The 116,134-nt window shown below is 34.4% G+C and overlaps 5 protein-coding genes across 7 annotated transcripts; 4 read left to right on the forward strand and 1 right to left on the reverse strand.

The window, feature by feature from the left end:
* Positions 1 to 18,429: 18,429 nt before the first annotated feature.
* Positions 18,430 to 35,396, reverse strand: LOC148607556 (acid-sensing ion channel 2-like). Its single transcript, XM_088545100.1, has 11 exons — positions 35,212 to 35,396; positions 30,516 to 30,699; positions 29,695 to 29,731; positions 27,346 to 27,487; positions 25,433 to 25,524; positions 23,532 to 23,767; positions 23,039 to 23,147; positions 21,963 to 22,035; positions 20,420 to 20,521; positions 19,876 to 19,951; positions 18,430 to 18,974 (listed from the first exon to the last, which is right to left on the reverse strand). Exons 1-11 carry the CDS (start codon positions 35,379 to 35,381, stop codon positions 18,819 to 18,821), a joined length of 1,377 nt encoding a protein of 458 aa, XP_088401226.1. The 5' UTR covers positions 35,382 to 35,396; the 3' UTR covers positions 18,430 to 18,818.
* Positions 35,397 to 40,870: 5,474 nt separating this feature from the next.
* On the forward strand, positions 40,871 to 43,002 carry LOC148607557 (uncharacterized). Its single transcript, XM_088544390.1, has 2 exons — positions 40,871 to 41,013; positions 42,104 to 43,002. The coding sequence occupies exons 1-2, from the start codon at positions 40,872 to 40,874 to the stop codon at positions 42,916 to 42,918; spliced, it is 957 nt and encodes a 318-aa protein (XP_088400516.1). The 5' UTR covers position 40,871; the 3' UTR covers positions 42,919 to 43,002.
* A 1,575-nt stretch (positions 43,003 to 44,577) lies between these two features.
* On the forward strand, positions 44,578 to 66,585 carry LOC148607558 (uncharacterized). The gene is made up of 6 exons (XM_088544391.1): positions 44,578 to 44,918; positions 61,901 to 61,981; positions 62,217 to 62,366; positions 62,651 to 62,745; positions 64,394 to 64,475; positions 66,134 to 66,585. Exons 1-6 carry the CDS (start codon positions 44,738 to 44,740, stop codon positions 66,364 to 66,366), a joined length of 822 nt encoding a protein of 273 aa, XP_088400517.1. The 5' UTR covers positions 44,578 to 44,737; the 3' UTR covers positions 66,367 to 66,585.
* A 4,917-nt stretch (positions 66,586 to 71,502) lies between these two features.
* On the forward strand, positions 71,503 to 80,965 carry LOC148607559 (uncharacterized). Of its 2 annotated transcripts, none has more exons than XM_088544389.1 (7): positions 71,503 to 71,860; positions 72,177 to 72,449; positions 73,343 to 73,423; positions 73,642 to 74,391; positions 74,697 to 74,791; positions 76,559 to 76,640; positions 80,591 to 80,725. In XM_088544389.1, exons 2-7 carry the CDS (start codon positions 72,233 to 72,235, stop codon positions 80,611 to 80,613), a joined length of 1,248 nt encoding a protein of 415 aa, XP_088400515.1. In that variant the 5' UTR covers positions 71,503 to 71,860; positions 72,177 to 72,232; the 3' UTR covers positions 80,614 to 80,725. The 2 variants fall into 2 exon arrangements, with proteins under 2 accessions (XP_088400515.1, XP_088400514.1); XM_088544388.1 differs by having other exon boundaries at positions 71,509 to 71,860; positions 80,610 to 80,965.
* Positions 80,966 to 99,964: 18,999 nt separating this feature from the next.
* On the forward strand, positions 99,965 to 107,039 carry LOC148607560 (uncharacterized). Of its 2 annotated transcripts, XM_088544663.1 has the most exons (7): positions 99,965 to 99,983; positions 100,166 to 100,419; positions 101,933 to 102,013; positions 102,485 to 102,877; positions 103,835 to 103,929; positions 105,318 to 105,399; positions 106,715 to 107,039. In XM_088544663.1, exons 2-7 carry the CDS (start codon positions 100,209 to 100,211, stop codon positions 106,945 to 106,947), a joined length of 1,095 nt encoding a protein of 364 aa, XP_088400789.1. In that variant the 5' UTR covers positions 99,965 to 99,983; positions 100,166 to 100,208; the 3' UTR covers positions 106,948 to 107,039. The 2 variants fall into 2 exon arrangements, with proteins under 2 accessions (XP_088400789.1, XP_088400790.1); XM_088544664.1 differs by lacking the exons at positions 99,965 to 99,983; positions 101,933 to 102,013 and having other exon boundaries at positions 100,068 to 100,419.
* Positions 107,040 to 116,134: the final 9,095 nt, after the last annotated feature.

Raw genomic sequence — 116,134 nt, forward strand, 5'->3', positions numbered from 1 at the left:
ATCATGAGACGGATCAATGCCGAAAATGTCAAAACAATTTGTCAACTGATGTAGGCGTTACGGTCCCTGAAACAGTTTTTTTGGGGCATATTTCATATGTCCAACTTTGAAAATATTTTTCTTAAAAGCCATTGCAAAGAATTCAATTAAAGTCGGCATATTTGTTTCTTAGGGTATTGCACACAAAATGTTTGTAGGGATTTTTGTTCCTTAAAAGAACATAGCCGCCGTTTTTGTGTTTTTTTTTCACATGTACAATTTTGAAAATTTTCTTCTCTAAAACCATTTAAGATCATTAAATGTAAATAAGCCTATTATTATTTTAGTGAATTGTGTTCAAAATGACTTTTGTGATTTTAATCCGTAAATAGTTGTGGCTGCCCATACTAAAAATGGAAAATAAACCTTTAGCAAAATTCTGGTTCAAGTAATAAAAAAGCTATTAAAAGCATTTCCTGCAATTGACAATTCAGTTGATTTTAACTTAACCTGTCTCATTTCTCAAGTTTTTCAAATAAACAAATGGTAAACTAGGTGAGCGATTCAGGCCCTCTTGAGCCTCTAGTTTCATTTTTAGCTCGAATTATTCGTTGAATTTGATTAAAATCTCTTGTTCTTACTCATCCTGATTATTGGTAATTTAGTTGAAAGAGTAATCAAGGGAACCAAGGTTATAGCGGTAATCAAAAGAATGCAATCCAGGGACAAAGACCAGACATGGAAAACAAACATACACAACAAAGAACATAAAGTTATTAAAATCATACATAAAAAGTAACAAAAGCAATTGAGCAACTTGGACTCCACTAAAAACTGGGAGCATAAACCAGGTGCACCGGTAGGGTAATTGTCCTCTGCTTTTCCAGAAACACCTGCCGAGTTGCTCATAAAATGTCAAGTCCGGGGTAAACAAACGAAGATAGGAAAACTATGACCCGTTGAAAAAATCAGTTTTCATGCTGCAGATGAGAGCAAAAAAAAAAAAAAGAGCAAAAATGCAAGCAAACCAACAAACAAACAAAACAAAGACAAAACAAAAATTAAGTAAAGAATAAAATGAAAAAAAAAATATCGTGATTGTACAGATCATGTCCCACATCTACTATTTTTATTATTGATTACCAAATGATGGTCCAGCAAATTTTGCCTTTGGCGTCTCAGGTGTAAATGTATAACATGTTCCATAATATTCGTCTCTCGTTCTGTTAACAAGTCTATAAATGAGATAAAATGGATAGTGTTTGAATTGATAACTTATTACAGTAAATAGCTACTTCCTATGTTTAAAGTTGTTTTAATGTTATTTTTTTCACTAAATTGGTATATTGAATATCAACAGTTTCAAAATAACTTTCAATTTTGCCTTAAAAAACACTTGTGTACGGGAGACTGTTGCCAATAGTGAGGTTAGAGTGTACGAATTATACAATAGTTGCTTAAAAGATGGTATTATCATGATAATTGACTGCCTACGGGGCATTGATATTGCCTGAAATGTTGATATCAATATTGAAAGCAGTATCAAGTCCAAGGGTTGCCCATTCATCGATCATGGTCTCTTTGTTATTAACCATTGTGTTTATTACATTGAGAAATCTGAATAGGACATTATCGTGTGATAATGACTCGGGCATTATCACATGGTAATGCCCTTCTTACATTTTAACGCAAAATAATGATTACTGCGTATATGATAATGTTTTGACTAAACAGAATTGCTTATTCTTCGCTAATATGAAATAATACATGCATAATGTTATGCTTTTGTTGGAAACGCCTCTGAATATTCATCATTGATAATTTGTAGAAACTAGACCATGCAAAGTCAGAAATATAGTGAAAACACAGTTATGTTCAACATACGCTGATGAACAATTCTTTCCTTGGTATGTACATTTTACGATGAATTCGTTCTGAGTAGCAGACAGGGCATAGATCCGATCTGCATTAAATGATCCCATTCTTAAGTGAAATTGATCACTTGCACTTCTTAACATGTCTTCGCCTTTTCAATGAAAAAAAGACAACAACAAATATTTACGTAAAGAATTGCTGTATTAATTAAACATTCCAGAATATAAAATCTCCAAAAAAAAAAAATTAAAATTCATTCATAGAATAAAAAGTATCAAGCAAACATCTAAATTCAACAAGCGTTTGGAGTGAAGGGGAACTATTTGATGAGTTCTATAACTCTAAACAAAAGCCGAAATTTGTCTTTTTTCAGAATGCGTTCAGCGCGTTGGCACTATATAATGTGTGTTTAGTATCTGCGTTCATTTTCTTTCGTATAACGTAATGAATGTGTTGTGTTGACGTTTATTCATAACATTTACGTTTTTCCTTGACTCCTTGCCTGCAATTTTTCCTCTTTTAAAGTTCGTTATAACGTTAATAATGGCTAGTTTTAATATCGGCACAAATATCGAAGCGTCAATAAAAGGATACAATTGAGAGGACTAAACTAACATCACATCACACCAAAATCACATATTTTATGTTTTTACTGTCTCGTTTTAACTTTGTTTAAATATAAATAACACTAGTGAGTTTGTCTATACTTTATTGTAATTACTATTATTTCGGGAGAAGACTTCATAAGTTATTTAACTTGTGTCTTATCTATTTTGTTCATTATATTAAAATATTTCTCATTTTAATACCAATACATGGAAGAACTGAAATGAAAAATATTGATTCAAGAAGTGGACTCTTTGAAACTGCTTGTGCAGAAAAGACCCTAAGTTTGCTGTAGATAGAGTGAAACCTTTTCTCGTAATTGATTCATTTTAGATAGGTGTTCGATTATCAAGGTTCAAAATACATTTAAATGTATATAAAAGAACTGTAAGAAAGTGTCTGATCTGGACAGGTTTATGTTTGACAGGGTTCTGTTTGGACAAGTTTCACTGTATTGTAATGTTAAAAAAGTCAATGCGTCACTATATTTGTATAAATAGTTTTGAATGCAACAAATAGCCTAGAAACGGCTTCAATGTGATTATGATCGGTTAACTGATAATTAACTTTTGAAAGATTTACAATTATAGACAATTTTCTTAACAAATTCCTTGTTAAATCTAAGTCTTCACATGCCTTTAAAAAGAAGATAATATGGCTTAATGCATTACAGAAGTACATCAACTGTAATGAAGAAAATATTTACTTACCTGGGACATATGCTTCTGTGTAATGTTCCGTTGTAGGCTGAAATGTACTTATTAATACAAAGTGTGAAAAGTAATCATATCTCGTACCACAAAACAAGCAATCTTTAACTTTTGAAAACAAAGATATTGAAAAACATTTTACATAAAATATTTGCGTTGAATTTTTAAATGTTACATTGCGTCCGCTTTAGAAAATTAAAGAAATAAATTAATTTTTAGAAGCATATAAATTGGAAAACTAAGAATAAAAAACATATTGATAAACACATTGTTCGCATGTTAATTGAATATAAAACTTACCTTAATGTTGGTATCAAAATGAGAAATATCAAGGTTAAGCGCATGCGCACTTTCATTAACCACTTGGTAGAATACCGGATCCTTTTTGGCCTTGTTGTAGCTTAATGGATTTAGATTGCAAAAGGTTACGCTCGGGAAATCTAAAGTTGAAAAACTCGTAGATAGTTTGGTGTTGACACGCTCGCTATAAAATAATTTAACATTATTTATTATCGCCATACTACCATACGTAAACACACGATAACAAACTTTGAAGGATAAGAATGTGTATTTTTTTTTTTATAGATTTAGTCGAAAGTCTATTTCATGAGGAAGAATGGTTTAAATATAGAATTCCCTTCAGTCTCGAGAGATTACATGATTTCTCCATTCGAGATAATTAAATTTTAGATTTTAACCCACGATCTTAAACGAGTGGGTAAAGATCTAAAATTTAATTATCGATAGTGGAGAAATCCTTTAATCACCGAGAGAAATGGGGAGAATGTGTTTCTCCCATGAATAAAACTATCAAAGAATTAATAAAATAACAGTCTAAATTCTTCCAACATCAACTACGTCATCAAGGACCTCCCCTCCAGTCATCAAGTCATTGCGTCATCGACCTTACCCATCCCCTTTTTCTAGTGGCAATCAAAGTTTGCCGACCCTATTATCCTTGTGTCCCATCTTTTTTTTCATGTCATCATCATTTCATGTTCATTTTATCATCCTTTTCATGTTCATCGTCTGAATATAGCTGAGATATTGCTGCTCGGACGTTAAACCCCAACAAACAAACAAACAAGAATTGCAGTGTCATCATTAAAGGGAGATAACTCCCTTTCCTCTTCATTCTATTGTAACTTTGAACTCGCCTTTCTGCATCCGCTGACACTTTTTAGGCGGACCAACTGTCAATTCGTCATCAATAAACAATAACTTATGTGCCCATACTGTCGAATTCTTATGTGCCCATACTGTCGAATTCATATTTTTAGCATTATCAATTATTTTGTTTGTTAATTTTGTCGAAATCTCGAAGAGAATATGGCTTAAGTTTAAGTATTTGTGAATTCGTAAATCAGGCAAAATGGGAGAAATCAGAAACATGCATGTTATAGTCCAACTGATCTGACAATATTATTTCATCCAAAGATGATTACATTGTTTTAAAGACCATTTTTTTTATCTCTGCATCTCTAGATTTGATCAGAAATTGTTCAACAGAGTGTAAGAAAAATTAGGTTTTTAACAGAAAAATCTGTTCTTGGAAAAAAAAACATTTATAGTACATTTTTAGCGAAATGATATGGAAAATCTTGTTATTTTTCTTTCATTCTGATAGTGCAAATAGTTAAGTTACTTTCAAAATTGTTGGTTATTCTCATACCATGTTTCACAGACTGTCTGATTCTTCAAAAGCCTGACATTTAAGTATCAGTCCATATACACTCAGAAACTGCTTATGGTATAGGTTATTCATCATGTAAAAAAAACACCGAACAAGCAATTTTGTTTTGTCTTCAGATGACATATTTTAAGTTAACATTAGTTTATCTGTATTCAGATCTGCACCTTTGAGAAAAGCATACATTCATCTCACGCTAAAACCAAGCGAATAAAGGCAAATCAAGAATGATAACTCTTGCAAAGTGCTAATTTTATGTACAATATATATAGGTTTTAATGTAAGAGCGCAACACCTAAATGAAAAACTAAGACTGATTATGTGGCATGTAACTGATTCTGAATAAGAAGTAAAGTTGGTGGGTTTTTGACATGCATGAATCACCTCCTGTTGGATTTTTAGAAAGAATGCTACTAAAATGTTGAAATGTACTGAAATGGTATACTCAATACACAAGGGAGCTGAAACAAATCTATGGAAAATTAAGATTGCATTATAGATATATCGACTAAAGATCATGTCATTTCATGATACTAGTGCGTTAACCTTTAAGTAAATCGCAATAAGTCAGAATAGAAATGACATTTATAGAATTTACTATGAACAATGACATTCTAAAATTATTTACAAAGAAGCATTATCAGCGTAGACGTATCTATCAAAATTAATAATTAAAACACACAGTTCGTGATATATAACTCTGTAAAGATTTGGAGAAACACGACACTCTAAAGAATATAGTTTTTTTTTCCAGTAAGACACATGCTGTCTAAGCATATGTTTAAAATAAAATAAAACGTTTTTAAAAAGCATATTTAAGCAGATACTTGATAATATCATGTTTTGAATTGAGTTTTTTCTTTCTAAGTTTCTAAGTAGTTCACGTGAATATAAACAGGTAAGTAGTATTCGCAAGTTTTTTTTATTTAAAATATCATTTAACCGAATAGAAATTACTGATGTACAGTAAACAGATACAGAATTTCCACAGATGAGGATAATTTATTTTGCAACGTTTTGCAACATATGATAATCAAATAAATTGATCATTTGGTTTCCATTTTGGTATCATAAATAAACGGTTATCATATGAAAATCATGTTTCCAAGCAAAATTTGATATATGAGAATCATATGAAAATCATATTTAATTTTTAAATGCTTTTCATATGATTACCATTTGTTCTCATTTATGGGTATTAATATCGTTAAAAATGCTTAGCGTTTCACAGTTCTAAAATACTGACAGTACTAGTTTTGTCGGTCATAATTCACAAGAAAAATAGCGAAAATACAAACAAAACACCACAACAAAAGTATCCGTCTGCAATAATCGTAAGTGTAAAATAAGTCGTACGTTGTGATGTCACAATACTTTGATCTATTAAGACATCATAACTTACGACTAACTTTACACCAACGATTTTTTTTTGTGAAAGGACCGCTTAGTATTATTAATTTGTTTTTTTAGGAGAACAACTTACCTTGTATACTGGTCAACTAGACGAGTTATTTGATAAATAGCCATTGAAAATGAGGCAAGACAAAGAACAATCCAAAAAAGTTTCCGAACAATGAAATTTTCATCTCCAATTCGACCAATTCCATGTATGGAGGTGTATCCAGAAAACTCTTTTAACTTCGAAACTATCATGCTTATTTCAAAATAAATTATAAAAAGTTAGGACCGATGTGTGACAACTTTAGAGTGTTTGATCATGAAAGGTTGCTACTCTTTATAGTTACCCATTCATGTGCACTGTGAGTCTGCAAATATTCTCACCTTGCATCCGTCATCCATGTCATATTGGATACAAGTTAGATAACGACTGGTAAAATATTAAAGATGGAGATGCAATTGCTATTAGCCAATGGCAGTGGTCCTATTAATGAACACTGATAATAATGATCTTAGGTGAAACTAGATTAGATAAAGAGACGATGTTTTAAATTATGCAATTTTTTGTTATCTAATGGTTTGGTTGGGTTTGGTAGCATTGATCAGTGACATGGAAACAAAACTTTTTATGACAGTTTCTGTTCGTCATTATTTAAACCATCTGACTATGACGGTTAAAAGAGTTATCAAAGGAACCTTGATTCTAGTGGGAATCAAAAGAATGTGATCCAGGGACAAAGACCAGACATGGAAAATAGATAGACACAACAAAGGAAATAAAATAACCAACACAATACATATATGTATGTTAAGAACGCACAACTAGCAACAAATAATTTATAGATTGGTGACAACCCTTTCAAAGTCGTTCTGTATTTTCTGGGGAGAAAAACATACAAAAAAACAAAAACAAAAACAAAGAAAAGAAACAAAGAAACATACAAACAATAAATTATTGAGAATGTCCGTCCACCTATAACAAAAAGTCGAAGAAACCATTTTAGTGCACTAGAAAACTATTTATATCAATACTTTCTAAAGTAAAAATGATCATTTCACATATTATTATTCCGAATATGGTTTGTTGTGTTTGTTTGTTGGGGTTTAACGCCCGAGCAGCAACATTTCAGCTTTATTCAGGCGATGAACATGAAGTGGATGAAAAATGAACATGAAATGATGATGAAATGAAAAATGGGATGGGACACAAGGTAAATGGGGTCGAGAAATTTTGATTGCCATTGGAAATTGGGAGAGGTGGGTAGGGGCGGACAATTTAGCCCTATGGTTCCTACTCCTATCGAATACCACAGCAGGGTTCTTTAACGTGCGAGCTACGTGGCATCTTTCCCAACACGGTGCACCACTATGGTTTGCGGTCAGGTTTTTGTATTATAGCCTGACAACCCCAGGATGTAACACGCCAGGGGTATCCCATTCCACCACCTGGGGCACACATTCCAATTGCTCTGTGGGCAGAGCGCCCTAGCCCCCGGCTAGGGTTCTGTCGCCTTTTAGGACAAGTTTAGCGCTGCTGCAAGCCTATTCTTTTGACACCCGGCCCTGCACTGGTCTTCCGAATGGCTTATTTAAATTATATGTAACTTTTATAATGGAAACTGATAATCCTTAATCAGTGATTCAGAAGGAAAATCTTTTTATGGCAGGTTTAGTGCGTTATGTTATAAAGGACGTCCATGGAAAACTGAGTTAGTGGATGGCATATGCAACATGTTTTAATTTTTTTACCCATTAAAAATCAAAAACTCATGCTTGCTCAGAAAATGAATGCTGGTTTGTAATCAAATGGATTGGTAAGAATGAAATAAATAACAAAGAAAACAAAAGAAACTTTAAAAATAACCTTACGATCTGTTTATAGTTATGGAACTTTGAACATACATTCTGAGTCATCCAGTTCCGATACGGAAAAAATAACTTTGTCGGACATTACTTTATATTTAACATTACACTGGAACAAACGCAAATAAATAAGTAGGATTAGATTTACTCTTTTCCGTCCATATCACAGAATCTTCCTGATTTTTACAGTTTTCAAAATCAAATTACTTTAACAATAAAATAACTGTCGCAATCCTTAACAGTTCCATTTCAATAGTAAATGAACATTAATCTGAATGCTAATTGTTATTCAAGATCAGTACTACATATCTTATTTAACCGGACATTGAATAAGAAAATTAAAAAATAAAAACATGAAGTGATAATAATTTATCCCTTGTATATCATACGTTAGAAGTTCATCGTGCTCTATTGGACTTCCTTTTCGATATTTTTGGCTATAATTTAAAAAAATAGGCTTTCTGGCACAGGATTATATTGCTACAAGATTGAAGTCATCGCTACAGAAGTTTTATGGTCGTCATTATGAACTCGTGGGTCGTGATGGTGTATCCATCTGCGCCATGCAAACTGATTTGATCAACGTGTCATAATTTTCCTCTACTCTTTCATCTACCCCGGACTTGACTTTTTACGAGCAACTCGGCGGGCGTTTCTGGAAAAGCAGGGGACACTTACCCTACCAGTGAACCTGGTCCATGCACTCAGTTGTTAGTGGAGTCCGAGTTGCTCATTTGCTGTTGTTGAGTTGTTTCGGTATTTCATGTTATATTTTATGTGTGTGTCTTTTTCCTACCTGGTCGTTTTCTTCAGATTAAATTCTTTACATTATCGTATGAATCCTGGTTTCATTCATTGGGTTTGTAAGAGCAGTCGGGTGGGGAGAGTTCTATATTCAATATGATAAATGTGACATCTTTAAAAAACATATTGTCATATAGAAACATTCTGTCAACGTCTGTGTACGGACTGTCATCTCACAAAATTGTTGTCGTTGAACAACTTACTCATATCATAAGGATGAGGTATACTTCGGGCATACCATGGAGCTTCATCTTACTAAACAATTACTATTCAGAAGTTTTCCCATATCATATAAGTCATATTGTGCGATAAGGTTGCAGAATGTTTTTGTGGAGTAGATGTACTTCAATATTAACGCAATCAATTAAAAATGTTGTTTGTGCATATTGCCGACTAATATTCATTTGTCCATCTCAACCATGAAGGAATGAGTACGATTTTTTTAAAGGATCACATAAATCAAAGACAGAATGCATTTCCTTTGCAAAATATTAATTTCAAGAATATGACATTAACACAAGCTTTAAATTTGTTTTTATACACAGATACAAGAAAGGAATTTGATATATTTGTTATCTATTTTAGAATGCAAAGTTAATATCTGTTGATAAAAAAACAGCTTCAGTGAACAAAGACTATTTCACAAATTTGCAAAGTATTTAAAGTGATATGCATCATGACGGCTTCAGAGAAATTTACGGCAACAGTAGCTACAAAACTGTGGATCTGATTAGTCTTTCATATAATCCCAAACCTCTGACTTTTTATTTGTACATAAATTATGTAAAAGTATAAAGATGAGCTCAATCAGCTCAACAACAGAACCCCGGTACAAAAACCAAGCTGTATACCGGTGTCATTTACAAAGTTCTCGATCTGTAAAATAATATATTTATCACACGACAAGTCTGAAAATGCAATGCAAAAATTGTATTGAAAATGAACTACAGTTAAACGACAAGTCTTAACAGAACCTTAAATAGACTAGATCTTAGGCTTTCAGATGTACAGGTCATGACATAATTTAGGACAAACCCTGATTTCTACCGCATAAATATACCCTTGTCATAACTCGTGTGCTAATAAAATCTAATGCTGTGTGTTCAGTTTAACGCATTTATTTAACTATTTGATACGCTCCTTTCGGGTTGTTTTATCAACTAGGTTCAGTATACTCATGGCCAGAAAAACCATCAATATCCAGCGTGTGCATGTATAATCAGAAGCTTAACAATAGCATCGTGGCAGTTTCATTCTCGAATACTTGGTAAATGCAATTGAGAAACACACCAGTCTAGCAAACATTAGCTAGCTTCGATGATTTAATACAAATCGATTCTTAGTTTTTTTCCAAAATAGGGATGGTCAAAACATGGCGCCCGAATGTTTACGAAAATGACGTAATCAGCATTTCAATATCGGACAATTCGACCCAAAGACGTTCCGGACCATGACAACCCACAGTTTTTACCAAGCCGGACATTTCGGCCCATACATATTTCAGACCAGGACAATAGGAGAATGTATGAGAACAATAAAAACCGTTTATCATAACACATTTTACCACATTCAAAAATTGATAATAACAGTACTTACAGAAATTATGAAAAGCTTTAGGTGTTAAAATTTATGTTTCTGTGGGATCGTTTAAGGTTTCACCTTCCTAATTGTATTTATTTGCCCATCAATTTATTTAAAAGAAAGATGTGAAAAAATGATTTTTTTATAGTCGGTGTGTCTGTTCGTTATTAACATCATATATTTTGGTTATCTTTCAGTGATGATGCGGTTACATTCAATGTGTATTTGGTTTTTCGCCTTAATACCATTACATGATTCTCAAACTGTTTCCATTTGATGTGAAAAGGTAATTACAAATGGAATGGATCTCAATCTATCCAGAAGTAAAGATTTCTGGCTTATTTTGCGGAATATGTATAAAATATTTTCGTTTTTTTTCTTACAACCACATTTTTACCGACAATAGGTCTTTTTTTTTAAATATATTTTCTCCAAATTGCGAATCAAATCTGACTTTCTTAACGGTACAAATTATTGGAGCATTCGCAGGAATGACAAGCCAAGAAATCCGGCTCTTCATGGGTGGAATCCTCATTAATGTTCTAATTCATTATCATGGAATATACGAAATATTTTTCATACCATTTTGGTAAAAAAGAATAATGATAACAATGAAATGCCCTGTAAATGAACACTTCAGGAAAGATAACTAAAACAATCTGAATTTTCTATAACTCTTAGTAAATAAAGTTGATAATTTCAAATTCCTCCGTTAATAAAGAAGAATTTTGGCATACATATATGAGATCATTTTTTTTCTTTTGCCGACACATACTCATCGATCTGTGTTATACACATTGCCAGGTTTTCTTTTGTGAAGTAATAGAAAGATGTAAAGCAATCGCAGATCCAAGCAATTTTACGAGCAATACAGGCTTCTTTTGCGTGCCTGCCGTAACAACAGGCAAGAAGATACAGTAAATATTTGTGTGTATAAATTCTAAATGTATAATTTGCAAGGGTACACAGCGTTCTCTACCAAGAAAGGGATTTATCTTGTTTTTGTTAGTTTTTTTTTCTTACTCTTAAGTTAAACCATTTGGTATGAGCGACCTTTTTACACATTAGCCACATTCTGATTAAAAAAATCGTAAGTGTCAAAGTTTCTTCGGTTCCAATTTTTTACAAATTTTGCGGTGAACAGAAAAGCACGAACAAAGTAACATGGAATTGATTTTTTACACTTTATAATGCTAATCATTTTTTGACCTGCGAAAAAAAGCAACGGCATAAAAAAATATAAAATACGTTGACAGCATTTTACCTGATTTGTTAAGTGACACTTATAACTGATCTTGCATATTGATTTAAAATTGATAAAAACAAATTGTGAGGTAATGTACGTGTCTAACACGATATACACATATAACTTTTCGATTGAATACACAATGATTGTCTCTCTTTTTTTTCGATTAAGTTCGTAAGTTATGTGCGATTAAATGTCAATAATTGATAATTCCCCATTGAAATTTAATAATCTAGAAACGACCACATTACCTACAGACATTCAAGAACGTGCGTCCAACTTCCGTTAATCCTGAATATCTTATGATTCTGTTTGTTTCAAAATTTGTTGCAAGGAAATGCTTTCACTGATGGAGTTAAGATCCAATGTAATGTAGGGTCATTCTATGATACTACTAGGGGAAAAACGTCATCATTGTTGAGTAATAAATCTAAAGCTGAAAAGATTAAAATCAAAATTTTATTCAACCTTTTCGATTTTTGCGGATTGAGGTAATTCTTTTTGCTCTACTAAAAAGTCGTATTTGCCATACAAATAAAAAATGCTATTGTAAAAAAAATGAATGAAAATTAAAAGAATAAACTGAATTTATTTTGATGTCTTATCTACACTCAGCAATTCTTTATTAATATTTAATAAACAAGATGAACCGAGAACAAAATGCTCTCTAGAAAAGAATAATATTTCTCTGAAGTAAAGAACAGTCTATAAATAGAAGGGTTATCGCTTTTTTTGTCCTTTTCCTTTAATTTACTAATTACTATGCATTTAACACTTGTTAATATTTTACAAACGTAGCTAACCATATAGGCTTCTGGAACAGGGTTATGTTGCTGTAAGATTGAAGTAATCACTACATAAGTTTTATGGTCGTCATCATGAACTCGTGGATCGTTATTATGTATCCATCAGCACCATAAAACTGATTTATGCAGCGGGTCCTAGTTTACCTTTCCTCGTTTGTCTACCCCGGACTTGACTTTTTATGAGCAACTCGTCGGGTGTTTCTAGAAAAGCAGAGGACGCTTACCCTACCGGTGCACCTGGTCCATGCTCCCAGTTATTACTGGAGTCTGAGTTGCTCATTTACCTTTGTTACTTTGTATGTATGATTTAAGTTACTTTATGCTCTTTGTTGAGTATGTCTGTTTTCCATGTCTGGTCTTTGTCCCTGGATTGCATTCTTTTGATTACCGCTATAACCTTGGTTCCCTTGATTACACTTACATGAAATGTAAACATGAAACACAGTTTTCTGTAATGTCTCTTCAATGAGAATCTGAAAATTGAAATATCTGACAAATGTAATTATAATTTTTCACGTTTTGCGACTAATCGCAGGTTTGTTTTTTTTTGTTTTTGGTCAAGGATAATTTACTTTCTCAATAAATTAGTTAGAAGTACCAACCCGTCAATAATAGCAGAATTCAAATAAATATAACCTGGAAATGAAAGGTAACAAAAACTGAAGATCAAAAATAAAACGAGAATGACATCGGTTGTTCTAGTAAGGTTAGTATGTCCTATTCAATCAGTGGCATCCGTTACATTGCAAGTGGGCAAAATCCGGAAAGACTCAGTCTGCGAAAATGTAGACATACTTTTCAATGATTGCTAATGCTACATCAGTTTTCAAAGACCCCGATGTAGCAAAAACATTGGCTACTATACATGGTAGATATGTTGTCGTTCCAACAAAAAAAGCCCAAAACATTGTTTTGTCTGCAAAACGTATTACATCCAATGTTTATTATAAGAGGTAGGCGTAGAAAGTTTTTCAGTGACAAGACCTATGCTGCCATTACACTCTCAACAGAAGAGATAGTGGATAAACATAAATCTGGGCTATCCTCTTTTTATCTCTCTAGCCAAGATGATGATTGTGATTTACCTTCTATGTACTGGATTCTTAAACTCAACAAGAATCCACACAAACAGCGTTACATAGCTGGATCTGCAAAATGTACCACCAAACCTCTTTCAAACTTTTAACTTCTATACTGTCAAAGAGGGTCTCCAGTTTTACCACAGCACTTGTTACTCCCGTACTTGTATTAATTCAATGTGGATCCTGAAAAGAAATTAAAGATCTTTTGGAAACCATAAATTTAAGATTATTATAAGAATATAATAGCAGTAAAACCTATGATTTGTCAATACTGTATACTTCTATTCCATATACTCAGTTAAAATCCCGACTCAAATACATAATACATCGTTGTATCTCCAAAAAAGATGATACAACTAGATATCGTTAAATAGTTCTTGGTAGAGATTCCTCATACTTTGTAAAAAAAAAATCCAAATCCTCTTCAAAATACACAGGAAGAAGATGTTTTCAAAGTGGTGGAACTTTTTGATCGTCAACATATTTGACCAGTGTGGAGGGCGCAATTTTCAAAAAACTGTCGATATTCCATTGGGGAAAAATATGCTCCTCTACTTGCTGACCTATTCCTTCACTCTTACGAGGTTGACTTTATAGCTGACCTGATCCGACAGAAAGAACTCATACGTTATACCAGAGCTTGCCGTAACTACGCAGACTATTTGTATCGCGCTAGGACTTTTACAAATAAGCTTCTGGAACATGGATATGTTGCTACAAGATTGAAGTCATTACTTCAGAAGTTTATGGTCGCAATCATGAACTCGTGGGTCGTTATGGTGTATCCATCTGCACCACGAAAACTGATTTGTTCATCGTGTAATAGTTGTCCTTTCTTCTCTCGTCTACCCCGGACTTGACTCTTGATGACAACTCAGTGGGTATTTCTAGAAAAGCAGAGGACACTTAACCTACCAGTGCACCTGGTCCATGCTTCCAGTTTTTAGTGGAGTCCGAGTTGCTCATTTGCTTTTGTTACTTTGTATGTATTATTTAAGTTACTTAATGTTCTTTGTTGTGTATGTTTGTTTTCCATATTTGTCTTTGTCCCTGGAAAACTTTCGTTTGATTTCCGCTAGAACCTTGGTTCCCGTGATCGTTCTTTTAAAGAGAGTTACTTTCTGTTCCAAGATGATGTCTATCTGTTTTCTTTTGTTTTTTTTTTCTCTCTATTTTTATATTGCTTCTAATTTGCACAACGCCAGTTACCTTAGCAAATGTTTTATTTCACGTAATATTCACATATTAATGTTATTTAGAAAACTATGATCAAAGAAAGATATCAATATTCGTTTTATTCCCGAAGCCGTTGTATTTCAGTGGTGCAGATACAAATTAAAATAAATTGAAATATTTACAACATTATAATTTAAAGCTATTGAAGGTTAAATATTGTTTTAACGTTGCATAAAACTCACACTTTCACAGTTAAAGAAATAAATTGAAAACAAAATATATAGATATAATTTAACTTGAAAGATGTTCGAGACGTCACAGTTTATGTTTTTTTCTAAGTTGTGAACGCAGAAGAAATATTTATTTTATCGTTATATTCTTTAATTTCCCTACCCTAATTACCCTACCGGTGCACCTGGTCCATGCTCCTAGTTTTTAGTTGAGTCCGAGTTGCTCATTTGCTTTTGTTACTTTGTATGTATGATTTTAGTTACTTTGTGTATGTCTTTTGTCCATGTCTGGTCTTTGTTCCTGGATTACATTCTTTTGATTTCCGCTATAACCTTGGTTCCCTTGATTACTCTCTCAATGCCCTTGAACCACTAATGGCCTTAATGTTGAAACGTAGACAAAATATATAACAATGACAAGCACGACTTTTAGAAATTTAGTCTTAATAGCAAAGAACATATTATTAAAAAATAAAGAAAATAAATCAATAAAAATCTTACTGAAAAATTTGTTTAGATGTGCGTGTTTTATTGTTTTTTTAATTTTCTGTGTTTGTCTAGTTCCCCTGTCTTTTCATAATTCCAGGATTGTGTTCTTTTTGAATATTGTACTTATCTTGGTTCCCTTGATTTTCCTTTCCAGTACTTGGGGCATAGACTAAGACAAGGTATACATATTGGTATTGCTTTCTACACTCAACGGTGTTTCCATCTTGCTCTAAACGCTGGGGACCTACAGTGAACACCGTATCACAAATATATCATCAACATTAGATATTTATATCTACTTCAAGTATTTTTGTAAGGTGAAACATATTATCAGCAGTTAACAGCATCAATATAAACTATTACAAGACTGTGCTTTGATAAATATTTTGTATGAAGACAAAATAGTCCTTTATTGTCCTGACTGGTTGATTGAAAGTAAATATTTAAGTGATTATTGGGTTGACGAAATATTTGCTTTGTGAAAAGTTTACCAGCTTTTGCTCTCATTTTTATACCGGTTTGTTTGTTTGTTGGGGGTGTAACGTCCGAGCAGCAATATTTTAGCTATATTCAGGCAATGAACATGAAGTGGATGTTTAAACGAACATGAAATGATGATGAAATGAAAAAGGGATGGGACACATGGATAATAGGGTCGAGAAATTTTGATTGTCACTGGAAATAGGGAGAGGTGGGTAGGGTAGGGCAATTTAGCCTCATGTGGCGGAGCCCTATGGTTCTTACTCCGGGAGAATACCACAGTAGGGTTTTTTTAACGTAACATCTTTCCCAACACGGTGCACTACTATGGTTTGCGGTCAGGTTTTCCGTATCATAGCCTGACAACCACAGCATTTAACATGCACGGACCTGCACGGGGCTTTTTATAAAAAGATATGTTTATTATGGTGTCATTTCATAAGAACATAATAAAACAAACCAGGATACTTAGAGTAAATAAATATACCAAATCAATACAGGAATATCTTTTTCGTGTGAACAATATATGACACTGCTAAACCCCGATAAAAATGTAGTTTATAAATGTCCGGAGATTATAGAAGAATTAAATAAAGAAAAAATAAAACAAAAATATTGAATGCTTTGTTTATCACTTTCGTAACCCAAATGTAAGTCCAAATCTCTTTCATCATAACGCTTACAAAAAAAATTACATTTTGTTATGTTACACATACGTTGTTATCTATAAAACATTACAAATGCCACGATAATCTTTGAAAGAGTAGTATAAAGCACGCGTGTGTGTGTGTGTGCGTTTTCAGTGTATGATTTTAAAGATCAAAGCAATAAGGAAAGACTTGATTTTCCTAAAGCTTAATTAAATGTTTGTTCAATGATGATGGCTGCCTTAACAATTTGTCATAGTTTCAGTGCCTTCATAACTCAATATTTTTAGTTTTTAAATATTTTGCACGTGTGCCGAAATTTGAAACATATGTAGAGTTATTTTAAATTTTATGCAAGCATTTTTCCTTCAACGGTAAGATTATTGTATTTTTTCTGCTTTGTTGTTAGATTTTGAATGATCGAAACGACCAAGAGGTCAAATATCTGACCGACGAAAGTCAATACTTCAAATTAAAGTACAATCTACCAACCAGAGAGATAATGCCATCCCGTATGATCTGAATGTTGATCGACAGATACGAGAAAATATCAGCAGACTAGACAGAATATTAAGCGAGTTAGCGCATCACACGAATCACAAATTTCATACTCTGTTAAAATTTTCCAGTATCTAATATATTCACATTCTGAATATATTTTCATTTGCCATAAAATATTTCACTTCACTACTTGTCCCAAATAAGTAACGTAATATCAGGATTTATGACCGAAAAGATATCGAAGATGTTATAAATAGATCTATATATTTAATTATGTTTCTTTATATAACCAAATTTTTAACTCACAATGCATGGAGCTTTAAGATTATTTTCCTTTATTACATATTGTAATCACAAAAACCTTAGTTTTGTCACAAACCTCGGAAAAGGGACCCAAGCAGACGATATCGTGAATTTTCCCTTTTTTCAAATGTCTTTTTTTTTTGTGGGTACCAAATGTTTTTTAGTAACTTTTTCCTTCGGAGTGTCAAATGCTAAACGACATTATTCCATTTTCATTCATTTGCGAGTCATTGTAAAGATATATTCAATCTTTGTAAATTAAACGTTTTGTGTGATATGAAGTGGCGACAGCTGATAATGGTATTTCCTGGCAATGTTACGATCGTTTTAATACCGAATTAACGGAAGGAACATTTTAGCAAAATAATTTACATAATGGGTGTATAATAGATATACGTAGGTTTGACCAAAGGTGATCATTATGCTGGTCGTTCCATCAGTATGTTTTGGGTTTGTATCCCAAGAGTCCGTTTAATGGACCATCCAGACTACTCGGAAGTACGTAGAATTAGTACAATTAGTGCATTTAGCCGACCCTTCCCTTCTTCAAGTTCTTTGGAGTTTACAAAATTGGTATTTGCTTGTGCAAGTTTTCCTTGGCTTCACATTTCCATTGTTTACAACAACAAACAATATCTGTCAAATTTTGCAACTTGAATTAATAACATGCTAATTAGGAATCACATATAAATTAAAATTGTTTGACAAATGACTCTTATGCACCGTGTTATGTCTCGAATATTAACTACAGATTAAATTTCACGTCCAAAATACATAGAAATGTTTTAGCCATTTGTTTGTGTTTTTGAAAGGTTGCAATACAATTATACAATATTGACCCAATGTAGCTGTTTTACTTAATAGCACATTTTTATCCTGTGACGAAAAAACCTGACGTTCGAAGATGAGTGAAATATTGGTAAGGAATTAAAAATGTTGTTTTGTTGCTGTCATTTATTATTTTTTACCTACAAATATAAACAGCCAACGCTCCATTTTTTTTGTTTAAACGATAAAAATTCAAATATGAAATGTATTACCTGACTATAGAAATAACATAGAAATAACATATCAAATAATACAAACATTTAACGTTGCATTAAAACCTTTCTATATCAAGCCATGTATAATCCGAATTTTGAATCTTGGTAAATCGAGCGACTGATTAAACCTAGCACATGTCAAAGTCCAAAGTTCGGTTTCAGCAGGTTTCACTGTATTACAATGCAAAATATACAAAAAGAGGACTAAGGTAAATGTTGTCATCCAAATACTTCATATTCTCCATAGTGTCTTGACATTCACAACTTCGAGCTTGCACAAAGTGTCAGTAACTTAAACTGAAGGCTACATTACTCTTTCTCGTAATCTCTAACCATTGATTTTTTCTTTGCAAAGCAAGCATGGAAAAGGATGATAACAAGCTCTATTAGTTCTGCCAAACTCAAGACAGAAAACCCAGCCCACAGTCCTAACTGTCCACCAATATCACTCACGAAGTTCTCATCCTGTGAATGGATATAAAGACTAATTATAATGACCTAAATAGTTAAATTAAGGATTCTTAACAAAAGTGGCTATTATTAGAAAAGTATGTACCCTCTTTTCTCATATTTTAGGCGTGTTTCATTTTCTTGAAACATTAACCTGGTTCAACTACAATCAATGTTCAGATGTTTTATTTGCTTTTACTCTAAACCATTTGGTTATTTGGTTAATGAAACCTTAACCAGAACAAAGAGCACATCTCAGCCCTTTCCAAGATGCATGTTTTTTATTGAAACACCAATGTTGAATGTGTAAAGACTCGAAACTGTTAAGTGTTAAAGATTAACCAGGTTAATGGTTATTCAAAACCCTAAAACATGTTTGGGGTCATAAAACGCGTCTTTTGTTTTGTTTGATTGACATAGTTTTCAAGTACTAGGATGTTGTTTTTTTGTGTGTTTGAAAGCGGCTGCCATGATTGTATTTTCCCCTTATTACTGCCTTAAAATAATCAGATGAAATAGTTTAAATGATTTGTAATAAGCAAATCAGTTATTTGTTTTAAGTGAGGTTAGCCAAAGTGTCAATGTGACTTATACCTCAAAAGCTTTTTCTGCAAAAAATGGTTTAGAGCATTTAAATATTATTTGCTTTGATAAATTTAAATGGAACTTGCGTAGACGAAGTTCAACTGACATAACAGACAATGTTTAATTTTGAGTTAACGATGTCAAGGGTGACGGACAACGTAACTAAAATTAATATATAAACTTTTCATTAATATTTTTTTCTTTTGATGCGGTGTTAACTATAGTCTTTTATTGTCATGGCATGCGTTTATTTGCAAATAGTTTTTGTCCTACAATTTTTGTATGCTTGTGATTGTGCGAAAAGCCAAATATTTTATTTATTCAAACTTACAGTATAGGCTAGTTCCTCTTCTACAAGTTCTTCAGTAAGAGAGGAGAAATAGACCTTAACTTTAACCATGCTCTGACTGAAAAAAAAATATCAAGTAAAGTAAGTTTATTGTATATGCGAAACTAAAATTAAGTCATACAATCGAGAGAATGATTTAAATTTTGAACTTTCATGTAAGGTAGCACGAAGCCTTTTTTCATATAATTTTTTTACAAAACAAATTTAAAGTGAAAGTTATTACAGAATATATTGGCAAAATCAATTTTTTCTCCCGGTAAAAGAAAATGATAGTACGATCCATTGAACATTTTCCTTACGTTAGAAGCAACAGTTTTAAAGAACAATATGGCTCAATATAATCGCAGTCTATAGCATTCCAAACAGCAATTACAAACAAAAAAATATGTAATATTTCAATGATTTTTAAATGAGCGGCTTAACCTCATTGTGCTGAAACTCCACACATCTAAAAAAAAATATACATTTTTGTGTAAACTAAAACACAAACAAAAACTATAACCAATAACAGGAAATGGAGGTTTACCTCAGACTGTCAGCAGTAGAGTTCATGATGTCATTTAAGACAAACGCAAAATTCTCAGCTGGATAACTAGTCATAAATATACTCTTATCGTAGGTCGTCTGTCTGTAATATAATAAAACAATCTGAAATTCCTTTTTTTTTCATTCTTGTAGAATGTATTGAAGGTACGCATATTGATTGTGTATTATCGAACGAACGGATGTTTACGCTTAGTCAAAACAATGCAGTATAGTTATCAACAACAAGAAGCCAATGGCTAGATTCCTCTGATTTATGATTGTTCTGTATAGAAAAAAGAGATCTATTCCATCAAATTACGAGATTGTCACATTCTTAGCGTAAACTACCAAGGTCACTCACGTCCAGTCAACAAACAGATGATTCGGAGTCGTATTTTGCTAACCTACGATGGTTTATAAGATTTACTTAATGGACAACAAACTACTACACTTCTGATTGTGAAGAATGCTTGTGATTTTTAAGGTACAGTATATTAAAGAAAAATAAAAATGGTATTTCAATTTTATATTCTTCGAGTTTTCTATGCCGAATTAGGATAAACGAAATTTGATTGCTTTGTCGATAAAGTAAGCATAGAGAAGAAACGTGTCCACTGGAAATAAAAACTGCAGTCAACACCCCTTAATAGAATCATTTCTGTAAGGCGATTTGGTCTACACTTGTGTGTCCATGATTAATTTTACCTTAGTTTTAATGCTGCGCGAAACCTTGTTTATATAGATTAAATCCATGTTAACGCACTCGACAAAAAGGCAAAAGCACTGAATCTGACCCAGCTATGTGTAAAACGATTCTGGATGACTGCAAATGCTGTGGCAGCAAATGCCGAAATTTCACCGAAAAATTACACTAGTTTATGTATAAAAAAATTTTAATTTATTGAAAAATTAAAAAAAAAAAGACGATTCAAATGTGTGAATAATTAATTTCATAGACCAAAATCCATATCCCATTCTAAAGACTGAATGTAGAATATCCCATTTGTTATGTAAATAGCTTTTTTTACATAGAACAAATGACATTGTCCTTTAGGGGATGTGTACATATAAGTGCATCCCTTTTAAACATTTGACAAAACAAGCTCCAAACAGCGTCTGTCGTTAAAAAATACGGGGAAAGTGAATGATTTCACGCATCGTTATCCAATGATTACACGACAAATGTCCGAGAATTTCAAAAGGCCTGTTTGTAACGGTAAGTAAGAGAGGAAACAATTGAGCTTTATAATATCAAGAACGTGCTATGTAGTTGTTTTGTCCCCTGCTGTATTTTACACTTCTAATTATCTCGTTATTCTGTAGACTGATTTAAAAAAAAACATCGTAATTTTAAAAATGGTAAGATTAGAGGTAATCTGTATGTGTAAGGTTTACTTAATGTTTGAAACGAAACGGTGCCTGCAATGTCATCCTTAAGGTTTATTTTATTGCTGTGGTTGCTATCTCTTGAACATTTTTAAATCATCTTCACTTCAATACTGAATTTCTGTTTACCTATGAAGAGTATAAGTAACCAAACTTACCTGCATGGCATTTTGCATTCACAGTTCGATTCCTCAACAGCTATATCCTTCGTTATTTCTTTACATTCCAATTCTATCGAATGATAGATATCCATACAATAAGCAAGTGTAAGGATCATAGGGAGGATAGGAGCTTTGCCATTGGATGACACACAGTTTTTAATTCAACAAATTACGTTTATGATGGAAAAATGAACATGTTTATTACCTGAAATATATTATATTTGCCCTTTCTCACTCTGAAAAGTCCCAGTCAAAGATATATATTGTCTATCTATAATTGATAAAGATTTTGTCAGGTTTTTACGATGACAAAACGCATTATAATTACGATGTGTTCTAATCATGATATGTGTGTATCTAATTGTTGCAAAACAAAACATTTTTAGGGAAAGAGTAATCAAGGGAAATATGGTTATAGCGGCAATCAAAAGAATGCAATCTAGGGATAGGGAATAATCATTTGATTGTAGGGTGCTAGGCATAAAAGGCCAGGACCTTGATTTTCTCAAAATAAACAGGCATAACCAAAAAAAGCTATAAAACTTTAGTACATGCCATAATAAACAAGTGCTATCTTAGATAGCCTACGCAGTAAAATTTTCTTTTTTTATTTCTAAGTTTCTACATTTCTTTCAAGAAAATAACACATGGCACTCAACTACAAAGTTTCGATACATTTTTTTTTCGAACGCCACTAAGTTATCAGTATTTTGCCAATCGTGAAACATAATTGCGATCAGGTGACTTGCGTTTCCAAAGAAGAGCATCCTTAAGGTCAAAGGGTAAAAAGCGACACTATACCGACTGCGTCGGAAAAAAGCCAGTCCCCCCAAAATTAAAAAAAAACTAATTGTGGCCACTTTAACAAATTATCGACAAGTAACCACCGGAGTATTTTTAGTTGTCGAATATTGAACCTTTAGTTTAGTAAAAATTGATACACGTCAAAGAATTAATTTGATAATTTAATAATATACATTCGAATCTTATTTGTGTCTTGGTAACGTTTAAAAAACGTAAACTATCTGACATTACAAAATGGTCTTGCGCAACGCCTTAGAGTAAATACGTACCAGTTTCTGTTATACACATTGATGAAGCAGATTGAGTAACATATTCGTAAGATGTCAAACAATTGCAGGTCCTGGCGATGTAACGACCTATACACTCTTCAATACATGGCTGTGGTATAAAAAAGATAAAATAAGTTTATATGTGCGCTCAGACAGCATGGTATCATGTGTGACCGTGAGCGTTACCCTGTAACAAAGGGAAACATATTGTCTAAATTCAAAATTACTAATCATATAAATATTGCCAACGTTGATATGCTGTACACTTGTTTCAAGGAACAACCTCTTATTACCAGTACTGTCACCGAATACGTAGGTAGTTCAAGTTTCAAACGTAAACTATACAAAAAGTACTCACAACAAAGCAAATACTAAAACATGGGACCAACTCTGGCACCGATATGTACTACCAGAGTATGTCAATGGAGCTACATTACTGCCTCTACATCACAAACCATTAAAGGTTTTTTAAGACAAGTAAACTTATACGTACCAATACTCCAGAATATGAATTATTAACGTCACACCGATCTTCTTTCGATCCAGGAAATCTCATGAACCTTTTTTGCTTCAAAACCACGTGAGTTTCAAATTTAGTTGCTATTGAAATGCCTTCACTAGTGAGGTAGGATTTTGATCCATTTGGGTGTACAGACATTCTGATACCAGCTGACTGAGTTATAAGAGGAACAAAGTCATCCTGCTGAACGTTGAGTAGCAAGTCTAAAGCTAAACAAAAACAATGAAAGTTCATATAGCTTCTATTTCCGCACTGGCACCAACACCATGTGAATGCAAGTTTTACCCCACGTTCTTTTAGCGGAAAACAACACAATTGCTATTTTAAACATTATATATTGTCAACTTAACTTTAAAACAATGATATTTCAGGGTCTAAGAAGACACATTTAGTATGATTGTTCAAAATGGAGATATAATTAATAAAGTTTATTTATGTACAATTTTACTTCACATATTTAAGCTAAATATAAGAACAAAATTCCTCCACATTATCAAGAATCTTATGTAAATATTTGGCTTCGTTGCCATGAACGCTAGTGTATACAGGTCAAATGTACATGGCAAATATAAGGATATTGATGTCTTTTCTCCTTCCGTCCCTCCTTTGTTGTTACTCTTATATTTAAAGCAAAATGAAAACTGTCATACGCTTTTACAATTTTCTTGAATTCTGATAGAATAAACTACAAGTAGAAGTACGAAGAGATATATTTCTTTGTATCTATTCAAAAACCAGAATACTAATTATAAACAAAACTTAATCAGACAACTTGTTATTAAATTAACTTTGTAATTATGTTAATGATTTTGAATAAGATGTGTCTATAAAGGCAGCAATCTTGAGATATTTTTTTTGGAGAAAAGCGTCGTAATAGTAAACAATTTCTTATTGTAATGTTTTTTTCAATTACCTATACTTGGACTTTCTTCTATAATAATTATAGACTTGTTTCATTTATTTTTTGCCCCGTGCAGGTCCGGGTGTTAAAAGAATAGGCCTGCAGCAGCGCTAAGCTTGTCGTAAGAGGCGACTAAATAGTGCTCAGACACCTAGCCAGGGGCTAGGCGCTCTGCCCACAGAGCAACTGGGATGTGTGCCCCAGGTGGTGGAATGGGGTACCCCTGGCGTGTTACATGCTGGGGTTGTCAGGCTATAATACGGAACACCTGACCGCAAACCATAGTGGTGCACCGTGTTGGGAAAGATGCCACGTTCCTCGCACGTTAAAGAACCCTGCTGTGGTATTCGATAGGAGTAGGAACCTTTGCGCTCCGCCACAGGAGGCTAAATTGCCCAACCTTACCCATCCCCCTTTTTCCAGTGGCAATCAAAATTTGTCGACCCTATTATCCTTGTGACCCATCCTTTTTTTTCATTTCATGTTCATTTTATCATCCATTTCATGTTCGTTGTCTGAATATAGCTGAAATATTGCTGCTCGGACGTTAAACCCCAACAAACAAACAAACAAACATTTATTTTTTTAGGTTCTCATTTATTTTTGTATTGACATTCAATTACGGGGCGTTAATTTAAATCAAATAATCAAAATCCTGGCTGTTTAATTTGAAATCGTTCTAAAGGCTAAATGCCCTTTGTAATTATGATTTTGATTTTTTTTATCACTCTCTATTTCATTAATATCAACTGTTTTAGTTAAAGAATATTGAAATTAAAAAGGAACAAAAAAGACACAACAACAACAAAAAACAAAGTAACACAAAATAAACCCCAAAAAACAGCAAAAAGACAAAAAAGAAAAAAATATTAAAATGAAAATAAAGCTCTCAAATTTAAACCGATTAATGTCGACGAAAACAATGGCTTATCATTGTTCAAAGGTGCGCATTATTTTTACAGACAGTACTTACCAAATGCAGGTCCAGCAAATTTTGTCTTTGGTGTCTCTGGTGTAAACGTATAACATGCTCCGTAGTATTCATCTCTCATTCTGCGAAGCTCTCTGTAAAATCAATCAAAATTGCAGTTTGTGAACCGGACTACATTTCCCTTCACATCAGTCATTAATAACTTCTGATGTCTGAAAGAGTAATCAAGGGGACCAAGGTTATAGCGGTAATCAAAAGAATTTAATCCAGGGAGAAAGACCAGACATGGAAAACAGACATACACAACAAAGAACATAAAGTTATTAAAATCATACATACAAAGTGACAAAAGTAAATGAGCAACTCGGATTCACTAAAAACAGGGAGCATGGACCAGATGCACCGGTAGGGTAAGCGTCCTCTGCTTTTCTAGAAACACCCGCCGAGTTGCTCATAAAAAGTCAAGTCCGGGGTAGACAAAAGAGGAAAGGAAAACTATGACCCGTTGAATAAATCAGTTTTCATGGTGTTGATGGATTCACCATAACGATCCACGAGTTCATGATGACGACCATAAAACTTATGTAGTGATGACTTCAATCTTGTAGCAACATAACCCTGTTCCAGAAGCCTATTTGTTAAAGTTCTAGCGCGATACAAAAAGTCTGCGTAGTTTCGGCAAGCTCTGGCATAACGTATGAGTTGTGATATGAACACTCCATACGCAGGAGCCAAAGGGATGTTGCCACAGATGAAAGGAAAGTTAACAATTCTAAATGAAAAGTCCTCATGTTTGTCGTAATGTTTGGTCAATAGTTTTTCTTTACCATCGATTTCTAAGTGTAGGTCAAGATATGAGGCTGACTTCACAGTGTCTGTAGTATCCTTTATCTCAAGTTCTTTTGCGTAGATGCGATGTATCAAATTCCCGGAATTAAGATTGTTTAAAGATAACACGTCATCTATATAGCGGAAACTGAGATTGAAGGATCTAGCTAAACAATATTCTTTCTTTCTGATCAGATCAGCTATAAAGTCAGCCTCATAGGAGTGAAGGAATAGGTCAGCTAGTAAAGGGGCACAATTTGTTCCCATTGGAATGCCGACCGTTTGTTGAAAAACATGTCCACCACACTGGAAGTTGTTTTTGTTAGTATATTTGATAAATGGGTACGTTTGAAATATATTTCATATTTTCGTGCAAAACGATTTGCCATGTACACAGGCAAATGTGCCACACATGAGAGTCATATGGTTTGCATCATATGATTATCATATAAATCGTGCACCATATGATAATCATATGTTTCGGTATACATATGATTATCACATGATTATCATATGATAATCATACGTTTTTCACAAACATATGATTGTCATATGTTTTTTTAAGCCAAAATTACCTTATATGAATTATATGATAATCATATGACTACCATATGTTCAATATCATATGATTGTCATATGAATCGAGCACCATATGAGTATCATATGTGGCACATTTGGCTGTAGACTGAAAACTTTTAAAGATTATGATATTCTCTTTTACAATAAAAGAGGATTTTTTTCCCAGCGAAACCCTTCATTTTTGATACACAGTTTAAAGTACATTTGTGTGCTTTGTGTGTTTATACATTTAGTCATTTACGCATTGCGTATCAATAGTAGCGTGCATACATTGGTATAGCAGTATTGATCAGTCATGATAAACAAAAAAGCGGTTAATATTCGTGGTGTTTTTGTTTTCGTTTTTGTTTTGGTTTGTTTTGTTTTTTTTTGCGCATTTCTGTCTAAAAACACCACACATAATTCTGCCGAATATTGACTCTGGGGTTAGGTAATTGGTGCACCACTTAATATCCATTAAAATGAAACACGCCAACATATTTAGTATATGTGTCAAAATCGCAACATTTTACATCCGCCAAAATAACCCGCTATGTATTAATACATACGCTGATGAGCAGTTCTTTCCTTGGTATGAGCACTTAACAATGAATTCTTTCTGAGTAGCAGACAGGTCATAGATTAGTGACGCGTCATATGTTCCCATTCTTAAGTGAAACTGTTCACTTGCGCTCCTTAGTTTGTCGTCGCCTTTTCAATCAAGACAAAATGTCAATATAAACAATTACGTAATTAAATTAACATGTTATAGTAAGATATGAAAACAATAGGAAAATAAATGACTTATCGCTTTAGTTCATGAAAATGACATCACAATAGTGGCACAATTATACGTCATTTAATAAAACAACTTCTGAGGTAAGGGTACGTAAGTCTTGTCATGTGACTCCGTAGTTTAGTTTTAAAAGTAAAATATCTTTTTGTGTAAAAATACCGATAAAATATTATATATGTATTTCTACTTGATAAAAATGTTTAGAAAAAGCATAAAATTTGACACTTTGAATTGTAATACAGGGTTTCGAGATCCCGGAAGTAAACAATAACAAAATAAAGATCAGACTTCGGTTTCCAATACATTTTACATCAGAAATTCGACAGGGAAAATGAAACTAGAACGAGATAAATACCCTATTGTAAATTTGTTTTTTTTTCAAATTTATTTACATCCAACAATGTATGTCCTCGCCCAAGAAACGTCTTTATATTTTGACATATAATGAACTATGTAATTATTGCAAGAATATTCAGCAGTTCCATTCTATCTTCAGTGTCATGGATTCAAGTCTCCAAATTTATAGTTAACGCTTAAATCACTTGATCGTTAATTTTCAGCTGTATTTAAGGCCAATTTGAGCTTTTAACACCGCTTTTCTTTAATATTCTCAGTCTTTAATTGAAAGAAAAATCTTAAAAGCTAAGAAGTAAATCAAAATTTATTTCAGAAAAAGAGGCACAGTTAAACATGTTTATGAAGAAAATAATATATGCAGAGAAACATAACCCGAAGGAGTTTTAAACCCGAGAAACAAAAAGTAGAATTTCGAGAACAAGAGGGTTCACAAATTTTCTGCAGGCATAGAAATTCTCAACAAACGCCAAAATAGCACATCGCCCATTGTTGTTTTTTGTTTTGTTTTGTTTTGTTTGTTTTTTTTGCTATATCAGGCGTTGCTTCTTTGTTCAAAACATTTACAATATATACTATGCTCATTAAGTACCATTCTGTGACAAAATCAGGTATTGGGTGACGCATCATTGTTCTCAATATGGTATTTTTTGCCTTACATGTATTACACATCTAGAAAACAATCGAAAAGCTATTTAAAATTGTCCTGGAGCTTCTGTGTATTGAATATATTTTGACCGCATATTTAGTGAAAAAGAACATTTTTCAATAAAGCATTTCAACTAAGTTGCTGCAAGCAATATCTTAAAAATGCAAACTTTACAACCACTTTGATAATTTTTTCTGAAGATTTTGGGGTATAAAAATTTGGATAAAGCAATGCAATCTCTGCGTTTTTTTCTTCACGTGCTACACCTTGTACACATTTTGCCTGATTCTAAGACAGAGAAATACTCAATTATTCCTTTTCATTTTCTTTCTTTTTACATTATGAATTTGTTTTAAACACGCTACATATCTGCAACATTCGTTTTTTACATGTGCAAAAATATCATCTTATACATGTACTTTGTCGATTGTTTTTCCAAATCGTTATACTTTATAGTGCCTAAAGTTGAATTTGGATTATACTAGTTAAGTGAGTTTTTGTAATAATTATGTAAAATATCAGAAACACGCATGTAAAAAACCAACCGATTTGACAATAGAATTTCATTCAAGGATGACTTCTCTGTTTTAAAAGCCCACTATTTGAACACTGTACTACTGGATTTGCTCAGAAAGTTTTCAATAGAATGAGGTTTTTGGCAGAGTTTTCTGACCTTGAAATGTTTTAGTGCACTTCAAAGGAATGGTAACTCAATTTACCAAAGTATTATGGGAAAATTTTGTCTTTTCCATGGAATCCAATGGTGTAAGTAGTCAAATTACATTTTCAAAATGGGGGGTTTCTTCATACCATTTTTCACAGACTGCCTGATTCTTGCAGACTATTCGTTGAAACACAAACGCTTTGAAATATTCAATCACTGGAAAGATGAGAATATATTGATGAATAGGTTTTAAACAGGCTGAATATTGTTATAATGCGATAGGTAAACAATAATTGTGAACAGATTTACAATAAGAGAAAATAGATATAACATTATATTTTTTCTTAATATACACGTAGTTTCATTAGGTATATACAAAAACAAAAGACAAAAAACAAAAAACAGAAAAAAAAAAACAAAAAAAAAAAAAAAACAACATCCATTTGTTTATTTACCTGGGACATATGGAGATCCGTACTGTTGAGTTGTCGGCTATTAATATTCAAAAAATAAAAGTATACATATTTCGAGTTATGAAACAACACAATCTGCAAAAGGTGATATTTGCATGACAAAAAGTCACAGAATTCACACTTCTATTTGTCATTCAGAATTTGTTGCAGACCACAAAACCAGTATTAGTTTTTTCAGTTAGTTGTTGCACCGTCGACATAAACGATATATGGATTGTGTTTGATATTGGCAATTTGCAAGAGTTATCATTCTTGATTTTGGTTGAATTTGGTTGATTGTAGTAAGAGATTAATATATGGTTTTCTCAAAAATACAGATCAGAATGCAGAAATGACTATCTTTACATAAATATATAGCATACATTGACCGAAAACTCATCATTTGTTGCGTGTTTTTGCATTACACCTTTAATGTAGACATTGTCGACATTCTAAATAGACTGGTACGTAACAATAGAATAATTAATTGGAAAGAGTGAATAATAAACATATGATCACAAGTGCAGAAGATTGCCTATACTAAACGAGTGTATCATAAAATGATCTAGACAAAAATAACTATATTTAGCATATTCACGATACCCAAATAATTATCATATTTATCATATACAATATCTCTCCATACTTCATTGCTATTTTCAACATTATTTTTTTTTAAAATTGTGATTGTGGTATTACGTTTTGGCGGAGAAAGTGCGAGAGTGAAATTTCCAAATTTATCAGTGTGAATTATCGAAATATTTTACACAGCGAACATCCGATTAATCACTGTTATCTATATAATAATTGAATATAAAACTTACTTGAACGTCAATATCAAAAATTGAAATATCAAGTTTAAGTGCATGTGTAGTTTCATTAACCACTTGGTAGAATGTCGGATCTTTTTTGGCCTTCTTGTAACTTAAGGGATTTAGATTGCAAAAGGTTACGCTTGGGAAATCCAGAGTTGAATAGCTCGTTGACTGTTTAGTGATGACACTTTCGCTGTAACAGAGTAAAAATTGTCTATTAGTTTTATTGCTTTTCCAAAAGCCAACATCAATCAAACACTTAGTTAAAATAAATATCTACAAACGGAAATAATTGTCATATTACCATACTAATAAACATAGTATATCCTTATTATAAGAATATATTCACATGTAGATTTGCGGGAAAGAAGAAGCAAGTTTGCAAGTTGGAAAATACATTCAGTGATTTTCCCGATGAGGTTTTTTTGTGATCAGATTACGAATGTTTCAATATTTTTGTCAATACCATCTCGATCTTTAAATTTAAAGTTTCTCATAGTTTGGATTGCATATTTATTGTATATGGCTGCCAACCTAAATCCACATCACTGTACTGATAGTATGTCTGTAAGCAGAATACATATCAATAATGAAATCGAAGTAATTTGTTTTTCTTTGAGTGTTTGATTTGTAATGACTTCTTTAGGTTAAGACCTTTGCAAATGATATATGAATTATCATTATAGATTTACAGATAATGGGAAATCAATATTCGAATGAAATCAAAAGAATATAAATAAACGATAACGACAAGTCAGGGAAATAGACACTAACAACAAAGGACATACACTAAGTAAAATATCACATACAAAGAAAAAAGTAAATGAATTATTCGGACCGCTGAAAACTAAAAGCATAGACCAGGTGCACCAGGGTTAGTTTCCTCTGCTTTTTCAGAAACACCCACCGAGTTGCTTGTAAAATGCCACGGTGAACAGATCGGTTATCATGGTTCAGGGTAATTAATATTCTATGTTTAGCAATATATAGTGATCGACAATATGTGGTTTTGAAGAGAGGTTAATATAAGCAAGTGAATACAATTTTTACCCTAACTTACAGAAAGGGAGGGTGATAAACTAAAGTGTCGCTTTACTTGTCAACTAAGGTCTTTCCAATATCAATAAATTTGAAATGAAACCCAGACAAAGTGTATTTGTGATCCAGGCGCATGATAAATTATAATTGAAAAAGGCCGATTAACAATAATGCAATATTCCCAGGGATAAGGGAATTGTCTTTGTAAAATGAAAAGATATTTTTGCTTCAACTTTATCCACTATTCTCTGATCAAGCGGAATTCCACATTTACGTTCCAAAAAAGGCTCAAAACCCCAGAACAATATATGCAATATACTAACAAATGATATTTGGAAAGGGTAATCAAAGAGACCAAGATTCTTCCGGAAATAAAAAGAATGTAATCCAGGAACAAAGACCACACATGGGAATCAGAGACACACATACAACAAAGAACATAAAATAACCAAAAAATTAAACATACGAAGTATCTGATAAAAGTAAATAAGCAACTCGGACTACACTAAATAGTGGGAGCATGGACCAGGTGCACCGGTGAGGTAAGCGTCCTCTGTTTTTGTAGAAACACTCGTCAAGTTGCTGAGAAAAAGTCAAGTGCATAGCACATGTGGTAGACAAAAGAAGAAAGAAACACAATGACACATTGAACAATCAGATTTCATGGTACTCTTGGATGCACCGTAACGATCCATCGGTTCATGGTGACGACCATAAAACTTCAGTAGTGACGACTTCGATCATGTAGCAATAAAACCCTGTTTCAGAAGCCTAATTGTAGAAGTGTAGCGTTTGAAAATTAAAAAAAACATCGTAGCTCTTATTATTATGCAAAAACAAACAGCAGTGATACATGAATATGATTCCAAACTAAAGGTTGGATAAAAACCCTTCAACATGCGGAAAAAACAAATGAGTCAGGAAAAGTTAAGTTAAGCAGATATTTGCTGCTACATTACAGTCAAGTTATTCATTGAAAAGAAAATTATGAAATATCGGCAAAGCAAATACTGAACAGCAACGATGACACAATTCAAAGATATTAAAATACTATTATGTGGCCTGGACACGAATTTAAGGACACTCTACGTATACAATGTGCGAACTGAGTAATACAGATTTATAAAAAGATTAGGGAAACAAGACTTACACAACAATAAATCATTCGGTATATTAAATTCCTTTGCAAGCGGGAGTGATATGTGACATCGGGTGCTCCGGAACGGAAGGGTTAGAACGTCTGGACCCGCAAGTGAGTAAAATCTGGTATTTGTCTTGCAGCAATAGTAATGCGCCTCGACACGAGTACGAAGGAGTCCAGTCAAATAGAATGGAGCGGTTCACACTTGGGCGATATTGTTAAGTTCAATAAAGTATCATTGTGTTAAAAGAGGATCCTAGTACATCCAGACTACTTCGTGTGAAACAATTAAATAGTTTAACATTAGAACATATCGTTGAAATATTGATTTCTACAATTTGCAAAAGACTTTATTGCTTGGATTCAGTGTTATGTTTCGATCTATAATCAAAAGATGTTTTGTTCTAGATTATGAAAATAATTGTCCGTTTATGTTTTATCAATGCTGAGTTCTTACACAAGATTCAAAATTACGATGTATCATCTTATTCATATTATATCAATCAGCAAAACTCAGAACAAAAGAATCGTTCTTAAAACAGAATTATATGTGGAATAAATGAATGAATGAATTATTTATAGAATATTAATCCACGATCTTATTAGTTTTTCTAAAACAACAAAGAAATTGTGATTAACGGCAGAAAATATGCTTGATTGATTGATTTATTGATTGCTTGATTGTTGGGGTTTATGACCCGAGCAATAATATTTCAGCCATGTTCAGGCGATGAAGATGAAATGGATGATAAAATGAACATGAACACGGCATGGCACAAGAACAATGGGTTCGACAAATCATGATTGCCACTGCAAATGTTAGAGAGGTGGGTAGGGTCGAGCAGTTTAGCCTCCTGAGGCGACGCCCTGTGATTCCTATTCCGGGAGAATGCCACAGAAATGTTCTTAGACGTGCGAGGAGAGTGGCATCTTTCCCAACACATTGCATCACTATGGTTTGCGGTCAAGTTTTCCGTATTATTGCCTGACGACCCCAGCATGTAACTTGCCAGGGTTACCCCATTCCACCACCTCTGGGCAGAGCAGCATAGCCCCCGGCATGGGTTCTGAGCACTATTGATTCGCCTTTTACGACAAGCTTAGCTCTGCTGTGGGCCTATTCTTTTGACACCCCGGACCCGCACGGGGCCGGCAGAAAATATCGTATTTTTTAAAGTCATGAACTGAATTGTCTCAATATTTTCAATAGATACAGTGACATGAAGATTGATACAGCAGTACGGCAGTAAAATGATAAATAGCAGTAACTTTGCATTCTACCAGAACATCCGATTTCATTTATGGTTGGTCAACACCTCTCATTTTGATTCTAGTTTAAGGTGTAACTTATTCTTCTTTTTGAAGTATTAATTGTGTTTCCGATTCTGTTTTGTCAATCTTGCACATGTTCTATAAGGAGAAAGATATAATGTAAATATATTTTAAAATGTCCTTATTCAAAAAGGTTTACGGTCGTCACTATGTCGTGATGAAGTGTATGTTTCTAGTACGTCCAGCTATCTCCGCCCTTCACAGGCTTTCTTCCTCTTTCACTCAATAATTTAGCAAGAAGGGTGTATGGCAACAAACAAAAACTGCTTAATAATCCGGGACAATTGAGTCCACATCCGATTTTTAGTGAGTTTGTGTTGTTCCGCTGAGTTTTTCATTTTACATTCTTTTTAGTATGAATTGTTCTCCCTGTGTTTTCTTGTGTTTCTAGAAAAGCGAAGGACGCTGACCCTACCGGTGCACCTGTTTCATGCTCCCAATTTTTAGTGGAGTCCGAGGTGCTCATTTGCTTTTGTTACTTCGTATGTATGATTTTAGTTACTTTATGTTCTTTGTTGTGTACGTCTGTTTTCCATGTCTGTTCTTTGTCCCTGGATTACATTCTTTTGATTGCCGCTATAACCTTGCTTCCCTTGATTACTCTTGTAGAAGGGTCGATGGGTTTACTCTCGTTTGTTACGTCAGAATTTTTTTTCATGTTTTAAGTTTTATGTCGAATTGTTACTTAGTCAGTTTTTTATATTTAAAAGAATGTTACAAAAGTATTTTTGAATTAATTTTATTTCATTTTATAGTTAGACGGAAACTAAATTTGCCAGTTATTACTGTTTTTAATTAACACAGTCATTAACCAAATATGATCCAAGAGGAAAGTCGAAAGTTAAACTTTGGTTTAATTACAAGAGAATCACTTTAAAAGAACATGTCCACTATAGCATAAACAAACAACCATTACAATAATCATCATGCAAAACAAATTACATTGGCATCAAATAAGATAATGTATTTGTACATGTTGTATGTAGTAAAGTATTGCAAAAACACTTTAGATGACTACTACTTTGCACCTAATTCTTAAGACCTATTATTGTATTTACACATTTTGTAAGAAACTTGATATGGACATTCTTATACGTAGGTTGTCGATGAAAAACATGCTTTAAACAATTGAAAAAAATTTAACTACGTAATAACTATTTGAAGAAATGATTCATTATTTGGCTTTTAGCTTACCTTGTGTATTGGCCAACTAGCCGAGTTATTTGGTAAATAGCCATCGAGAACGAGGCTAGACAAACACAAATCCAAAAGACTTTCCTAAGTATAAATTGTACGTCACCGATCCGACCAATCCCATGTATGGAGGTATATCCTGAAAATTCTTTAAGTTTCGTAATTATCATGTCTACAAATGACGATATTACTCTACGATCTATGCATAGCAAATTAATAACGGAAGCAAAGAGAATTTAGTACTTTTTATAGTTTTCTATATGAATGTGAATATACTCTCTTAGCAATATCATGCCACAAGCAGGACAATAATTTCAATTCGATTGTTAAAGTATGACAAAAACATGTCCATTCGAGATAAGCCAACAGCAATTTTGGGACAAAAGTACTTAAAGATTGAACTCAGTGCTTTATTGTTAATTCAATAATAATGATGAAATGAACATTTTAATTATAAATGGACTTACCCTGTGGGAACCATTGAACTTTGGTCAGTGTTACGGAAGAAAGATATTATCATGAATGATTCCTTGTTTAATACATTTGGTGCATATGTATGGAGACCATCAAACTTTTCTCCAACATCAGAACAGGTCTACTACATAGACTAAATAGGATATATAAAAGGTGCTTTATTCTTAGTTTATGAAAATTCATAAATTAAACAGAAAAGCTCCAGTTTCAGCCCAAATATTTAATTATGCATGTATAATCAAAACGATATTTTCATATTCTTGTAGAACGCAGCAATCAGATATTATGAAGTTTTCTAAAACTAGTATTAAAATCAAGTATGCCACACTAATGGATCAACTGCGCAATGTATACTATATAGATAAGATATATTGGAACATTGAAGCGATGAAAAGAATGATTTTTCATGTTCCTTTCATTTGTCATAATGTAAAGTTTTTATTTCAAGCGTCCTTTATCGTTTATTGAAAGGTTGGATTCAAGGAAGCAGTAAATGGAGCATCAGTTCTCTCTTTACATTCAATAAGGGTAACAATAACATTACCGAACACTTATCCGATTCATAATCAAGTCAAGTCCAAAATAAATGTGGCAAAATGACCAAACGGAGCAGCTGGGTAACACAATGGTTCTGACTTTCGTACAGGCATTTCAAACGAAATGTTGGGTTACATCTAGGTTTTACAGCGCGCTAAAGCTCCCTCTTCCATTATGGCGTAAATGTATCAGTGGTGATTAAAAAGCATTTGCATTCTATTGTCATAATTGGTAAATCAGCGGTCACATCAGCACAAAGAATAATTACAAAAACACAATTATTACTCGTTAGAAACAGAGATTTTTTCAACCAGGGACTGATATCTAAAAAAAAGAATTTGGTAAAAGATTTTTTAAGACGCACATCGTCATACCCCTTATTCAAGATTACATCATTATATTTTGTACGCATTCTTTTACACAACTTTGTTGTGTATTTTCAGCATTTCAGGAGGTACACCTGGGTTAAGGGACATAACTCTTGAAATCAGTGATCAGTTTGCATCATATTCAATTTCACAAAAGTCTATCAGGCTTTAATTCGAAATATAGTGAAAAACAATCAAAGTTACTTTGATTCTTAGATGAGATTGATGTAAAATGTAAACATTGGCTGAAGATGGAGGAACCGACTGAAATGGTCTGTGTACTTCTGAAAATACAAATAAAAGTTCCCCAGGATATAATGTTTCAACAAGACGAATTAAGTGTATGTGCGCATAAAATAATCTATAAAAGTCAACAAATGAATTTATCTACTACTGCAAACATGACCGTTCAACCTAATAACATGCATTTGTACATCATCCAAGTACAAGTAGTAGCTTTGCTATTCTTTGATATACATTTTAAGCCATATAAATTTATAACAAGAAGATCAGCAATCTACGCTTTAGTCAACAAGTTAAACAAAATACAAAGATAATTTACAATAAAGATTAGAACAAAATTACCTAATTTATAATAATAAAATCGGAGAGCAACGTTTCAAATAGCACAACAACTGGAAAAACCATGGGTAAGCCAGAAAATTGAAATTTACCATTAACCATTGCCATGAATTATTGCGGGCTTTCAAAATTACCTATATCACACTTATATACACTTTTCTTACGTTTTTTTTTTCTTTTTTTGGTGTTTTGAAATGCACATTTTAATTTCAAATCAATTTAAAGGCATCAATAACTTCAATTTCACTTTCCCCACCCATTCCTGCGGACCAGTCTGTTAATATTCCGGTTTTACTGGACGTCCAAGCGATCCTCGGTACTATTTCAAGACATGTTGTCTTTTGCTGTAAATTCCGCTGCAATTTAAAGACAGTATTTTTTATTTCTACAAAAGAAAACGTCAATTAAAATAATAATAATAAATATCATAAATTTACATGTTTCACAAAGCAAGGAAAGCTCAACACTCACCGAATAAGTTGACTAAACAATTAAATAGGCTAAAGGATAAAGTAATGATATTGTCGTGAAATCGTTAAAGGTAGCATTTTTTGTTATTAACATCGATTCGTTGATAGGTCTTTACCTAGAAACAAACAAAGTGAATTTGAGAGCAGTTTTCCGCATGACATTGGTTGTGTCCTTAGTGCATGTCTTGTGATATACTGTGGTTCTCAACCCCGAATGGGGGAACTGAGATTGATATTACATACGGTGAGGACATTACGTTTTTTTTTTTACTTTGGTGTGCTTTCCATTCTTCCGTTATATTTACTTGAAATGCAGATATATCTTTCATTATTGGTTCGTATCCAGTACTTCGTCTCAAACAACGTACCAGAAAGACAAAAAGTAGAATGAATTAGTGAAAATTTGGTCTTAAAAAATAATAGAAAAGAGGGTAGTTTGCTTTCATATATCTGCATTATTGGTCCAGTAAAGTATAATTTCAGTTTCTATCTTCAATTCACTACAGAATCACGGCAACTATAATTCTATGCCGAATTCTGTTCCCATTGTTGGGATGATTGTTTGCAATTTCGTGTATTTAAGTTTCACTTCAAATTGTGTCATTTGCTAAAGGCTTTTTTCCCTTCGTGTTATCGTCCATTGTGTTTAACTCTTTCTTTTACTGTGCCAATTTTCTTTTAAAAAAAACTTCTTATGATTTCGTATATGTCTTGTGCAAAATCTGATTTGTATGACAGTTTTTTTTCCTTTCCAATCAGTTATTCATTAGAAATTCAAATATTGATTTGTCATTTTCTTTGGCTTTCCTATCCTTTTATAGACCGGCATTGCTCTTATTTTTCTCATGTGAAGAAGCTTCTGTCATGAACCTATTCGTTTTTAAAGATTTTGTTTTAATCAACTGCAAATGAGGCACCTTTCTTAAGTAAAGAAGAACAATCGTAGCTATCGGTTGCGCATCATTTAGTGAGTAAAGGGTACGTCTGTATAGTGGCAATGACGAACTGCGACAAGCGGGGATCATCTTGGGAGCTTTTATTGTGTTGTAACATTCACCTTCTAAACCATCACTTAACAGACAAAAACGTAAAACAAAAGTATATTGATGGAATGACTGTTTGCACCACGGGAAATAACATTAATCACGTGGTGCACGCTAAATAACCTGCGTACCAGGTTAATTTCAAGTGTTCACCACAGGCATTGAGTTTATTTCAAACAAACAGAAAAAATATAACAGTCATTTTTTTATAATTTAAATTTAGTATAAAAATTTAAGCAATTAATTAACAGAAAAGGTTGGTGTCGTCACAGTCACATTCAAAATTTGGTCTATGAATTGATAGACAAAATTTATTATCAAATCCCGAAGCTCGTTACATCTGAAATTTAATTATTTAAAAACAACAATAATTAAAGTACACTGTTTTCAATCTTAATAAAAGATCACTAAAACCACAAAAGGCCATAAACTTTCCGCTCATAGTAGCTAAAGCAGTTTAAGAGTTTTTAAGAGACCTTTTAACTTAAAAAGAATGTAATTCAGGGACAAACACCAGACATGGAAAACAGACAAAGACAACAAAGAACATAAAGTAACTAAAATAACACTTACAAAGAAACAAAAGAAAATTAGCAACTTTGACTCAACTAAAAACTGTGTGGGAGCATGCACCAGATGAACTGGTAGGTTTAGGATCCTCTGGTTTTCTACAAACACCCACTAAGTTTCTCATAAAAAGTCTAGTTCGCGGTAGACGAAAGAGGAAAGGAAAACTATGACACGTTGAACTCATCAGTTTTCATGGTGCAGATGGATACACCGTAACGATCCACGAGTTCATGATGACGATCATAGAACTTCTGTAGTGATGACTTCAATCTTGTAGCAACATAAACCCGTTCCAGAAGTCTAATTGTAATAGCCTACTGCGATACAAAAAGCTTGCGGAGTTACGGCAAGCTCTGGCATAACGTAAGAGTTGTGATATGAAAAATCCATACGCAGGTGCTGAAGGAATTTTACCACAGATGAAAGGAAAGTTGACAATTCTGAATAAAAAGTCATCAAGTTCGTTGTAAAGGTTGGTCAATAGTTTTCCTTCAACATCAATCTCTGAGTGTCACAGTGATGACAAGAATTTAGGTTTATGGTATGCTCTACATTTTTAGCCACTTCTGAAGTCAAATGAAGTCAAAAATATGACATAAAAATTAACAAAATGTTTTGTACTTAGTTTTATTTAGTTAAAGTCTGGCTTAATCTAATAAGTGAAATACGAACCATGATTCTTGATCAAATACTTGGTATATTATTTGGTTGACGGGATATATCAATTAAGCCCCGGGTGGATATCACACACCACACATACTGGATTATTAATGTGTTTTGCTACTTCAAGTATTTTTAATTTAAATATGCCATGCAAAGTAAATGAGTACCGAAAAAAGAAATAAGCGAATCTATGCTCAAATACCTTGCAAAATATTTCGTTAGAGGAGATTGATTAATAAAGTAATTATTGAGGAGTTGACAAGAGTATGTTCTATAAAAAGATGATTAGCCATTTCTTTTCTCCTTATGATGATAAAACGAAACATACCTGCTGGTCTATGTATGAAATAGGAAACTAATGACAGTTTTCTTTTCCAAATATCAATAATAAATATATTAAGTGTCAGTCCCTGTAACCATCAGGCAGTAGGGGGAACATGGTATGAAAAAAAACTATCATTTTGATAGTGTAATTGAACTATTTGCACCATCAGAATCAAAGAGAACAGACAAGATTGTCCTTATCATGTTGGACCATTGAGTTACAATTTCATTGAAATACAATGACAATGAACATTTTAGGGACAAAAACTCTGTCAACAACCTCATTTTTCCATTTCTGCCAAAGACCAGTAATGTACTGATCAAATGGTCGTCTTTTTTAAATAGGGAAAGTATCCCTGAGTGATATTTCAGTTCTAGATCAGTGGATTTTTGACATATATGTTTCTGATTTTTCCCATATTGCCTGAAGCTTACAAACACTTACACTTCAATGTAACATATTTGAAACATATCTGCTCCTACAATGGACAACAACGACAGTTTAATCTCTCATAAAATATTACGAACAATAATTAAAAAATTAAACACCGAAATACTTATTTCTACATCAAAATGTATTCATTGATTTTCATCTCATTGCAAGGTAATTTTTAACAATCGAAGAAATCATGCCATCCGTAACACTGAAAAATAAACCCTTTTTAACTTTTCTTCTTGGTTTTGTTGGATTAAACATCTTCATTTCATACTATGCCTTTAATTTCGAAGAAAATGAAGTCAGAAAGGTAAAGGATAAATTCATACTAAAAAGTAAGTCAGTCTCTGATACCACAAACACACACACTCAGTTTATTTAAGGCACTGAAGAAGGTCATTTGTTGACTGAAAATTTTGCCCATTATATATTTTATTATAGTGTGTTAACATCTTTATCGGTATCGTTGTACAATCCTTTAGACTCATATAACTATTTTTGTTTATATTGCATCGTCATGACTGGACGAACCGATACCCATTAAGTTTGCTGGTTGGCAGATTCCTTTAGACTTTATATATATATATATATAACGTCTCAGAATGTGACGACTCTATTTGCTACATTGCTCCATCGGATCAAATTGATACAGGAAAGATAACGTAGACTTATAGAAAGGGTCTGAAAAATTCCCAACGATGTTAGAACTGTCAAATTTGCGATGCAAATTTTTGGTCGTTCCCTCCGCGGGACTCGAACTCGTATATATATATACGGAAGTCTTAGAATATCCTCAAGTGTTTGAGATGTAAAAACTGTCAAGAGTTTTATCTAAGTTACCATAGAAATTAGGAATACTAATTCAGACAAGTGTAATTTTCAGATTTCGTGGCTTCGATGCCTGATGAGTACTTTTATGATAATTTCATTATTGGCACGTAAGATAATTGGCACGTGAGATAATTGGCACGTGAGATAATTGGCACATGAGATAATTGAATTTGTCTATACATATTGAGATATAAATAACGTTATTTTATCGCGTTCTAAGCGCCTTGAATGATGAAAACAGAAATACAAATATATGAAAATGTTCAATGTTATACAGTCGTAATAGGATAGTCTATCAATGACTACATCACTGCCATACGTAATAGAGTGCAGAGCAAAAATTAGCTACCAAAAAAAAAAAAAACAAAAAATACAAACAAAAAACAAAAACAAAAGAAACAACAAACTGAATCGAGAAGAAATAAACACCAAAATAAATGCTATGGAGAAATAAAGAAATCACAAAATAAATATAAAAAAGCAACACACAATAAGAAAAAGCTAATGAACAAGTTAAATTTTTTATTAGTATTGATTTATAAATATGTATGAATATTGTAAGTATTTGAATTAATATAGATTTATCTGTTACAGGCCGAACAGCAAAATCTATAGTCCGGTCAGCGACATTTGTTACTGCCCTTTACGACATCAATCGGAATGATTGGGCTTATTTCAGTAGATCTTTTAACAGTTACATTAATTACTTTAACAACATACTAGATATGAACTCTAACTTAGTGCTGTATTGTGAGCATTCTACATGGACAGCATTGCGTTTGAACAGCGCATTTTTGACCCATCCGAATATATCAGTGAATATAATTCCTTTTGAGCAACTGGAGTACTATGAATATTACTACACGATAAAGGCAATCATGAAGTCAAACGAATTCAAAGAAAATAATCAAATGCTTAACCATCCGGAAGCATTCTCACCAGAATATATTATTTTGATGAGCAATAAATTTTCATTTATGAAAACAGCTGTCGAGAAAAATCCATTTGGAAGCACTCATTACTTTTGGATTGATGCCGGATATGGTCATGGAGACAAAACGCACTTCCCACCACAGCATTCAAAATGGCAACCGCAAAAACTTCTGAAGTTAGACAACACTATTACATATATATCATTTGAACACGACCCTTATGTATTCAAAGGAAATGAGAAAGACATATATAAAAAAAATGTTGGGCCTATATTAAATGGTGCTTTTTTTGGAGGTGATAGATCGGCTGTGCTTGAATATGCAAATCTTTATAAAACAGTGTTTATCAAATTTCTTAATTTATACAAAATTGTTGACGATGACCAAAACATTGCTATATTTTCGTTCTATGAAAGACCTAAACTTTTTAATTTGGTGAGAGGTGGATGGTATGATGTCATTAAACTATTTAGTTGAACTTGATTCACTATCTTATCTTTTGGTTTGTTTTTTTTGTCTAAGCATATACTTAAAATGTTTGTTTACCCGATGAATTCAGAAAAAAAGAAACAAACAGATTTTAAAATAAATAAATAATTAAATAAATAAAATAGAATTAAAAAATAAAAATAAAGATAGAGATTTAAGTTTTAATCTTGAAATAGCATTTAAGACATGTCTTTCATATTATTTCTATAAGTAAATTTGACCGTACACATGACAGACAGGAAAAGAATTTATCAACATTACCGCATGTCTAAAGCCATTTACTACTTCAATAACTGTGGAAAGACCACTCACTATGAGTAAAATTACCATTAGACCATAAGCTTATTTATTGATGGAATAATATCCAATGGGACCTGTAATCTCTTATTTGTCACCAGAATTATAATTCTCCAATATTGATTGAATTGATTAAAGTATTTATTGTTTTCTTTTCATTTAACACCATTAAAAATTTAAACACAAAACATAGAAACCTTTATGGATGACAGGAGCCAATTGAACACGGTTGTTAAACTGAGTTGATTTGTTTTGTTCCACTGGTAGTTTGTAATCAGTAAGTTAATTCATCATTATGAATTTTCGATCAAGGTTAATGTAGAAATGACGCAGAAACGAGAAAATGCACATGGGTCAATGATACTTTTTTAAGTATCTAATCAATATAAAAGAGAACAAAAATTTATGCATATGCTTATTTAAATGTTTATTCAAGATATCAGATATAATTATTGGATATTTTCTACAAAACCTGCCGATGAAACCTGATCATTATTGCATTAAAGTCTTTTGAACCTACGACAAATACTGTTGATTATAGAAAGTTAAAGGAAAAACGACAAATACACAAGTCTTGACGGAGTTGAAATATTTGTGAGTTCATCTTTTTTTAAGGATCGGATTAAGGTTGGTTAATTTTGTTGTAACCTTTTATTTTCTTCGACTGTTCGTTTCTTAAATAGTAAAAACCGTCATTTAAGGTCTACTTTGTAGTAACATGTGAATGTCGGAATGTTCACCGCCTTTGTTTCTTTCCTTTTATGATATATATTCTGTGTTTCATTATAAATTAGTTAAAGATTGGGCATTGTTTCTAGTCAATAAAAAGTATGTTCTGATTATACCTCTTTAGAAAACATTGATTTTGTATAATTGTATTAAAACATTATCCAACAATGTGTATCTCAGTGATAAAACGTTTATTGTTCCATGCTCTGCAAAACTTTACATGGGGCTAGATTAAAAAATGGAAATATCTTCTCAATCCATATGCATAATGATTGACCTCTATAAAAACCAACAAGTTAGATCCGCTGAAATGAAACATTCATTGATTTATTCTTGGTAAATCGAGTAAAAAAAAAACAAACAAACAAAATATGTTTTGTTTCGCCAAAATGTATTTTGTTAGTGTTAAGAAAAATGTTCGTTTCCATGGTTACTTTTAATGGACAGATAAAATCCATTAAAAATCATTTTTACCTTAAAACTCTAGTAAAATGTTTAAAGTACCCTTTCGAAGAGCTTTTTATCAGTTACGTATTTACATGTTCATGACGTAATAAAAGAATATAATGTTAAAAAAGGTCTTCCGTTCATGATATAATTTGTAAAGTAATTCAATATACGTGTAATAGTCATACGTGTATAAGTAGTTTATTCCGACAATAACTTCATAAACTAATTGTGTGATGTTCTAAAGGATAAACTGTACAGTATATTGTTTTCCATTCTGAAATTGAATGCGAATTTAGAATTCGCAAGATTGTTTAATCGCCATACAGAAACTATGGATGATGAAAATTGGATAGAAAGGCACGTAAAAATGCCAGAGACAAAACAAGACAGAAAAAAGAATATAAAAACATATTGGTGGAGTATTAAAACAGAACACATCGTCATATTTGCAATTGTGCTTATTATAGCTTGTTCTATCATTAGCATAATGGTAATAACGGTTTACTTGACAGGTATGCTTATCAAATAAATTATTCGTAGATTCCAGACTCTGTTTAAGCTTTGAAATACGTAACAATTACAAACGTATGCTGAATGTAAGATCTATTTTCTTCATATTTTGTTTATTTAACTTGTATCAAATCTATACATTGACATGCGCGAAGGACAATCCTTTGTCGTGTATCCTTTTCGAATACCTCATATTCACTTTATTGTTACCTTTGATAAACTTACATATTAAATGTATTTTTATGTGTCGCTTATATATAGAGATTTCCACTAAATTGACAAAAGAACGGGCGTACCAACAGTGGTCGTCTGTTTTGTTATGTGGAATGACTACAATTACGATAGAAATAATGCTCAAAGTAAGATTTTATTCATTTCAAAATTAATGTAATGCCTCTACAAACTGAGTCTGTTATTGATAAGACTAAAAATCGAGTAATTGATTGATTGATTGATTGTTGGAGTTTACAGTCCGAGCAGCAATATTTCAGCTATATTCAGACGATGAACATGAAATGGATGATAAAATGAACATGAAATGATGATGAAATGAAAAATGGGATGGGACACAAAGACAGTAGGGTCGACAAATTTTGATTGCCACTAGAAAAAGGGAGGGATGGGTAAGGTCGGGCAATTTAGCCTCCTGTTGTGGAACGCAGTGGTTCCTACTCCTATCGAATACCACAGCAGGGTTCTTTAACGTGTCATCTTTCCCAACACGGTGCACCACTATGGTTTGCGGTCAGGTTTTCCGTATTATAGCCTGCCAACCCCAGCATGTAACATGCCAGGGGTACCCCATTCCACCACCTGGGGCACACATCCCAGTTGCTCTGTGGGCAGAGCGCCTAGCCCCGGCTAGGTTTCTGAGCACTATTTAGTCGCCTTTTACGACAAGTTTAGCGCTGCTGCAGGCCTATTCTTTTAACACCCGGACCTGCACGTGGCAAAAAAAATCGAGTAATGATATCATACGTACCGTTCGTTCGGTTACGAAGATATACGTATCGCTGGGATTATGGAAGGGGAGGAAACTTGAAAATGTTAATTGCCGCCCATCATTTCTTAGCATTATTTATTTTTCTTATAGATTTTTTTTAATATTTCTTATATTTAATTATACAACCAGAATAAAAAAAAACTTAGACATGTAGGTCATGACTCGTTTATTGTGATCTGTTCATAAATTGATGCATGCTACAGTAATTCCCGCTCAAGAGGCATTGCGCAATGTATAAAAGTTTAAAACTGGTGTTTTTGACTGAGGTGTATTTCGCGAAGTTTTATAGATATGTATACCTATATAGAGTAGACACGGTGAATGACTACTTCGATACTAAATCATTTCGCGAAGGAAGAATATCGCCCGAGATAAAGTCTGAATATGGTGATATAGTGTATCTATACCAGCTGCAATCAATATGTGTTATACTATGCTGAATCATTAAATTCGTATTCTGACAAATCCTCAAGAATTTGTCAGGATACATTACCGAAAATTATGTTTTCTCCCTGTCTTTTCCCCGGTGTTGTCACCAAAGGGAAAATAAGTTAAGTCGTTGCATTTCGGGCGAAAAGTACATATGATCTGCACCTGCATAGGATTATTTAAATTTAAAATAAATATCTAATAGTCACCGGAATCATTTTAAATAACAGTAGCATTGAGAAAGGAACGAAACTACAATCTTCAGCTATGATGAGCGTGAACTACTTCACCAACAACGAACAAGAATAAATCAACGAGACGAAAGAGTCCTAATTCGCTGCATTATTCTTTGTTGTTGTTGTTGTTAGGTTTTTTTTTTGGAACTTCCCAGAAAACCCTTTATTTAACCTATTTTCAGACAATTATTAATGCGAGGGCGGATCAAGGATTTCAGGTCATGGTTTAATGCAGAGTGAAGCGTTGCAAAATAAATTTGGATGTAGAATTCGTGAAATATCAAGATTTCATGCCAAAACATAAAACCTTTCTTTCCAATTTTTGGGGAATGGGGCGTTCGCCCGGCATGCTCGTCCATTGATCAGCGCCTGAATGCATTGCCTCACACGTTGTGTCATTAGACTCAATATTCTGTATGGATATGTATATACATATATAATACTCATAACATAATACATGTAATTTTACACTTAAGTACTACAATGTAATATTTAAAAGGAGATAACGTGCTAAAATTAAGCGATTTTCGATTTATGTTCTCGTATGCGGACATTTAGCATTCAGAAAAATCGAGGTTTGAAAACCAAAATTATGAATTATTTTTGGAGAAACATATAATATAGGCAGCTGGGTATTCAGACTAACAAACCTGTACATGTAGTATTTATAGGAAAGTAACTGTAAATGAAACAAAATTCTAAAGAGTTTATTTGTTTGTTTGTTGGGGTTTAACGTCCGAGCAGCATTATTTCAGCTATATTCAGACGATGAACATGAAATGATGAAATGATAAAGGGATGGGACACAAGGACAATGGGGTCGATACATTTTGATAGCCACTGGAAGTAGGGAGAGGTGGGTAGGGTCGGGCAATTTAGCCTCCTGTGGCGGAGCCCTGTGGTTCCTACTCCGGGAGAATACCACAGTAGGGTTCTTTAACGTGCGAGGAACGTGGCATCTTTCCCAACACGGTGGACCACTATGGTTTGCGGTCAGGTTTTCCGTATTATAGCCTGACAACCCCAGCATGTAACACGCCAGGGGTACCCCATTCCACCACCTGGGGCACACATCCCAGTTGCTCTGTGGGCAGAGCGCCCAAGCCCCCGGCTAGGGTTCTGAGCACTATTTAGTCGCCTTTTACGACAAGCTTAGCGCTGCTGCAGGCCTATTCGTTAAACACCCGGACCTGCACGGGGCAAAATTCTAAAGAGAAAATAGTGTCACAAAAAGTGTCGTCAAATCAAATAACATTTCATGGAATAGTTCCTCCTTAGAAAACGTCACTGAACATTCATTTGAAGGTCACTAAGGTCAGGCTAGTTGCGCGTTTACTTTATCGTACTTCAAATTATAATTTTGTGTTGTTTGTACAATATTAATATCATTACCCAATTCCAATCTTATTGTTGAAAAGTATTATAAATAATACTTTAGACACTCATTTATTTTCAATACAATATCTCAAGTCTTGAGATATGATGTGGGGCAATTGCCTTGCCATTGGGTGTTTTGAAAGTAACCTAACAAGTAAGTTGACTTACAGTGGCATTTTTAATTAGATTCTGCACATGGTCATAGAAAGGGACAAAATATCCCGTGCTTCATAAAATGTGTTTTATTCCATACTTTTACATAACCAGTCAACTACATAGCATCTTTCAAAATATGACACTTATGCAAAACATTCAAGTTTAAAAACCTATATATACATGAAAACAAGACGCACTCAAGCCTGAACGCATTCGAACAATATTCGGGTTGATGAAACACTAGTAGCTATGAATTAAAATATGCATTTTACATTTACTATCGCAGTGGTGGAGCCTGAAGGGTGTCCAGCGTTTGGAAACCCTTTTTTCATAGGAAAAAAATTGCTAACTTTATGCATTAATAGCCTTGTATCCCGCATTTTCTTCTGTCTATCCTCCTTTTTTGATCACTGAAACCGCCCCTGCTGTTGCATTTATCTGCTTATCGGAAGTACTGCACATAATATGAGATTCAAAATATTGTGTTAACATTGTTGATCTCTAATAAAGATATGAACTGCGAAATAGATATGAATGGTCCACTATTTTCGTCAGCACCAATTATAAATAATGTCTCCAGTCCTTCACGGTCTGTCGCATAAGGTTTTGTAAGGGCGAGTTTCGTTGAGTAACGTTCGTTTACGGTGAGCTCCGTCAAAATAGTGGAAATCTCTATACATGTACTTAGTTTTTATACGACTGCTACGAATTCATAATGGTATCGTTAAGTTGCGATTTATTTGCCATATCTTGAGTAACATTTATTCGGTCACAACCCTCTACCTTTAAAATCTCAAAAATATTGCAATTTCAAAAACACGTGAAAATCATCTCTGGAAAGTCTACGTTACTACTTTTGAAGCAAATAAACTGAATACAAATTATACAAATGTACAATCTAATCTACAAACAGGCAAAAAGGTTTGTCCCCATAATCCCAATTCTTCCCATGCGGGATTGAACACTACGGTACACCATGAAACATACAAGGACACAACCAATGTCATGGCAAAAACTGGTTTTTGATATAGTGTTTTAATTTGTATGTAAAAGACCCTATTAGCGAATCAATATTTATACCAGAAAAAATGCTACCCTTAACAATTTGGCAACAATAAAATCGTTACAACGGTTTAGTTAACTTTTTGTATGACTATTAAGCTTTCTGGGCTTTGTGTAGAATATAAGCGTAAAACAAAGGGTGATAGTTACCCGCACGTATTAATCATTTACAAGTACATTTGTATTTGATAATGAGTTCCTTGTATCGGTTGAAAAAGTTGGTGAATGCTTTAGAGAATAGTTAACTTTTACATATGGATAAGTTAAAATATCCAGTAAAAGGAAGATTATAAGGATATTTTTATTCTTTCGACTAAAATGTCCGTATCAATGTTTATATAAAATAGGTAAAGAGGAATTATAAGTTCTATGCAACGTCGATTGTCTGTCACGCTTTATACAAGTCACAATACCTAAAGTTTTTTTTTATATTCTGTAAACGTATTTCAAGGAGTAACCGTCATCAGCAACATCTGAATTTATTGAAAGTTCTAAATCTAAAATAAGTTATACCCAAGAAGTACTCAGAACCTAAAATTCCAAAAAGATAGCCAAATAAATCACAAAGAGGTTTAAATGACTTATTGGTTTATAATGGTTTAACGTATTTTGGCAGATATTTCATGCATTTTACAACGAGAACGAATTACCAATCGAACATGCTTTGTACTAGTCCGACACACTGAACCTGATTTTTATTGTGCTAGCTCATAGAAGCATCAGCCCAAAAGTTGGCATGCTATTCAGCTTGGATATACTATTCTGATTCAGAGTCAACCAGTCAACATTTATATATCTATCCACTTAAATACCGTGTGCTTGACGGAGAAACAGTGACTTTTTAAAGTCTTTTGTGTGAATCGAACCCACGACCTCCCGCACTCAAGACGAGCAAGATACCGTGAGACCCCCACGATGGTTGACTTATCATAAGAAGTGTTTTTTTTTATAAAAGAAAAACTGTTTAACAAAAGTTTCAATAAACAAAGACATAACTCGAAATAAGTAAGGTAAAACCTGTCTAATCGAATCCTGAATAATCCAAAACCTGTCTTTACCAGACACTTGTATCATCCCTACATTAGCCAATGAGATTTTTGCCCTGAGTAAACTGAAAACCTGTCTAAATCGATTCAATATTAAGTGTAAGTATTTGTAAGAATCAGCGAAATGGCAAAAATCAGAAATATGCATGTCAAAACTTTATCAATTTGTCAATATAATTTCATTAAAGGATACTTTCTCTACTTGGAAAGTTAATTATTTGATTGTGCATCATCCGATTTGCTCAGAAGTTTTTCAATAGAATCTTAGAAAGATGAGTTTTTTTGACAGAGTTATCTGCCCTTGAAATGTACATGTTCAGTGCATTTCAATGAAATTGTAGCTCAGTGGTCCAGCATGATATGGAAAATCTTATCTGTTTTCCTTCATTTTGATGGTGCAAAAAGTCAAATTACACGTAGTCTATCACAATGATGTTTTGTTTATACCATGTTTCACCTACTGCCTGATTCTTACAGGGACTGACACTTAAAGCTAAAAAGGCGTTCGATTTTGGCACGTTTCACTTTATTGTTTAGCCCCGTGCAGGTCCGGTGTCAAAAGAATAGACCTGCAGCAGCGCTAAGCTTGTCGTAAAAGGCGACTAAATAGGGCTCAGAACCTTAGCCGGGGCTAAGGCGCTTTGCTCACAGAGCAACTGGGTTGTGTGCCCCAGGTGGTGGAATGGGGTACCCCTGGCGTGTTACATGCTGGGGTTGTCAGGCTATAATACGGAAAACCTGACCGCAAACCATAGTGGTGCACGGTGTTGGGAAAGATGCCACGTTCCTCGCGCGTTAAAGAACCCTACTGTGGTATTCTCCCGAAGTAGGAACCTTAGGGGTCCGCCACAGGAAGCTAAATTGCCCGACCCTACCCACCGCTCCCTAATTTTCAGTGGCAATCAAAATTTCTCGACCCCATTGTCCTGGTGTCCCATCCCTTTTTCATTTCATAATAATTTCATGTTCATTTTATCATCCATTTCATGTTCATCGTCTGAATATAGTTGAAATATTGCTGCTCGGACGTTAAATCCCAACAAACAAACAAACTTTGTTGTTTACATCGCAAAGACACGCTTAACAAATAGATCCATTGCAGCTTAATGTAATTGATAATTACGTACGTCTTGTCTGCACATATTTTTGTCCATATACTATAGTTTACGTTGTTGCGATCATTCTTATTAAATAACACTATAACAATAAAGTTGAAAATGATAGCACTTTCCATATATCTGTTACAGCCTTCATTTCGTGCGTTATTAAGCTAGGATATCGTGGCTTCAAGCAGATAATTTGACTGTTTTTTTAAATATAAACCACTTAAATCCCCCAAAATCTTTCGTGAAACAGTGTTAGCCAATCAATTGCACGATATGAGTCAGCTGATTGTCCTATACTTGGTTTAATTGTCGTTTTTCGTGCTAACATATATACTCTATACTGTTAAACCTGGTTTGCACTTATATGTGATATTTGTAATACATGTACATGATGGACTGACGGGTTTCTAAAAGTCATTGGCTATCATTTAGGATCCTTTACGGACGGTGTTTACACAATACCCCAGCATAGTCATACCCGTGAATGTGGGTCATGGTTTATTCGGGGAAATTAGTTGTCATGTGACCACAATCATTCATTAAATCCATTAAAAGCATCACACGTGATTTAAACACGATCCGTGACCTTGTGATCTACACGCTGTACAGCCTACAGCATTTGGTGAATCACCATTCTAAAATTTTGTAGAGTCGGAAGGTAGAGATTTATTTTCATTTTTATTTAAATTTTGAAACCAAATAAGTCATAGTGGCACCAACTCAGAATACAATGAAAACCAAATCTGCAAAGACTAAACATGTAATAGACTTAGTCCACGGCCTAATCCCTTTTGGGATTCGGCGCTGGAAATATATTTTTTTTTGACGGTGTTGGTCAAAACAAAAAAAAATATCTCCAGCGCAGGTTCCTAAAACGGGATTATCCACGGCCAAGAGCACACTCCTGGCACGTGTATTTACATTCAATTATAAATAAAAACAAGCAGTATTTCCATCTAGGATAGAAAAAAATATCTTTGGCTTCATTTTCTTCTTCAAAATTGCATTTTATTAAGTTGAATATGGTCCATATTTCTTCACACATTGAGGACCTTCCTCTTACATATCTTTTATGAGTTTATGTTCCATACACGTACGCGTATATCATACATATCAACTTTTTGACATTTTGTTGCAAAACACATGGCATTGAGGAATATGTTAAGTTGTGGTAGTTCAAATAGCTGCCCATTACTGTAACTTGAAGTTTCGGGGCTACATTATACATATAGAGGTTATGTACACGTAAAATTGTATATGTACGTACTTTCCTAAGGAGCTCCAACGATTTTTAGTATTGCTCTTTATGTACATGGCAGACTGCATGTACTGACAACTCATTATATGATTTTCAATTTAACCATTTTTTGTATATGACTTCGTGCCAATAAAGTTTGTACATGTACATGAACATATAATTAAGTCTCCTTCATACTTAAATATTGTACACGTAACTGCAAAACAAGTACCGTAGTATACAGGTTTTGCAGGCTACAAATGTATATAAATATTTAGAAATTGGTGAAATTGTTTGATACAAGATTTCGTTGAAATATTGATTGTGAAGTGTTAGCTGTGAGCCAGTATGGATTGATTTAGCCGTAAAGTCCTTCATATACCGATATTGTAATTTTGTTTCATAAGAATTTCGAATGTTTTCTGTTGAGTACATGACTGTAACTGAGGAATTTTTCCATTATGCAGTTTTATTCTCTTTTCCTAGAGAATGTAAAATCAAAGACCTTATAGATGTAAATTCTTAACTAATTTGGTCCTAAGGAAGAGAAATTGACAGGCTTTTTAGGGAATTGGAAATGGAGAATGTCCAAACCTGGAATTTGCTGATATATATAATTATATATTTAATATAAAAATGTCACCGTAAAAAAAAATTGCGATCATACATGTATACTGGTATGGTGCTGACAGCGATATCCGTGTCGTCGTCGTCGTCCATATTCACTTGGTCGTGCGATGACTTTAGTTATGGTTTATAAGAAAAAACAAATCACCGTCGTAATAATTAAAATTTGCTAATTTTAGTAGCAATGACTTTATAGGTGTTTCATACCTTGACATTTGTATAAAACCTGAATAAACCACAATACATTCTTAATCAGAAGTATATGTACTCTTGCATCAGATTATGTGTATTTTTATTGGATCAACCACACACCTGTTTAAACCGAAAAGACTGCACAATCCAAGTTAAAAAGTAGTTTGGTTCAGACAGGCTTACATGTAACTATGTTTGTAAATTAATTTTTGTTATTCAACATTTAAGTACTTCTCCGTCTAAGAATCGGGCAAAACGTGTATAAGGTGTGGCACATAAAGGAAAAAAACCCAGAGATTTTATTGCATTAACTAAGTATTTATACCTAATAAACGCCAGAAGTAACAATAAAAATGTTTGTAAAATTTGACTTTTAAAGATATTGATAGATCAAATTTAGTTGAATGATTGATTGATTATTGGGGTTAAAGCCCAAGCAGCAATATTTCAGCTATATTCAGGTGATGAAAATGAAATAGATGATAAAACGAACATGAAATGATGATGATGACGAAATCTTAAAAAAAAGGGATGGTACACCAGGATAATAAGGTTGACAAATGTTGATTGCCACTAGAAAAAGGGAGAGATGGGTAGTGTCGGGCAATTTACCCTCCTGTGGCGGGGCACAAAGGTTCCTACTCCTATCGAACACTACTTCAGAGTTCTTTTACGAGAGAGGAACGTGACATCTCTCAATACTGTGCACCACTATGGTTTGCGGTAAGATTTTCCGTATTATAGCCTGACAACCCCAGCATGTAACACGCAAGGGGTACCCCATTCCACCAAATGGGGCACAAAGCCCAGTTGCTCCGTGGGCAGAGCGCCCTAGCCCCGGGCGAGGTGCTGCGCACTATTTAGTCGCCTTTTATGACAAGCTTAGCGCTGCTGCGGGCCAATTCTTTTGTCACCCGAACCCGTACGGGGCATAGTTAAAATGCACTATGGAAAAATGGCGGGAAAATTTTCCCGCATTTTTTTCCATATATAAACAGTAAAAAAATACCTACGTCACAGATGCATAATGATAAATTTAAATAGCTTTTCAGTTGTCTTCTAGATGTATTGAATATATTTGAGACAAAATAGACTAAATTGAGAATTATGATTTGCCACCCATTGCCTGATTCTTACACAGAATGGTACTTAAAGCCATACAATTACTTATAAGCTGAAAATATAATAATAACACACTGGTATTTATCCTTGTTCAATTATTTTTATTATCAACGAACACCGTGACACTCCATATCATTCCTGTGTAATTGTGATAGGGTAAAGGTCAATTAAACATATGACTCTTGACACACTTTTTTTGGATCCGTGCCCAGGATTTTGCATGTTTAATTACTAAAATCGGACTAGCTTGAAATTACAAAAAACAGATACGATAAGTTGTGTTCCGAAATCATTGCATTGTGTAACTTGCGTCATACTTTCACATTTTTATTTGTGATCAACAAATCTAAACATGTTTCGTAAATTGCGATTTTGCTTTTTCCCAAAAAAAAGTTATTGATCTATAAGCCTTAAAACCTTTCCAGTCCGACTACATAAATTTTCACAATATGAGGGATTTGTAACCTATAAGAGGACGAAGTTAAATGTTTACATATATACACTCCTTGAGACGTTCACGTTTTTCATTTTAGCGTTCGTGCATCGTTTATCGTGAACGATAGAATCGTTCGTTTTAACACACGCTGGGAGCGTTCATTTAATCGGACGATAGAATCGTTCGTTTAAACGCACGGTAGTAACGTTCGTTTAAATTTTGTTCTTTTATTATTTCCTTGATTTAACTTTTTTTTATATATATTTTTTCATTAATTTCATTTTCTTTGTTTTCTTTCGTCATTAGCTGTTATTATTATAATTTTTCATCGTTCGTCTATCGTGCGTTTAAACGCACGCTTTGAGCGTTCGTTTATCGTGCGTTGAAACGCACGCTTGGAGCGTTCGTTCGTTTTTCCGTGCGTTTGCTGCGCGTTTAACATTCCTAACAGGAAACCTAAACGTCTCAAGGAGTGTATCTAAAAATCGTTTTCTCGCCTTTTTTTCCCTCTTGACTAATAAGTGAGACCGGTATAACTTAGTTTTCGTTCTCTGGATTTTCTGGCCAAAGTCAGTAAGTTCTTAGATGTGTATCTTAAGAAAAATGTATCTGAATTCAAGTTCGTTTGTTTGTTTGTTTGTTGGGGTTTAACGTCCGAGCAGCAATATTTCAGCTATATTCAGACGATGAACATGAAATGATGATGAAATGAAAAAGGGATGGGATACAAGGACAATGGGGTCGACAAATTTTGATTGCCACTATAAATAGGGAGAGTTGGGTAGGGTCGGGCAATTTAGCCTCCTGTGGCGGAGCCCTATGGTTCCTACTCCGGGAGAATACCACAGTAGGGTTCTTTAACGTGCGAGGAACGTGGCATCTTTCCCAACAAGGTGTACCACTATGGTTTGCGGTCAGGTTTCTAAAAGTCATTGGCTATCATTTAGGATCCTTTACGGACGTTGTTTACACAATACCCCAGCATAGTCATACCCGTGAATGTGAGTCATGGTTTATTCGGGGAAATTAGTTATCATGTGACCACAATCATTCATTAAATCCATTAAAAGCATCACACGTGATTTAAACACGATCCGTAACCTTGTGATCTACACTCTGTACAGCCTACAGCATTTGGTGAATCACCATTCTAAAATTTTGTAGAGTCGGAAGGTAGAGATTTATTTTCATTTTTATTTAAATTTTGAAACCAAATAAATCATAGTGGCACCAACTCAGAATACAATGAAAACCAAATCTGCAAAGACTAAACATGTAATAGACTTAGTCCACGGCCTAATTCCTTTTGGGATTCGGCGCTGGAAATATATTTTTTTTTGACGGTGTTGGTCAAAAAAAAAAAAATCTCCAGCGCAGAATCCTAAAACGGGATTATCTACGGCCAAGAGCACACTCCTGGCACGTGTGTTTACATTCAATTATAAATAAAAACAAGCAGTATTTCCATCTAGGATAGAAAAAAATATCTTTGGCTTCATTTTCTTCCTCAAAATTGCATTTTATTAAGTTGAATATGGTCCATATTTCTTCACATTTTGGTGGAAGAAAAACTTGGGGTCAAAGGATTAAATAGGACCTTCCTCTTACATATCTTTTATGAGTTTATGTTCCATACACGTACGCGTATATCATACATATCAACTTTTTGACATTTTGTTGCAAAACACATGGCATTGAGGAATCTGTTAAGTTGTGGTAGTTCAAATAGCTGCCCATTACTGTAACTTGAAATTTCGGGACTACATTATACATATAGAGGTTATGTACACGTAAAATTGTATATGTACGTACTTTCCTAAGGAGCTCCAACGATTTTTAGTATTGCTCTTTATGTACATGGCAGACTGCATGTACTGACAACTCATTATATGATTTTCAATTTAACCATTTTTTGTATATGACTTCGTGCCAATAAAGTTTGTACATGTACATGAACATATAATTAAGTCTCCTTCATACTTAAATATTGTACACGTAAGAATAACTTAGTTTTGTTAAATTGTGAAGAAGATTTACATGATTTATTGAAGTAGATATTCTAAAGAAAAGTTAATGACCGTGTTGTGAAATGTTGAATGTACATACAGGTTATGTTGGTTCTGAAACCAAATGATACCGGCAGTGCCTCTGGATATATTGTATACAGCTGCAAAACAAGCACCGTAGTATACAGGTTTTGCAGGCTACAAATGTATATAAATATTTAGAAATTGGTGAAATTGTTTGATACAAGATTTCGTTGAAATATTGACTGTGAAGTGTTAGCTGTGAGCCAGTATGGATTGATTTAGCCGTAAAGTCCTTCATATACCGATATTGTAATTTTGTTTCATAAGAATTTCGAATGTTTTCTGTTGAGTACATGACTGTAACTGAGAAATTTTTCCATTATGCAGTTTTATTCTCTTTTCCTAGAGAACTAGGACGAATGTAAAATCAAAGACCTTATAGATGTAAATTCTTAACTAATTTGGTCCTAAGGAAGAGCAATTGACAGGCTTTTTAAGGAATTGGAAATGGAGCATGTCCAAACCTGGAATTTGCTGATATATGTAATTATATATTAAATATAAAAATGTCACCGTAAAAAAAAATTGCGATCATACATGTATATTGGTATGGTGCTGACAGCGATATCCGTGTCGTCGTCGTCGTCCATATTCACTTGGTTTTCGTGCGATGACTTTAGTTATGGTTTATAAGAAAAAAACAAATTACCGTCGTAATAATTAAAATTTGCTAATTTTAGTAGCAATGACTTTATAGGTGTTTCATACCTTGACATTTGTATAAAACCTGAATAAACCACAATACATTCTTAATCAGAAGTATATGTACTCTTGCATCAGATAATGTGTATTTTTATTGGATCAACCACACATCTGTTTAAACCGAAAAGACTGTACAATCCAAGTTGAAAAGTAGATTGGTTCAGACAGGCTTACATGTAACTATGTTTGTAAATTAATTTTTGTTATTCAACATTTAAGTACTTCTCCGTCTAAGAATCGGGTGATGATGACGAAATCTAAAAAAAAGGGATGGTACACCAGGATAATAAGGTCGACAAATTTTGATTGCCACTAGAAAAAGGGGGAGATGGGTAGTGTCGGGCAATTTACCCTCCTGTGGCGGAGCGCAAAGGTTCCTACTCCTATCGAACACCACTTCAGAGTTCTTTTACAAGAGAGGAACGTGACATCTCTCAATACTGTGCACCACTATGGTTTGCGGTCAGATTTTCCGTATTATAGCCTGACAACCCCAGCATGTAACACGCAAGGAGTACCCCATTCCACCATTTGGGGCACAAAGCCCAGTTTCTCCGTGGGCAGAGCGCCCTAGCCCCGGGCAAGGTGCTGCGCACTATTTAGTCGCCTTTTATGACAAGCTTAGCGCTGCTGCGGGCCAATTCTTTTGTCACCCGAACCCGTACGGGGCATAGTTAAAATGCACTATGGAAAAATGGCGGGAAAATTTTCCCGCATTTTTTTCCATATATAAACAGTAAAAAAATACCTACGTCACAGATGCATAATGATAAATTTAAATAGCTTTTCAGTTGTCTTCTAGATGTATTGAATATATTTGAGACAAAATAGACTAAATTGAGAATTATGATTTGCCACCCATTGCCTGATTCTTACACAGAATGGTACTTAAAGCCATACAATTACTTATAAGCTGAAAATATAATAATAACACACTGGTATTTATCCTTGTTCAATTATTTTTATTATCAACGAACACCGTGACACTCCATATCATTCCTGTGTAATTGTGATAGGGTAAAGGTCAATTAAACATATGACTCTTGACACACTTTTTTTGGATCCGTGCCCAGGATTTTGCATGTATAATTACTAAAATCGGACTGGCTTGAAAATACAAAAAACAGATACGATAAGTGGTGTTCCGAAATCATTGCATTGTGTAACTTGCATCATACTTTCACATTTTTGTTTGTGATCAACAAATCTAAACATGTTTCGTAAATTGCGATTTTGCTTTTTCCCAAAAAAAAGTTATTGATCTATAAGCCTTAAAACCTTTCCAGTCCGACTACATAAATTTTCACAATATGAGGGATTTGTAACCTATAAGAGGACGAAGTTAAATGTTTACATATATACACTCCTTGAGACGTTCACGTTTTTCATTTTAGCGTTCGTGCATCGTTTATCGTGAACGATAGAATCGTTCGTTTTAACACACGCTGGGAGCGTTCATTTAATCGGACGATAGAATCGTTCGTTTAAACGCACGTTAGTAACGTTCGTTTAAATTTTGTTCTTTTATTATTTCCTTGATTTAACTTTTTTTATATATATATTTTTTCATTAATTTCATTTTCTTTGTTTTCTTTCGTCATTAGCTGTTATTATTATAATTTTTCATCGTTCGTCTATCGTGCGTTTAAACGCACGCTTTGAGCGTTCGTCTATCGTGCGTTGAAACGCACGCTTGGAGCGTTCGTTTTATCGTTCGTTTAAACGCACGATAGGATAGGAGCGTTCGTTTTTCCGTGCGTTTGCTGCGCGTTTAACGTTCGTTTAAGTATCGTGCGTGCAGGAAACCTAAACGTCTCTAGGAGTGTATCTAAAAATCTTTTTCTCGCCTTTTTTTCCCTCTTGACTAATAAGTGAGACCGGTATAACTTAGTTTTCGTTCTCCGGATTTTCTGGCCAAAGTCAGTAAGTTCTTAGATGTGTATCTTAAGAAAAATGTATCTGAATTCAAGTTTGTTTGTTTGTTTGTTGGGGTTTAACGTCCAAGCAGCAATATTTCAGCTATATTCAAACGATGAACATGAAATGATGATGAAATGAAAAAGGGATGGGATACAAGGACAATGGGGTCGACAAATTTTGACTGCCACTATAAATAGGGAGAGTTGGGTAGGGTCGGGCAATTTAGCCTCCTGTGGCGGAGCCCTATGGTTCCTACTCCGGGAGAATACCACAGTAGGGTTCTTTAACGTGCGAGGAACGTGGCATCTTTCCCAACAAGGTGTACCACTATGGTTTGCGGTCAGGTTTTCCGTATTATAGCCTGACAACCCCAGCATGTAACACGCCAGGGGTAGCCCCATACCACCACCTGGGGCACAAATCCCAGTTGCTGTGGGCAGAGCGCCCTAGCCCCCGGCTAGGGTTCTGAGCACTATTTAGTCACCTTTTACGACAAGCTTAACGCTGCTGCAGGCCTATTCTTTTAACACCCGGACCTGCACAAATAATTATTTCAGAACATTAATGCTTTTGAGTGAAAAAGATACGAAAATACCCAAGTTTGTGTCGGAGGCTCTATACGACGAGACTTCCTGTCAGAATGAAATTAGGCCCTCAGTGCTTCCCAGCTATGACACTTTTCGCATTAAAACCGTTATGAGGATATTGTACTTTGTCATTCAAAGGGGTGCTACTTGATATCTAGATCTTGCATTGTGTTTTCATGCGATGTGAACGTTTCTGATTTACCTACATGAAGTACCACCAGGCTGCCGTGAGATGAAACTTTAAGCTATTTTTAATTGCCTAGATTGCCGAGTGGTCATGATCGATGAGTATAGAAGGGATTTGAATCCCACTAAGTGATCGGCATAAATTGCTTTGCAAATGTGTAGATATCACATTGATTTCACAAGTATGTGGATCCTAGAACGAGATGTCAACCATTTGTCTGTTTTGACTCCACTGTCCGGACAGATCTGATGACGTACATCAGTCAATCGTTTAAGTAGATGATGTAAATTTAAACGGTGATATCAGTTTTTGTTAGTCTCGTCGTGCACGCGTCAATGTGAAATCTCGAGAATTTGTCCGTATAACTTCCATACTAAGAAAACCTATTTAATACGTAAATAAATGTGTAAAATTTACATTATAATGAGTTTGGTATGTATCCGGGATTAGTATACGTCAAATAACGATTTCGAACAACTTAGTTTGATAAAAAGAATAAACAAATTCCAATCAATTTACAGATGTCAAAATATACGCTAATGGTATAAATATTCCTGAACCTCCTATTGTATAAACGCATTTGCTTCAAACCATACGTGTACAGTACAAATATTTCTATTTTCTATTTTAAGGTCATATTTACAAAATCTCAACCAACTTAGTAAATGATTTTTTTAGTGTAATCTCTACCAACGACACAGTTTATTTTGATGAAAATTCATTACTAAAAAAAACCTGCTCTACATAATGCATTTTAGAACCACACGAACATTACTGAAAGACGGCAAACTGAACTTTTAAATCAAATATATTTAAATAGCGGGAACAATATGAATTATATAATTCTGAAAACTCTTAATGAAATAGATATTGTTTATTCTTAAAAAAAAAACACAGTGTAAGTGGTATAATTGGCCATTCTTGAAATATAATAATAATAATAATAACAATAATAATATTAAAAAACTACAATACATTGGAAATAGGGGAATACCATCTCTGTTGTATTTTTTTACGTGGTGTAATTTCGCTACATTTGGGAAAAACAGGCCGGTCAGATCTTGCTTATTCCACCTGCCAAAAACATATACTGAACTTGACAAAAAACCAAGTTGCTTCTGATAATTAACTTTAATTTTCGATATGAAAATTATATTCAATAGTATAAAGAATTTCTCACATCTAAATTGGTGTTTAAATGCGTGCGGCTTTTTAACCGGCGGGCGGTCATCAAATTTCTGCGATTTTTTTCATGCCATTTTATACGTTCCGAGTTTTCTTCAGACCGATTTTCCTTCTGTCTTACTCGGATCATTTCTTTATGGTACAATTAGGATTTGACATATTCCCAAAAACTGAATATTCATTTTATATTCTCGAGTGGGGAAATATTTTAACCCATTCATTACTGAAGAAGATTCTATATTTCTGATCACTGTTTCATTTAAATCAGTATTTTATAATTTCAGAAAACATAGCTAACTATAAATCACTTGAAGAGAAGTATTTAGACTTAGATTCTAGACTCACAGAATATATAAAATCCGCTGGTAAGTTTATGAACGATTTTATTATTTTTTTAATATTATTGCCAATGGATCAGTATGTATCTGTCGTCCGGTTCGAAAACTGTGTTAATTACCAACTGCTACATACAATGCAAAAACATTTACCCACAAACATCACTATAATAGAAGTACGAATGTGACACATAAAAATAAGATTTCATAATTGTGATGTCTTATTCCCATCGTGATATTGTTTTACTTCCTGTTTTGTCTAAAGGTGGACGTGAGCAAGGCTGTGTTGGAAATCAAGGCGTCAAAGGTGAAACTGGACCTCAGGGTCCGAAATGCAACCAGGGACAAAAGGGTGAAAAAGGTCAGACCGGCAGACAGGGCATAAAAGGCGAAAAGGGAAACAAAGGGGAAAAAGGTATTTTCATAACCTTATTTCGCATCGAATTGTATAAACAAGCATCCATCTAGGGAATTTTTAGTTGATGTTTCATGCATTTAGGGCAGAAAAAATAAAATCATCTTTATAATAGCTGTGTAAAGTCCAAATAAAATTGTATAATAATAATAATAATAATAATAATAATAAGAATAAATAATGACAAAAATAATATTAAACATTTCATAACATCCATATCTGATAAAAACAAATCGGTGTGAATATGTAAGTGTTTTTGTTAAATTATAACATATGTATTGAAGGTGAGTTTGTCCCATGTGATACTGGATGGATACTCTTTAGGAGAAGCTGTTATTACTTTGCATTAAATGCACAGAAAAATTTTCAACAAGCGCAGGTAATATTTAATTTAAAAAAACGCAAATCTTTGACAAAATTTGATAATAAAATTCAGCGCCTTACTTGTATGTACTTACACTAGGCCCTTATAAAACTCTTTTATACTCATGAGAGATATTAATTGTCCTTTTACTTGTTTAGCAGTATTTCACCTGTGGAAAAGAACATTTATCAATACTCATTTACAAGGTTCATTCAACCTATGCCAACATTTATGGCTTAATTGTTAAATAAACACCTATTGTATTTTGTTTGTTGGCATTCCTTGAATATGATATTTTAAAATGTTGGCATAGGTTGAAGACACCATTTACAATGCCTTATGTTTTCTATCTGGAATTTCGTAAGAACCTTCGATTGTCAAGAACAAGGTAATACCATCTCACCCTCTAACCCAATTAACACAAAATACTTAGATTAGAGAAATATCACAAAATATTTTGACCTTTCACTTTTTCTCGAACTTGTAGAATGTACTAATTCAGAAATTTACTTTCCGACCTCTAAAACAACGTTTCATCGTCGCAGCGTTCTCTTAAAATACGTTTTGACTATACTCGGCGTCACATAAATAACATACTGTTAAAATTTGAATAAAAATATTTTCTATGACTTTATTGACACCAACCGTCGTTTAAATTGTCTTAAATGACTTGCTCATTCGTTTAGCCAAACAGCTTATCCCTTAACATGTCGCTTATTAGCTTAAATCATGCGTAACAAATCCTTACGGGAAAATCCCATACTAATATCCGCCATGTTGGTTTTTACGGGACGATTTGTTTACAAACGAAGTTCGTAAGTTCCCGTCGAACTCCGGTGACAATCGTCTGCTTGATCAACTTCTCGGTATTGTACGTTGTTCGCGTAAAATAAATCCGAGATAGCCGAAATAACGCCGAAATGCATTCTGGGTTCTTCGGTTTTTGGACAAACCATTTAAACGTAAACAACATTTCCTAGCAACCCGATCACTGTAAACATGGCCGACTTTTACAATGTAAATATTGGCACCGAGAATTAAAATCTGACCGGAATTTAACGATTCGATGTTTAGGGAGAAGCCGTTTGGCTAAACGAATGAGCAAGTCATTTAAGACAATTTAAACGACGGTAGGTGTCAATGAAGTCGCAGAAAATATTTTTATTCAAATTTTAACAGTATGTTATTTATGTGACGCCGAGTATAATGAAGAACGTCATGACCAGTGGCAATCCAACAAGGCAACGAAGTTTTTGAATTTTTCAATTGTTAAAGTTGCACCACAGCAAGTAATAAAAGTTATGGCTAAGTCACGATCATATATTTTCCCTAATAACTGATGAATGAAATCAGTACAAAAATAACGAAATGTCCAAACTTTGTGAGACTCTTGAACGAATAAATTCTGCTGAGGAATACTGATTTCTACGAATATTTTTACTGGAAATTACAAAGTAGGTGGTTAACAATGTTTTCGAATAATTTTGAACTACTAGATTAAAATCAAGAAATCACTTTGACACTCTTTTTCCCAGGAAATACATCGATTTGTACTTTCATTCAAATTTTTCTATAACAATAAGAATAAATATTTGAAAAAATTATGGTCTACCGACATTTTCTTTATCATTCCATATTACTTTGATCAAACTTTGTTTACTAGGTTGAATGCAAATCACACGGAGCATCGCTAACGGAGATAGACGATCATGTTGAAAACTGGTTTCTAAAGTCATTTCTGGAAGGTTTGTTTGTTTGTTTGTTTGTTTGTTGGGGTTTAACGACCGAGCAGCAATATTTCAGCTATATTCAGACAATGAACATGAAATGAAAAAAAGAAAGGATGGGTCACAAGGATAATAGGGTCGAGAAATTTTGATTGCCACTGGAAAAAGGGGGGATGGGTAAGGTCGGGCAATTTAGCATCCTGTGGCGGAGCGCAAAGGTTCCTACTCCTATCGAATACCACAGCAGGGTTCTTTAAAGTGCGAGGAACGTGGCATTTTTCCCAATACGGTGCACCACTATGGTTTGCGGTCAGGTTTTCCGTATTATAGCCTGACAACACCAGCATGTAACACGCCAGGGGTACCCCATTCTACCACCTGGGGCACACATCCCAGTTGCTCTGTGGGAAGAGCTAGGTTTCTGAGCACTATTTAGTCGCCTTATACGACAAGCTTAGCACTGCTGCAGGCCTATTCTTTTTACACTCGGACCTGCACGGGGCGTTTCTGGAAGGTACTTACATTTACTGATAACAAAACAGCTAACGTCTAATCAGCTTTTCTTCTTTGCTAGTGAAAAATCGAAACAAGACATACATTTAAGTTCACTATTGCTGTTTTGTTTTGTATAAATTCATCATGAATTTATCAAATAGAAGATAAGGAGCAGGAATGGTGAACTCTATATGAACACAACGATTGCTTACATCACAAAAATATAATCTCAGATCAAGACAGTCAGCAACTTGAAAACAATAATGTCCCAGTGTGATTCCATAAATTGTCATAATTCACTAAGTTATTTAAGGAGAAAGACCTAGGGTCAGAGGCACAACTCTTACAAATCATTGGAACGTTTGTATTCATCATTTTACATCAATCTCATGGAAACATCAAAGTTACTTGGGTTGATTTCATTCCGTTTCAACTGAAAGCTTGATAGGCTTTGCTGAAACTGAATACGATTCATACATATCACATATTTCATGAGTTATGTCCCTTACCCTAAGTCCACCTCCTTAAACAACTTACGGGATAATGTGCATGATGTATGCACGTGTATTAACATTTTTCGACTACTAATAGGTAATATTATCATAAAATTCTTTAACTTTATGTTGTTTTACGTAAGCCCGACTTTTTGTTTATTTTTTACATTTTTATTTTTTAGTTTGTTTATTAATTGGCTTGTTTGCTTCTTCTTCACAAAATTGTACTTAAGTAGCAGTCTTTGTAAGAATCATGCAATTTCTGTAATATGTGATACACATTCAAAAAGGTTACGCATTTTTAATTTTGTTATTGAGTTGTTTGATGAGTCTATATAATGAAATGCATGATCATTCATTCCAATCTGCATGTCTTGGGTGATAATCCGCATTGAAAATCCATCAGAATCTATTGTATTTAAGTTTCATTTACAGAGTTATCTTCCTTAATTTTGAATTCTACAGTAAATTCTATATAATTTTAATCTCCTAAGAGCACGGGTTATACGAAAAGCTACGTGTTAATTTCTGTTTACTCTAACAATTTAAACAAAATATCAAAAATAAAAATGTGTAGGCTTTTTACTCATGAATCACATTTTGCATGATTCTTAGCTGGAGTGCTACTTAAAACGTGAAAAGTGTTTCCTAATATGTATTCCGTTTGTTTCCAAAAAAACAAAACAGACAGAAAAGCAAAACGCGCCTATTTTGGTCTTCATGATAAAGAATCGGAAGGTATATTCAGATGGGTTAGTGACAACTCAACAGTAACATTCACTGATTGGGGACCACATCAGCCAGACAATGCAAAATACGGAGAGGACTGTGGGCAGTTTTGGAATGACATTAACTACCGATGGAACGATGCACCGTGCTCATATAAGTACGGTTATATTTGTGAAAAAAAGTTCCAATAACTTTTACTGCAACGTTAACAAAACAATGGTGATTTCTGTGAATAGAGACCCTTGTACTTTTCATATGAATCCATGGCTTATTTATCGTTTAAGCTATGCCATATTTTTGAATCGAACAGTTTTCTTGTTCGGAAAAAAGTAATAATATTAATGATATTAAATGTTATTTTTTTCATTTGGTATATTGTTTTAATTAAATATTTTTGAACTTTTTAATAATTGTTCGAGTTGATATTATAATATGAACGGGTATAACCTATAGCGTTTACCTTCTTAAAATGCATTTATATCTAGTTGATAATGATCACATAATCTTGTAGCGTCATAATAAAATAACCTCAATCACTACCGATCGAAAATCAGATAAAGCTTAAATTAAAAGACGCAAGATGTTTTCTATTCTTATATGCTTTACTTCAAAGGAATAGTTGTTTCAACGTACTATATGTATCTGATAATGATTAGAAAATATAAATCACAGAACAGGTATAAATACTACTCTTTTTAAAAATCATGCAGGAATGTGGGGAATCACGGTGAAAAATACCCACAAGTTTTTCACTGAATTCTTTTTAAAAATGTTACCTGAAATGCAAAAAAAAAAAAAACAAAACAAAACAAAAAACAAAAAAAAACAAAAAATGGTATGACACTTCTTACATAGTTAAGTTGAATGAACTATCCGTTTGTCTTCAGTAGATGATTTGTGCCAACACTGTCAAATATATGTGGGTTTTTCTGAGCACGATTCATAACTCTTTAATTTTTCCTGATTTTTAACAGATTCCACTTGAAAAGCAAAACTGCCAATGATAAGGGAAATATCAGAGGAGGGAATCGACAAAACCATACTTCTATAAATCTAAACAACGGCTATACACACAGACACGAAAACCCAAATACAAATTTGGTTTAATTAGTTTCTTTACCATTGCGTTCAACTAGGTTATGGTCAAGACCAACTAGGTTATGGTCAAGACCAACTAGGTTATGGTCAAGACTGTAGAAATCCGGAACAGATAACTTAACATTTTAGGCAAAATATCCTCGTCCTTATTAGAAATGTATTAAGTACATGTAGTCAGCCTATTTGTCAATATAAGCATGTCCTGTTTCAACCTAATTAGTTGAAAAAAAAATGCCTTTTTTGGCAACTTTGGTATTTCCATGTCAAATGTAAACTATATCTAAATTTCTTAAATCAGAGCTTACTTGGTAGAGGTGACTACCGTTGTAACATAAATGATACTGGTTCTATATTTGTAAAATAAGATGTTAATTAAGTGTCAGTCTCCGTATGGCTATGCATAAGGCAGTGGGTGAAACACGGTGTTAGTTTTTTTGTTTTGTTTGTTGTTGAAAAGTTAATTTGACTATTTACAGAAACAGAATCAAGAAAAAAAGACAAGACTTTCAAATCACTTTAACAAAATGAGTTTTAATTTCATTAAAATGGGCTGAAAATGTACATTTAAAGGGCAATCAAACTCGGTTTTTCTAACATTCCATTGAAAAAATCGGGGATCAAATAATGGTTTTTGAAATATTATTCTTGAGTGAAATTCTATAGTCAGATCAGTGGGTTTCTGACATGCATTTTTCTGATATTTTCTCATTTTGCCTAACTCTTTCGACAACTAAGTTTTTATTAGCTTGAAGCAAAAACAATACACTTATACTAATCATGATGTAATTGTATTAGTTGTCAACTAACACCGTGTCACTCCTCCATAGCATTCCTATGTAATCATAATTGTGCCACGCTGAATTATACTTTAGGTTAACCAGACATCGAGTATTACAAAAAAAAAATGTTTTTTTTTAAATAATCTAAGTAAATCATGCATTTGCAGTGTATAACTAGGATTTTTAATTTTCATCATCCGGAATCATTCTCGTCTAGTTTTAATAAGTGTTAACTAATATTCTTCAACGTCATGTCCTCTCTTTCTAGTCTGTGATCAACAGATATAAACGTGTTTCGTGAATTGCCATATCTGGTTAATATTATTTATTTCAATCATTATATGTTAAATATTATTTGTGAAGTTATTTTTTGCACTTTGGTATGAATTGCCGTTCATATGCATACACGTACAACATTGTCATGAATGAAAAACATAGAATCCTCATTTAATAAATCATTTAAATGTAAAATATTGGCTAAATATCCAGACCATACACACTGTTGAAAATTATAGATCTACCATTATGTTTTAAAGAAAAACACTTTGGTATAGGACGTACGTTCTGCTGGTTTACTTCTTTCGAAACATAATTCGCATGTTATGCCTCATGGACTACAAAAGACAAATTTTCTTTTCTGTCATGATAGAGATAAATAAAAAACTGAAATGGTTTTCATTTACGAACTTTAATATGTGATGTGCTCAGATGTTCGAGAAGAGGTAAGGAATACACTTCACAGAGAAATTTAGATGCACTTCAGGAGGTTAACCTAAGGTAATGAACATAAACGTTGAAATCAGTGATATGTTTGTATCATATTCAATTTCACCAAAGCCTATCATTTTCAAAAGTTTTCATTTGAAACAGAATGAAATCAATACAAGTTTCTTTAATGCTTAGATAAGATTGATTTAAAATGTTGAATGCAAACGTTCCAATGATGTGTAAGAGTTATGTCCCCTATCCTTGGTCTACCTCCTTGCAATTTGTTTCATAAAACCATTATGTCATAAATTTACACAAATAGGGAGAAGTAACATTGAAACATTACCTTAACTGTAACATTTAACAACGTGAAATATCAAGATCATTGAATACAAAACTGATGCTTGCTTAAATGTGAAGTTCACATTTCATTTTACCCGAATAAGAGAGAAAACTTCAAAACTAGTAATGAAAGTACATTGTATAATCTATCCATGCGAAAGTCAGTAATATGATAATTGTTTTCAGAATCGTAAGTGTAAGGAGAGAAGACTCTTCAATTTCCTTATCAACTATTTATTATACAGATGGTAATTAGACGTTTTAAAAATAAAGTATTTCAAGCAGCAACCATTATCTCCATTCGTTTTTTGTTTGTTTTTGTGTGTCGTGCATTACATATTGGAACAAACATTTTATGACCGCTTGATGGATGGGGATGTAAAATTTGCGATTGTCGTGCAAAGACTTTAAAAAAGTCATAACGGAGATTCTATATTTACGCATAATCAAGATTGTAAGAAACAAAACTACAAAATAGAATTGGTCTTGATCAAGTGAACAAGCTTTGCTGCCTTGTCAAGTTTAAAAATATATATTCAAAAAGCTTTGTGGCCGACAACAAGGATACTCTTCGTACCAGACTTCCAGCTGCAATTCCCGTCGTTCGTCAATATTTTCAGGCATTTCTTTTCAGGTTGTGCTACAATTTCCGTGTGTTCTGGTTCTTAATTATAAGGTACAAGTCCCAATTTTGCACTTTCTTCGGGCATCGTAACCAATTACCTGTGTTCTTTAATATTAAAAATCGACATGCATGTCTGATGTCACAACTCAATTCATCATCCATCTATGATTTCAAATAAAGGTCACAACAAAATTACGGAACACTAATCCGATCCAATATCAAGTCAAGACCCCTCTCCCCCCCCAAAAAAAAAATAATAAAAAATTGCAAGATAGATATTTCACATCCGGAGCAGCTGGAGCGCAATGGTTATGACTAGGTTTAGGCAATTCTAACGAAATGGCGAGTTAAATCTAGGTTTAAGAGCGTACGAAACCCCTTTTCCATTGTGGCGTGATTATACCGGTGGTGATTAAATAGTATTTGCATGTATAATCGGTACATTAGCGGTCACATCAGCTCAAGGAACAATTTACAAAAAAACAAAAAAAACAAAAAAAACAAAAACAAACAATCATTGCTGATTACGTCAAACGGAACTGACTGAAAAGAATTTGGGAAGATACCTTTTAAGACACATTTCCTTATACCCCTGGTTTAGGAGTCTGTTACGCAGATATTTATGGTGTTCAAGGATCAGAGAAGTTAGTACTTGTTCTAGCCTAGCGATTCAATTGTGAAATATAAACACTATATACAAGAGATGAATGTATATTGCTGCACAGATAAAGACAATTTATAATATAAAAACTAAAGTCGTGTCTTTGATAATTCAAGATATCAAATTTGAGATGGAGGTCCATTAAATAGGTAGAACAAGCTGTTTCTGTGGTCTCCTTTATCTCGAACTCTGGTAGATATATTGAAGGTAACCATTTACCAAAAAGAGAGTTGTTGGACAATACAACATTAATATATCTGTATGTGAATATTTCGCATTTTTTAAAATGTTTTTATTCTTGAAGATTCTGAAGAAATTCAGTATCGTTCATATGAGCATACTTACAATATACATCTTCTATAACACTAGATACTCATTTTTATGTATAAAACGAAAACTTAGTATTCTCAAGCACAGCTGTTTGAGTATAGTATGCGTGTAATTGAACAATCTAAAATGTTGCGAATGATTTGCCATGTAGATAATCATGAAAGACAATGGAATTTTTTCTCATGATCTAGATAGTCTACTCATGCAATGTTCCACAAAAAAGAAATGCATCATGGATTATTTTATAATGATTAACACAGATAAGCCATTGAAATTCTGATAGTTGTTTCAATCGTCAAGCCAGAAGTTAAGTAACACTCCACATAAGAATCATGCAAAATGTGATTCATGGTTGGAAAGCCTACATATTTTTATTTTTGATATTTTGTTTGAAATGTCATAGTAAACTTAAAGTTACATGTGGTTTTTCATATAACCCATGTTCATAGGAGATAAAAATTATATCGAATGCATTGTAGATTTCAAAATTAAGGGAGATAACTCTGTAAATGACACTCAAATACAATAGAATCTATTGTATTTTCATTGTTGACTATCTCTTAAGAGCAGACAGACATGAATGAATAATTACACATTTCACAATGTAGAACCATAAAACAACTTAATTATAAAAAATAAAAATATGTAGCCTTTTTTGGGGTGTATTACATTTTTCAGATTTTGCATGATTCTAACAAAGACTGCTTCTTAAGATGGGTTCGTAAAAGCGATAGTAAAATGAGTTGGTGGAATGTTAAATTTGACAATTAATAGGTTAAAACTATATCATGATTAATGAACGCAATAACGGTGCTTAAGGGCAAGGACCCCCATTTAACGAAGAACAGTAGGATACATATCTTAAACGTTAGTTGCAAAAATGTGTCAGTATCATAATAGTAAGTATCTATAGTCCTTAATGTAAGGGGAGAACACTTCTTCAAAAACGCTTATAATATAATATAACAACTTCTATTCATACAGATTAAGTAAGTAGGCTTAGAAGTTATAAGTTAGTCTCTGTAAGAATCACACAGTGGGTAGAACATGGCAAGAAAAAATCCACCATTATGGAAGATTTTATTTTTGACTATTTGCACCATCAGAATCAAAGAAAAAAGACGATTTTCCATATCACTTAGGTAAATTAAAATATAATTTCATTGACATGCATTGTAAATGAACATTTCAAGAGCAGATAACTCAGTTAAAAACCTTATTTTTTTCTAACATTCTATTGACAATTTCTGAGCAGACCTAGTGATGCAGAGATCAAATAATGGTCTTTACAAGTAAAGACATCATCTTTGAGTGAAATTAAATTGTTAGATCAGTTGGTTTTTGATATGCTTGTTTCTGATTTTCCATGATTTGCCTGATTCTTATATATATTTACACTTCATTGTTTTGTACTTTAACCTTATAATGAATTCAAAACATCCACTTTTGTTTCGTTAGTGTGTTGCACAATGCTCTGAAATATAAGACGTATTGAAAAGAAAAGAAAAAAAAACATGGATGGCGATTTAGAATTTGCAACAATTCTGCCAAGACATCATGAAAGCAGTAAATGTGAAGAAACTGATCATGAGGATCTGAAAGAAAATGAGACAGCAACCAAAACTGGCAGGAAACAAAATTTCAAAGCAGAATGGATCGTGGTTATTGCGGTTGTATTATTGCTGGCCTGTTCTATCATAAGTATATTAGTAATTGCAGTCTACTTAGCAGGTATGCATAATACGTTTGGCTCCTGTTTACTCTGATATTATCAAGTACATGTCTGGATAACGTTCTGCTTTCTATACCTTGGGCAGACATCTTAAAAGTTTTTGTCTTTAATTGCTTTTATGTCATGACATTAGAGCATGGAAGAATGAATTTTGAAAAAAAAGTATATATCGGTTATTTCGAATTACGATAATATGAATATAAGGTACGGTATTTAGGTAAACCTCTCGATCTCGTGTTTGCCCTTAATTTATTGCTAGACTGTATCCTTCAGAGTCATGTTTTTGCTCATGGATCTTTGTCATATTAGTATACGCATATACAATCCAGAAATTAAACGTACAATTAAAATGCTCCTATATTCTATATACTCCTATATACTTTTTCCGAACTACATACACGCAATAAACATACGAGGTCCGCGAACTGATACTGATTTGAATGCAATATCAAAATGTCACCAAGCAAAATCAGAAATGCTGTTATTCATTGGTATAATCTTCCTCTTTTGAACAGATTATTTTCATTAGTCCTTACGTTGTTAAAAAAATTATTGTTTTTTGTTTTTAAATTTTGTACATCTTACTATTACATATGGTCGAGATAAACTGTAATTGTAAAAAGAGTTTCAGTAATAAATGCTGTCCATTCCTCATTAACTACATGCTTTAATTTATTTTTTAGAAAACATCGTGGAAATGAACGACAGTTTGATTACTGCAAAGTTTTCTACGGTCAAAGTAAAAATCTGAAATACATTGGCAATTCGAAGTTTTGGCTATTACTACAACTTATTTTGAGTTTCAAAGCATCTTAAAGCTTTTTACGATAAAATATTGAACAAACAATTTGCATAACACTATTTCCCTTTCATCAGTATCTTATTATTTCAGAAACAATAGCCAATAATAAATCACTTGAACAGAAGTACATCGACTTGGATTCCCGACTCACAGAACATATAAGGACCATAGGTAAGTAAATGACTAATGAAATTTACTACCATGTTGATATCATGGTCAATGGATCAACGTACTGAGTTTTGACGATAATGCTAACATTTAAAGTTATTAATTGCTCAACTAGTTGCAAAAATAAGTACCTACAAATATCAGTACGATATACATATGCATTGGACAAATTTTATTTATTATCATGTTTGAATATGATCGTAACTTTGCGTCACTTTCAGATTTATCAAAAGGTAGAAATGAACTTTGGAGTGTTGACTCACGTGGTAAAAAAGACGAACATTGGACAACAAAGGAGTATAAAAACGGAGGTCAAAGAAATAATACGAAAGGTCAAAAAGGAGATTCGGGAGTTCGGGGTAATCCAAGAATTATAGGAATGAAAGGGGCTAAAGGAGAAGGAGGTTACCCTGGGACCGATGGATTACCTGGTATAAACGGTTTAAAGGGGGACCCTGGTCCAAAGGGTAAACCCGGTGTCAAAGGCATCAAAGGAAGTAGAGGAATAATTGGATTTAACGGAAAAAAAGGCGATAAAGGTGAGCATGGGATCAAAGGTAGTGTTGGAAATCAAGGTGTTAAAGGTGACACTGGACCTCGGGGTCCAAAAGGAAACTATGGAACCAACGGTAAAAAGGGAGAAAAGGGTCCGATCGGATTAGACGGCCAAAAGGGTGACAAAGGAGACAAGGGAGAAATAGGTCGCCCGGGCATTGATGGTTTACCGGGCATAAATGGATTAAAGGGGAAACCAGGTGGTAAGGGTGGTCATGGTGAGAAAGGGTCAAAAGGGAGTAAAGGATTAATTGGATTTACTGGACCTAAAGGCGATCCAGGGATCAAAGGTTCTGTTGGAAATCAGGGTGTCAAAGGTGACACTGGACTTCAGGGTCTAAAAGGAAACGTTGGAGACAAGGGACAGAAGGGAGCAAGGGGTCAGATTGGCAGTAGCGGCAAAAAAGGAGAAAAAGGTATTTTCAAAACTAGATTTGAAGTTGAATTGTATAAAAAGGCAAGTAAGGAATTGTTCATTTACAGGTTTAAAAAAAAGAGTTGGCTTAGAAAAAACTTATAATTTTGCTCAATAATCATTTTGTAAAAACCGACTCAAATAATAATAATGCATAATAATAAAATAAAAAAATAAGAAGAATAAACGATTTAAAAAATTAAAATACCAAAAGATTTCAGTTGATTTGTTTCCATACCTGATCGTGCTGATATGAAATCTGTGTAAATATATATGCATTTTCTTCAATTATAACGTGTGTTGAAGGTGGGTTAATCACTTGTGATGCTGGATGGATAGACTTTAGAAGAAGCTGTTATTACTTTGAATTTAAAGCAAAGAAAAACTTCAAACAAGCACAGGTGACATTTAAAACTTAGTGTAAAAAAATATCTTAATTATGCCCAAAAATAGAGAAATGTATATCAGAAACATATTCGATCGTACAAAAATGTTCAAAGTGAATGAACGATCTGCCGTTGGTCAATGGTCAGGATTGATAATCCTTAACTCTTGCAACTTTTTTATTTGACAACCTAAGGATATGCATTTACGTAAGGAACTGTCTACCTTAAACAAGTCAACATGTAGTCCTTTTGGGTTATTTGGGTTTCCCTTTGTTCTTTCCTTCTATATAGCCATTTCATCTTTCAATACACAAGCTTTGGTTTGCTTACTTAACAGGGAAATTCATTTGCAACCAATTGAATTTAACATGATTATTAAATTATTTCTTAGCTTAGAAAAGCATGCAATGACTAGAAATACGCTTGCATTACAAAACCAGAATATCACAAATATTTTGTATGAATACCAGAGACATAGTTCGTCACATTACTTAGTGTGTTAAAAACTGTTATCTCCTTTGATAAATTGTTACTTTCTTAATCATCCTGATGATGGCTTGCACTTAAGATCTTACATATATGTACCAGACACCTCCATGACCATCTGTATTGCCACTTATATTGGACTATTCCCTATGTCCAATCATTTTCGTTCATTTATTTCTGTCCTCTGACCTTCGCAATGTATTCTTTGGACTTTCGTTATTTCATTACCGGATGGAGTTTATCGTAAAGCTACTCTTTTGATGTAGCTAAGGTTATTCTACATACATGTCCAATCCATGATGTTTTTCTCCTTTTTATCTTCTGCGATATTTGAATGGTGCTTGTTTTCAGATACAGATAATTATAATTTTTTTTAACATTTTAGCATCATTTCTTCATTCTCTTACAAAGACCACACACACGTAAAAGTTAATATTGTGTTTTTAAATCCGATATTTACAATATAAAAAACGCATCCTTCCGTTTTCAGTCAAACAAGTCATGTTTAGCTCGAGTGCAAAAATAGTTCAGTTTATAAGGGGCGATAAACTACGCGTACCTTTTATTTTGGTTATTGTATGTTCTTAGTTGTGTGTGTCTGTTGTCCTTGTCTGGTCTTTTGATTTCCGCTAAAATATTAGAGTTTCCTTGATTACTATTTTACTTCTATGTCTGCTGAATGTTGTGTTGAATGCTACATGAACAATCAACAATGTGACTTATTGACTTTTTAATACTTTCTGATGTGCCAAATCAATCTCTGTAAGAATCAGGCAGTCAGGTGGAACATGGTATGAAAAAAACAATCATTTTGATAATTGGACTATTTGCACCATCAGAATTAAAGAAAACAAACACGATTGCCCATATCATGCTGGACCGCTGAGTTACAATTTCATTGAAATGCACTGAAAATGAACATTTCAAGGGCAGATAACTCTGTCAAAAACCTCATTTTTCTAAGATTATATTGAAAAATTTCTGTCCAAAGCCAATATGCAGAGATCAAATAATGGTCTTTTCAAATAGAGAAAGTATCCTTGAGTGGTGTTACATTGTCAGATCGGTTGGTTTTTGGCATGCATGTTTCTGATTTTTACAAACACTTACACTTAATATATATATATGTAGATATGCATAACGCATTTCATATGCTAAACACGGACTTTTGTCTTGGGTAAAATTTTTGAATCTTTAAAAACATTTCACTCATATGATTGATTACAATGAAATATTGATTCACGGAATTTTTTTGGTTGTTTTGCATTACTTTGATTAAACTTTATTTAACAATAGGATGATTGTAAATCGCATGGAGCATCGCTTACGAAGATAGACGATTTTGTGGAGAACTGGTTTCTAAAGTCACTTGTAAAAGGTAATCACATTCCTGGTTATAATTTATCTGTTTTTCACCTATTCTAAGCACCTTATTCTAAGCAAGTTATTAGAATTGTACAAGATTGTTTTTACCACGGGACCATGAATGGATTTCTGCGACAGTTTTCCGCCATTTTACATTTCCGAATTTCTACAGTCTTAATGGGAGAAACAGATTCTTCTCAAATGCTCCCGGGGGTTACAAGATTTCTCCAGTCTCGATAGTTCAATTTAAGATTTAACCCACTTGCTGAAGTTTTGATCGAAATCTAAAATCTAAAATTTAACTATCTCGTGTAGAGAAATCTTGTAATTCCCTCGAGACTGAAGATCCAATTTTCTTTTATTATTTTCATTGCACTAACATTTCTGGATGATGTGGTTAACTCAAAGTCCAAATTTGAATTCCAAACAAAATTTCCTCTAAGAAAAAATGAAACTCTGGTAAATTCAGAAATCTATGAACGGACGAAACTTTGAGAAATGTTCAACCATAGTAAAAGAATAAATTATTTGAAAGTGTAAATATAATCGATGTAATTAAACAGTAACATGTTCTCTCCACGTGTAGATAGAACATGTGATCATTCAAATGGCCAGTAAACCATGAAGTTCAAAGACAGAAATTTAGCATTTTTGGAAGCATTATTTCACTAACGTCACAAAAGTTGGTGTTACAATCTCGAATCAAAATGTTACTCTAACAAATGATACACAATGAAAGGAACCCAATTCTTCATTTGTAAATGAGTCATTCTCATCAATTTAATGAGCTCAAGAAATTTCCTCAGTGTGTACTAGGGGCGTAGATACCAAAATATCAGGTCTATCAAATTTATTATTTGTGTCAATAATCAACCTTGCAAAAGCCTGATATATTACATAAGACATTGAAAAAATGACTCCCTGCATTACAAGTAATTATTTAGTAAGCTTAGTCAATTAAAAAAAAACAATAACATAACAAATAATGAGTTACGTAATATGAACTCTCAATGCATTAAGTCTATACAATCTATACATATAGTTTATATAATAGATAGTAAACCATGTATCATATCATGTAAATATATCTACAACATGTGTACTATCCATGAAACACACTAGATTGATCCCAAAAATTGCTTAACTGTCAAACTAAAGATAAAACAGAGAAGAATCAAAATGTTAACAAAACAAACTACATGTAATTAATATAGACCACTGGTACACAATATAAGATTACAACACAGTAGTTACTGCAAGCTCTTACATAACGTATTAACTTGTCGTAACTACGCAGACTTTTTGTATCGCTCTAGATTCTTACATTTAGGCTCCTGGGACAGGGTTATACTGCAGCAAGATTGAAGTCATCACTACAGAAGATTGTGGATCGTTACGGTGTATCTATCTACACCATGAAAATCGATTTGTTCAACATGTCATACTTTTCCTCTCCTCTTTCGTCTACCCCGGACTTTACTTTTTATGAGCAACTCGGCGGATGATTTTAGAAAAGCAGAGGGTCGCTTACCTGTATCTGGTCCATGCTCCCAGTTTTTAGTGTTGTCCGAGTTCCTCGTTTACTTATGTTACTTTGAATGTATTATTTTAGTTGTTTTCTGTTCTATGTCGTTTTTGTTTGTTTTCCATGTCTGGTCTTTGTCCCTGGATTATATTCTGTTGATTTCCGCTAGAATCTTGGTTCCCTTGATTACTCTTGATTTTCTCTAGAATTTGTTCCCTTGATTACTCTATCACAAGAATTACTATATTACCATTTTCTGCAGAATCACGAAAAAATGCAAATCTCACATAATAACTCACAGACGTTAAGGAATGAAAGTAAATAAAATATAAATGTGAATAACAGCTACATCAGAGTGAGTCTCAGAAATCACAAATCCCAATGAATTATTTCACAACTTGTACAATATATATTTGACTTCTATGAAAATAAAGACTCAACTGACTAAATAATAGAAACAAACTCTGAATTGCTGAGACCTCCAATGCCAATCAAACTCCAAAATCAAGCAGACAACCAAGAACTTAATCTACATTAAAACTTTCTCATCTCATCTGAATGTACTAAAACTACCTGTAAACTATTTCAATATATATGATTAGCAGAACTACATATTTAGATCAGAGTCAATAACCAATACATAACAACATTTTTATTTTACTATCAAAATGAAATTATTAGGAATAAATGTAATGTTCAAAAGATAAAGTGACAATATAAAGTAAACATGCATCGAAAGCACCTTGGTATATGCTCACTCGCAATTTTAACTGTCGTTTGTGGTTTGATTGATTAAAACCCTTATTTTATGTATAATAAAAAAATAAGTGAAGATGTGGTTCATGTGATTCATGCATGTCAAAAACCACCACATTCACTTTCATTTCTAAATCAGAAACAGACCACATTACCAGCCTGAGTTTGTCATAGATGTGTTGCGCTTTCGAGATAAAAATTACGTAGATTATGTATAAAATTAGCACTTTGCAAGAATTATCGTTCTTGATTTGTTTCTTTATTTGTGTGATTTTTTTTTGTTGGGTTTAGTGAGAGATGAATATATAATTTTCTTATATATACAAAAATGTATACAGAAAGGAATATCGTTACGTGAAACAATAGTATATGTGAACCGAAAAAGCATCGTTTGTTCGACCGGTTTGTTCTACAATAGTCAATATCTGAATTTCCTAAAGACTATTACTACATATTCCCCATCCATAAGACCTTTTAATGCTTTACACATTGGGCTTTTGATATAAATAACCATCTCTTAAATGTAAATCTTCCCCGTGAGGTCCGGGTGTTAAAATAATAGGTCTGCAGCAGCGCTAAGCTTGTCGTAAAAGGCGACTAAATAGTGCTCAGAACCTTAGCCGGGGGCTAGGCCGCTCTACCCACAGAGCAACTGGGATGTGTGCCCCAGGTGGTGGAATGGGGCTACCCCTGGCGTGTTACATGCTGGGGTTGGCAGGCTATAATACGGAAAACCTGACCGCAAACCATAGTGGTGCACCGTGTTGGGAAAGATGCCACGTTCCTCGCACGTGAAAGAACTCTACTGTGGTATTCTCCCGGAGTAGGAAACATAGGGCTCCGCCACAGGAGGCTAAATTGCCCTACCCTACCCATCTCTCCCTATTTCCAGTGGCAATCAAAATTTGTTGACCCCATTGTCCTTGTGTCCCATCCTTTTTTCATTTCATCATCATTTCATGTTCATTTTATCATCCATTTCATGTTCATTGTCTGAATATAGCTGAAATATTGCTCGGACGTTAAACCCCAACAAACAAAACAAACTTAAATGTAATCTACATCATGATATCATAGTGTAGTAACATTTGGTGCGACAAGAAAATGAAGAAAAAGTCATACATATGAAATATTATATAAAAAAAATAAAGCTAAGAGGGTGATGGAGCATTGTGACCTGGAGGTAATCATTACCCATGGCCAATGTGTTTTCAAGGGGTAAAGAATTCTCTACCACCCTTTAAGCGATGTGTTATAAGAATTCAGTGCTTTAGAATTTAACAGCAATGACATAAATATTCATTACAACACTTTGTTTTCCAATCACCATTTAAAAAGTGTTTGGATACAGATTCATAGTAGAACTGGCATCATTTTTATTGGTCAATGTTTTATCAATTATCGTTGCATAAAACGAACGACTGATAAAGATTGAACCTGTACCTAATATTGACTGGAACCAGATAAGCTGTCCGCGATAGGGTAATAGACACTCTCTGAGGCATATGATAGAGCAGAATATTACCTTCGTATTGAACCAGTCAAATTGACGTGAAGTATAGTAATATCAAATATTTTACTAGGAAATTCAATACACTACAACCGAATGTACTCAATCATACTTTAAAACTTACAGTTCATCGGAAATAACGCTAACAAAGTTTGTGTTTCTTTAATTGCAGTATTTTTTTTCATAAACAGATAGAAAAGCAGGAAGTACTTATTTTGGACTTCATGATATAGACAAAGAAGGTACGTTCATATGGGTTATGGACAATTCGATACTAACATTCAGTGACTGGGGATCGAATAATCCGAACAATTATAAAAACAATGAGGACTGTGGACACTTTTGGGATTATGATGACTACAGGTGGAACGATGTAACGTGCTCCAGAAAATTAGGTTATATTTGTGAAAAAAACGTTTGATAACTTACCACTGAGACCATATAAAAATCGATATTTTTCTGAAAGACCTCCATGTGCGGTTCGCATGATCCCATAGGTTATTTATTATTTACCATCAATTAAATAAAGAAGTTTCTTATAACGAAATATATTTTCGATTAGATTTTATAATTGCAAAATGAATAATCAAAGAACACTTCTATAACTGGTGAGACCTCAGCAGAGAGTTTCGAGTTTCAAAGTGTTCAAGTTACAAGAACAATTGTATCACCTATAATATATGCAATATAACACATTTGAATTCCAATTTGTTTGTGTTAAGATAGAGTTCAAATTGGTATTACAAATTGGTATTTCAAATCATTAAAGAAAGGTTTCTTACTAATTAAAAAAAGAATCATACTAATATTAGCAGTAGGTCTAAGGTAGAACTAATATTTAAAACAAGTTTTTTGAAAAACAAAATGTACTAGTTTTTAAGCAAGCACGTAATAAATATTCTTGTATGACGTGGCATGACATTCTGTAGACCAAAGACGTATTTAAATGGTGATAAACATACTTTGTATTACTAGCCTCATCGATTGACTGTGTTGTTTATATACATACGTTTTATCATATTCTATCGACCACACAGTGACATGCGATCTACTATGACCTGTACTTCGTGCAACACATAAACTGCGTCCTTTCATAACATGTAAGAGACTAGTCTCTTAAGAATCGACATAATGCGATGAGACTCCACAGTTTTACAACTCTCTTGATATTTATATCATTATTACCCATGGTATTCTGAAATAGTATATCTAAAGAGTGTTTCTATTTTTACACAAGTTATACGAAAAAATCTGGTTTGAAGTATTTCACACTTAAAAACCAAAATATCGGTAATACGGAGAATTAGCTTGTTAGGGATTGGACTTTCCATGCTTGGTAGGGATTGGGAAATCCATGGGTATTTTTTTTTTATTTTTTATTTTTTTTTTTTTTTTGCAAGAGTTATTTTTATTGTATTATTGAAATCTATGTAAGGTGTATTATTCAACTACTCTCAGAAATATCTTGCTATACGTCTTATTATATAGACGGTATTGACCTGATGTATTTAATGATAACAAATAAGATATCTCTAGACCTTAATACAGACAATATTTTGTATTGTAATTGAAATATATCATTTTAAAGAGTCTGGCTTTGAAATTCGAGGCACTTATTATCTAAACTAGTAAATGATATATTTCCCAATTTAATCGTTGAATCAAGATTCAACCTTCTCAGTTTGCAAAGGACTTAACATCTGGTGTCATCATGTTATAGAAATTAAACCAGCTCGTTTGTACTGTGGGATAGTAAAGACATCCATTTATTATCATTTAATTTGGATTGTTAGAATTTGCAAGACGATGATAGAGGTCCTACTTTTATACTAAGTGTTTTATGAATTCGAAAGAAATTTCACGCTTGAATTGAAAAATTCGTCTTTACAAATATTAACATAGAAAAGGAAAGGCAATATTGAAAAGTGTTACATTAATGTTCAATTTGAATATGTATATAATGAAAACAACGATGCTGCTCGAGAGCAAAATCCCCATCAGATTGTACGTGAAACAAAAAACGTAATGAAAATATAATCTTACTTGTAGGTACCCTTGGATCATCTTTCTATTAAACGCGTCACTATAAAAATAGTAAGTATCCATAAGTGTTTATTTATAAAGATTAAAAGTCTTCTCCTCTTACAGTAATGACTATGGATACTAACTGTTTTATACTGACGCGATGATAATCCTAAATTAAGTGGTAGCTTTGTAAGAATCATGCAAATCCTGTAATATGTGATACACCAAAAAAGCTACATATTTTCAATTTTGTTATTAAGTTTCTTTGTACATAAAAATCGATATGATATATATTCTTTCCAATCTGTCTGCTCTTAATGGATAATCCACATTCAAAATCAAACAGTTTCTATTGTATTTTAGTGTCATTTACACAGTTATATCCATTTAATTTTGAATGCTTCAGTACATTCTATATTATAGTATTAATGTATGGCCTTTTCCATATTGGCCTTGGATGGCTGTAATGGCCCTCGGCGTTGCCTCGGGCATTAGAGTCATCCTCGGCTATTATTAATACCTCGGGAATGTTACAGGGCCAATTTGGAAAAGGCCATGCATTGATACTTTCATTAACAAACTTTATTTCAGTACGCAGTCAGAATCTATTATCAATACATATGATTTCACATTAATGAAACATAAGTTCATATCTCAATGAATCAAATATTTATGTAAATAAATCATGAAGGTTTTGTTGTCTCTTTGAATACACTCCCTAAAAAAAAACAAACAAACAATCAAAAACAAAAACAAAAAATAAAAAAACAAGACAAACAAAACAAAAAAAAATCGTAAATTTATAGACAAGTACAAGATTTAGATCATCAGCTAATTAATCACGTGACCAGTCGCCCGATATTCGACATCTCAAAAACCATGACTTTTCAGACATCCATAATTTACGAAATATTTGGGTGTTACCGTCATCATTTTTGGGTTTATTGATACTGTCCTAGTTTGTGACCCGGGATATTTCAAAAAACAAACAAATAATTTTGCCATTTTTGACGTAAAGACCGTGCTTTAAAGGCATTTTGATCTGGAATCAAGCTATTTTCAACTGTTGTGGGAACTCTTTTGACAGAGCGCACAAGGTAGGTGAGTAAAAAGAGAAAAAGAAATGTACTTTGAGGATTAATTTCAACACCAAAACATCGTGCAAAACAATGAGATTTGACTGCACATTTGGTCTTTGAAAATCACTAAAACACTAAAGTCGCCTTTTTTCTTTAGCATTTCTGTATAGAAAAGTATGTTTTCCCGCTTCGAGATTTCATTTTTGTTGCCTTTTTCCAATAATCAACCCCAAATCGTAAATTTAAGCCCAAGATTAAACATACCTAATAATTAAATGTACTTAGTCCCAGCACCATCTTAGGGACGCTTACCCGACCGGTGCACAAGGTCCATGCTCCCAGGTTTTAGTGGTCCGAGTCCGAGTTGCTCATTTGCTTTTGTTACTTTGTATGTATGATATTAGTTACTTTATGTTATTTGTTGTGTATGTCTGTTGTCCGTGTCTGGTCTTTGTCCCTGCATTGATTATATTCTTTTGATTACCGCTATAAGCTTGGTTCCCTTGATTACTCTTTCAGCAATTTTAAATATCCTAATCTAATTAATTGAGTTACTAGGTCACTCTTAATTAAATTTTTCACTTACATGTATTTTGTATGCACGCCATTTTGATTTAGTTCATAATGGCCCCGCATTGATGCACTGTTTTGAAATTCGTAGTGCATGGCTGTGATTTCGTAATGACCGGCTGTAGAAATTTCTGGTCCGTAATGACCAGAAATGTTTGGTTCATAAAGGATGGGCATTTCTATATATATTGTAGTAAGTTGATTAATAAAATATGAAAAACCACAAAATCCAAAAATAAAGATATGTAAGTCTATCAAACCATGAGTCACATTTTGTATGATTCTTATCTGGAGTACTTCTTAAGAATTTTAATACAGTTCCCCAAAACCGCCAGCTTAGTTTTGTTTGTGTGATGCTTTAAAACGTGGAAAATATGACGTTAAAATATTGAAAAAAAGAAGACATGCATGCGGATTAAGAATTTTCGAATCCTGCCACGACAAAAAGAAACTAGCAATGGTGCATATTCTAAGTTTTTGCCAGCAAATTTATCAACAACAGAAAATATAAACAAAGCTTGAAAACAGAATGGATCGTTATGGTCGCGGTTGTACTACCGCTAATCAGTTCTGTTATAAGTATAATTATATATATGATGTTTCTGCGGAAGGAAGCATTTAAGGTATCAGAAATCATAGCTCTAGTAAACCAGAAAAAAAACGCTTAATGCTATCAGAAAAGCAAAGTGTAAAAATGGCATTATTGATTGTTTGTTTGTTGGTGTTTAACGTTCGAGCAGCAATATTTCAGCTATATTCAGACGATGAACATGAAATGGATGATAAAATGAACATGAATGATGATGAAATGAAAAAGGGATGGGACACAAGGACAATGGGGTCGACAAATTTTGATTGCCTCTGGAATTAGTGAGAGGTGGGTAGGGTCGGGCAATTTAGCCTTCTGTGGCGGAGCCCAATGGTTTCTACCATTGCAAATGGTAGTTCAAGGTTACCGATGACTTTTCACCTTAACCTTTTTAACAAGCAATATAATTCCACAAACAATTTGATACATAAATAAATACAAAAAAAAACTATGATTACAAAGATCATATTTGCCAAAACATATCAAAAGACCTCTATCCTTGAGCTTCGACCTTGATCGTTGGAGGAAACACTTCTTGTTCCCTAAGCAAATATATGTTATACATCAATAAAATCTAGAACCACATTGATAATATCACTGAAATAATTAATGACCATACTAAAGGCAAAAAGCATTTAATATCCGGTTTGAAGGCTTTTACTCCAAATATTTTAGAAAATACTGAATGGAAAACCGTATTTTTCTTCTAGATTTTCTTATTCGAAAGTAGCATTTTATTTGTATCGTACTTTATTTATAAGAAAATCAATAAGACCTGTTTTAATGTTTTTAACTCCAAAACGTACCATCGGCACTTTTTGAACTGTTTATAATCTTGATTCAATCAAGATGCCAATTTTGCATGTGCAACATTATTCATATATGGTACCACTTTAGAGTTATTATAACATGGCTAGGTTAAAACAAGGAATACGATACCTGTTGACCTTGACAATTTTTAAGAACACAATATATCATCTTAGATTAATGGTGAAAGTCCCAAGTTTCTTACGTATAAAAAAAAATAAGAAACCATTTTAGACATCGAGTAACCGGGGCGACGTTGAATCTTTTCATATTTTAGTCATATTGTACTACATATACGGTATACGTTTTATTGTAACAATATGCAGCTGTTGACTTTTGTAAATTCATGGTTGTTTCCGAATTAATTTTTTTTTTACAAAATATGACATTCTATTTTTGGGCAGAAAACTCCCTTTCTAAAAACGAAATCGTTAAGCAGGGTCAGTATAAAAACCGAGGAATTGATGTTAGCTCAGTTAAAACAGATGAAAGGAGGTTCCTTGTCTTTAGAGTGATCCCGATGCCAAAGGGTCCAAAGGGAGTAGAGGAATCATTGGGTTTGACGGTTATAAAGGTAATAGAGGTGATTCTGGGATTACAAGTCACGTTGGTAAATAACGTGTCAGACGAGAAACTGAACCTTAGGGTGCAAATAAGGGTAACAAGAAAATTACCGAACACTAATCCGATTCATAACCAAGTCAACTTCAAAATAAATCTGGAAAAATAGATATAACACCACCGGAAAAGTTGGTACCGTAATGGTCCTGAATTGGTACCGGCATTTTAAACGAAATTGTGGATTAAATCTAGTTTTACAGGGCGCTTTACATCACTCGTCTATTGTGGCGTGAATATAAAGGTGGTGATTAAAAAGAATGTGCATGATATTGTCATAATCGGTTAATCAGCGGTCACATCAGCACAAAGAACATTTACAAAACACTATCATTACTCATTATTTCAGACGAAACTGAGTAATTTTCAAATAAGGACTGATATCTAGAAAATAATTTGGTAAGAGATGACGGTTTATTGCTGAACAGGTAAGGAAAATTTATGATATTGAAATTAAAGTCGTCTCTTACATCATAACTCTTAGTGCTGAGATTATCGCTGTTGTCAAATTCAAGATGTAGGTCCAAATAAGATGCAAAACAAGCTGTTATTGTGGCCAACTTTATCGCGAGCTTTGGTGGATATATTGACGGTAACCATTTACTAAAAGAAGGGTTGTTGAAATACCATAAATCATTAATATATCTGTCTATAAAGTTAAAGAATTTAGCATCATTTAAATATTTCTTTACGGGATTCTGAAAAAACTCAGTATCGTATGAATACAAACACAAATCGGTTAGAATAGGAGCACAGTTATTGCCCATTGGAATTTCAACTTGTTGTTGACAAATAGCTCCCCCAAATGTAACAAATATGTTATTGATGAAAATATCAAGCATATATATCGCAGAAAAGAAGCGTTTGAGACCACGGATGTAAGTGAGCAAGTCATCAGACCGACAGAAACGACATAAAAGGCGATAAAGGAGACGAAGGAAAACATGATATTTCAATTTTCGACATGTACATGATGTAAAATTGTATAAACAATTGTGAAGTCAGAGAAAAGTTTTAGAACTAGCGCAGGTAAGAAGTTTTATCAAAATTTAAAAAATTGTGGAGAGCAAATGGTAGGGTGTTATATCAAAATGAAAAATACAGGAGAACTAATGTCAGGGGATATCAAAAGGAAATATAATTGGCAAAACACGTTTAAGAACACATAAGCTGGGAGGACAAACAACAGGAAAATCAAAACGTTAAAACATATTGACAGCACAAATCCTATTTAATAAAAAACTGGAAGAGGATAAGTCATGTGTACCGACGCAGGGAGCAGATATACCCGGTGCTGCCCACTGAAAATCATGTCGGGTAATGAGGCTGAAAATAAAATCATATCAACGTCAGTTTTCAATATCAGAAAGTCACTTCCTTTGAGTATAGTCAAAAACCACGCGCGCGGTTCCTGAAACGTCTCATTGATGTTATTTAGTGCTATCAAAGTAGAAGAAAATACCATAGAGCTTTAAAATGACTCTAATGACTCTTTAGTAGCAGTAGCATTGTAGTTCCTTATTATTATATAAGGAGGTCGAATTTTTAAACGATATTTTTGACCAAGTTTTGTTTACTTATCTAATGCATCAAAACACACTTGAATCCATCACTGCATAATTGTACATAAGTGTAAATTTACATCGTGTCCATACATATTTTCCCTCTGTAATTGTTATTGTGTAACGAGAAATGATACGTTGTGGTCTATTAAACATGAATCGTTACAAAATAAAGTCTCTGAAAACATCTCACTGGAACATACATGAAAAAAAATTACAGTTGGAGCTGTTCTGGAATCATTTACGTGTAAATTTTTCTTCATCACAGGTGTAAAACCATTATAAGAAGCCCCTTAGGTTTCTATGTTAAATGTAAAATGCTTCAAGGTCATTAACTTTTCTAAAAATTGTGAAATTGGACATTGAGAAGTTTTATTATAAAGGGTACTATTTAAACACACTTTTATTAAATATCAGCAAACATTTAATGATTTTCGAAAAAACGATCAAGTGAAAGTAGATTGGCGCTAACACTGCTACGTTCATTTTGAAAATCAAACATATCAAGGCGCTTAACTTCTAGATATATAACATTAGCCTGTAGTTCTAAGTTAAAAAAAAAACGCTGTGTTCAGAGTTTTGTTCTGGTATCAAAATACTTAAAAAGACATAACATGTTTGCATTATTGACTGATTCATTAAGTGTAAGTGTTTGTAAGAATCAGGCAAAATGGAAAAAAAATCAGAAACATGCATGTCAAAGCCACCCCACAGATCTGACAATAAAATATTACTCAAGGATACTTTCTATATTTGAAAAGACCATTATTTGATCCCTGCCTCACTGGCTTTGAGCAGAATTTTTTCAATAGAATCTTAGAAAAATTAGATTTTTGACAAAGTTTTCTGCCATTGAAATGTTCATTTTCAGTGCATTTCAATGATATTATAACCCAATGGTCCAGCATGATATGGCAAATCTTGTCTGTTTTCCTTGATTCTGATGGTGCAAATAGTCAAATTATACTATCAAAATGATGGGTTTTTCTAAACCATTTGTCACCAACTTCCTGATTTCTTACAAGGACTGACGCTTAAAAAGATATGCGTGTTAGCAATTTTTTTTCTGGTATATGGAGGTAATGTTAACGTTTTTAATTTACGTACGAATATGTATCATCAGGTTGCCAGTTCATAAATGCTATTTTTAAATAGCCAAGATGACAAAGTGGCTAAGACCGTTGAATAGAGAGGATTGATACAATTTGCAACATATATCTGCGGATTTGCCTCGCATCCAGAATTGTTTGTTGATCCTTTAGCGAATAAGGAACCGTATGTCTTGTCTGACATACTCAGCAATGTAGTCTCTCATGTTTTAGGGCGCTCGGTCAACTAGGGGAAACAAAAAGTTAGCTATCATTAGCTGGTGATACTTCATCGTAAGTATATTTAAATATAGAACTTGGACATTAGCACATGATGTATCTTATAGGATTGAGCAAGGTTTCGCCGATTGTATTTGATATCATATTTATGAGAGTATTTAACATTGCAATTTAAAAAGCAAATCACACAAATAAACAATAACATAAATACGGGTTTGACATGAAAATAAATAAAGCGGGAATGGCAAACTTCAATAACACTTTTTATTGTTATTTCTGGGGTTTTGAGGTAAAAATTATTGGATAATGCAACACAATCCCTGTGTTTCTTTTCTTTATGTGCCACACCTTATACACATTTTGCCTGATTTTTATACAGAGATGAACTTAACTGAGCTGTCAAAAACAATCCGACTTATTTAATTACAAGTGCATGGGAATGATATGAAGTGACACGATGTTAATTGACAATTAACATAGTTTTACAATGAAGAGTACGATATCGTATGAAATCTGTTTTATCCAAGTATAAATCAACCTAAATATCGAAATCCAACTAAGCAGGTTAAAGTAACAATCTTTTGAAACTTTAAGAGCATTTCATTCTTTTAAAGATTCATCAATATTCTAAATCAAATATGTCAAAGCTAAATTTCCTTAGTTTTGATTGTACAAAATGTGGAATTATAATGTAAAACTGGTGCTATTTTATTAACAACTTAAACAACCATTTCAAGTCTTGTTATTAACCTTGAACTGATTTTAATCTCATATTGATTTTATCTAAAAATAGAAACACTACCAATAAACGTGCTGTTAAACATAATTTTCGACCAAAAAAAAAATGTCGTTGCTCTTATGTTCTAAAACAACGTATGTATGCAAAGAGTAATCAAGGGAACAAAGGTCATAGTGGTAATCAAGGAGTAATCAAGGGAACAAAGGTTATAGCGGTAATCAAAGAGTAATCAAGGGAACAAAGGTTATAGTGGTAATCAAGGAGTAATCAAGGGAACAAAGGTTATAGTGGTAATCAAGGAGTAATCAAGGGAACCAAGGTTATAGTGGTAATCAAGGAGTAATCAAGGGAACCAAGGTTATAGTGGTAATCAAGGAGTAATCAAGGGAACCAAGGTTATAGTGGTAATCAAAGAGTAATCAAGGGAACCAAGTCAATAGCAATAATCAAAGAGTAATCAAGGGAGCCAAAGTTATAGCGGTAATCAACAGAATGTAATCCAGGGACAAAGACCAGACATGGAAAACAGACATAAATAACGAAGAACATACAGTAACTAAAATCATACATACAAAGTAACAAAAGTAAATGAGCAAAAATGCGAAATTAATATATAAAACACAGGGGCTTACATATTGCATGTATAGACTCTACTGGTATCTGAAAAAAAATATGTTTGCTTTATATGAGAAGAGATAGTGTATGGTGAACCCGATAGGACTGTGAATGTGCTAAATTGCAGTTTTCGCAACAAAAAAGACAAACGAACAGACTAACAGCAACAACAAAACAACTAGAATGAAAACAAAAACAAAACAAAACGAAATAAGTTGCACTCAGATATATAATCCTTGCCCGTTGCAATGCAGTCGGACAGTTTCTCATACGATCGAGGCGCTTTTACAATTGGAAGCTAAAAACTGGAAAAAAAACTATGAACAATGCTGACTAATCTTATACATCCTTCCCCCCGTATTTAATAACATGACCTTTTGACTTTCGATTTGATTTTGACAAAAATATACTCTCGTAAATATGATACCAAATACCATTTGCTAACTGGGAATATGTCAGAAAGACTCTGTGAAAGTTTCATTAAATTTTATTTAGTGATTTAAGGAGAGGGAGTAACAGATAAGAGATTTGGGTATGCCACTGCGTAATGTAGGAAAGAAAGGAAACTATTACCACTGTTTGTCCCAGACACTACCTAAATTGTAGGTGTATAAATATGTGTTTACCGTGATGAAAGTAGAATGGAAGTTTATCGAATAATAGCGAGAAATTTCAAATGTTCTTTAAGAAGTTTTATTTTGCTAATTGATATAAAATGCCATATAATACATAAACATATACGTATCATAATGCAAAGAATGTAAAATAGGGCCATTCTAATTTCATAAATCATTCATTTTATTGTAAATATTTTAGATAGAAATATCCGGGGCATGTACAATAATAAAATTTGTAGATGTAACTCCGTGTTCTGAAGAATGGCACTTTTCATATAAAAAGTTTCCAGTTTACCTTTATAAAATATATGATGCGCATTGTATGCCCTGAAATATGATAAAAAAGATAAAATTTTCTGTCACGTTAGCAACATTTCAATATAATAATGGTCGTCATATACAATAGGTGACATGGTATATTAAGAAAATCGACAAAAGAAAAAAACAATCCAAGTTACTGAGAAATTCCGATGAAAATTTAATTCAGAAACCAATTATGTGAAAAATCAACGTGGATAAGAAAAGCAATGCTGACGTGTTGCTTAATTTGTCAATTTGAGAAACAAATGATAAAACAGTATTGGAATTTGTGAATAGAGAAACGATGTTTGCTTTTAGGAAATTTTTACGCAAATTATAGAAAATATACCTTTAAAACTTTTAAAATTTTAAACCAAGGTAACGTATCTATAAATCGTTTCTGTAATATTATAACAGTATCCAGAGTTGTAAATGGATTTGTTTGTTGGGGTTTAACGCCCGAGCAGCAATATTTCAGCTATATTCAGGCGATGAACATGAAGTGGATGATAAAAGGAACATGAAATGATGAAATGATAAATGGGATGGGACACAAGGACAATGGGGTCGACAAATTATGATTGCCACTGGAAATAGGGGAGGTGGGTAGGGTCGAGCAATTTAGCCTCCTGTGGCGGAGCCCTATGGTTCCTACTCGGGGAGAATACCACAGTAGGGTTCTTTAAAGTGCAAGGAACGTGGCATCTTTCCCAACACGGTGCACCACTATGGTTTGCCGTCAGGTTTTCCGTATTAAAGCCTGACAAACCCCGCGTGTAACACGCCATGGGTACCTGGGGCACACAACCCAGTTGCTCTGTGTTCAGAGCGCCCTAGCCTCCCCCGGCCAAGGTTCTGAGCACTATTTAGTCGCCTTTTACGACAAGCTTAGTGCTGCTGCAGGCGTATTCTATTGACCCGGACATGCACGGGGCAAAATGGAGAAGTTAAGTTTCCTTTTGCTTATCATGTAATTTTAATTACTTCAAATTACAGAGATGGTAATTAACAGTTTTAAAAGTAAGTATTTTAGGCGGTAACCCTAAACCCCATTCCTGATTTGTGTCATGCACAACATTGTGAAGTATATTATCGTGTGTCATACACAACTTTGTGAAGTATATTATCGCAGATGTTCATTTGAAAAGGAAGACATGATTGGTGATTTAGAATCGGCGACAAATAGAAACCAGTGAAGACGAAGAATCATATCATAAGAGTGTGTATATCTAGCCTTTGCCATAACAGGAAAGATCTAAGTGCGAATACTTAGTAATAGTGGTCCCATTAAGTAGCAATCCAATCAGTAAGCTGTCAAAATCAGTCTACAAAAAGCTACAAGAGGGGAAATAGCGACAAGAAGATTTTTTTTTTAATCAAAAACGAATTTAAGTCAATGTATCGCGTTTTCAAAAATAGTGACAAGAAAAATTCAGTTGAAGATTTTAAAAACAACTTCGAACAGAAAAAGAAAAACAAAATATGCGAAATATTCAATTAAACAAAAATATATCTATAAGATATGAAATAAAAGTGAAAGAAGGAAAAAAATACATCCAACTTCGTCCTTTAACAGGTAACACCTGCTTCATGTTATTTAATTGTTTTTCATCTTTTCAATCATTATTATTATGAGCGAGAGAAGCTCGCTCTTCAAAGGGAGAGAAATTCGGTACATCGCTATCTCTTGAAGCTTTCCAATATTGCCAAAAACACTGCCCAGACAAAATGTTTTTCATTATATGATTTCGATTAAAACATTTACTGTATTTTGTATTTTGGAACATGTATTCCTTTGATGTGTTTTTTAAACTGTTGAAGTATGTCACCATAGAAATCTATCATACAGCAACTAAAGGGTGACAAAAGAGTGTTTTCTTTTAAAATAAAATGACAGTCTGTAAAGAATAATCAGGGAAACCAAGATTATAGCGGTAATTAAAAGAATATAATCTAGGGACAAAGACCAGACATGGAAAACAGACATAAACAACGAAGAAAATAAACGCTGTTCAACGTTTCATATTTTTCATTTCCTCTTTCGTCTACCCTGGACTTGACTCGGTGGGAGTTTCTAGAAAAGAAGAGGATGTTTACTCTACCGGTGCACATGGTCCATGCTCCCATGTTCAATGGAGTCCCAGTTGCTCGTTTACTTTTGTTCCTTTATATGTATTGTTTTGGTTATTTCATGTTCTTTGTTGAGTGTGTCTGCTCTCCGTGTCTGGTCTTTGTCCCTGGATTATATTCAATTTACATTCGCTGGAATCTTGGATCCCTTGATTGCTCTTCCAAACTGTCTTATTACTCGAAGATCTTAAAGCTTTATTGTCATTTTGACGCAAAAAAAAAACTACCTTCCATTTGAGATATGAACTTTTGAAGAAACCATTTAACGAGAAGCATGTGAACCTAAATATTGGATTATCCCCACATTCAGAACTTCAAATTCATATACATCTAACTGTAATGAGTTTTCTCTCTGTAAATTGTCTTTTTAGAAATATTATGTTGCTGACAAAACGATTTTAGCTATAGAAAGTGGATTTTCATTTCATCAATGTACCTTCTATACTGTTTGTACATTGTTTTTACCATCTGTACCCGACGGCAATCATGTTCTGACTTCGTATATTGCAATATACCGGAAATAATGATATACTTATATATAACCCACCTTTTGCATTGGAAATGTCTATATAAGTCAGGACCAATTCCTTTGTTTCCAAATTTTATATTTTGTCTTGGTATTGCCTTTTGACTTTTTTCATGCTTATTGAACTGGAGATCGGTGAAACCAGATGGACAAAAAGACTTACTAAAGGACTCCCTCATATACCAAACTCTGTTTTGTCTTTATAACTTTTGAGCCATGGACAGACATATTTCTTCTTTCGTTAGAGTAAAATATGTAAAAAAAAACCAATTTATCTGAAGTTTTTTAGAGTCATTAAATTTTGGTGGGACTAATGCAACCGAATTGCTGTTGTTGCAAATTTGCAGGGTCTTCTATCTATTGCATGTAACTTTGCGTATGTACAATTTTTAAATGATGTTAAAAAGCAGAATATTTTATCGCTATTTTATTTGAAATTCCTTTGGTCTTGCTATACTATAATTTTCAATCTCACCCCAGTGTAGTGAGAATGAAAATTATCGCTAGTTTCTATGTCCTCGCGTGACATACAAGCATCAGCGTAGAAATATTTGACGACCCAAATAACCGTCTGTTGGTTTACTGTGTATGAAATAATGGCTAATTTGTGGTAATATTTACTATTCTACAATAGAAAATGATTAAATACAGTAACTTACTATATTAGAATGAATAAATCCCAAAATTATTGCACAAATTTTAAACGCTACCGTCATAGTTAACCGATTTCAGTTGCACAACATACGTGACATCACATAGCACGTCGCCGAAAATAGTCCCGAGAGGAAATTTTGCATTGCTTATAAAACTTAAATATTTATGCCAGGAAAACTATAAATAAAAGCATTAATACCTTACTCTTCAGAAAAACAGCGATAAACAGATTATTAAATATTTTGTCAACTCTCTGGAGTTTCTCATGTACATCTCGTCTCGCAACGAAGCCGTTCGACGAGATTAGCATAGGAAACCCCCTCTCATTGAAAAATATTAATGGTTGATTGATTGTAGGGGTTTAACCCCGAGCAGCAATATTTCAGCTATATTCAGGCGATGAACATGAAATGGATGATAAAATGAACATCAAATGAAAAAAAAGGATGGGTCACAAGGATAATGCCTCTGCAAAATTGCGCATGTACGCTGCCCTAACGTACGACTATAAATTACGTGGATTATCGTATTCACATTAACAAATCCGAAAATCTCGCAACATTTCCATTTCGACACGCAAAATTAATGAAGACTTATCATTTTTTGTTCGCTCTTTTTTACAAAACCAACTTGTAAAGTGGAAAGTACCAAAAAATAAAGGTTCAATGACATGGTCCCTCGGTATATATATCGTGTGTTCATTTAATGGATATTTGTTTTTGCAAGGAGCATTAGAACTTGAGTTTAAGAGCCGTAGATTTCGAGCTGTAAATAAACACTACTTTCGCGGAAGTCAAATAGTGGTCGATACGTAATGCACACAAACCAAATATTTTAGAAGCCATTCTCATGGTTGATCCATTGATATGAAAACAAGTCCGTGAAACAACTTATTCGATTCATCGTATTGTCGTTTTTAGCACGTTTTTTTTTATATATTTACGGCTTCCTATTTGTGATCTTGTTATCGTAAATTTATTGAACATGATATAGTTTTATGATAGAATGTTTTTATTATGGCAGATGTAACCTGAACGAGGACGAAGTTAAATATATAAATATTACAAATTTACCCTGTGGACATTTTTTGAGTAGCATTCACTACCAGTGGAATGATGTATCGTGCTTATTCAAAAGCGGTTATATTTGTAAAAAAAAAAAAACTATTACACTGAAATGCGGGAATTGGTGAAAAGAAACTGTTTGTCGTATTAATTTGAATCAAATGTACAGTTTGCGTATGGAGTGTTCATATCACAACTCATACTTTATGCCAGAGCTTGCCGAAACTACGCAGACTTTTTGTATCGCGCTAGAATTTTAACAAATAGGCTTCTGGAACAGGGTTGCTACGAGATTGAAGTCATCACTACAGAAGTTTATGGTCGTCATTATGAACTCCTGGATTGCTACGGTGTATCCATCTGCGCCATGAAACTGATTTGTTCAACGTCATGGTTTTCCTTTCCTCGTTTGTCTACCTCGGACTTCACTTTTTTTAGCAACTCGGCGGGTGTTTCTAGAAAAGCAGAGGACGCTTAGACTACCGGTGCACCTGGTCCATGCTCCCAGTTTTTAGTGGAGTCCGAGTTGCTCATTTACTTTTGTTACTTAGTATGTATGATTTTAGTTACTTTATGTTCTTTGTTGTGTATGTCTGTTTTCCATGTCTTATCTTTGTCCCTGGATTACATTATTTTGATTACCGCTATAACATTGGTTTCCGTGATTACTCTTTTACATTAGCTGTAATAAAAAAACTAATTTCTAGTAAATTTTGCAGTTTTATTAAAGAGATTATATTAGAACTGACAAGGCGTTCTCTACGTACTTTGCAGTAAAATTATCATTGCTGAATATTCCCCAGAAAGAAATGCGAATGGAACGGAAGACATGAAGTGTTTCATCTGTGAATTTCATAAAAATATAATAGAAATGCCCTGTGAAGACGGCAACTTTGTTTAGTATTTCTCCATTGTATGTACATAGGATTTACTGTAAGGGACAAAATGCATATGGCTCAATAGCTGTATTTTGCAGATATAATTGAATATTCATATTTCTTTGACAAAGGGTGCAAAAAAGATACTCATCTTACTTGTCAAAGGTTGACTCCGACGGTTTTTCGGAGGCAATGTGCTAAAATATGTAAGTACTATTGCATTGAGGATTTTTGCATTGACCCATTAAGATGTGATACCTATAAAAAATAGAATGAAGTGTCAATTAACTACAAACCAAAATATCGTGAACACGGCAAACCAGCTTGTTCCAGATTTCAAAGATCATGACTTCTTTTCACGCCAAATGTTTCTGAATTATTGGAATAATCCAGTAAAAATTCGTTATGTGTAACTACAAACAGGCGCAAAAAAATATACGTCTTATAATAATACTGCCACCAGTGTAAGATCTAAAAAAATATTATTTAAAAAAACTGTCTCTAACCTTATCCCATATGAAAATTTGATTTGTAATGGGAAAATCACATATAAAGAAACTCATTTTGTAATTCTTGGCACGTTTTGAAATTATTAACCCTACTAGTAAAAGATAAATGCATACTAATATGCCATTTTCAATGTTGCTGTTAATATATATATTGGAAAAAGCAAAGATAAACATGGAGTAAGGATGATGATTTTCATAAAGGGGAGGGGGACAAAGAGTTTATTAAAAAAAAACGGTTGTCAAAAGAATAAACCTGCAGCAGCGCAAAGTTTGTCGTAAAAGACAACTAAATAGTGCTCAGAACCCTGGCCGGGGGTTATGGCGCCCTGCACACTGAGCAACTGGGTGTGTGCCCGCGGTGGGGGACTGGGGTACCATCGGTATGTTACATGCTGGGGTCGTCAGTACATAATACGGATAACCTGACCACAAACAATAGTGGTGCAACATCTTAGTTGGGAAAGAGGTCACGTTCCTCGTACGTTAAAGAATCCTGTTGATATATTCTACCAGAGTAGGAATCTTTGCGCTCCGCCACATGAGAAAATTGCCCGACCCAACCCATCTCTCCCTGTGTCCAGTGGCAATAAAAGTTTGTCGACCTTTATCTTTTGTGTCCCTTCCATTTTTTCATTTCATTACCATTTCAAATTATCATCCATTGTTCACCGCCTGGATATAGCTGAAATATTGCTGCGTGGGAGTTAAACAACAATAATCAGTCAATTATACATAATGTTAAGCAAAAACCCTAAAATATCACAAATAAACTAAGAAATAAAAAAAGTACCTAAACATTATAATAACAACCAACACAAAATCTTGTAGTATTGAGAAGGAGTACCGGTAGAATATAACTTAAATGTTAATAACTTTGGCGTTTAGCGTTCGATAATATTTGAAAGTCAGCAGGGTGACTGACTAAAAAGTGTTTAACGAAACAAATGAAAACTTGTGATGTAAGATAATTGTATATAGTTTAAATGTAAGTCTTTATATTTATTCGATCTTTAATAGTAGGTCTCGGTATGTCTTTATCTCATGCTTCAGCGATAAATGCTCTTTATGTTTGTTTGTTTGTTGGGGTTTAACGTCCGAGCAGCAATATTTCAGCTATATTCAGACAATGAACATGAAATGGATGATAAAATGAACATCAAATGAAAAAAAAAGGATGGGTCACAAGGATAATAGGGTCGACAAATTTTGATTGCCACTGGAAAAAGGGTGGGTGGGTAAGGTCGGGCAATTTAGCCTCCTGTGGCGGAGCGCAAAGGTTCCTACTCCTATCGAATACCACAGCAGGGTTCTTTAACGTGCGAGGAACGTGGCATCTTTCCCAACACGGTGCACCACTATGGTTTGCGGTCAGGTTTTCCGTATTATAACCTGACAACCCCAACATGTAACACGCCAGGGGTACCCCATTCCAACACCTGGGGCACACATCCCAGTTGCTCTGTGGGCAGAGCGCCAAGCCCCCGGCTGGGTTTCTGAGCACTATTTAGTCGCTTTATACGACAAGCTTAGCGCTTCTGCAGGCCTATTCTTTTAACACCCGGACCTGCACGGGGCTAAATGCTCTTTAAAAAATTCACCAAAGTAAGATTTTATAATGACATTACGTCTTGGGTCTATGTAGAGGAACTTCGTTTGTCTGTTCTTTTAATCAGATCTGCTATTATGACTGTTTTGTCGGAGTTAAGGTATAGATTGGTGAGCAGTGAGGAAGAATTAGTTCCAGTTAATATACCAACTATCTGTTGTAAAACACCTCCACTTAATTGCAAATATGACATGGTTGACCTTTTCCGTGATATATTTAGTACGGAAAAATATCGAAAAATGAAGCCAAAGAAATACAAAGAAGTGCTATCATGAGTAATTCTGGGTAAGAAGCTTAGTGTTCATAGTGTTTAAAATGTTTTGCAATTTTCGGTAAATAATCTATACTATGATTCTAGTTAGACTGCTATGTCGTATAATAACCGTATAATTCCTTAGATCTATGACTGTGGTATCTAACCAGTCAAATATAAGAAGAAATACACCAATTATATTTATAAATATTTCAAGTTTGGTCACGCTGTTATGCTTTAAGTAATCTCTCATTACCAGCATTGGAACCAAAAACACAACGATCGAAATCCAAACATGAACTGTGAACAATAAAGAGAGTGTCTGCAAAAGAAAATAATCCAACATAAGGGGTTAGGCATGTACAGACATCGTGCGCGCATTTGCTTTCAAACCAACAAATAAGTTTATAAAATTTAAAAGCTATTTTGAGCATTACATAAAGGTGCTCATAATGAAGACAATGACGGATCTCTGTAAAGGGTAGATTGGTCATCAGATAGAGGGGAAGCGTTGTTCCTGTTGCCGTACAATGTATCTTCGTTTACAGTAGTTGCTTATTTTATGTATGAAACGAAAGCACCTTATTCTCAAGCATGACTGTTTGGGAAAATTACGCGTTTCTGGTTTTTTTGTAATTTTGTTTTGTTTTGTTTTTGTTTTTGTTTGTTTTGTTTTGTTTTTTTGTAATAGAACCAACCAACTTGATGCCTTTTATTTGCCATGCAGACAACGATGGAAGCCAAAACGAATGAAATATTTTTTTCATCATAGAATTATTATCTAACCATGCAATATTCTGCAAATACGAAACGTAACATAAGCTATATTAAAATGATCGATAAGCATTTCCAAATTCTGTTTCATTTCAAATTATGATTTAAATACCATTCTGTGTAAGAATCGGGCAATGGGTTGCACATAATAATTATCAATTTGGTCCTTTTTTTTTGCCTAAAAGACATTTAATACATCTACGAAGCAACTTAAAAGCTATTCAAATTTACCCTGAAGTATATGTAACGTAGAAATTTAAGGAAGAAAATTTAGATATAAATCTTAAACGTAAGTGGCGTCAAACATGTCACTACCATGACAGTAAGTATCTATAATCCTTCATGTAAAGGAAGAACACTTTTAAATTTCATAAACACTTATCATGTATTTTAAACAACTTCAATTCACAAAGATGATAAAGTTTAAGAAGTTAATTGTTTTATATAGTAACCTTATACTAAATACAAAACCTTTACTTTTGTTTTTCTTGTGTAATCCATTAGGCTGTGAATTATATGACATATTGTAAGTATTAAACAAAACTCCATGGATGAGGATTTAGAATTTGCAACAATCTTGACACGACATCAAGAAAGCAGTAATGGTGGAGAAACTAAGGACATATTTGAAAATGAAGCAGTAACTAAAACTGACAGGAAACAAAGCTTCAAAGCAGAATGGATCGTGTTGAATGCGGTTGTATTATTGCTGGCCTGTTCTATTATAAGTATATTAGTAATTGCAGTCTTCTTGACAGGTATGCTTTATACTCTTTGCAATTGTTTACTCTAGTGTCATCAAGTGAATGTCTGGAGAGGGTTTTGCTTCCAATATCTGTGGCAGAAATCCGGAATTTTTTGTCGTTAATCGCTCTACCGTCAGGACATACGAGCCTAAACAAAACGATTCAAAAAAGTATTGCTTATTTCGAATAACGATAACATGAATATAGAGTACGGTATTGAGCTTAATCTCGATCAGGTGTTCGCCCATAATTTATTGCTTGGTTGTATCCTTCAGAGTTGCTCGAGTCATTTTGTCTAAATTATGAGATTAATTACAATTTATTTGCCTTTATTTTCAAGTTTTATGAAGGAAAAATATTAAAAACAAAAAATGCAAATATCTTATTTTAGTGCCGATAGGAAACTGACATGTGTAATCTACTTGCTACGATTGCTGCATATATATGTTCCAGACCACCGCTATCGATGGTAAAAATAATTGTCACCAAAACACGAACCGATTCAAATTATTTCAAGTATCATGTGGAATTAAAAAAGTTGGGTATTTAAATATAAAGATATATAAAAGTTATATATTTTAAATATCCTTTTCAAGAACAGAAAATGTGTACCGAAGTTAACAATCCAGACTGTCAAAAATAAATGAAATTAGTTTTTTCAACATACATTTTATTATCATACTCAATATTTCAAATAAAAAATAATATGTTGTGAATAATTTGAAGTCATTTTGCCGATTTTATCAAAATTAGTGTATATTGGATAAACACGTAATGCTTTTGCTCATGGATCCCTGTTAAGTTGGTTTATAAATATACAGCCCAGAAAATAAACGTACCATTAAAACGCTTCCATTATCTAGAAACTAAATACAACATATAGACAACATAAATACTTTTTCCTTACTAAGTACATCGAATAAGCATACGAAGTCCGCGAACGAATACTGATTTGAAGCAACATTACAAATTGCACCAAACAAAATCAGAAATGCTTTCACTCATTAGTAAAATTTTCATGAACTGTTTATTTTTATTAGTCCGTATGCTGTTTAATTACGGCCTACTCAACCAAGGGCAAGGAGGATTTGGCTTGTTACGTAAACTGCCGAAGGAAATTATCTTTGATTCAGTCAAATGACGAAGGACTTCTTATTACGTTGTTATTAAACTTCTAAATTTTGCACATCTTTCAGTTACATGTATATTGTAATTATAAAGGTAATTGCAGTAAAAAATGCATGAAAATATAGGTAACTCAATGCTGTCAATTGCATATTAGCTATTAGCTACTACTAGCTATATTTTTATTCTAGAAAACATGGTAAAATGAACGACAGTTTGACTACTGCAAGGTTTCCTACGAGTAAAATAAACATCTGAAATACATCGGCAATGGGAAGTTTTGGTTATAACTACAACTTATTTTGATTTTCAAAGCATCTTAAGATGTGCTTTTTATGATTAAAGTTTGGACAAACAGTTTGCATAACACTATTTCCCTTACAGTATCTTACAATTTCAGAAACAATAGCTAATAATAAATCACTTGAACAAAAGTACATCGACTTGGATTCCCGGCTCACAGAATATATAAAAGCCACAGGTAAGTAAAGGACGGATGAAATTTAATACCATGCTTGATATCACGGGCAATGGATCAACGTACTGAGTTTTGACGATAATGATAAACATAAGGAGGTAGACCTAGGGTAAGGGACATAACTCCTGAAATCAGTCATATGTTAGCATCATATTCAATATCACCATAGCCTGTCAAGCTTTCATTTGAAACCGAATGAAATCAGTCCAGGTTACTTTGATCTTATATAAGATTGATGTAAAAAGGTGAATACAAACTTTCCGATGATTTGTACGAGTTGTGTCCGTTACCCTAGGTCTACCTTCTTAAGGTTAACAGTTGCTCAACTAGCTTCAAAATAAGTATGTACGTATTAACAGGATGACAAACATATGCATTGGACACATATGAATGCTAACACATGCATATATAATTTTTTAATTATTATGTCTGAATATAATCGTAACCTTGTGTCGCTTTGAATTTTATTAAAAGGTAAAAACGAGCATTGGAGTGTTGAATCACGTGGTAAAAAAGACGAATATGATACAACAAAGGACGGAGGTAACAGAAATACGAAAGGTCAAAAGGGAGAACCAGGAGTTCAGGGTAGTCGAGGAATTGCAGGGCCTAAAGGAGAACTAGGTAACTTTGGATTTCCTGGTATAAACGGATTAAAGGGAGACCCTGGTCCTAAGGGTGAACCTGGCGTTAAAGGCATCAAAGGGGGTAGAGGAATAATTGGATTTAACGGAAAAAAAGGCAATAAAGATGATTATGGGATCAAAGGTAGTGTTGGAAATCAAGGTGTAAAAGGTGACACTGGACCTCGGGGTCCAAAAGGCAGTAGCGGCATTAAAGGTGAAAAAGGAGACCATGGAGAAAAAGGTATCTTCAAAATTATATTTTAAGTTTAATTTTACATACATGCTTAAACGTATAGTGAATTTGAAATTGATAGGCCAATACATAGTTGATATAAAACAACGTATAATTATGGAATAAGCATAGACTATGTAAGCGAGCACTGTGAGCTTCAACTCACTTGAATTTTCGTTTTTTTCCCAATTACAATGAACTCAAGTCATATTCGTTTTAGTTTTGATTGGGCTGATTTTTAGTTTTGATTTTTTTACAATTCATAAAGTGTACTGATTCTGGAAAATAACAACCTCCCGCGAATAAAATGAGTTCAAGCGCAAACATATTAACCCCAAAAATTTTGAAGCATCTTATAGCATAATGATAAACATTGCCCCTCCTATAAAAAAAGTATGGTTAAATCTGGACAGTACATTTGTACTGTGGGAGAGAGTAATCAAGGGAACCAAGGTTATAGCGGTAATCAAAAGAATGTATATGTAGGGAGCTATATGTATAGTATTTCCCGAAGCGGGCAATTCTTGATAAGCCAGTTGAGATAGTTGGAACTGGTGAGAAAGATAGTGTAAGTGCATCAATTTCTTTTCCAACACTTTTCAAGCATGCCGTTTTCATTACTTTTGAGAAAAAAAAACTAGACAAGAATCAAGAGTCTCAGAAATGTTGACTTTTTTGCGCTACATTTCCTTTTGCTTTATACTTGTGTGGTAAAAAAAAAACTGTCTAATTTTCGCAATATCGCCAGTACCTCTTTTTCGCTTTCGGTACTTGACATATTTTTGTTGCTTAAATGTAAATAAGATAATCGAATACTAGAGGTGCTCACACAACTTTACACTGCTTGCTAATATCCTGATTACTATTTAAAACGTTAAAAAGTTTAAAAAAAAAAACAACATTTGATTTAGTACTATATTATGAAGCTTGTACAAGTGTATATGCTTTTATCATAATATATATAAGGTGGGTTTATCACATGTGATGCTGGATGGACAGACTTTAGAAGGAGTTGTTACTACTTTGAATTCAGAGCCAAGAAAAATTTTCAACGAGCGCAGGTAATTTTTAAACTTGGCAAATGCATAAAGAAAACATGAAAATCTTAAAGAGAGTCAAAATATACAGCAAAATGTACATGAAACATGTATCATCACACTGCACACTGTTTTATTATTCTAGGAAAATTTATCGGACTTAAATACCTCACCCCCCCCTTTTCTATCAACTTAGCAGTGTAAATGTCGCTGGAAAACCAGGTGCTAAGACGTATAAAATAGGAATTATTTTTTTTTATTTTCAATCAGTTAAAATAATGTTAAAACAGCGATTTTACTCACATGTAAGGGGTATTTTAGCTTTTTTTTCAGGATCGTTATTTTCAATTCGTTTCCTTTATGTAGCCTACTTCTTTGTTGTTTCATCCAAGGATTTTCTCGATTTTTTTACACTCGGTATCAGTAATATTTCTTAAATACAAGCAAATCGGTTCTGCAATTCTGAATAAACATTTTCTACCAGTTGCAGTTGACCATACTCATTGAAAGATTGGCTGGAAAAAAAAAGAACAGGATTCTACAGGGAATGCGTTGATATTATTTTAAAATAAACAAGTATATCACATTTCTATCAATACTCGAATAGCAAACACACAGATTCGCCTTCGGTAATGTGTGGTTTGAAATATTTTTCCACTCGAGATGGTTAAAATTTTTTTTTTATAGTTCGAACTTTAGCGAGTATGTTGAAAATCTTAATTTTACCATAGGGAGTGGAGAAATAATTTAAATCGAGAATAGGCTACAGGAGAAATGGTTTCTTCAGTGAAATCTCGGAAATGTAAAATTGCAGAAAAACTCACGCGCATTTTAATCACCGGCTTAGAATGGGAGAAATGGTTGTTCCCATTTCCAAAAGTAACAGAAAAGAATTGTCATTTGTAGATTGTTACAAAAGTAAATGAACACCATCACATTCATTAATCCCCACCCACACAAAACACTGTGATTAAAAACAACATGAAAAAATTAAGCTATCAAATTCTATTCCGTTTCGTGTTAAAGAGGTAAGAATGTTTAACTGTATCAATGTAATACAAGATATTGCGAAATTTAGGGCAAATCATTTTTCGTAAATGTCACTGCGATAATTGGCGAAAGTGACCTTTACAAATAATATGTACCTAGTGGATTTACTGAGCTTAGCTGGTTTACATTTTCCGAATTTGATATTGATGTACGTGCCAAAATGTTTTCGATTTGTTTTAAATTTCAGGTCATTGCATAAATTTTGAATTTATAGATCACTCTTTTTTCTTTGGAAATACAAACGAATCTATTTAATCCTTCACTTAAACCTTAAAGTTGTAATGAAAATTTCTCTAAAGACTTTGGTCATCGAAAATAAGTTTTGTCAATTGATATTACTTAAATCACACTTTGTTTAGTAGGTCTACTGTACATCACATGGAGCATATCTAACGAAGATAGACGATATTGTTGAAAACTGGTTTCTACGGTCAATTTTAAAGGGTAATTACATTAACTGCCAACGTATGACTGATATTAATTAAGGTTCATTTGATCTTTATTTCCTTTTATTCACCCTATCGGTAAATGATTTAATAACTTGTATCCGAAACGATAGAAAAGAAGAACGGATATGGTGAAATGTAACAAATACTCATACTGATAACCTAAAAACGAAATAGTTTACACTTTCGGAGATCACAAAGTGTAAAGACACGTTTAAGTAAGCTCTGGAAGGCCCCGACAAAAAAAGTGATAAAATACTCAGAGACCGAATGAAAACAATTCTTCAAAATCGAAGTAAAAATAAAATAACGACACAAAAAACGCAATACTCTCCTGGTGGTGATCGACTGGACACAACAGAACACATGGTTTATAATGGACATGTTTAAACAAATGGAAGATCTGGATTTCGCTAATGATCCTGTAGAGCTTTCCACCACAAGAAGACAGCTTTAAGAAAATGCCACTAAATTAAATTCATTTGCACAATGGACTGAATTAAACATGAATGCAGGGAAAATGAAAGTAATGGCAATAAATCAACAATTATCAGACCCAAGCACCAGAAACAAGTAACCCGTAGAAACTGAAAACGAATTCACTTACCTTGGAAATATCATTAGTAATGACAACGGAGCAAAGAAAGACATACAAGCAAGATTAGCCAAATCTCGTACAGCTTTTTGTCGACTTCAGCCAGTCTAAAAGTCCAACAACATCAGTATCAACACCAAGCTGAAAATTATCAAGAGTAGTATCAAATAAGTTCATCTATACCATTTTGAATGTTAAAAGAAAATACAGAGCGACTAACAGAAAGTAGACGAATTCTACAACAGTTGCCTTTCCCCAAACTATTTTGGCCTTACAGGATTAGCAATGTCACTCTTATAGCTTGTTGGTGCATTATGTCCATGTCGTTATGCAGAGGAATGACAAAGACACATTAATGACCAAAATATCCAGATGCGTGAAATCTCCGGTGGAGTTAACCTTGTTTATAAGGCTTTTGTCATACTGCAATCACTTACTTCTAAAGATGTTATGGCCTTTATTCAAAGTATTATGACAACTATTGAAAAAAATAGTTTATATTAAATTCAAAAATGATAGATTGAACTGCATTTACCAGGCCTTGGAAACAGCTAAATGTATCATGTGTATATTGACATCATTCACCACTACCAATAGGTAATCTTTTTATCGTTTACATAAATCTATGTGTTGGGGTTTATGAAATGTTTTGATATAAAATGGTATTTATGACGTAAAACGGTTCTTATTTTCTACGTGTTTCTTTTTTATAAAACAGAGAAAAATCCAGGAAATGTTTATTTTGGTCTTCATGATAACGAAAGGGAAGGTACATTCAAATGGGTTAGTGACAACTCAACGGTAACATTTAGTGATTGGGGACCTTATCAACCTGATAATGGCGGAAACAGGGAAGAAGACTGTGGACATTTTTGGTTTGGCAGAGATTACATATGGAACGATGTACAGTGCTCAAATGAATTCCATTTTATTTGTGAAAAAAACTTTTAGAAAACTTTCCTCTGAGATGTTTACATAACAGTCAAGATATTTTGTGTGTGTGTGTCTTTTTGTTTTAAATTAGAATATACATTTCACATGAATCCATGGCTTAGTAAATATTTTACCATCAACTTAAATTAAAGTGGGTTACAATTAAAATATATTTGAGATATATTTTATAATTTTAAAAATTACTCACTTGGTTAAAATGTTGCCTTTTAAGGGCAATAACTCAAACAAGGAGCTGTCCGACAAATTTGACTGAAGGAGATATTCGTAGGACTTATAATAAGGGTAATATTAGCAGCTGAAAGTTTCTTTCTATCTATCATAGTTTGCAAAATGTTGGCTAAAAATAGTTAAAAATCATTTTCACATTTCAAGAGCAATAACTCTTACAAGGAGTTTTTCGACAACTTTGATCCATTACAGACTTTTGTAAGCCTTATAGAAAGGTTCATTTCGGCAATTGAAAGAATTTGGCTAAACCTAACGGTTTTGGAGATATATTAGAAAAAACTTTTGTCTGACCCTTATGTTCTATTTTCAGTAACGGCAGCCACGTTTCATGACGAATAAAACAAACCCACATCTGTTCTATGCACAATACCCTAAGGAACTCTACGATTTGTTGTAAATGGTCAAGTAGTGTCAGGAGAATATTTATTAAAAAAAGAATTAACATTTAAAATAGTGAAAAAAAGTAAAAAATGTCAATAACTCCATCATGGCTGAACAAATTAACACCAGCATTTGACCATAAACAGATAGATATCACCATGCTGGACACTTTTATTTGACTCAAAATGCGGTTTAACCCAACAGTTTTTGAGATATATGATCCTTATATTCTATTTTATGCTTGATTTCCTCATTTGATAACCTATTTCTCACATTTGGATGCGTTATTTTTCAACAATAAGTTGGCATTCCAATGGGCACTAATTGTGCTCATCACCTAACCAATTTTTTTAATATTATTACGAAGCTGAATTTATCAGAACCTCGTGACGAGTAAAAATTTAAAAGATGCTAAATCCTTTAACTTTATATACAGATATATTCATGATGTATTGTCCATCAACAGCCCTTCTTTTGTTAAATGATTACAGTCATAAATATTTGCGTAACGGACTCCTGAATCAAGGCTATGAGGTAATGCGTCTTAAAAGGTCTCTTACCAAATTCTTTTTTAGATATCAGTCCTTGGTTGAAAAATACTCAGTTTCTTTTAAAACAATGAGTAATGATTGTTTTTTGTAAAATATTCTTTGTCCTCAATGTGTCCTGTTAAATTTTCGCCGAAAAATATTTTTACTCACGGACGAACTTTGGACGGAAAAAGTAATACTGTATTTTATTTGTTAACAACATTTATGTGAGCCTTGTTTAAAGAATGGACATTCACTCACTATAAAAATCATTTTTTTGAAAGCAGGATGTTTTCCTATAACGCGTTTTGTTGTAGCGAAATAGCTATCCTCCCCTCGAATCAGTTGTATACTTGTTTTCACTTAGAAATTGACTACAGAGGTTACACCGTGGTAGTTTTCTTTTGCTAAAGAACGACAAAATGTCAAGCGTCCTGACAAGTCGTCTTCAAAGCAAATTGATAGCGAAACGTGTGAGTCCCATGGTACAAATGTCGAAGTGCCTATCGAAAATCCAAGTTCAGTGTTTCTATTAGTAGTTTGATTTATTCTCTGTAAAATATTATCTCCACGGGCGACAAATAAGAGCGTTGAAAATTATTAAATGCTAGAACAAGTTTGCAATAGGTTTGTTTGTTTGTTGGGGTTTAACGTCCGAGCAGCTATATTCAGACGATGAACATGAAATTGATGATAAAATGAACATGAAATGATGATGAAATGAAAAAGGGATGGGGCACAAGGATAATGGGGTCGACAAAGTTTGGTTTGCAATAGGAAGCTAGCTTTTACAGTTTTTTTTTACAAATGAACTAGATGCTACGCACGATTGATGCTAATTTTTGTTGTACAGTTTTATTGGTTTCGTGTACAAATGTACATATGTACAAATAAAATTATCTCCTGTTGATCGTATCTATCATAATTATCAAAAGTAAATTACGAATTCTGATGAGGCATTTTGGAGAAACTGAGTTTGTAGTTCTCAAAAGACAAAAATCCATACTTTTCAACTCAACACAACAAAGACCTGCATGAAACATTTCCTTATATAAAAACCGGAGCAAGAAAAACTGTGAACGAAGCTCTTTTAAAGATAATCCCAACTCCCATCTCGAATAACCATATTATCAAAATATAAACGATAAATATATATACATTGATTTGTTGTGACATGCATCAATAATTTGATCCTTACCCATCCCCTTTTTTCCAGTGGCAATCAAAATTTGTCGACCCTATTATCCTTGTGACCCATCCTCTTTTTTCATTTCATGTTCATTTTATCATCCATTTCATGTTCATTGTCTGAATATAGCTGAAATATTGCTGCTCGGACGTTAAACCCCAACAAACAAACAAACAAACAATCGAGTCCCGCGGAGGGAACGACCAAAAATTTGCTTCGCAAATTGACAGTTCTAACATCCTTGAGTATTTTAGAGACCCTTTTTTTTGCATATGAAATGAAATCATTGTTTTCTGTGTGTTAACTGCCCCAGTGCAATAACATTCCAAGAATGCAGATAACATGTTATTTGCCCTCTCATGGGCGTCACTACCATCAATTCCGCACAACTGTTCAAAACGTTATTTAGTTCATAGGCGACTCCACAGTCGATTTGACATAACATTTAAAATTGCATATTTTGTTTTAAGTATCACAGCAGTAGCCCGGGATTGAATATATCAGGCAGTAGGAACAATGGAAAATCGATGAATTGCTGATATATAATCACCTGCTTTTATAGTAGAGATGAAACTGCTATAGGCACAAAGAAATGTCAAATGAAACAGAAACACAGAATCAACAGAAATGACACATTTCATCCAGTAGCTTTTTAATCGATTTGTTTCAAACGCAAAATCGGTAAATTATTCCTTGTTATGAGAATGAATGATATCATTTTTTTTTCTTAACCATGCTTATCACGCCCATGAGTTGCATAAGTTAGCAAAAATGTTGAATCCCCATTTTGGCCTTTTTGCTTATATCAACTATGCCTATACATTTCAACTGTCGAATCTAGTATTAAATTAATATAGGATTTTATTTTGCTTGTCTATTATTAATCAATGTGTAAAATCAGACCATACATCAACACAACAAAGGATTGTCATGTAAGCAAACCAGTTTCTGAACATAGGTGTAAAGAGAAATTTTTGAGGTGAAAAGGGGGCTTCTGTCAATTAAATTGTGTATGAAATATAAACAATAACAAGAATTACACCTTTACTACATATTCCAAGGACGAAATAGTTGACAACCATAAGTAGTTTCAAAAGGCCACTTTTCAAGGGGAAATCCTGCGTAGGACCCCCAACCCCGACGGCCGGATGCAAACGGACGGCATTCCTATTGAGCATAGGGTAAATACGAGAATTATGACTTTCGTACACTATGGATTCGTTAACATTCCCACAGATGGGGATGACTTCATCAGTGAAGACGCCTTCCAGGAAAAGCTGCAGGATCAGAATCAGGAAGCACTCAAATGGAAGGACTTACCCACCGGCAACCCCAGCAACTTTAGATTCATCGATGTCATCATCCTCCAGGCCTTTGCTCACTGCATCTTCGATCTTGGATTGGTAGGATCTGACGATGCGCACGGTATCTTCATGCTTTTTACGCTTTTGGCGGATGCGCTTGGCTAACACCGCCAACCCCGCCATCGTGATGGAATTCACGACGGCTAGTGAGCTCAACGGAATGCATGCCACGGCGCCTATCCCCGTTGCGGCGGTGCTGAGTGTGCCAGTGGTGCAAACTACTTTGAGTACTGCACAGGTACCCAGAGCAAAAGACACCGCTTTTTCCACTCGTTTATAGTTCCTCGACAGTCGAGCATACTTATGCTTTTCAGATTCAAGCTGTTTCTCGATCGACTCGATTCTAGCTTCTCGGTAGGATTGCTTCCCCAAGTCTACTCGTCCATTTATCTATATCTAGAGGAGCATGCCCAAGATGGGGATGCTTTTGAAGGGGCTATTGGGACCAAGGATCAGTCCACTTCCATCGTAGATCTGACTTCCGCTCTTCAAGTATAACCCATCACCGTATGTATTGGGCAAAGTGCCTGGACTCAAATACAGACCACGACCACGAGGTTTCACGCAGCATACTTTCCCGCCCTTCTTGAGATATAATCCGGATCCCACAGCCTTCTGGATGGCTGCACTACCCAAACCGCTCAATGCACCCACGCCAAAAGCAGGTAGCACGGTTTTGGCCAGCATGGGTAGCGCAGCAGAGGCAAGACCTGCTAGCATGGGGAGGAATCCACCTTCTTTCTGCATATTATGCCTCACCTGCTTCGAACTCATCTCCAAGACCATACCACCCTTCCCACTCTGCAAGAGCTTGGTGATGCGCTGGATTTGGCGGTGAGGGAGGAGCATCTTATCCTCACCGGATAGGTTTGCATGCAGCAATCGGACGCTCACAGGGCAACCCTTCTTTGCCGCACGCTGGATCTTCTCCGCCTGACCTTTGTCAAGTTGAGACCGTACTCTTGATAATCCATTTATTTATACCTCGCGCAGATGGAAGCGGATGGTGAGATTCTCTCCTCGCAGATCGATGGGGTGGCCGTCTTGATCGGTCAGATACGTCTGCATGCGGTCGATGGTCCTCAGTGTCACGGGTAAGTAGACGAGATTCTTGGGGGTCTGGATGATCTTCTTACCCGGATCGACAGCGGGAAAGAAGCTACAGATGGTGGACTGCTGCGTGCCGTTGACGTAGCTTCCGTGGATGATATCGCTATTCACCAGGATGCTATTGATGCTGATGATATTGACGATATTCTCACCCTCCGCGTAGCCGTTGGTGCTTCGGTCGTAGGTATACGTCCTGCGCTCGAATCCAAGCACCGTACTGATGCTATTGGGCACGTCGAAATCCACTCGATAATTTCTGGCGAGGGTGAAGGTTGCTCTCAGCGTCGCATGATTGGCATCGAGAAGGACCTTAGCCTTGTGCCTATGCAGCCGCAGTTGCCGCTGGATCTCATCGTTGATATCGTCGATGCCGTAAGAGCCGGTGCTCAGCTCGACGGAAAACCAGTTAGCCCCGTCATCGGGAGAGTAGCGGAATGAATTATTACCTGCATGAATATTGGGGATGGAGTAGTAGGTCTCCAGATTCACTAAGGCCATCTCGTAAGATTTCTCCTCGCGCAATTGGAGTGGGTCAAGATATGGCTATCGTTCCCAGAGACGATGAAGGAGAACCCATGCTTGGGTTCGGTATTGGTGGCGATTTTCCGCAAAAGTGAAGCGTCCATTTATCTATCCCTCCTCAGAAGACGACGCTCATCTTCTGACCGTCGGATTCGAATTGGAGGATTCGATCGGAGATGACCAGGGCGAAGGCTTGGATATTGGCAGGGACGTTGCGCTCGAAATCGGCTCGGATCTGGATATCCACCGTCGACTCTTTCAACCGCTCGGACTGATGGCTGACGTCGATGACGAATAGGGGATGGAGATCGATGAAGTAGGAGGGATTGATACCACCATTGCTCAGCAGACTTTCCATGCTGTAGAACTTCTTGCGGAATTCGGCGGCCTCGTTATAGAGCCTGGCGACCCCGCACTGGGTGAAGCCGGCATTGAAATCCACGGCGGGATATCGCTCCGCATTGAGGGTCGCGTGGATATTTCGCAATTGACAGTGGTCGAAGACGGCGGCATTATTCAGCTGTTTATTACCCCTATCGGTCTGGAAGGCGACGATGATCCATCGCGGTTTCTCAAGTCCGCTTTTAGCGGCCAGACGCCAGTGGAATTGCGAGGTTTGAGGCACGGCGATAAGGTCGCACTGCTTCATGCGAAATCCGCAATCGATCTTGGTCTTGCTCTGGATGGTCTTATAGAGCCGCAGCTTCTTTTCGTCGGAGGGGATGACGTGGGGGACGAACCAGGAGACCTTGCTCGGAATTACCTTGGCCACGTCGTTGACGGCGGCAGCTCGGAGGATGGCATTTGCATCCGAATCTCGCATCAGGGAAATTTCAGAAGCGTCGCGTGGTGGTAGGAGGGGTTGATGAGACGTGGGCTGCCGATCTCGTGGATATGAGCGCCTTCTCCTGCGATAACCGAGGCTTCAAATACCTCTTGAGTATCATCGAGGCGCCACGGTGCGAGATGCCTTCCTGCCCGTCTTCAAGGATCGCACGCCCCAGAAGCTATGGACCGATAAGGGGGCGGAATTCTATAATCGCGAGATGAATGATCTGCTCCGGAAGCACGACGTCGATCTCTACTCCACAGAGAATGACGAGAAATTACGCGTGGTGGAGCGCTGGAATCGTACCATGAAAGAAAAGATGTTCAAATACTTCTCGGCCAATTCCACGAGGGCCTACCTTCCCGTCCTGGACGATCTCGTCCGCCAGTATAATACCACCAAGCATCGATCCATCAAGATGACACCTACCGCCACCAGCCAGAAAGAGCACGAGTCCAAGGTCTTCTGGAATCTCTACGGAGACATCCCACCCATGCAGCCTCAGCGATTCAACGTCGGCGAAGGAAATCTACGTCAAGTGGAGAGGCTACCCCAAAGAATTCAATTCCTGGATCAAGGAGTCTTGCAGACTTGCAATGATCCCCAGCAGGCTTTCCGGTCTCGATCAAAGGAGACCAGAAAGTCTTGATTTACGCATGCTTCAGTTCGACGAAGAGCCTTAATGCGTCTAGATCCTCTTTCAAGCGGTCGTAAAGTGCTTTTGTGATGGGCTCGTTATCAGTCCGGGGGAGTGGGAGATTTAGCAGGTGATACTTTTGCATGTCTAGATCCGAATTCACCTTGCCGCTGTCTGACGTATCGACTTTGCCATCTTCTACGGCCATCAGCTTTTTGGTCAGGTCTTTGATCGATGCGTCATACTCCTTTTACATCTGCTTAATCTCCGAATCTAGCTCATCGATGTCTTTCATGCTGTCTTTCAATTGTTGGCTGACCCATCGCTTCGTCACGGCGTCCGAGCTGTCGCGGGGCAAACCGAGGCTAGTGATCCGATTATCGTTCATATCGAGACCCTGAAGCATCCGCCAGACGGGCATGCCCTTTCTCGAGTGGGATCCAAACTTATCCATTTATCTATAGTCGGAAGACGATCTCCTCAAGCGTCCGACCTTCCGATAAGAGCTTCAGGACGTGCAGGCAAAAGTGTCCGCAGACCACGTCACCGCGCCACTGGAGCTCATCGGTATTATATCGAATTTCCGGCCGCAGATAGTCGACCATCTATCCGGTGGAGGCAGGCCGTAAGGGTCGAAATAGACTTTGAATCATCCGCGCTTATGCCAGCATGTCCAGTGCGTGCCCTGACCATGACGATCGTCGTGATTCAGGATGCCGCACTCGTAGGGATGGAGGTTGGGTGGTAGGGCATCGCGTAGATCTGATGGAGATGGCTGCGAAGGATGCTCATCGGTCGGTGGATCTCCTGCTGAGTCTCAAGGCATCGCTTGTAATCCTCGAAGGCGATGCTACGCTTGTTGACGCTCTTGGTGACTCCCTTCGCCTTCTTGGTGGTCTGACCGTCATCCATCTTGAATGCGTATAGCTTCGCCTGGAGCCCCACGAATTCGGTCATGATCTTACCGCCGCATTCGTCCTTGAACATCCCGATGACCTTCTTATTCACGCCGGTGGGGATGTCGGAGGGATGCTCAGCCGGGTAGTTGGACGTATCGAATTTTTCCTGCACGTGCGGTGCGATATCCTTGTAGAAGTCGGCGGTCTGGATCTCATAGGCCACGCTATCGGTGTCAGTGAAAAGTAGTCGGGCACGATCACCGTACATCTCCTTCACGAATCCGTAGTGGAAGTCGTACGCTCCCAGGTAGACGGGCTTATCGACTTCGGCTTGGTCTTCTTCATATGAACGGCTGCTGGATTCTCGGTGAAGACGACGCAACGATCGAAGTTGGGCTTGGCCACTAGCTTCAGGGCCTGCTTCTCGGTGGTGACCAGCCTGACGTCGACGCGCTTCAGGATATTCTCCATGGTCTTGCCGAAGACCGAATTATTCATGAGCTTGAAGAAGTCCTTCTCGGAGTCGGTCTTGGCCCGGGCGCGAAGAGTGGTATTCAGATCGATGTATTTCTTGAACCATGGAGATTGGCTGAATCCGATGATGCGATGGACTTTGGTGAGCTTCATCCCCCTCTCCAGATATATCTTGAGATTTCGATAGTGTGGGCGTCGTGAAGATCTTGAGGATATTCCAGATCGCATTCCACCATGGCGCCGTACTCGTGGTCGTCGGGATATTCCAGGATCTTCTCGATCTCCTCCGGCTCCATCCACCCGAAGTCCCCCGTGGGAAGGGACTGCGCCATCGCCCACCCGTAGAGATTGTTGGCGTCGAGGTAGGTCAGATACTTGGTGGGCTGGGAGGCGTCGTGCGTGGTCATGTAGGGGTTGTTGGCCTTGCCGTAGCGGTGGGAGATCATGGCGACACCCCCTCTGGTTCCCCTCTCGAACATCATCAACATGTCCGGATCGGAGAGCAGCTCCAATCTCACCTCCGTGGTTTTGAGGGCGGCGTCTTAGGATAGCCCGGGGGATGTGAAGTAGTGGGCGGGATCGAATCCGTAGTGGGTCAAGCAGATATCCCTGAAATCCTAAAAGATGTCGGTCAGCAGCAGCACGTCAGTCTCGAGATAGAGGTTATGATAATCGCGTATGTTTTTGCACCCGAAGGTCTCCCAGACCCTCTGAGCGTGTGCGTAATCCTCATCACTGATATGCTCTCCGGAGAGCGTACTGAAAAAAGCTTCTTTGGTTGGGAGCTGAGTCTCTTCCAGCTTGGCCGGTCCATCCATATAATCGTAGGGAAATATCCCCTTCCGAATCATTAGCTCGTGGCGATCGCCGAATCTCGCCTTCACGCTCGCGAATTGGTCGGGGGTGAGATTCTTAGCTAAGGTATCCAGGCTGTTGAGCATAAACCTGCACGAATCGACGAATCTCATCTCCAGATCGTCCACCTGCTTGGAGAAGCTGATATACTTCTCGTCGGTATTAG

The sequence above is a fragment of the Perna viridis genome, chromosome 9 (assembly GCF_037379345.1).
Source record: "Perna viridis isolate PV_CMFRI_1.1 ecotype Kerala chromosome 9, ASM3737934v1, whole genome shotgun sequence".
NCBI classification, from domain to species: domain Eukaryota; kingdom Metazoa; phylum Mollusca; class Bivalvia; order Mytilida; family Mytilidae; genus Perna; species Perna viridis.

Excerpts from the sequence above, each read along its gene's own strand:
- LOC148607556 (XM_088545100.1), bottom strand. The coding sequence starts at position 35,381 with ATGATAATTACGAAACTTAAAGAATTTTCAGGATATACCTCCATACAT. Across the intron at positions 23,768-25,432 it reads ATTTGCTGGACCTGCATTTG|CTTTAGACTTGCTACTCAAC; the intron begins GTAAGTACTGTC and ends GTTTTTGTTTAG. Across the intron at positions 18,975-19,875 it reads AAGAGGAACTAGCCTATACT|GATGAGAACTTCGTGAGTGA; the intron begins GTAAGTTTGAAT and ends ATCCATTCACAG.
- LOC148607558 (XM_088544391.1), top strand. The coding sequence starts at position 44,738 with ATGGATGATGAAAATTGGATAGAAAGGCACGTAAAAATGCCAGAGACA. Across the intron at positions 44,919-61,900 it reads AATAACGGTTTACTTGACAG|AAAACATAGCTAACTATAAA; the intron begins GTATGCTTATCA and ends TTATAATTTCAG. Across the intron at positions 64,476-66,133 it reads TCTAAAGTCATTTCTGGAAG|ACAGAAAAGCAAAACGCGCC; the intron begins GTTTGTTTGTTT and ends AAAACAAAACAG.
- LOC148607557 (XM_088544390.1), top strand. The coding sequence starts at position 40,872 with ATGCCATCCGTAACACTGAAAAATAAACCCTTTTTAACTTTTCTTCTT. Across the intron at positions 41,014-42,103 it reads GGATAAATTCATACTAAAAA|GCCGAACAGCAAAATCTATA; the intron begins GTAAGTCAGTCT and ends TATCTGTTACAG.
- LOC148607560 (XM_088544663.1), top strand. The coding sequence starts at position 100,209 with ATGGATGAGGATTTAGAATTTGCAACAATCTTGACACGACATCAAGAA. Across the intron at positions 102,878-103,834 it reads AGGAGACCATGGAGAAAAAG|GTGGGTTTATCACATGTGAT; the intron begins GTATCTTCAAAA and ends AATATATATAAG. Across the intron at positions 105,400-106,714 it reads TCTACGGTCAATTTTAAAGG|AGAAAAATCCAGGAAATGTT; the intron begins GTAATTACATTA and ends TTTATAAAACAG.
- LOC148607559 (XM_088544388.1), top strand. The coding sequence starts at position 72,233 with ATGGATGGCGATTTAGAATTTGCAACAATTCTGCCAAGACATCATGAA. Across the intron at positions 73,424-73,641 it reads AGAACATATAAGGACCATAG|ATTTATCAAAAGGTAGAAAT; the intron begins GTAAGTAAATGA and ends CGTCACTTTCAG. Across the intron at positions 74,792-76,558 it reads AAAACTTCAAACAAGCACAG|GATGATTGTAAATCGCATGG; the intron begins GTGACATTTAAA and ends ATTTAACAATAG.